Genomic DNA, 105,736 nt, shown 5'->3' on the forward strand with positions numbered 1-105,736 from the left:
TCACACGGGGGCAGCGAGGGACCTCTGGGTTCACTGGGCCCAGGTTGGGAGGGGGCATCCCTTGGTCTTGGAGGGGCCTGAGATCAGTTCTTGCCCCATGAGTCCAGCAGCCAGCTCGTGCATGGTCAAAGCCGGGCTGGCTGGAGACTGGATGGAGCCAGGCGCTGCTCCCCTTCCACGTGCACACCGGCTCTGACCAGTGACCTGCGGCGGGGCTGCTGCTCAGAGGCCAGAGCAGCTTGCTCCCAACCTGTCTACACCCAGCCTGGGGAGCCACAGAGCCGAAGAGGCTGCTGGCACTCGAACCCCTCGGGGCTTTTGAGGTGTGTCCAGCCCTCCAGTGCATCCTCAGCCCTGCAGGTTGACCTAAGCCCTCTCCCACCCATGCAGAGCTCCCCTCTTTCCCCTTCACCCGGAAACAAGAAATCCAGGCTGCCGACAGGGCTCACCAGGGAGGCATCCCAGGCTACCAGTCCCAGAATCTTGGGTACCGCGCCTCCCTCCGGGTTTGCTCACCTTCCTCCCTGGTGACGGCAATGACTTAGGGATCAGAGCACGGTGCTGGCGGGACACCTGGGGACGCTTGCTTATTGCCAGCCCTCTGCTGCTCAGGGCCGTGGCATTGGTTACTAATGCATTGGAGGTGACAGCTGGAGTTTCTAAGGCAAAGTGATCCTCCGAGTAATCTGAGAAGGCCCCTGTTACCAGGCGGACCAGCAGCATGGCTGGACAGCTTGGCCAGCGCCCAGAGTGGCCGGCTCCTGCTGCACGGTCCTGGGGGTCTGCACAGGGGTCCCCAGGCAGGAGCCAAGACTGACCGGAGCTAGGCCTGGGGCTGGGTCCACCCCTGAGGCTGCAGAGCTTGGCAGGTGTGTCAGGAGGATTCAGCTGGGCTGTTTTGGGCGGGGGGTGTGTGGCTCACTCAGTCCAGTGATGGCAGAGGGGACACTGAGACTCACTGAGGCGTGATCTGATCCCCACAGAGGACACCACTGCCTGAGCCCCAAAGGCCAGGCTTAGTGGCAGGAGAAGGGGAGACTCAGGCCAGAAAAAGAGCTTGGGATGGGAGAAAAGATGCTGACCTAAGTAATTATGGAAAGGAGCGGAGTCTGTGAAACAAAAGGCAAAGAGAACCATGCATAACACCGTGCTCTAGTCGGTAAAGTTGGTCCCTGCAAGGGTGCAGGTTAACAATTCTGAAATCACACTATACATGCACATTGGCATTAAGCGATTAAGTCAGTAGACCATGGGAGCCGGATTTCTCTCTGTTGTAGTGGGAGGTTGCAGATGAGCGTACAACAGACAGAAACATTTATAGATATGCACATGGACATAGCTTAGTGGCAGTGGCAGTGCTCAGTTGGATCTGACTCTTTGTGACCCCATGGACAGCAGCCCAACAGGCTCCTCTGTCCATGGGATTCTCCAGGCAAGAATACTGGAGTGGGCTGCCATTTCCTCCTCCAGGGAATCTTCCCGACCCAGGGATCGAACCCTGGTCTCCTCCATGGCCGGTGGATTCTTTACCACTGAGCCACCTGCGAAGCCCACAGAGGTTAGTATCTGCACCTAAGTTTGCTGACTCTGTCAGCTGAGAGGGCTTAGAAGAAAGGACGTTCCCCTCAGCAATGAGTGCATCCAGTGTGAGAGCTTGATTTCTAAGATCCCTGCCCAGAACAAGGAGCCCAGGCTCCTTGGAGAAATGGCTGACTCCAGGGCTGGGGCGGGAAATACAGGAGGTGAGCCTGGACCATCTTCTAGTGCCAGAGAGTAAGGAAATGCTAAACACACGCATGCGCATGTGAACACACACACACACACACACACACACCATGGGGTTTGTCAAAGGGACACAGAAGTCAAAGGAAAGGGCTTCCCGTAGCCCAAACTGGAACAATCTGAGCAAGAATGTAAATCATATAGACTTGGGTTGTAATCTAAAATATAAAAATAAATATCAACAAGTTTACACTAATATAAATAATCAGTTAAATAAGTGAGGAAAAGAGACAATCACCTGGACAAGCTACTTCTCCTTAAAGAAGAACTCCCACCCTTAAGTGTGGGCTATACTTGGCGACTTCTTTCCAAAGAGGACCAATGCAGGGCTGGGAGACAGTACTTTACGGTGGAGAAAACTGATGGACATGACCTCAGTCAGGTGGTCAAGGTCATCACCAGCAGGGGAAAATCAGGTTGATAGCAAGGACCCTTTACATGTGACAAGAATGGCACTTTGCCTCTGTGGTCTTCCTCTGCAAAACCTGTAACCAGTCTGCCTATGAGCGAAACTTCAGGCAAACCTCAATTGAAGGACGTTCTGAAAATACCCGACTCTTCAAAATGGTCAAGGTCATCAAAAACAAGGAAAGCCTGAGAAGCTGTCACAGATTGGAGACCTGGTGACTAGATGCAGTGTGGAATCTTGGGATGGAGAAGGCACTTACGGTGAAAAGTAAGGGAATCTGAATTAGCTAATAATAACAGATCAACACTAGTTCTTCAGTGGTGACAAATGGACCACAGTAATGTAAGATGACAGCAATAGGGGACGTTGGGTGCAGGGGAAGAGGGAACTCCATACTGTATTCCAACTTTTCTGCAAACCTAAAACTGTTCTAGAATTAAAAGTTGATTTTTAAATCCTTTTCTCAGGATGTGGGGGATGGGGATCAGATAGGTCACCATGATCGAGCTGGATGTTCTCCAGAGTTTGCTTTAACCAAAGGTGTTCCAAGTTACTGTGTGTGTGTGTGAGTGTGTGTGTGAGTGTGTGTGTGAGTGTGAGATGGATGTGGTCTAGTGTGTGTGCTCCAGTCTCATGTACATTATAAACTCTGCTTGGATGATAACAGTATATCCTCACTGGAAAAAAAAAAAAAAAAAGCAACCCATGAGTGAATAAGAGTGTCCGCAGCCTGGTGGAAAAGTGACTGATGCTGTAACTGAACTCATCTTCAAGCACAGCTCCGAATGCCTGTTAGGCTGCAAAACTGTTGTGCTGCGTGGTAACTGGACATAAACCAAGGCGGTCACATGGCTGATTCACCTGGGCTGCTCTTTTGTCCTCTTGATTAACGACCTGGTGTTTCTCTACGTGGTAAAAGAATGGATTCCCTGAGACCACTGATGGGAATGTAAAATGGTACGACCATTACGGAATACGGTTTGACAGTTTCATGAAAAGCTGAACATCCAAACACTTTTCAAATGACACCCATCCCACTCTTAGGTATATATTTACCCAAGAGATATGGATTCAATGGACATAAATCCATTGACAGATGAGTACATAAAGAAGATGTGGTACTACTCAGCCATAAAAAATCATGAAATAATGCCATATACGCCAACACGGATGGATGTAGAGATTATCATATTAAGTGAAGTAAGTCAGAAAGAGAAAGGCAAATATCATATGATACCGCTCATATGTGATCTAAGCATATCAAAATATGAATCTAAAATATGATACAAATGCACTCACCTAAGAAACAGGAACAGACTCACAGACATACAGGACAGACTGGTTGCCAACAGGGAGGTGGGGGTAGGGGAAGGGATGGATTAGGGGTTTGGGATTAGCAGATGCAAACTATTGTATATGGAATGGATAAACAACCAGGCCCTACTGTATAGCACAGGGCACTGTATTCAATATCCTGTCATAAACCGTAATGGAAAAGAATATGAAGAAGAATCTGTGTTAGTATAACTGAACCCCTATGCTGTATAGCAGAAATTAACACAATGTTCTCAACTATATGTCAATAAAATAAATTAAAATAAAAGACTTGGACATGAATGTTTATAGTAGCACAATGCACAGAAGCCAAAAACTGGAAACCATCTAAATCATCCATCTCCTGGCGAATGGAGAGACAGACTGTGGTCTGTCTATATGCTGGAACGGAACGCTGCCCACCCCCGCATACTGCCCTCTTTGGAAGGATGTCACTTCAAGGTGGGGAGTCGTGCTCCACATAAAGTATCTGGGGTTCTTCTGTATGGGAGACATACTTCTTCTCCTCTGTTTGCTCATTCAGTCACTTGTATCAGTATGGACTCATGGATATTTTACTTTATACTTTGTTTTATAACCCAGTACTACCTTATTTATTTTGTTGCTCAGATTGTGTGTGTATTTTACACTGTCTTATTCCTGGTACTACAACACGGGCCAGGCTCAGCCCACCCCTAGAATCACCCCTAGAATCCTGTTTCTCCCAGGAGCTCTGGTTTCTTTTCTCGGAGAATGATGTTAGAAACCAAGACCTGGATGTGCTCGTTGCTACTGGGGTATCCCTGCTTCTGGGCCCGTTCAGCTGACAGCATCGCACGCGCCTTCTCATATAGTCTCCACTATTTCCCAGTTTAGTTAGGCCAGCATCTCTCCCCCTCATCCCTTTCACTGGCGTTATTTCATACATTTATACTACAGTTTGATTTTGGTGGGTCACATTCTGTATTTCATCTTGGGATGCCCTAACTTACTAAATGAAAAAAAATTTTTTTTTTGGTTATACTCTGCAGCACGCAGGATCTTAATTCCCTAACCAGGGATCTAACCCGTGTCCCCTGCATTGGGAGTGCCGAGTCTTAACCACTGGACCACCAGGGATGTCCCCTAAATGCTTTTTAAAATTTGCATACATTAAGGTTCACTCTTTGGGCTATAACGTTCTATGGATTTTGACACACGCTTAATGTCACGTGTCCACCGTGAGGAGTGTCATTGCCCTGAAATATCCCTCCTGTGTCAATCTTTCTGCTCCCTCAGTGCTCTGGTAACCATTAATCTTTTTACCACCTCTTTTTCAGATTGTCATATAAATGTCATGTAAATCAAATAGCATTTTTTTTTTCATTTAGTAATGTACATTTAAGATTCATCCATGTTTTTGTGTCTTCATAGCTCATTCCTTTATATTTTTGTACATTATTCCATTTTATGGATGGACCACCATCCATTCACCTATGAAGGACATCTTGGTTGCTTCTAGGTGATTATTAATAAATCTATTATAAACATTCACATATAGGTTTCTGTGTAGACATAAATCAGTTGGGTAAATATCTAGAAGTTGTCCCTAAATATATATATTTTCATGTACTTTTTGCCACCTGCGTATCTTCTGTGGTGAGGTGCATGTTCATATATTTTGTTTGTTTAAAAAAAGTTTTTGTAATTGTTGAGTTTTAAGAGTTTTTTCACTGTGTATTTTGAACACAGGTCTTTTATCTGATATGTGATTTAAAATATTTTCTCCAGTGGGTATTTGTATTTTCATTCTCTTAACAGTGTTATCCCCAGTGCAAACTTTTAAATTTGAATAAAATCCAGTTTATTAAAATTTGGGGGTGGGGGATATTATGCTTTTGGTGTTGTATCTAGAAACCCATTCCCAAACCCAAGGTTGTGTAGATTTTCTCCTAATTTTTTCTTCTAGCAAATTTTGGAAACATCCAGCCCAACCCGGGTTCCCTGTCAAGAGCACATTGTGGGCCTTCCCTGGTAGTCCAGTGGTTAAGACTCTGTCTTGCAGTGCAAAGGACACAGGTTCGATCCCCAGTCTAGAAAGATCCCACATGCCCCAGAGACTCAGCTGGTGGGCCACATCTAACGAACCCAAGCTCTGGGGCCCTTGAGCTACAACTATTGAGCCGACACGCCACGAGCACTGAAACCCCTGCATCCTAGAGCCTGCGCGTCGCAGCAAAGGAAGCCACGGCAATAACAGGCCTGCACAAGACAACCAGGGAGCAGCCCCTGCTCGCCACAACTAAAAAAGCCCGCGCACAGCAACGAAGACCCAGCACAGCCAATAAATAAAAAACTTTTATTTTAAAAAGGGTATGTTGTAGTTGATCAGACTTCCACCATAAGAAGAGGCTTTTATCAAACATGACTGCAAACACCACAAAATGAATCCAGTTGGTTATGGGCTGAATTTTGTCCCCTCAAGTTCACATGTTGAATTCCCTACTCTTGTACCTCCAAAATGTGTCTGTGTTTGCTGATAAGGTCTTAAAAGGGATGGTTAACTTCAAATGAGGCTGGTAGAGTGGTCCCTAACCCAATCTAACTGGTGTCTCTACAGGAAGAGGACACCTGCACAGAGGGATGACCAGGAACTCATGTGCAGGGACGAAAGTCCATGGGAGGACACAGCGCCAAGGACAGAGGCTTTCAGGAGAAACCAGCTCTGCCGACACCTTGGCCTCAGACTTTCCAGCCTTCAAAACTGTGTGAAAACAAATGTCTATTCTTTAAGCCACCCCATCTGTGGTATTTTTTATGGCAGCCCTAACAAAATTACTCATTGCCGTAGTAAAATTTCATCAGAATGCTTTAAGAGGCTCTTCATTCAGGATGTGTTAGGAGTTGGGGAAGTGGCCTCAGCCAAGGAGAGCAAATGTGGGGAGGCAGAGATTGATTGGGAAGACCCAGACATCAGTTTAAAATTGGCTGTTGTCTTCCTCTCTCCAGGCCAAGTCTATCCCGACACATCCGGCCACTCAGGACTGAGGACACTGAGCCCGACTGGGCAATTCATATCTTGCAATCACATCATGTACTCCTACCCGAAGCCCTCTGAGTGTATGAGCACTGTGTGGTAGGACCCTGGCTAACAAACGCAGGGGAGCAGGTGACAGCCTGCTAGGGGATGGAGGGGTTGGTCCAGATGATTGTCCATCCCCGTGACATGAGAGCTGAAATTGACCGATGTCATAATGGAATTTTGAGGGCAGGCTTGATGACTAGCATGGGGTCATCAACTTGGCCAGTGTATTAATGAGGGTGATGCGTGCTGGCTGTGGTGCCAAACGACCTGCAGTTCCAGGGGCTTAACAGAATAAAGTTTTATTTATTGCCTACATTACAGTTCAGCGTGGATTGAGCGGATTTCCTGGGCCGGGGGTGGGGGCTACCTCCAGGAAAAGATGCTGGGTTCCAGATCCTTCTATCTTGTGATGCCAACATCTTAAACATGTGGTCACTTCTGTAAAAGCCATTATATCAATGGAAGGGGAAGAGACTGCCAGAGGATTATGCAGGACTGTTTTAAGGGCATGGTCTAGAAGCGACCTGCATTTCTTCTGCATGCTTTTCAAAGCCCAGGACAAACTTCAAAGGAGCCTGGGAGATGTCACTGTCCCCGTGCCCAGGCAGAGGAAGCCGTGGGGTGAGCAAAGGGCATTGTCCCTACTACAGACAAGGCCACTCATTTTCCTACGCAGTTTGCAAATGTTGGGGTGCTGGGGAAGATGGTGGGGTGGGGAGTCAGCCTCCAGAGAGTTGGGAATGCTGGCTGCCACAGCTGTTTCAAAATAAGTTCAGAGGAGGAGAGTTGGCTTAACGGCAAACAGGCCAAAAGCTGGGGCCTTACTTGCCCATGGATCTGGGGTGAATTAAGGATGAGGCTTGTTGGGGTCGCCCTTTGGAGAGCAGTGCAGTGTGATGAGCAGCATTTGGGACTGTAAATCCCACAGCCATGTCATAGGAAGCATTAGCGGTACAACAGTAGAGAACAAAATATTAGCCATCACGTCCAGATCCAGGCAGGCTTGACTCTCTGCTCAGCCCCTGGCACAGGCCTTGGCCTGACAATGCATGCAGAGCTGGTCTGTGAGCCAAGTGCTGGCGGGAGTCTCTCCCAACGTCCCTGCTTCCTCCGGAGAAGTGAGGTCAGCCCACTGGCACACCTCGTCTTTCTCGAGTTCCTTTCCACTTGGTCTTGCTTCCTCTCTACTCACTTGAAAGTTATTTTACCTTCTTTGTCGAGGTAAACCACCTCCAGCTCTGCCAGGAAGAAGACCACACCCATCCTTAAAGAAATGTGGTAGCAATTTGGAGGAGTTGCCCTTCCCATCCCTTATTCCTGCTCTTCTTCCCCCAGTAGTCAAGGCAGCTTTAGGAACTTGGGGTGTGTGTGAGGGGCTGGCAGTGGGAGATTTAGCCTTAAAAGAGCTCTTTTTGGTCTTTCAGCCTGCTAAGTAGACTTTAGTGTATCTGTTGAAAAAACTAAGGTCTGAAATACAAACTATTCGTGTGTGTGTGTGTGTGAGTGTGCGCGTGCGCGCTAAGTTGGGGATTCGGGAATGGAAAAAAAATTGCAAAAGTTTATGGTTTAAACCATAAATTCTGGAGTGGGACTGCCTGAACTAAGACTGAACTAAGACTGCCTGGACTAAGAGCCTCTTTCACACCCCAAAGAAGTAAGAGTTTGAGCAGCAGGTGAGAAGGGAGGCTCAGGAGGAGCAGACTCATCCCCGTCCCCAAACTCAGAACCTGGGCCACAGGAGCCAAGCTCAGTCCAGTTATGGTGAAACAGCAGAAGCTGCCTTTGGCACCTTGGATTCTGGGCCAGCTTGAACGCCTCTCAGCTGCACACACAGCTCTCTCGGCGCCCTTCACCGCTCCTGGGAGCACCATCAGAGTAGGACAGTCAGGGTGCTACACAACCTCACTGTGTCAGGTGCGTGACAGACAACAAACTGTGTATCCCAGGGGCCTCTCCCTCTGGTCCCCAGGCTTCGGGCTAGTGTTCAGAACCACTTTGGAACGCCAGGCTCTGGGTGCCCCTCCTCCAGACTGCAGAGTTTGTAAACTGCTAATCCTGCAGATTCTGGAGCTCCGTCCATGGCAAGAGGAGTTGCGTGGTGGCTTGGGGACCAGAGGAGCCCACGAAGCCTGGTGCCAGGACAGGGGGCACCTTGCTTCCCAGACGCTCATTCCAGGCCCCTCCCACCCGCCTCCTGGAGACCTGAGGTAACATTTCCGCCTGCCTGTTGGCTTCCGTGGCCCTCTGGGTCGACCATCCTAACATGGCTGTCTTTCCTGGCCCCTTCCCTGCTGCCCCCGTGATGCTGGAGAGCCTCTGCCTCTTCTCTCTTTACGCCCTCCTGCTCTTCCTAAGAAATCGCATCTGTCCTGGGCGACCTTGCAGGGCTGTGAGGCTGCAGCTTTGTGGCTAGAATTTCCTCCCTCTTCCTTTGAATACTCGTTTTCTTGAACTTACACCAGGAGACGGCTTGCCAGGGAGGAATTTTATTAATAGATTTGCCTTTGAGTCTGGGAGATGAAGGGCGTCCACTGCGAGCTCCTGCTACGCTCCAGGCATCTCCTGTTCTCACAGTGCAACTTCACTCACCCTGAGCTCACTCTTTTTTTTTTTTTTAAACTTTTAATTTCATTTTGAAGTATAGTTGATTAACAATGTTGTGTTGGTTTCAGGTGTACAGCAAAGTCATTCAGTTATATGTGTATCTATTCTTTTTCAAATGCTTCATCCTGGGCTCATTCTTAATTGGTGGGACATTTTTAACATATTGCTCTTTTCATTCCAGATATGACACCTTATTAGGTACCCATGTATTGAGTGTCTCCCCAGCACGCATGTCCCTTTCTAGTACTTTCTAGTATTATCCAGGTCTCCATCTGGAGTCTTCCTCTCCCCTGAGCAGCCAGCCCCTATGATTTGGGAGAAACTGATCCTCCCTGCAGCCTCAGTGATGGTGGGGGCAGGCGGGGGTGGGGGCAGTGTTGTTCAACTCACTAAAAGGCAAAGTCCATTTTCCCAGCCTCCAAACTGGGTGCAGGAGTTAGCCTCTGCCTCAAGCCAAGCAGGATGAATCTTAGTACTCCTACTGGGAATACCTGGGTAAACCTCCCTACTCTCTCCCTCAATGGAAGTGAATGTGGAAGTGTGAATACCCAAATGTAGCTGGCAGCCATCCCAAGAGGAAAGCTGGTCTGAGGATGAAGCTGATACTCAGCTGACAAGAGTGAGGGACAAAAAGGACCTTTGTCCTTGATGATGCCATTGAGCTGCTGGTTCAAACCATTCCTGAAGCCTGTCCCGTCTCTGGATATTCCAGTGGCAGAGGTCAAGTCTCCTTTGCTTGCTGAATTCCATTTCAGTTGGGCTTACTACTACTTGCTACATAAAGGAACTCTAATACCCCAAAACTTTACAGAGGTCAGAAATACTTCCCACTTTGTTCTCCTGTGTTGATCACATTCACTAACTTTGAGGACTGCATCTATATGAGTGGCCAATGTTGTCTGAATGTCCTTCACGTTCATTATCTCATTTAACCCTTACAACAACCTTTGTAGTCTCTTATCCTTACTTGAACTGATGAGGAAACAGGCTCAGAGAGGTTAAATAAAAACCACACAGCTTGAAGAGACTGGAACCCAGGAAGCCAGATTCCTGAGCTCATCATCTTCTTCTGTTTTAAAAAAGTATTTATTTGGTTACCCCAGGTCTTAGTTGCGGTACGTGTAATCTTTAGTTGCAGCATGTGAACTCTTGGTTGCGGCATGGAGGATCCCTGACTAGGGATTGAACCTAGGCCCCCTGCATTGGCAGGTGAATTCCTAACCACTGGAGCAGCAGGAACATCTGATAACTTTTAGGTATAGGTATACATACACTCTCATTTGAGAGATACCACAGCTGATGGTGAACTGCAGGATTGGTAACCAGAGTAACAGAGCATTTGGGGTGAGGAGAGCTGAAGAGGGCACTGGCTCAAAACCATTCAGAAACAATCAGGAATGGAGGTTCTGCCCTGACAATCCTTTTGACCTTGGAGCTGAACTCACTTACCTTAAGGGGCAGCAAGCAAGGTAGCCAAGGCCAACTGGAAAGTGTAAGTTGGCCAAACCTACATTATCTTCCAGCTGCTTAATGGTGACATGTAATGGCCCAACCTACTGGGCAGAAGAATTTTTGTTTTGGTTGCTGTCCAGGATATAGATTTTCCTTCGGATAGAATCCATCTTTATTCTTTCATTTGTTCAACACATTTTATTTGAGAATCTATTATGAACAAGGCGGGGCTTCCCAGGTGGCACCAGTGGTAAAGAACTCACCCGCCAATGCAGGAAACACAAGAGACATGGGTTCAGTCGCTGGGTCAGGAAGATCCCCCAGAGAAGGAAATGGCAGCCCACTCCAGTATTCTTGCCTGGGAAATCCCATGGACACAGAAGCCTGGCGGGCAGAGTTCAGACATGACCGAGCGACTGAGCGCACAGACACGCATGTGAACGAGGCACTAAAATAGTTGCTACTGATACAACAGTAAGCAAATACAGAACCAATGCCTGCCCTCCAACAAAAATACTGTCATTATGTTCTTTTAAATTTTTCCCTTTATTCTTCCACTGTAAAATGCTCCCTGACCAATAAATCACTGTTTGCAAACAAGGACCATGTGCTATATTTGCCTTTGCAAGGCAAATATGAAGTCCTGTACCTCATTTCCAACTGCTGCTTCAGTCATTCCCTTGGGGATAAGAGATGGTGGTATACAAGGCAGTTGAGTCTGTCAACCGATCTCGTAGCAGGTAAAAAGTGACACCACAGGTCCAGTTTCAGGGGCTGACAGGAGGGCTTCGGAATGCTCCAGGAGGGATTCTCTGCTACAGGCTTTAAAGGTGATACACTCCTTCCTATCCACTTGAATTAAATTTTTGGTTTCAGGCAGTGTTTTCATATGCTATTTATAGACTTGTGTCAAGGTTCATGATTGGAGATTTTGAAGAAGAGAAGGAAAAAATAAAATGCCAGTAACACATGAGTTTCAGGAACAAACTGATCACTGAAATGTATGTCCTGAGAAAATAATTCAACTGAAAAAAAAGCCTTTGCATATGAATACTTGTAAATCTCTATAATACTAAAAGGTAGGAAATGGTACAGATGTTCAATGATAAGGTTAGATTAAGTTCACTATGTCATATCCTGAATAAAAATTAAAACTACCTAGGTAGAGGAAAAGCATAAAGAATCAACCTGCCAACGGAGGAGATGCAAGAGACTTGGGTTCAATCCTTGGGTTGGGAAGATCCTCTGGAGGAGGGCATGGCAACCCTCTCCAGTACTCTTGCCTGGAGAATCCCATGGACAGAGGAGCCTGGTGGGCTATAGTCCATGGGGTTGCAAAGAGTCAGACACAACTGAAGCGACTTAGCACACACTCACGCAAGGGAAAAGAGGCACCACTGAACAGGAATCCTAGCTTCATTCTAATTGGTTTTGAAAAATTACTGTGATAAGGAAGATAGGATTATCCTGATTGGCTGAGACCAATAAAGACCCACTCCTATTCTCCAAAGAAGACACATAGATGGCAAAGAGGTGCATGAAAAGACGCTCAACATTACTAATTATTAGAGAAATGCAGATCAAAACTACAATGAGATATCGTCTCACCCGGTCAGAATGGCCACCATCAAAAAGTCTACAAATAATAAATGCTGGAGCCAGTGTGGAGAAAAAGGAACACTCTTACACTGGGGATGAGAATGTAAATTGGTGATGCCACTATGGGGAACAGTATGGAGCTTCCACAAAAAACCAAAACTAGAGCTACCCTGTGATTCAGAAACTCCATTCCTGAGCATATATCCAGAGAAAACCACGGTTTGAAAGGATACATGCAACCCAATGTTCACTGTGGCACATTGTTTACAACAGAAAAGACATGGAAGCAACTTAAATGTCTAGTGATGCTCAGCATGGCTAGAAGCCAGCCAGTTGTAACTAAGACAGCCCAGCACAGCAATAGAGCCCACTGATTCTTTAGCCCAATGGCCTGGGTTTGAATCATGGTTCTCATACATTTTAACTCTATTGTTTAACTCTATTTAACAGTTAACTCTATTGTTAACATTTTAACTCTAGTTTAACAGTTTAACTTCTCTAGGCCTCCATTTCCTCATCTATAAAAGTGGTATAATAATAATACTTAATTCATAGTAAGTATGAGAGCTTGCGCCTTGGAAGAAAAGCTATGACCAACCTAGACAGCATATTCAAAAGCAGAGACATTACTTTGCTAACAAAGGTCTGTCTAGTCAAAGCTATGGTTTTTCCAGGAGTCATGTATGGATGTGAGAATTGGACCATAAAGAAAGCTGAGTGCCGAAGAATTGATGCTTTTGAACTGTGGTGTTGGAGAAGACTCTTGAGAGTCCCTTGGACTGCAAGGAGGTTCAACCAGTCCATCCTAAAGGAGATCAGTCCTGAATATTCATTGGAAGGACTGATGCTGAGGCTGAAACTCCAATACTTTGGCCACCTGATGCAAAGAACTGACTCATTGGAAAAGACCCTGATGGTGGGAAAGATTGAAGGTAGGAGGAGAAGGGGACGACAGAGGATGAAATGGTTGGATGGCATCACTGACTCGATGGACATGAGTTTGACCAAGCTCTGGGAGTTGGTGAAGGACTCCTGGGGTGATGGACTCTTGAACTTCCACAGGAAAGCCAGGCATGCTGCAGTCCTTGGGGGCTTCAAAGAGTCGGGACATGACTGAGCAACTGAACTGAACTGAACTATCTCATAGAGTTACTATAAAAATTAAATGATAAATATTTAAAAACTTTAAACTACTTAGAACAGCACGTGGAACATAGTAAGGGCGACATTAAGTGTGTGGTGAACAAATAAATAAAATGCCATTTAACTCAACAGAATGTATATATTAAAGGAGCTGATCTGGGAATTCCCTGGTGGGCCACTTCTATGGCCTGGGTTAAGGGTTCAATTCCTGGTCGGGGAACTAAGATTCCACAAGCATTGTGGAATGGCCAAACCAACAAACAAAAAGGACCTGATCTCTCAAATGCTTGCAAGGGTTTTGGAGAAACAGGCTCTTTCAGACATTTGAAGTGGAAGAGCAATTTAATACTATTTATTAAAACTAAAAATGCATGGGGTTGCAAAGAGTCGGACACAACTTAGTAACTGAACAACATCAATAACAATGACAACAATGTCTATATATTCTGGGGCCCAGGAATTCCACTTCCTGTAGCTGTCCTAGAAAAATATACCTACTTGTGTGTAATGAACTTCATAAATGTATTTTCACTGCAACACAGTTTGTAATAGCAAAACCTGAAATTGACCTAAATGTTTAATAATAGGACCGTTACATTTAAGGTTGCAAATTGGTGGCCCTTAGGCTAAATTTGTCCTGCAGGTATGTTGTGCTTAGCCTGAATACTGTTTCATAATCTTGAATTAGTTGCAAATATTAAAAAATTAGATTTATGTCATAAAGATCCGGGTTTTCAAATATTCTTAAAACACTGACATTCAAGTTAACAATCCTTTGGTCTGTGTAAATAGCTACTTCTGTTTAGAACAAAACACACCTGCTCCACTTTGTCACCTTATTGTATTGTTACTTGCATATCCCCTGTAGGCAACAGAGTTTGAGACTTCGGCAGGTATGTTATGGCTCCGCCAAATAATGAATTGTACATGTGAGGTAAATACAATATAGCAGCTGATTATGTAGTGGTGTAAAGGATCACCAAGACATACTCTGGGGTTAAAAAAAAAGAGCAAGCAAGAGGTAGAACCATTATGTATACAATAATGCTATTTTGGTAAACAAAAAATTATGTATTTGTATGTACACACTCGGAGAAGGCAATGGCAACCCACTCCAGTGTTCTTGCCTGGAGAATCCCAGGGACAGGGGAGCCTGGTGGGCTGCCGTCTATGGGGTCGCACAGAGTCAGACACGACTGACGCGACTTGGTAGTAGTAGTATGTACACACTACAATGTAAACTATGAAGTTCAGGGATCTTTCCATTTTAGTGTTATGTTCCCAGTGCCTAAAACAGTCCCTGGCATATTCAGTTCAGTTCAGTCGCTCAGTCATGTCTGACTCTTTGCGACCCCATGAATCATAGCACGCCAGGCCTCCCTGTCCATCACCAACTCCCGGAGTTCACTCAGACTCACGTCCATCGAGTCAGTGATGCCATCCAGCCATCTCATCCTCTGTCGTCCCCTTTTCCTCCTGCCCCCAATCCTTCCCAGCATCAGAGTCTTTTCCAATGAGTCAACTCTTCGCATGAAGTGGCCAAAGTACTGGAGTTTCAGCGTTAGCATCATTCCTTCCAAAGAAATCCCAGGGCTGATCTTCAGAATGGACTGGTTGGATCTGGGTTCTTAATACATAGTTTAAATTTTTTTTTTTGTTATCTTTTTTTTTTAATTTTACTTTATTTTTAAACTTTACATAATTGTATTAGTTTTGCCAAATATCAAAATGAATCCGCCACAGGCATACATGTGTTCTCCATCCTGAACCCTCCTCCCTCCTCCCTCCCCACACCATCCCTCTGGGTCGTCCCAGTGCACCAGCCCCAAGCATCCAGTATCGCGCATCGAACCTGGACTGGCAACTCGTTTCTTACATGATATTCTACATGTTTCAATGTCACTCTCCCAAATCTTCCCACCCTCTCCCTCTCCCACAGAGTCCATAAGACTGTTCTATACATCAGTGTCTCTTTTGCTGTCTCGTATACCAGGTTATTGTTACCATCTTACTAAATTCCATATATCATAGTTTAAAATTTTTATTTTGGCTGCACTGGGTCTTCGTTGCAGCACAGGCTTTCTGCAGTTGCAGTGCACTGGCCTTCTCTTATTGCAAATGGAGTACAGGCTCAGTTGACCTGCAGCATGTTGGATCTTAGTTCCCCTACCAGGGACTGAACCCACATCCTCTGCGTTGGAAGGTGGATTGTCAACCACTGGACCACCAGGGATGTCCCTCAATTTGTTGTTGTTGTTTAGTTTCTAAGCCATGTCCGACTTTTCGTGACCCCATGGACTATATAGCCTGCCAGGCTCCTCCCTCCATGGGAATTCCCAGGCAAGAATGCTGGAGTGGGTTGCCATTTCTTCTCCAGGGGATCTTCCCGACCCAGGAATAGAACTCACATCTCTTGTCTCCTGCTTGGCAGGCAGATTCTTTACCACTGAACCACCTGGGCTTCCCAGTCCCTCAATACATTATTTGTTTAATAAATACATAGAAGAGGGGGTCAGAGGATGAAATGGCTGGATGGCATCATTGATGCAATGGACATGAACTTGGGCAAACTTCAGGAGATGGTGAGGAACAGAGAGGCCTGGCGTGCTGCAGTCTATGGGGTTGCGAACAGTCGGACATGACTGGGTGACTAAACAACAATGTGTAAATGTATAAAGAGTTGTGGAAGATACACACTAAATAAGTGATTAATTCTGTCAAAGTACTGAGATTTGGGAGGGGTGGTGGTCAAGGGAAGTTTTCGTTCTGTATAGTTTGACTCTTTTACAAGGAGAACACAATATAGTATTACTTGCATAAATTTAAAAAAATGAAAGAAAAGCAGTCCAGCACAATATACCCTAGTAATCAAACCAAGATTTAAAGTGAGGCCCAAATGAAACCATCTAAAGAAAAATGAATGGGGTTAAAAATAAAACTCGGTGCTTATGAGTGATGAAAGCTAATCAAAATACTTAACTACCAGCTCAGAATTAACCAGCAGGGTGATGAGCCCACAGAAAACACTGATGAAATCCAGCCACTCCGCATACTTGATGTGGCTCCATCCATAACCACAGACCTCCCTGGTGCTATCATATTTTCTGATTTTTGGGTTTTGTTTCTCGATTCTGTGTCCTCAAGTTCATGAATGCCTTTCACATAATATGTCAGAAAGTGACCAGCTTGGGAAGTTTTATAAAAAGAAAAAAAAAAAAAAGAAAGAAAGAAGGAAAGAAGAAGAATCAATAAGCTGGGGGTATATAGCAAAGACAGGCAAAGAGAAGCGCTTTAATGTCCATGTTTGGAGATCACAGACATTTCCCCTCAAAGGGAGGATAGGTCTGGCTCATGTTTTCAGAGGCATCGAGAATAGACCGGTCTCAGCGGATTCTGAGGTGTCAGGGCAAAGGAACACCCCACAGGAGCCTTCTCAATGCTATGTTTGGAAGCAGCTTTTCTCTCTCCAGGTTCAACTATCATTAAACAACCTTCCTTCTTATCGTCCATATTTGGAGTCAAACAATCTTCAACCACCCAGGGGCAGGATGTTCAGAGCTGTTCTGAGACAGCAGGAGCAAAGCCACTGGAAAGGTTCAGACGAGTCCAAACGGTGCAACTGGCAGAAAGCAAAGCAAACTGTTCATCACGAAGACACAGTGTACGAGCGCCAAGGTGTGCCTGTCCTGGGCTGCCCCGGCCCCTGCACGGCTGGGAGCCCAGCCCTGACTGGGCTCTACTCAGATCAGCGGGTGGCTAGGTTTGCTTCACAACACCGGCGTCCTCACCCGCACCAGGCCTGGGACAGTCTTTTGTAAGATTTTTGACAACGGCTCTCCAAAACTGGACCTCCAGTCGTCGGTCTGGAAGTGCCCAATCGGGAAACTAGAGACGCCTCAAAGGGAGCAGAACGCCACAGACAGCTCCGCCCCTGCGGCCTTCCGCAAGCACTTCCGCCGGAAGTCGAGCGGGCCAACAATAGCTTCGCATGTTGACGTCACGTGTCCGCCGGAAGTCTGGGGACGCGCCCTGGAGGCGCCGGCCAGGGCAAAGCTGGTTGTTGGCAGATCCCGGCGGTAAGTCAGCCTCCACTCGGGTGTTAGGTACCCGGGCTGGCGCAGGGTCGTACGTCTCCCCGTCTGACCAGTCCTTTCCCGTTGTGTGGGGCTGCCCGGCGCCCAGACACCCTCCGTGTTCCCTCCGATCTTTCTAACCCCGCCCCACCCCCGCCCTGCTTTGGCTCCTGGGGAAATGGCCGGAGCTGCTGGGATCTTCGGACGGAGTGTAGCCTCGGGAATGCCCTTCTGTTGGGTCCCCAGCGTGGGCTCCTTAAGTATAGGGATAAACACCAAGATCCAAGTCTCTTTGGTTATTTCTTCCCGATTAGCTTTTTTGCCCTCTCGAAATCTTAAAATTCCCATTCACCCTGCGGGGGCACAACATCCTCTGACTTTCACATTCTTTCCCACAGTAGAGTCCGCCCCTGACTCCTAGTCTATTATATCGTGTGTGTTGAATTGATGTCTCTGCAGCCAGATCCAGCCTCCTAGGGGAACCATGTCTCCTGTAGCTTTGGGTGCCACTCGTTGCGCCAGGCGCACGCCGCTGCGCAAGAGGAGATGCCGTTTGAGTTCTCAGTGAATGTTCGGAGGAGGAACGCCAGAGCTGTCGGCTGAAAGCTATCCAGATAAAAGAAATATGTAGGCTGGGGACCCCGAATCACCTCGTGAGAATTACTGCTCTTTATTTCTTCTGTCTTATGTCGTGTAGAGTTTCCAGTTTGGTTATCTCAGTTGAAAGTTCTGCCCAGAATCATATCTGCCAAGGCCCAGAGTAACCGTTTCCAGTTTCTTAATATAGGCCTGCCTGTTTGTTGACTCTGGTCCCCCAGGGTGGTCCCTGATTGTTGGGGTCACTGGCCTGGAGGGTTGCTTCATAAGACGCCATTACTGATCCTGGCCCCTGACCTCCTCTGCTGGACCCTCTTTCCAATAATATTGTTAGCAGATTCTCTTGGGTACATTTCATATCAGTGTGCTATTTGAGGGAAGACCGATGCTTTCTGCATATTCTCCCCCACTGATTGTGGGATTTGCAGGCAGGAAATGCCACAAGACAGACCACAGTGGTTTGATTAGGAAACTCTTGAAGGATGACCAGGTGAGTAGCCCCACTGAGAGGCAGTTCGTGCTAGAAGGCTGAAGAATTCTGTTTGAGGAGCCACTTAGGGAATCAGTGTCTGCGAATATGCGTTAGAATACATCCCTCAGTAGCAGTCACGCTCTTTGTGTTCTTTCGTAGACCCAGGATGGACTTTCTGGTTCTCTTCTTGCTCTACCTGGCTTTGGTGCTGCTTGGTTTTGTGATGATCTGCATAGGCTCGAAAACCCATTACTTGCAAGGCCTGATCAGCAGAGGAGCACAGGTAACAGTGATGATTGGAGACCACTTGAATAACACCGGTCTAAAAGGCTTGGGCTTCTCGGGGCGCTAGTGGTGAAGAACCTGCCTGCCAGTGCAGGAGACAAAAGAGACGCAGGTTCAACCCCTGGGTCAGGAAGATCCCTTGGAGGAGGGCATGGCAACCCACTCCAGCGTTCTTGCCTGGGAAATCCCATGGACAGAGGAGCCTGATGGGCTACAGTTCATGTGGTCACAAAGAGTTGAACACGACTGAGCACACACGCACACACACACACACACACACACACACACACGAAAGGCTCGCCAGTTTTCCACCAGAACGAAAAGGTGATGCCATTTTTATTTGTTCGTTCACTTGTTCTTTTACTTACGGCAGTTGTATATTCCAAAGCTATCATTCTCAAGACTGGCTGTTTCCCTGGATTTGATGCCTGTAATTGGGCATGAATGTGAGAAGTGTATGCCTGGAGGGCCCTGATGGGTGAAACTGGGGCTTGTGTGAACAGAAAGCCGAATATCAGGCTACCCACACTCCAGGGATCAGAGTGAGCAGAGTTGGGGTGAAGCGCCTTGGGAGGGAGTTGGCTGGGAGGGACCCAGGCTAATGCCCAGTGGACTCTGGGACTTCGGATTGAACGCAGGGCAGGGAAAGGTTTTGTTAGCAGTTCACATTAGCATCACCTGATCCAGCCCCTTTGCTCACCTCCCTTTGCCTGAAGACCTCCAGTTGGTGCCTTGTGTGAGGTCAGGGTAGAAACAGAGGAGTGGGCATCAAAGGAAGGCCTGCTGCAGGAAGCCCTCCTCTGTTCTCACTTAGATCAGTTCTCTGCCCATAAGAAGAAACATGCCTTAATATTACCAGTATTGCAGGGTGAAAGTGATGCATGTAATTTGTTTAGGAGTTGGGGGTGGATAACGAGAAATGAAACTGAAGCCTTCTTTTTTGTTTTAGGTATTTTCATATATAATTCCAGAATGTCTTCAGAGAGCCATGCTAAGCGTGCTTCATTACCTCTTCCATACAAGGTATTCCTATTTCAGAGTTTTAAGTGTTAGTAGTATCTTCTATCCTGTTTAGCTTGTTAGCTGTTGCTGTCCTCTGGCTTCAGGAGGTTCCTTGTTTGTTTCCAGCGTGTTAGGGGGCACGATGCTGGAGGGATCAAGACTCCTGGGTTCAGACCCTCTACTCATGGATAATCTGCCTTATATCTTTGGGGTTTCAACATACCTAATTTTAAATAGAAATATTTAAAGAAAGAGAAAATATTGACACGGATTTCTATAAAAAGAAATGTATCTAATACTGAGACCTCAATTCCCAACAAAGATGATGATGATAATTGATAAGATTTATTGAATCCTTGCTGTGTGGTAGGCAGTAGGTGAAAGGTTTCAATGATTACTCTTACTCAAGCCCAGAAGAAGTGGTGTCCCTTGGTTCACTTTCCATAGCATCAGTTCAGTTCAGTTGCTCAGTTGTGTCTGACTCTGCGACCCCATGGACTGCAGCATGCCAGGCGTCCCTGTCTGTCACCAAGTCCTGGAGCTTGCTCAAACTCATGTCCATCGAGTTGGTGATGCCATCCAACCATCTCATCGTCTGTCGTCCTCTTCTCCTCCTGCCTTCAATCTTTCCCAGCATCAGGGTCTTTTCCAATGAGTCAGTTCTTCGCATCAGGTGGCCACAGTATTGAAGTTTCAGCTTCAGCATCAGTCCTTCCAATGAATATTCAGGACTGAGCTCCTTTAGGATGGACTGGTTGGATCTCCTTGCAGTCCAGGGGACTCTCAAGAGTCTTCTCCAACACCACAGTTCAAAAGCATCAATTCTTCAGCACTCAGATTTCTTTATAGTCCAATTCTCGCATCCATACATGACTCCTGGAAAAACCATAGCTTTGACTAGACGGACCTTTGTTGGCAAAGTAATGTCTCTGCTTTTGAATACGCTGTCCAGGTTGGTCATAGCTTTTCCTCCAAGCAGTAAACATCTTTTAATTCCATAGCATGCACCAGTTTTCACGGGAAGCCCCTGTGACAAGCCGTCTCCCTGTTTCTTTCAGAAACTACACCTTTGTTGTCCTGCATCTCATCCTGCAAGGGATGGTTTATACCGAGTACACCTGGGAAATTTTCGGCCTCTGTCAACAGCTGGAGTTCTCTTTGTATTACCTTTTTCTGCCTTATCTGCTGCTGATTGTAAACCTGCTTTTTTTCACCCTAAGTTGTGTAACCAACCCTGGTAAGTTGAGGCTCTTAGTATAGAAACTGGTGACAGCTCAACTGTCAGACTCGTTGACAGTATTACAAACAAGTAGTGATCCCTCTCAGGGCTTTGCAGAAGAGTTGGTATGTAAGGTGTGCATGAACTTGCAGGTTTGTGTGTTTTAAATTGTATTTATTTATTTATGGCAGTGCGGAGTCTCCGGTGCTACTCGGGCTCTTCTCTCGTGACGAGTGAGGACCCCTCTTCGTCGCGGTGCGCGGGCTTCTCTTGTTGCTGAGCACAGGCTCCAGGGCCCGTGGGCCTCAGTGGTGGCGGCTCCCGGGCTCCAGGGCCCATGGGCCTCAGTGGTGGCGGCTCCCGGGCTCTAGAGCACAGGCTCCATAGTTGCGGTGCGCGGGCTTCGTTGCCTTTGAGGCGTGTAGGATCTTCCCAGACCAGGGGTCGAACCCGTGTCTCCCGCACTGGCAGGCATATTCTGTACTGAGTTGCCAGGGAAGCCTGATCTTTCCGTTTGAGTGTTTTCTAATTTTATTTTTGTCCTTCTTCACGCACACAGGTGTGCTTTCTTTTTTTTTTAACTTTATTTTTTGCTTCTTTGCCTCACAGATTATTTTAAACTATTTAAAAATTGCGATACACTTTTATTTTTTGACACTTTCACTTAATTGTGTTATGTACAGAGCTTTCAGTCTGTATGATACATTTTCTTTTAAAATGGTTAGTGATATTTGCATTATGCCCAGGTATGTGGTCAGTTTCTATAAATAATCCATGTTTTCTTAAAGAGTATATATCGTCTAGTTCTTAGATACAGGCAACTGTTTAAGCCCATTAGATGAAGATGTTAATTATGTTGAGATCTTTTATATTCGTACTAAGTTTTTTTGATTGATTACTCAGAGAGTATGTGATCTCATTCTAATGGTAGGTTTGACAGATTTTTTTCTTCACATATTTTGAAGCTGTTAAATATTTATGTGTGTATAATAGTTATATATACTCAGGAGTATTTAAGTTTAGAATTAGTATTATCTCTGGATTCTTTTTTCTAAATGAGCCTCTCTGTTACTAGTAATGCACTGTTCTCAAGGGTCCTCTGTCTGATATTATTACACTGTTTTTTGCTGGATACTTGCCGGGTATTTTTTTTATTTTAACTTCTATTTTTGAAAGACTAAAGGTGCACTAACTAATGAATAGATAAAATGAGATATACCTCTTCAGTGGAATGTTACTCAGCCATAAGGAGGAATAAGTACTTATACATGCTGTAACGTGGAAAAACCTTGAAAACATTATGCTCACTGAAAGAAGCCAGGTAAAAAAAGACCACATATTGTATGATTCCGTTTATAGGAAGTGTTCAAGAAAGGCAAATCCATAGAGACAGAAAGTAGATTAGTGGTTGCCAGAGGCTGTGGGACTAGAGAGAAGTGAAGAGTGACTGTTAAAGGGTTTCTTGTTGGGGTGATGCAAATGTTCTAACGCTGCTTGTAATGGTTGTGCAACTCTGTGAGTGTAAAAACCACCGAATGGCACACTACAAACAAGTCAGTTGGTTTTATGAACTGTATCTCAATAAAGCTGTTAATTTAAAAAATAAATTATTTGGAATACTAAACATAGCAATGTTGGTTGTATTTTGCCAGGACAGATTGCTTGAACACCCAGTCGACTGTGTAGCTCAAAACTGACAACCTGTGCTTCCTTTTTTCAGGCACCATAACAAAAGCAAATGAGTTACTGTTCCTTCAAGTTTATGAATTCGATGAAGTGATGTTCCCAAAGAACGTGAGGTGCCCTGCTTGTGATTTAAGGAAACCGGCGAGGTCCAAGCACTGCGGTAAGTCTGGCCTTGACCCTCCAGCTCCGCCCTCGCCCCGCAGACAAGTGGGTTCTATCTGTCAGAGAATGTTACGTACATCTAGAAGCGGCCACTGCCGGTAGGGACCTGATCATGGTTTCTTTAACATACCTGGGGGTGAAGCCTTGTGTTCTCGTGAGCAGCCTTCAGCTCTGGGTCCGACAGCCTGTCCTTGTTGGCTGGGCTTGCTGCCCAAGAGATGCTTCTGTGGGATGTTGCGTTTGCTGACTTGAGTCCTGGCAGAGCCTACTCTCTTAAGGCATGCCCGAGATACTGGATCGCTGCTGTCCAACAGAAGCGTCCTGTGAACAGCGTAGGGGATTTTAAATTTTCCAGTAGCCGCATTGCAAAAGTAAACAAGAAATGGACAAAATTAATATGTGTTTCATTTAACCTAACATACCTAAAACGCCATCTTAACGTGTAATCAATAGAAAAAATAAAAATATCACTCGTGGATTGTTTATGTTCCCTTTTCATACTAATTTCTTGGAATTCATTGTGTTTTTTACATCACTGGTACCTCTCAGTCAGTAAACATCAATTTTTTATTGGACATTCTTGATGTGTATTTAGAGTTCTTAAAATTTATAGTTGGAAGAACTGATTCATATACCCAAGCTCTTCTAGACATTGGTAATAGTTTTTCAGTGACTGAGTCAGTACCAAAATGTCCTTTTCCTTTAATATCCACATCTACATTGACGTGATGGTTCATCTTCATCCAAAAAACTGATGTGACTTTGAAGCGGAAGCATCAGTTTTAAAATTATATCTAAATAAAGTGAGTTCACTAAGTACTGTGTCACCTCAGTGTTAACTCACATTGAACTCAAAGGAGCATCGCATAAATTGGAAAACAAGTGTGAATTTATCACTGTCAACAAAGTATTCCTTCAGGTGGTTCTTGTAGCCGTGTTTCAAGGCCTCAGTCCCCACACGTGGCTACTGTATTGGCCCCTGTATTTACACCGAGGTTCTGAAAACGTGGCGGCAGCTGCCGTTTCCCCCAGCCTTCAGCTCGTGTCCGTGTGTCGCGTTCTCGGGAGGTGTGCCTGCTGTTGTTACCAAGGATCGACGCAGGGTTGTGGCTCCCCTGTTGCTGTGCAGGTGTGTGTAACCGGTGTGTGCACCGGTTTGACCATCACTGTGTGTGGGTGAACAACTGCATCGGGGCCTGGAACACCCGGTACTTCCTCTCCTACCTCTTCACGCTGACGGCCTCGGCTGCCACCATGGCCGTGGTGAGCACCGTGTTCCTGGTCCGGCTGGTGGTGATGTCAGACGTGTACCTGCAGACCTACGTCGATGACCTCGGCCACTTGCAGGTTGTCGACACTGTCTTTCTTGTTCAGGTAACTGCATTGCGGGCTGTTTGCAGAACAGCCACTGCAGTCAAGGTGGTGTTCTGTCCATCACTGCAGACGCTCGGTGGTACCCCTGATCCCCACAGCCTCTTCCCCACATCCCTAACGCCCAGCTCCCACCCACCTGTCCTGTCTATCATTACGTTATTTCGTGATTGTTACCTCCATGGAACCCTACAGTAGCAGTTTGGGGTTGGTTTTTTCCACTCACCACAGTTTCTTTGAGATCCATCCAGGTGTTTCCCTGTATCAGTAGTTCATTCTTTCTTACTGCCACACCATATTCTATGGTGTGGATGGGTCAGTTTGTTTAATCAGTTACCCTTTGAGGGACATTTGGATAATTTCCAGTTTTGGACTGTTACTGATGAGGCTGCTATGAACTTCCATTTATAAGCTGCTGTATGAAAATAGGTATTCAGTGTGATTGTGGATTGTATGATAAGTCCATTTTAGGGTGTTTTTGTGTGTGTGTATTATGCTCTCTTTATCTATTTGATACTAGGATAACACATTATAACTATAGGAGGTGACTGATGTGTTAACTAACATTACTGTGATCGTTTCACCAGTATACTATAGATAATCATTATGTTGTATATTACATTGTTACACCTTAAACTTTCACAATGTTATTTGTCAGTTATCGCTCTATAAAGCTAGGAGTGAAAAGAAAATTTGAACTATATTGGACAAAAATAAAATATAAACTGGAAATTATTCCTCTCCCAACAATTTCACTCTCCAGAGGCAAACGCCTTTATAGTTTGTTGTTTATTTCAGGCTTTTTTCCCCCCTGAATCTGTTTTATATAGCCATACACCTTCACAGAGTTAGCTTTATTTTTACACAAACAGGATTCCATGGTGATTTTTGCATTTTGTCTTTCTCATTGGGCAATATATTTCCAGCATCTTTTCCAAATTAATGCACAAACATTGACCTCACTTTAATGGCTCCTTATTGTTCCATAGCGTAACTATCCCAGAGTTTTGTTCTACCTCCTGGATGGACATTTAACCTGTTTCTTTTGGGAAGAGGGGCTGATGTTACAGTGAATACCCTTATACATGTATTTCTGTGGTCATATTGTTTTCAGAGAGAGACTGATCTGTCTGTCTGGACTTTGTGTTGATGTATGAACTAAGATCTGCATTTATTTTTATTTTCTGCATAGCCACCTGGCATAACACCATTTCCCGAGCGTCCTTCCCCTTTTCCTCAATGTACGCACTCCGTTTATCCCGTATGACGTTCTTACACACGCCAGGATTTCCTCCTGGGCTGTCTGTGCCATTTGTGTTTCTGATTGTCTTCAGTGGGTCAGAGATTGGGGAGCTGGGGAGGCAGCTCCGCCATGTGTGTGGACAAGACCCTGGCTGGTGGGGTGACCCTGACTTGGGTCACAGCCTGGCTGTCTAACGTGATGCTTCTTTGTCCCCAGTACCTGTTCCTGACCTTCCCAAGGATCGTCTTCCTGGTGGGCTTTGTCGTGGTGCTGAGCTTCCTCCTGGGGGGCTATCTGTGCTTCTGTCTGTACCTGGCCGCCACCAACCAGACCACTAACGAGTGGTACAAAGGCGACCGAGCCTGGTGCCAGCACTGTCCCCACGTGGCCAGGCCCCCAGCAGCGGAGCCCCAGGCCTACCGGAACATCCACTCGCATGGGCTTTGGAGCAACCTTCGGGAGATCTTTCTACCTGCTACTGCATGTTACGAGAGAAAGGAGAAATAGGGCTGGGAAGAGTGCTGCTGCCTTTCAAATACAGTTACATTTATTTATACACATGGGTACGTTGTAAGCGTTGGTCTATTTGTTTTTCTGGTTTCTGCTGTGTTTATGAGTTGGCTTTCAGTGGCTAAGGAGAGGAGGGGAAATTAGTATTTGCTGGGTGTCTAATCTTTGCCAGGTACCCTGCTAATAAACCCTTTTATCCTCTGTTCAGTCAGCTGGCTGAACAGAGCATCCCTGAAATCCTGGTGCCAAGGGACTCAAAGGTGACTTCTCAGAGGTTCCTCTTGACCTTGGTCTCAGGCTGGGCACCTAGATGGGAGGGGCCTTATGGCTGTGTCCACCGATGTGCAGGAGGGTCCCTGTAATTTGGAATTGTCCCTGGATGCAGCCTCTTTGATGTCCTTTTCCATCTTTCCCAGGGAAAGACCATGGCTTTTTTTTTTTTAAGTCCTGACCCACATCCAGCATCCTCACCTTGACCCACCTGCAGGCTAGGATGGGCCTTTTACAGGAAGCACATCCCTGTGGCCTCTTGCCTGCCCTCAACTGGCCTCTTGTGGCCACATTCAAGTCATTTCTGCCCTATTTTTAAAACCCCGAACTAAGCCCCAGTTAATTCATTGCAGAAAGATGAACGCAGGGAAAAAGATTCACAGAAAGTGCTGAGGGCTTTTAGATTTTCAGATCTTAGTCTTCAGGAGCAGGATACTGGTTCCCTGTGGCCCTTCCAGGCAGACCGGGCCACTCCAGAGGGCACTGGGGAATAGGAACTCCGGGGTAGGAGGTATCATTCCGCGTCACTGCAGCCCCGTGAGTTAAGACTAGATTCAATCTTAAAAGTGAATGAATGGCTGAGGCCTGAGCCAGGGCCCTGCACCACCACCCTGTCCTTGGAAAAGCTCGGTAAAATCAGATGCGCAAGCTTTGAACGCCGCGTGAAGAAAGCGAGGGGAGCTCCGGGAGGGTCTCTGGGGCGTGGGTGGGGGGCACCAGGCCCCGGGAGCCTTCGCCGGGGGGTGGGGAGGTGTGGCTCCCCCTCGGCAGGGGCGGGGTCAGGGTGGGCGGGGCCTCCGCTTCCGTTCCCGCGGGCCGGGCCGCTAGGGGGCGCGCTCCCCGAGGGCGGGCCCTCGCCGCCGCCCGCGCTTGGCCCCTGCGGGCCGCCGTCGCCGCGCTCCGACTCCGCTGCAGCGCGGCCCCGCGGCGTCTGGTTCACAGGGCTGTCGGTGGCGCTGTCGACGCGCAGCTGGGGCGCCCGCCGGCTGCCGGCGGGGTCAGCGATGGCCCCCTGAACGGGCCCGAGCGGGCGGCGGCGGAGGGCGGGCGGGTGCCGCGGCGCAGGCCCCGGGTCGGCGGACGGAGGCCGGGCCGCGGCCTCTTTGTCTCGGCGGCGGCGGCGGCGGCGGCTGTCGCGTCCGCGGGGGCCCCGGAGCGGAAGTCCGTCGGCGCTCCCGGCGACCCGGCCGCCGCGGCTGCACCATGAGCGACATCCGCCACTCGCTGCTGCGCCGCGACGCGCTGAGCGCCGCCAAGGAGGTGCTGTACCACCTGGACATCTATTTCAGCAGCCAGCTGCAGAGCGCGCCGCTGCCCATCGTGGACAAGGGCCCCGTGGAGCTGCTCGAGGAGTTCGTGTTCCAGGTGCCCAAGGAGCGCGGCGCGCAGCCCAAGGTGCGCCGGGCGGCCGGCAGGCCCCCCGCCCCGATCCGTGAACCCCGGCTCCCTTCTTCCCGGTGACAAGCGTCGACCGCACCGCGAGCTCTCTTCGCAGCAGCGGCTCCGTCCTAGCCCTTGGCCTGGTTCTTTCAGCAACGGCCAATTTGCCCGTCTTGGGGGTGTGTGAGCCCTGCGTCTCCAAGGTTTTGTTAAAAGAAGAGACCGTAGGTCACCGTGAATCCCACAGGGTGATGCATAATGACGCAGAGGGACATTTCCCTACGTTTAACAATCGAGTTCTACTCCGTGGCACCCGGGCTTTAGGGAGGTGAAAAGTTCCCTGGGGGAAAATAGTGTGTTTTCTTACCGTGTGAATTAATTAATACGCTTCGTTTCTCCCCGCTTCTCCCGGATTTGTTTTACAGAGATTAAATTCACTGCAGGAGCTCCAACTTCTTGAAATCATGTGCAATTATTTCCAGGAGCAAACCAAGGACTCTGTCCGGCAGATTATTTTTTCATCCCTTTTCAGTCCCCAAGGGAACAAAGCGGATGACAGCCGGATGAGCTTGTTGGGAAAACTTGTCTCTATGGCAGTGGCTGTGTGTCGAATCCCAGTGTTGGAGTGTGCAGCGTCCTGGCTCCAGGTACTTCTGCAAGTCTCTGAAGATGTTTCTCTCATAGCTCAGTTGGTAAAGAATTTGCCTGCATGCAGGAGACCCCGGTTCGATTTCTGGGTCGGGAAGATCCCCTGGAGAAGGGATAGGCTACCCACTCCAGTAGTCTCTGGCTTACCTTGTGGCTCAGCTGGTAAAGAATCCACCCGCCATGCAGGAGACCTGGGTTCAATCCCTGGGTTTGGAAGATCCTCTGGAGAAGGAAAAGGCTACCCACTCCAATATTCTAGCCTGGAGAATTCCAGGGACTATACAGTCCATGGGGTTGCAAAGAGTCAGAGGTGACTGAGCGACTTTCACTTTCACTTTGGTTTCTAGAGAATTTTTTTCCCTATGTTAAAGAATCCACAGAAAACAACAAAATTCTGTACATTAATTATCCTTCAGTAAAAAAAAAAAAAAACCTGCCGGTATAGGAGATGCAGGAAACTCACATTTGATCCCTGGGTGGGGAATATCCCCTGAAGAACGAAGTGGCAACCCACTTCAGTATTCTTGTTTTTTATAGATCAGTAAGCCTATGAGTTGTTCCAGAGTGCCACTTCTAAGTTGATTGCTCTTCTAATGGATGTGGACATAGAAGCCTTCTAGAGTATTTTTAAATATCTAAGGGGAAATAAGGTAAACCCGCCTGCAGATGCAGGAGACATAAGAGACACGGGTTCGATCCCTGGGTCGGGAAGATCCCCTGAAGGAGGAAATGGCAACCCACTGCAGTATTCTTGCCTGGAGAATCCAATGGACAGAGGAGCCTGGCAGGCTACAGTCCATGGGGTCACAAAGAGTCGGACACGCCTGGAGCCAACTCTGTACACGCGTAGTAGATTGTGTGTTGGGTAGTTTTTTGGAAGATCTATTTTGTTTTGCTTTTTTGTTACTCAAAGTTGTTGAAAAATTCCTAATCCATTTAGAGTAATTATTAACTCAAAATTTTATTACCGTGGTCCTCAGCTAAGTTAACAGAATTTACCACATTCAGTTTCTCAAACTTGCTTCATTCCCAAGGACTTGATGACATTTGTGTTTTTAAAAAATTTATCTCAATGTTTTTTCCTATGATCTTATTCGTCTTTAACATTGGGCTAGTAAAAATGCATATTGTTCTCTGTAGCACACAGGTAAATCTTAGTGAAACGTACCTTAATTGTCACTATTCTGATTTCTAGGGCCCCTGAACTCATCTCTCGTGTTGTCTTTAACCTCGAGATAACCTTTATCCCTTGGCAACCTAGCTTAAGTCAAGTTTAACGCCTTGAAATTCATCCTGTGATTTTCCATTTATCTCTTGTGGTGCTGTTGTACTGGCATTCTAGCAAAGTGAAAGCAGATGTTAACGGGAAAGGGTCTTGTGGCTTGGGTCAGGGTTTGACACCCCTTGACATGCGCTGCAGCTTCCTCCGAGGAAAGGTGTAGGGATGGCTGGCTTAGTGCCTAAATGAACAGCCTGGTCTGACACCCTGCCGACACCCTGACACCCAGGCCCTGTTTCAGCCCTGGAACTATGGCATCCTGAGCAACTGCTGAATGTGGCTACAGGTTGGCATCTGACCAGGAGGGCAAAAGGACGGGAGGGTGGTGATGTAGGAACCTGTACTAGGAGAAGATTGTAAGAAAAATTGAGACAGTGCTGCGGTAAGTCACATGACAGTTCACAGACTGCTAAAGCACGTCAAAGTGATACCAACTGTTAATTTTTACCTTTAGAGTCTTACCTGTAGGGTTACAAAAACGGTCATTTCCCCACTTGAAGTCAAGAATGACTTTTCCCAAGTAGACGTCAAAGCAGGGCTCAGCAGGCCTTTCAGGTAAAGGGCAAGACAGTCAGCCTCCTAGGCTTTGCGGGTCCTGTGATCTCTGTCACCCCTGCTCAGCTCTGCCCTCGTGGCACAGGAGCAGGGCTGTGTTTCAGTAAAACAAAAGCAGGTGGCAGGGAGGATTTGGTCTGCAGGCTTTCGCTTGCCAGTCCCTGCTTCCGAGTAAGCCGGTCACATCTTCTTCCCTGCCTGGGAGGGGTCCTGCCGGTTCTGGTCTTCACCGCGTGTTCATGGTTGCACGTGCGCGGGCGCTCCGCACCCCTAGTTACTGGCCTGTGGCTTCCTTGCAGCGGACGCCCGTGGCCTACTGTGTGCGGCTGGCCCGGGCCCTCGTGGACGACTACTGCTGCCTGGTGCCAGGCTCCGTCCAGACGCTGAGGCAGATACTCAGCGCCAGCCCTCGCTTCTGCTGCCAGTTCATCACCTCTGTCACCGCACTGTATGACCTGTCATCAGGTAAGCTTGGAAACGGCTTCAGCTGACTGCCAGTGGTATGCACGCTGACCACCCAGCCAGCAAATGCTTTGTCTTTTTATCTTTCCCTCTGCAATGTGTACTTTATTTCAGGCTAAAAGCTAAAGGCATGGGCTACTTAGATCTCTGGGATTTCCTAATGGGGAACTCTCCTTAGTGAATCCCATCTGGCTGACTCTGAACAGTCCGGGTGGCAGACAGCCCAGCAAGCTAGGGTCTGGTGTCTGGGATGGGTGGCTGGACTTGGCAGCACCCCGCCATGGCAGGGCACCTTTCCTGGCCCTCTCCACAGAGGCAAGAGCACTCAACAGCTGGGAACAGTGTTCAGGTCCTTTGTCTTCTCATAGGAAAGATTTAGTTCAAGCAAGTTCACAGCATCGCAGTTGCCCTTTCTTCAGTTACTCCAGGGCAACAAGAACAGAAATTGGTTTTAACATTGGATTAATAAATGGATTAATTAACATGTGCAGAAGGAAAAAGTGTTCACAGAATACCACTCACGTGCTCGAATGGATGTGAGACGTGGTATTTTTCTCTTATGTCAGCTTGCCAGTCTGATATGTCAGTGATGTCTGTTTTCTTTTTTAAACCGCTGCCAACGTGTGATTGGCATACAAGAAGCTCTCTGTTTTTGTATGTGTGTAATGTGATGAGTTTGGAGCCACGGAAATCACCGGCTGCAGGGCGGTGGCCCAGAGGGCGGGCATGGAGTCCGCCAGCAGCACAGTGGTTGCCATGGCCAGCGCTCGGGTAATGGGAAGGCCTACCTGGGGTGTCTCCACCTCCAAAACCCCAAAATGAAAGGAGCTCACCTAACCAAACAACACCCTCCTGCCCGATGGGTGCAGAGAACTCAGGTCTCCCCGAAGCAAGACTGTGGAGATGGGTTCCTCAGGTACACACACGTGTGTACACAGAGCACATGTGTACAAGTGCTGTGTACAGGCTCTGGAGATGCCTCAGCTGAGATGTGTGCAGGGCTGGGGAGGGGCTAGGTTGCTGGAAAAGTGGTTCTGAGACTTGGCATTTCCCAGATGGACACGTCTTGTGAAGTCGAGGGGACAGACTCAGAGTCACCAGTGTTTACCTCGCCAAGTCCAACTCATCGACAGCTGCTGCCTCCTGATACCGTCATTCATAGCAGCAGGGAACGGGCGGTTCATTCACAAACCAGCAGATAATCTTAGGGGAGAGGCCAGTGGCCCCTGTGAAAGAGCATCTAGGGGGCTGACACCGACGTGGGGCTCACTCCCCCCAGCTCTCCAGTCTCAAGCATGGCCCTGGACCACAGCAGCCTGGCAGGGACTCCGTCAGCCTTAGCTTTGTCATGAGCTGAAGGCTGCACAGCCCCAGGGACAGGAGGCCGGGGGTCTGCTGCTGTGCGCACAGACAGCCCGGGGGCAGTATGCAGCCATCCCAGGATAGGTGGTGTCGCCTCGCTGTTAAAAGCCTCCTGGGGTCAGGTCTGGGCCCACCATGTACTTTTTTTTTTTTTTGGCCACGCCATGTGGCATGTGGGATCTTCCCTGACCAGGAATTTAGTCTGGGCCCCCTGCACTGGGAGGGAGGAGTCTTAATCCCTGGACTGCCGGAGAAGTCGCCCCACTGTGTACTTTTAATGAGTCTGGAGGAAATGACTTCACATCTCGGTGTCTCAGCTTCCTTATCCTTTATATAATAGATGAGTTGTTTGAGGGTTGAGTTAATCCATGTGAAGGAGACTGGTGCCTGGCACGTGGTTAACTCAGAATGAGTGTCAGCATTTGTCGTTATAATTTCTCTGTTTTGCTATGGAATGTCCCAGGTCTCGGGGATCACAGGAGGCCAGGCTTAGCTTAGACAGGGGCTGGCAGCTAACATTAGCAGCGGACAGATCACTGTCTGGACTCTGAGCTGCTCCCCGAAGGCCACCGTAACGGTCACCAAACCTATTCAGTGACAGGTGATGAACTGGCGGCAGAAGTGAGGGCTGGCGCTGAACATCTGCTTCAGCGTCTGAAGGATCCTGGTGCCAGGCAGCAGGAGTCTTGCCCGAGGCCCGGGCTGACCGCACACGATAGACCACAGGGGACACCAGACACGGACAAAAGCGACTCCCCGGGAAGGGGGGACGTGTGGTAGCGGTTTTAGATATGGATCTTTACTGTTGTGCAGCCGCTCAGTCGCGTCCGACTCTCTGCGACCCCATGGACTGCAGCGCGCCAGGCTTCCCTGTCCATCACCATCTCCCAGAGTCTGCTCAAACTCATGTCCATTGAGTTGGTGATGCCATCCAAGCATCTCATCCTCTATTGGCCCCATCTCCTCCTGCCTTCAATCTTTCCCAGCACCAGGGTCTTTTCCAGTGGAATAAAATCCCCCTAGTTACAGAGAGTGGATTTTTATTTAAATTGACACATGGGATCTTCAAGGGATAATGGAGTTCTTGGGAATTTTCGGCTTAACACGTTTCTTGAGCCCTGCCGTGGCCAGGCTGGGGGTCCCAGGACGCTGAGTCAGGTGAGAACCAGCCCTCAGGAGGGGTTGTTCCAGGAGAGGAGTCAGAGGCACACCATCTTCAGGAGAGGACAGAGGCACAGGGTATCGGGTGGTGAGTCCTGTGAGCTAGGAAGTCCATCTTCCCATCTCCTCCTGTCCCTGAGGACCCTTCTGAATGAACGCATCTTTGTTTGCAGACGATCTCATCCCCCCGTTGGACCTGCTTGAGATGATCGTCAACTGGATCTTGGAGGACCCCAGGTTGATCCTCATCACCTTCCTGAATACTCCAATTGCCGCCAACCTCCCGATAGGATTTTTAGAGCTCACGCCGCTCACCGGATTGATCCGCTGGTGTGTGAAGGCCCCCCTGGCTCACAAAAGGAAGAAGAAGACCCCCTTAGCCAATGGCCACGTCGCCGCCAAAGTCCCGAAGGACTCGGGCGGGGCGGAGCGGGCCGCTCACCTGCTGTACTCCAAGCTGCACCTCAGCGTGCTGCAGGTGCTCCTGATGCTGCAGGCGCACCTGACCGAGAAGAACCTGTACGGCCGCCTGGGGCTCGTCCTCTTTGACCACATGGTCCCGCTGGTGGAGGAGGTGAACAGGTTGGCCGATGAACTGAACCCCCTCAACGCCTCCCAGGAGATCGAGCTCGCCCTGGACCGGCTTGCACAGGCTCTGCAGGTGGCCATGGCCTCCGGGGCCCTGCTGTGCACGAGAGGTGGGTGATGGCCTGGCCGGGCCCCCCTGGGGTGGGGGGTGCCACCCCCTCTGGGGAGGGAAATAGGGGCTTCCCTCCCCCCCAAAAAAAAACCTAAAAAAAGAATTGGGAAAAAAAACAAAACAAAACCAAAATAGGGTCTCCTGGACAAGGACTTCTTTCCTCTGGTTTTAAATCGTCTTGCTTCTTGGTGACTGCAGGGAGGAGGGCAGAAGTCCTGGGACGCCTCCAGGTAGAACCCCGCATCGAGACATCTCGGTGTCTCCTGGCTGTTTTGCCCAGACCCGGGGCTCCTCCAGAGCATGGATAATAACAGCTGCATGTCCTTCCTCCAAGGGAATCTTCTTTTTGTGCAGTTCTTTTCTATTGTGGCATAATTTATATACAGTGGAATGCATGATCAAGTACAGGAAACATTCCCATCACCTGTTCAGAGGGTTCCTCAATTCTCCTATGTTCAGTGCTGGAACTCGCCCGGGAGCATGACCCGGTGTTGATGACACGCCCGCCTTTGCTCTTTGAGCGCCGGCTCCCAGCCCTTGACGGCAGTCCCACGTGTGCTTCATATCTCCTTCTTAGCCTTGATCCGCTTTCTCTGGGCCCTTCCCCAGCCATCTGACGGGTTCTCAGCAGAGCCGCCCTCTTTCCTAAGTGATGTCTTCTCTTGGGGGCCTGGCGTGTTAAAGCAAATACGGAAGAAAAATGAGAACCCGGTTTCCGAGCAGTGGTAGGTGAGAGTGAGGCACTGTGACTGTCCTGCCGGCGGCCTTGAACATCCGGGAGCTTCTCCCCTTGTCGTCTCCCAGCTGTTCCTTAATTCTCTGTCCCTTTAATTTCAGACGACCTGAGAACCCTGTGCTCCAGGCTGCCTCATAATAAGTAAGTGCCCTCCCCAGACTTGCGGCTGGGCTGCATAGGGGTAGAGGCAGGGGCGGGGGGTGTGCAGGGCAGGGCGGACCCCTTGCCCTGGCTGCCTTGGGTAGAGCTGGTCTGCAGGGTCTAGGGCTTCTGTGTGTAAGGGACCCCCAGGACCTGCCGATCAGTGGGGGAGGGGGTGGATGTGATAGCGTAACGCACAGGAGAGGAAGCCCCAGCAGAGCGGCCATCGGGAGGGTGAGAGAAGCGGCTGTCTTGCTGGGTGTCAGTGAAGAAGCTGGAGTGAGCTGGAGTGTCCTTTGATGTTGTTGTTATTTAGTCGCTCAGTCGTGTCTGACTCTCTGCGACCCCATGGACTGTAGCCCGCCAGGCTCCTCTGTCCATCGAACTCTCCAGGCAAGAACACTGGAGTGGGCAGCCATTTCCTCCTCCAGGGGATCTTCCCGGCCCAGGGCTGGAACCTGCATCTCCTGCTAGTCTCCTGCCGCGCAGGCAGATGCTTTACCGTTTGAGCCACCACGGAAGCCCCTGAGTGTCCTTCATCGCTGACGAAGTCAGTGTGGGTGTGTGTTGTGGTGCTCTTGTGTCACCATTGGTGACATTATGGTGGCACAGCCCTTAGGGGGGCAGGACAGGGACATGCCCTGGGCCACAGCGTGTGGGTTAGGCCAGCGCCCTGACATTGGGTGCCACAGACCAGGTTCCGAGTGCGGTTCTGCCTGTGGTTTGTAGTGACGCTGGGCCGCCTTGTCACCTCAGTTTCCCCCTCCGCTGATTTGTGTGCCTCCAGGGTCATAGTCAGGTTTAAACGAGGTGGCATTTGCAGAGTTCCTTGTCCACGGTGCCCGGCAGTCTCCCCCTCAGCGGTCGTGGTTCTTGTCCTAATTTGGGGGAGAGCCGTGGTAAAAGTGGCGAGGAGCAGGCACCGTGTGGCCGCACAGCTGCTGGGAAGAATCCCAGCCTTGCCACTTCCTATCTGTGTGACCTCAGGCATGTTCTCGCTCCCTCCGTTTTCTCTGTAAAATCAAGAAAACCATGGCACCTGCCTCGAGCCCCCCCTGCCTCCCGTGCCCTGCTCCCGATCATGGGATTTTTGTGACGATTAATTGAGTAAAAACACAGGAAGCAGGTAGCACAGCACTTGATAGGCAGGAAGCACCTCAGAAGCGTTTGCTGCTGTCCTGTCTCCCGTCACCTTGTAGCTCAGGGGTTTCTTGGAATCAGGTTAATTTCATTGAATCTAAGAAGCAAAGAACTGTGTGTACAAAGCTGTTTCATGCAAAGGCAGTATCATTAGTAGCGAAGAAGCTGGAAGCAACCTGGCCCTCCCGTCCACAGGGACACTTGGGAAATTGGTAACGTTACATCAGAGGCGTGGAGCACCGGTCAGCTCGGTTGCGCAGTCGTGTCTGGCTCTTTGTGTCCCCATGGACTGCAGCACCCATTCCCCGGTCCACCACCATCTCCCGGAGCTTGCTCAAACTAATGCCCATCAAGGCAGTGATGCCATCCAACATCGCATCCTCTGTCGTCCCCTTCTCCTCCTGCCTTCAGTCTTTCCCAGCATCAGGATCTCTTCCAGTGAGTCAGTTCTTCGCATCAGGTGGCCAGAGTATCGTGTGTCTTCGCTAAAAACAGCAAATGTATATATGAACGCAGCGAGCAGGTGGGCGGGTTTACAGGAATGAGAACGGCCGAGTTAGGTTAGTTGGATGCTTAATCTTCTTTCCGAGGGTTTTTCAATATGGAGGAATGTTCCTTCCCCTTGGTTTTTAACACAGATGGTGGGGCCCTAGGGCCGTCATTGGCAGGCAGTGAGGACAGAGGTGAGTGTGCCCGGTGGCTGGGCACACTCACAGTGTGTACGCCCAGCCGCCCAGGGCCCCACCCCAGCCCCACTGGGGCCCAGGAGGGCAGGCAGGTGTGACCGCTGAGCGCAGGCTGAACTTGAGGCCAAAGGATGGGCCAGGGGCTGTTCCCCAGGCTGCTGGCAAGAGGGGCCGGGAGCCCGGGTGGACGTCTGGGGGGTGAAACAGAGAGGATGAAATGCAGTGGTTCCTAGGGGAATGAAGTGGTTCCACGGGAGATACTCCAGCACTGGAGCAGGGCCATGTGAGGGGACGGCGCGGCCCAGGGCCACAGGGAAGCTGGGGGGCAGGGAGGCGGCCTGGCAGGCGGGATTCCCTGGCTGTGTGAGACAGTGGAGACCCTGGGGTGAGGCTGGGAGAGCAGAGGTCAGGGGAGCGGGGCTGGGGAGGAAGCCCTGAAGGAGGGGATTGGTGTTTAGGCTGAGTCCTTGCGGCCGAGCTAGAGGTGGTAAGGAGGTTAAGACGCCCTGCTGATTGTGCTGGGAGGGGAGGGCGGGTCAGACAGGACAAGAGAAAAGAGAGGAGACTCTCCCAGGGGGTCCAGAAGGGGCCAGCAGTGGAGGTGACATTGAATTCAGGAGGGAGGAGGACTTCTTGGGAGGCAGAGGCTGTGGACGTCCTGAACTGCAGAGAGGAGGGTGCAGACCCGGGAGGAAGGGAGTTCAGGAGGGGAGGAATAAGGCTCCCGGGGGTGGGAGTGGGACGGGAGGGGGCCCTGAGAGTGGTTGAGGACTGGGTCCAGGCCTGGGCCTCCTCTGAGGACGCTGGATGTCAGGGTCACGTCCAAGGCCAGCTGCCTTATGGCTGTGCTTGGCGTTCAGCTGGGACTCAGTCATTTGGAATGCCTCAGAGAAGCGTGGCCCTCCGTCACAATGACCCCCCTGGGTATGGATGGCCGAGGCCGAAACAGACAGTGATCTGCAGTCGTCCCTGAACCACAGACGCCGAGGCCGTGTCCAGAACGCCCATGGACCGCAGGGCCCCTGCTTCCCGGCGCTGTGGGCAGGGTCCTGTGGACCGCAGGGCCCCTGCTTCCCGGCACTGTGGGCAGGGTCCTGGCGTTTCCCGCCGTGGCCTCTCCCTCTCCAGGCCCCCCCAGTCCACATCCCACCGCCTCCAGGTCACCCCCTCCGTTCTCCTGGGCACACAGCCTTCCTCACCCAGAGGCCTGGTGCCGTCAGCCGCCCGCTGCCTCCCTGCAGTGGCCCTGGGCAGGCGGGCAGTGTGGTTGGAGCCAGCGCACCCTAACCCCTCTCCTTGTTTCTGCAGCCTGCTCCAGCTGGTGATCTCGGGACCCGTGCAGCAATCGCCCCACACGGCACTCCCCCCTGGGTTCTACCCCCACATCCACACGCCCCCACTGGGCTACGGGGCCGTGCCAGCCCACCCGGCTGCCCACCCTGCCCTGCCCACGCACCCCGGGCACACCTTCATCTCAGGCATGACCTTCCCGTTCAGGCCCATCCACTAGCCTGGCTCCGTGAACTGCTGAGTTGGCACCGTGCCTTCCATGCCTGGTTTGGAGGAAGCCTTCCCGGCAGAGGGCGGTGAGCAGAGAGGCGGCCATGGGGGCGGCCAGGTGACCCCTCCTCGCCACAGGACCCGGTTGGTGCCAAAGTTCGGTGACATCAGCATCTTTGCGCCTCCTCCCTGTCAACATCTGTAAAAGTCCAGATGCGACCAATGAAAGAAAAATCATCCAGCCCTCTGCGGAGCCACGCCGGCACCTTTAGAAGCTGCCAGGACTGTGAGCCTGTGGTCCGGCGTGTCGTTGCAGACACGCACCCTGAACCTGTGCCAAGGGGCATGGATGGGGGACCAGCGTCGCCGAGTCCACCTGCCTGGCTTTCCTCCCCGGGGGTGGGCTGCGTCCCACCGAGACACAGGCCACGCCCACAGCTCAGGGAGCAAGGCTGAACCACTGGCATCGCGAGCTTGCACCCAGCACTTGGTACAGGTCAGGGAATCCTGTGAGCGTAGCCCCCAGCACTGAGGAGAGGAACTTCTCTGTTTTATTGGGTTCCCTAAAGTTTCTTTTCATATGTTCAAATAAATTTTTTCTAAACATCTCATAGACCATTATGGAACATGTTTGAAAACTCACTGGCCGGGCCCCCGGAAGTGTCCTCCGCAGTCTGCTGAGGTCCTGGTCAGAAGACTGGATGTGATTCTAGCCGCTCCTGTTGCCAGAAGCACCGCAGACTCTCCCCACCCTGTACAGAGCGCCGGGGTCTGTCTGCTTCAGTCACAAGTCCTTTCTGCCCTCAGGGACAGAACTCAGGCCTCACTTACTGGTTTGGGGAGGAGGGATAGAGACTCAGTAACCCTGTTGCTGGGCTCCCCTAGGCTGAAGGTGAGGCGCGAGAGGCGGTTACAGTGAAGAGTGAGTGCTGAGGACTAAGATCAACTCATAGGGATGAAATTCAGCCTTGTGGCGGCAGATGAGACCAGGTTTTGTGTGTGTGTGTGTGTGTGTGTGTGTGTGTGTGTGTGTGGGATGAAATTCAGCCTTGTGGCGGCAGATGAGACCAGGTTTTGTGTGTGTGTGTGTGTGTGTGTGTGTGTGTGTGTGTGTGTGTCGTAGGGATGAAATTCAGCCTTGTGGCGGCAGATGAGACCAGGTTTTGTGTGTGTGTGTGTGTGTGTGTGTGTGTGTGTGTGTGTGTCGTAGGGATGAAATTCAGCCTTGTGGCGGCAGATGAGACCAGGTTTTGTGTGTGTGTGTGTGTGTGTGTGTGTCGTAGGGATGAAATTCAGCCTTGTGGCGGCAGATGAGACCAGGTTTTGTGTGTGTGTGTGTGTGTGTGTGTGTGTGTGTGTGTGTCGTAGGGATGAAATTCAGCCTTGTGGCGGCAGATGAGACCAGGTTTTGTGTGTGTGTGTGTGTCGTAGGGATGAAATTCAGCCTTGTGGCGGCAGATGAGACCAGGTTTTTTTGTGTGTGTGTGTGTGTGTGTGTGTGTGTGTCGTAGGGATGAAATTCAGCCTTGTGGCGGCAGATGAGACCAGGTTTTGTGTGTGTGTGTGTGTGTGTGTGTGTGTGTGTGGTAGGGATGAAATTCAGCCTTGTGGCGGCAGATGAGACCAGGTTTTTTGTGTGTGTGTGTGTGTGTGTGACGTCTGGAGTTTGAGACGTCCCTCAGGGTAACACAGCTGCACTGCAGGGCTGGCCTTGGTCGCAAGTCCATGATGTGGGTGACCATGACCACAGGTGCTGTCTCAGGGACGTGAGCTCTAGGCCCTCGTGCCAGGCTCCCACCACCCCAGCCATGTGTAGGAGCTGGTCTGCAAGCAAAGCCTAGCAGGACCCTGCTTTTAAATTGCTTTTGAGAGCCATGAACTAAAGAAGATGTCCTTTCCTTTGATTTCATTATCCTCATGGTTTTCTGTTTATGGACAAATCTGATGTTGAAGCAGGAGCCGAAGTCAAGTATCTGCTTCCATCTCTCTCGGTGGGACACAGCCACGGGACTAAGATTAGCACTTGCTGGTTCTTGGTGTCAACTCTGATACCGAGTGTTTCTGTAAAGGGTGCAAAAGGGGCTCTCCTAACACTTCCTGATTAGAGGGCCTCTGAACCTGGCTGTGTCCCAGAAGGTGGACGTCACCATTTATCTCCAGGGCTACATAGTCTCAGCTCCACTCAGACTTCAGGTGATTTTGCAAAAAAAAAGAAAACATGTAGGAAACAAAGCCACTAGAGGCACAGATTTATTCTGTGGTATTTTTAGCAGTATGTGGGCAATTACAAATGATGGGCCTCCTGTTAAGTAATTATGTGCCAGGCACTTGCACCATCTTTTTTTTTCTTTACAATGGTGTTTTACATCCATTAAAAATTGATACATAAGAAAATATTAGGCATCAGGGGAAACAAACTACACAGAATGTATAAGAAATTACCCACTGATCCAAAGACATTCCAATTTTTAAATTGAGTGAAGGAAATGAACAGAAAATTCATAGAAAAGAGGGGCTTCCCTGGCAGTCCAGGGGTTAAGATGCCATGCTTCCACTGGGTTGATCCCTGCGTCAGTTCAAAAATCTGCCACGGCCAAATAAGTAAATACAGCCTAATAAATAAGTATATTTTTTAAATGGTATGTACTAAGCCAAAAACAGTGGAAACCTCTGGGGAAGATAATGGACGTTGGGTGACAGCCAAAGGAGGCCTTTCCTTGTCTACACAGTTTTAAAGTTTCAATTTTTATTTTTTAACTCAATTTAAAAAAATATTCTGAGTCGTAAGGAAGGACAAGACTGAATTAGTCCCTGACTCCTGTAAGTAAAAGAAGCCTGGGTCTGGCATACGTACCAGCCGATAACCACACACAGTTTGTTTTTATAAGGATGGTGTATTCACATGTTACTTGTCTAATTACAAGTAAATTTTTTAAGTGCATTTTAGAACTTCTATTTCTGGTAGTGATGGGTTAGATTTTTCAGCCAACACTTCTGCTTTAATTTAAAACACTGGAAAACATACAATGACCTACTGACAAACCAGCGGGTTATAAAGAACATCCAGCTCAGGGACTTCCCTGGGGGGTCAGTGGTAAAGAATCCGCCTGCCAATGCAGGAGACACAGGTTCCATCCCTGGGCCAGGGGGACCCCACCTGCCGAGGAGCAACTAAGCCTGAGCGTCACAACTATTAAGCCAGTGCTCTAGAGTCGAGGAACCGCAACTGCTGAGCTCCTGCGCTGCAGCTACTGAAGCCCTGGCACCTAGAGCCTGTGCCCCACAAAAGAGAAGCCAGCACAATGTGAAGCCCGCGTGCTGAAACTAGGGGGTAGGCCCCGCTCACCGCAGCTGGTGAAAGTCCACGTGTAGCAACAAAGATGCGGCACGGCCAAAGACAAGATCCAGGGCAGATGGTAAGTGAAAGCAGGTAAGGGGCACAAAGGCACCTGTGCCCCTGAGGGCCCCAAGGATGAAGGGCTTAAGTGGGGATCTACTAGGAGACCCACTCTCCGTTCTGCTGGAACCCCTGGGATATACCTTGAAGAAGAACAGAAGACGGCAGGGAATGTTGCCCTCGAGCTGAGTGGAGCCTGGGAAAAGCCAAAGGGGAGTCTGGTTCCTAAGAAGTAAGGGGCGGGGCAAGTCCTCACCCTGGGTTGACAGCACTGGTCACCCCGGGACTCTGCCTGCCGTGACCTCAGTCCTTAGGGCTTCCTGGGCTTGCAGTCCTCCCCGCTGCCCTCGAGGAGCAAACACACATTCTCTGGAGGAAAGTCAGTCATCCTGGGCTCAACCCACCAATGACTGTCCAAGGAGACCGACTGATGTCCAGTGAGAGATGAACAACAGTGGGGACCAGCAGATGCAACTGACAGAAACAGGTTCAAAAAGTCTTCCAGTGTCACAGCTGGACTAAAACAGTCATGGTTAATGGCATAAAAGACAAATGGGAAACGACAGGGGGAAATTACTAGGTAACTGTGAATTACCAGAGAAGGCAATGGCACCCCACTCCAGTACTCTTGCCTGGAAAATCCCATGAATGGAGGATCCTGGTGGGCTACAGTCCACGGGGTCACAAAGAGTTGGACATGACTGAGTGAGCACATGCCTCCTTCAACTTATAAAATCCTGTTCAATGTCACTTAATTTTGTTAATGCAAATTAGAGCAGTGAGGTAATTTTTGCCCATCATATTGTCAGCTGTTAAAAAAAAAAAAGTGTGGCAAGCAAGCATCTGGTTTGGTCTTTGTCACTAAGTCATGTCTGACTCATTGTGACCCCAGGGAGTGTAGCCTGCCAGGTTCTTCTGTCCATGGAGTTTTCTAGGCAAGAATTCTGGAGTGGGTTGCCATTCCCTTCTCCAGGGGATCTTCCTGACCCAGGGATCAAATCCACATTTTCTGCAATGGCAAGCAGATTCTTTACCACTAGCCACCAGGGAAGCTGGAGCAAGTGTATGTGGCAGAATTATTAGCCATTGCCTTCCAGTATTCTTCGCCGGAGAATCCCATGGACAGAAGAGCCTGGTGGGTTACAGTCCATGGGATCACAAAGAGTTGGACACAACTGAACGACTAACACCAGTCATCTGGGATTCTCAGGTGGCGCTAATGGTAAAAGAATTCGCCTGTCAATGCAGGAGGCAAAAGAGACGAGGGTTCGATTCCTGGGTCAGAAAGATCCCCTGGAGTAGGAAACAGCAACCCACTCCAGTATTCTTGCCTGGAAAATTCCATGGGCAGAAGAGCCTGGGGGGCTACAGTCCATGGAATTGCAAAGAGTCAGACACGACTGAGCGACTGAACACAACCAGTCATCTGTCTCCTTCTTGACAAAGGACCTCTTTGGGGGCAAGTGTTTGACAGGCAGCCCCTTCAGGGAAGCTGGGCCCCTCCTCTGGAGTGGATTGTGTGCACCCATGCTAAGTCCCTCGAATGGTTAGCACTCTGCTTTCACAGCTGTGGGCTCAGGTTCAGTTCCAGGTTAGGGAGAAAAAAAAAAGAGCAAGTTGTTGAAAGTCAATGTGTATATTAGGATCTGGACCGTGTAAACGCATTGTGAATAAATACCAATACATTCCAGTTATGATGGATCTGTTGTTTCTGTCCATCCACAATTCAGCCCCCCTTTCCTGCTGGTGATAGCGTCCTGACTTCACCCCTGAGGCCCTGGATCCATCCTTGATCCAGGCATGGCCCAGCTGAGGCAACCACCACGGGGTTGCCTGAAGGTGAACCCATGAACCAATGAGCCCTGATGAAACCCAACTCCAGAATCTGAGCCAGAACTGGCATAAGCCTGGGGCCAGTAAACCAAAGGCAGGGAGAGTTCATCTTGAAAGCAAGGGGGATTTAATGACCACACACATGACCAAACTGCCCAGGGTCAGCCAGCATCCTAGGAAATCCTCCAACAGAAGAAATGAAATAGACACATTGGAGGGAGGCGGGGAACAAGTGGAGCAAACAAAGATGACAGAGGGAGCAGGAACAAACTTCACTGTCCTCAGAGAGATGAGAGCAAGCGCTGGAATCATGAAACAAGAACAGCACGCATGAGAAAAGCAAGAGCTTGAGAATAAGAAAGCTCTGGGGAATGGAAGACAGAATACCAGAAATAAAAGCATTCAACAGAACGCTTAGAAGAAAATGAAGAGAAAAGCCTCCAGAAAGTGTACCGAGAGGTTAAGTGATGACAAATAGAAGAGAAGTTAAAATTGAGAGGAGTGGAACAGAGGGTCCAATATCTGAAAAAATCAAAATTCCAGAAAAGGAGAAAAGAAAACCAAGGGGAACACAATCAAAGAAATTACTCAAATTCACTTCTCAGAACCGATAAACATGAGTCTCCAGATTGAAGTGGCTGCCTGAGTGTCCACGAGCGAATTTCAGAATACAGGTTTAAAAAATATATATCTACAAGCTTCCAGAGAGAAAAACTGGAGGAAGACATGGCAACCCACTCCAGTATTCTTGCCAGGAAAATCCTGCAGACAGAGGAGACTGGCAGTCTACAGTCTATGCAGTCACAAAGGGTCAGACACAATCGAGCGACTGAGCACACAGCACAGAGAGAAAGTATCAGTCATGTGCAAAGGACTGGGTATCAAAATGGCCCTGGACATCCGCAATAGCAATACCCGAAGCCAAAAAGCAATGAAGAGGAAAGTGACTTCCTCAGTGGTCTAGCAGTTGACTCTGCTCCCAGTGCAGGGGGCCCAGGTTCCATCCCTGACCAGGGAACTAGATCCTGCATGCTGCAACCAAGCCCAGCACACACCGCCCTGACCTCATACGCTGGCCTCACGTTTGGATGTTCCCAGGCCCCCTGCACTTCCGACCAGCTGGCTACAAAGTCAGGATTCCTGTGACCCACTCGGGTTCGTTAATGCGTTAGATCAACTCACAGAATTTGGGAAAGCACTTACACTGATGGCTGTCTGAGTGCGTGTCTGTGTGTTCAGTGGAGTCCGACTCTTTGCGGCCCCATGGACTGTAGCCCGCCAGACTCCTCTGTTCATGGGATTTCCTGGAGTGGGCAGCCATTCCCTTGTTAGGAGATCTTCTTGACCCAGGGATCAAACCTGGTTCTCCTGCATTGCAGGCGGTTTCTTTACCGTCTGAGCCACCAGAGTTTGAAGCTCTCACTCAGAAAACAGGATAAAGACCAGACAAATGATTAGACAATGGGAGGATGGCAGGGAAAGTATGCATGTCTCTGTGTGGTTTAAACAGTTTAACCAGCACCTTCCAGAGTGGGATGTCAATAGATATGATCTAAACTGGAAAAAGCAAGTAAGAGCGTTAGAAGCACAATATTTAGAAACATGGCAAGAGAGATCTGAAGAAATGGGAGTGGACTCACAAGTGAGGAGAAACTTTTCTTGTTGCTGCAGATATTGTAGAACTATTTGATTTACTCAACTTGGTATACGTGTTACCTTGATTAAAAAAAAAGAAGAAGAAAGTAAGTAAGACAGGGACTTACCTGGCAGTCCAGTGGTTAGGACTCCATGCTTCTAACTGCAGGGGGCCTGGGTTCAGTCCTTGATCAGGGAGCAAGGATCCTGCGTGTTGCTGCATGGTGCAGCAAAAAAAAAGAGAAAAATTTGAAAAAAAAAAAAAAGATTAAAGGGAAGAAGAGGAAGAAAGCAAAAGAAAGGGTGGTAGCTTTGGTCAAGCCAGTGCTCAGGTGTGGACCAGAGAAATGTTCTTGGGGAGAGCTGCCCCGGGAAGACACCTGAGTGCAGGTTGGCACGATGTAAGGGTGGGCAATGAGCCTGGTGAAGGAAGAGAGCCTGCAAAGGTGGTACGTGGGGAAGAAGGGGGAACCAAGAGTGCTCTCCTAGCAAAGCTGCCTAGAGGTGGGACGAACTGAGAGATCAGTGGAGGTCACTGGTGACATCAGGCAGGGCTGTCTGAGTGCAGTGACGAGGCAGAGGCCAGGCTGCAGAGAGGGAAGGGGGGTCAGGACGATGGGGGTATGGACAGAACTATCATGGGGCATCTTTCCAGCAAGTTTGGCACCAAGGGCAAGAGAGCAAGGTTGGGGGGGCGGTGCCTGTTTTAAGATGAGAGAGCTGTGGGAATGAGCAAGCGCTGTTGGAAAGAAGGCAGCAGAGGGGGGAGGTTAAAAATTCAGGGGCGGGGAGTGGATCCTCTGGGCTTGAGGTCTCCCAGGAGGCAGGAGGAGGCAGAAATAGCTTTGCTCTCAACTCTCCCAGGCAGAGGAAGGGGCACGCCTGCCCCGGGCAGGAGGGAGCCAGTTCATTCACCCCCAGACACCCGGCTAGTGGGGTGCGGTCCCACCGCCCCAATGGAAGGCCATAATTGGCCTCCTAACACGGCTGGAAGAGCCCCCCTTGGGAACCCAGATTTTTCCGCCTCCAAAGATGGGCTCTCGCTGCGCTTATTCCTCTACGGAGGCAGATGCGGTCCCTGCCCTCTGGAGCACCTCATCTGGGGTGAAGCTGCCAGACAGAGTGTAGGCGGTTCAGGCAAGGGCGAGAGGGGAAGCCCCAATCTCCACTCCCAAAGGGCCTGGAAGAATCCAAAATCGGAACAAGGGGGCCACAGGTGTGGCAGTTATGTGAGCGTGGAGACAGTAAGGGGGGAGGGGCTGTGACCACAGTAGGACCCCTGTCCCCCTCCAGTGGGGCACCCCCGTGCTCCCCCCAGGAGCATCTGCGGCCAGTGCTTTGGGTTTTCGGAGAACTGGAGCATCCCGATTTCAGCGTCAGCCCCTCTCCAGATGAGAGAGAACAGAGTAGCAAAGGGGCGGGATATGGAGACACAGGGACCCCTCCTGACCCGTGGGGAAGCGGCTCGGCACCACCAGGGAGGGCGGCTGCCCTGAGAGGCTGAGGAGGGGGTTGGGGAGGGCGGAGGGTGGGGGTGGCGAGGGGGCCTGGCCACGCGGCGGTACGCACAGCGCAAGGGCGCAGAGAGAGCCAAGCTTAGCTCTCCAGTTGGCCAGGGTGGCCCCTACGGCCCCATCTGGTCCTTTGGGGTCCACGCCCACCTGACTGCCGGCCACAACTCCCCGCGCCCCCAGGCCCATCCCCGCCACATCCAGGACATGGGTCTAGGGGGGACGAAGGAGAGGCCTCTCTAGGGTGTGCGCAGCGGCCCGGGATGGGGCTTCGTGAACCGAGCGTCACCTAACTGAGTGCGACTTGAACCCCGTTTGTCCCGGTGCCGTGCCTGCCCTTCAGCGGGCTGCCGAGCCCGGCTGGGAGCCTCCCCACTCGCGCGGCGACGGTCGCCAACCCTGGCGCGCGGACGCGCACACCCGGAGATGCTGCGGAGCGCGCTGCGCCCGGCCCCGGCGCCCCCGGCTCGCGCCCCCCGCGCGGGGTGAGTGGCCGGGCCGGGAAGGGTTAAGCCCACCGAGCTCGCGGCGGCCTAGAGCGGCGGCGGCGGCGGGGGCCGGGGCGCGGGGGACAGGATGCGGATGCCGGGGGGACTTCCTGTGCCGGCCCCCGCCGCCCCCGCCCCCGCCCCCGGCCCGGCAGCTGCCCGCTCGGACGCACGGCCGGCCTGTCGCACGCTCGGGCGGGCGGGCGAGCGCACGGGGACCCCGGCCCGGCCGCGGCGCCCGCCCCCCGCCCGCCTTCCGCGCGGCCCGGCCCGGCCCAGGCCGCCCGCCCGCCGGCTCCTGGCACCTGTGGCGGCGGGCAGATCCCTGGCCGGCCCCGCGCTGCCCTGGGCTGAAACGACACCGGTCCACCGCCCACCAGGTCCGCCCCCGGTCCGCCCTCGGCGCCCGCAATGGTCCCGCCCTGAGCCCCGCGCTGGTTCGGGGCTCTGTCTACACCCCTCCACCCCGCCCCCTGCCTTCCCCCCGCCCCCGCCCCACGCCCCAGGGGGCCCACACCAACTTCTGCTCTTGAACTCTGCTCTGCCCCCCTTCTTTTGGCCCAGGGCGACCTCGGCAACCCTGACAGCAACAGACCGTCCCAAGTGACCAGAAAGCCCACCCGGGTGGCCCAGCGCCTCCCCGGGTGGCCCAGCGCCTCCCCGGCTCTTTCTGGATGGGGGCACCTGGCGAAGGAGCTGGCTAAACGCTCTGGCCTTCACCTTCCATTCCCTGCTGACCACACCTCCCCTAGTGCCCAGGCTGCCCGCAGAGCAGGCGATGCTTGTGCCAGGTGAGGCCCAGGAGGGTAGGTCAGCAGGGCGAACCCAGGGAGGCTTTTCTTAAGAGGGTTGGGCTGGATTCTTGGAAGCTAGAGGGACCTGGAGTCATCCTCTTAGGAGGCGAGGATACCGCCACAGGGACCCTGGGGGGACACTGGAGAGGGGCGGGGGGACGCTGGAGAGGGGCGGGGAGCCCTGCAGACCTCAGGAGCGCTGGGGCACAGGGCCAGGCCCGCAGCCCTCCAGTTGCAGGGCTTGTAGTGCTCTGGGAACCTAGCGTCCTGGGAACTGAGGTAGCACCTGGATGGACTCACATGGCCCAGAACTGGCGGTCTGCTGGTGACCTGGGAAGACTGGTCCAATCCCCAGAGCAGCTTGGGAGGCAAGAGACCAGGGAATTGAACAGACTTGTTCATGTTTTGAGGGGGCCAGGGGAATGTGAGATGGAGATGGACAAACAAGTCTTTTTTCCTATAAAGTTCCCCAAACATCCCTTCTGGGAGTGTACCTAGCCATTGTCTCTCATCATCGGTGATGAGCAGCTGCAAGAGCTGCCCCAGGCAGGAGGCTGGACGTGGGCCCTGCACAAAGTCAGGAGAGTCAGGACTCCCTGTGCAGGGAGCTGGCCCTAGGAGCAGGGCCTCCAGGCTGCCCTCGCTCATCCTTTTCCCGGCCGTGGACCACACTGTCCTCCTTTCCGGCAGGGGTGAGCTGCCGACTTGAGGCAGCAAGGCATCAGGGCCCCTGGCCCGGGGCTCCCCGCCAGTCTGAACAGCTTCCTTCCTTCCCCTCAGCACAGCGGGCTCCCCAGGATCTTGGTCTGACCGCCAGGATGAAGGTGAGGCGGGCAACCAAGACCTTCGTGCGGAAGCCTCGCCGTCTTAAAGATGGGGGCCTGGGGCCCGACACCCCCTCAGGTAAGGGGCTAAGGGTGGGGGACACCTCTGACCTCCTGAACCAGGAGATGGTCCTCAGGTCCCTGGCGAGGATCCTTTGACCAAGCCCCAGGCCTGCTGAGAGGGAGCCCTGAAGGTTGGCAAGCAGCCGTCTGTCTGGGGTGTGGCGGGGAGGCTGCACGCCCTCACATCGGCAGGGTCACCTCAGGGTTTTCTGAAGCCACCATCAGGCTGCAGTGTTTCTGGTGAGGGCTGTCTGGCAGTGCGCACGTTCTCAGCCCCCATCCCCACCTGGACGCGTGCTGCTGGTTCCCAGGGCTCACAACCTCCGTTTCCTTCCACTCTCCTCCCTGTGACTTAAGGTCCCAGATTGAATTCAGGGGCTGAGGGGCACCCTTGTCGCTGGTTGTTTGGCTTTTCTTTTCTCTGTGGCCTCTGGTCTTGTCCGCTTTTCCTTGACTTCTGCCTGCTTCCATCCATCTTTCTCTCCTTTTTCCCGGAGGCAAATGTGGCCTCGAAGAACGTTCCAAGACTTGCCCCGCTCCCCACTCTCGGCAAATCTCCCAAGGCGGCCATGCTCACGGGAGCCACCTCCCTACTCTGTGCTTTGAGAGCACTGAGTGAGGGGCTGGGCAGGGTTGAACAGAACATGAAAAGGACCAAAGGGACGAGGCATCGGATGGGGATGTGTGGACCCAACTAGGACCCTTGGCCTTCCACCACACACACACCCCCCCTCCACCCCCCACCGCCAGCTTCCCCATGTAGCTTGTGAGATCGGAGTTCCCCGACCAGGGATCGAACCCACACCCTCTGCAGTAAGAGCTCAGAGTCCTAATCACTGGACCACCAGGGAATTCCCAGGACTCTTGGCTTAAATACTCAACTGACAAAAATCTCGCGAGAGTAGGCACATCCGATGACACTTCAGTATACATTTACCAAAATATCGTTGGTAAGAGTGTGCAAATGCCGTGAGAAGCAGGGAGTGGTCGTTTGGCCAAGCACTGTCCTAGAAATGAGAGGACCTACCCAGAGGGGTGATGAGTCCCGGCTGCCCCAGAGGTGGTAGGAGGAGGGAGTGCCCATGTGACCTTGGATTTGCCAAGACAACAGGTTGTCTGTGATGGTCTGTCTTCCCTCACTTCCCGCATACTCCCACCTGGTGTGAGTGTGTAAGAAAAATGCACTCACTGATCCATTAGCCTAAGCGAAGGGTCTTGGGAATAGGTTTTCTAAGAGGGAATTATTTACATGTAGATATCCCTTGATTTTATGAAATCAGTATATTCCTGGAAAGTCAGCCAGAAAGCAAAATTGGGTCAACCAAACCTCTACTTCCCATTCCAAAGTTGAAAATACGATGCTATGGGAAAAACAGATGTTGAATCAGACTTGGGAATGGAGAAGGCCTCTTTGGATTTTCTGATAGCACAGCAGTATGCTCAGAGTGAGACACTGCGTGCGGGTTTTGTGACATGTAGCAATGAGGTGAGTCCTGTATCGCCGAGCTTTCTCTACATCGTGCACCATGCTGGGGCTGTGTGTTTATTCCCTCTAGTTTTTCGCAATTTCCCAGAAAGGGGTTTAGCTCCTTTAAGCAGATGGGGAAACTCAGGTTCCCAGGCGTTAAGTAACTGGCCAGTCGCCATGTAGACTTGGGGCTGTGAATTGTTCCTTTCCATCCGAGAATTAACAGCCTAAAACTACTTCCAGCCTCAGACTTCCCTGGCAGTCTAGTGGTTGAGACTCTGCATTTCTAATGCAGGGGACTCGGGTTCCACTCCTGGTTGGGGAACTAAGATCCTACATGCTGAGTGGTACAGCCAAAAAACAAACAAACAAGCAGACCACTTTCAGTCTAAAGGCTATTTCAAATGGAGCTAGTTGTATCCTTGGTATTAATATTTCCAAACTTCTTGCTAATTTTCAAGACAATTCCTAACCCACAGGGAGAGGGATTTTTCAAGTACCTACTAAGGGTGATGCCGGGGCCCTTCCTGCTTGACTCATTAAGCTGGCAGTGTGGGGATGACAAAGGTATATTCCAGACCAGGAGGGCCCTGAACCTGCAGGAGGTTAGCCAGCTGCTACTTGGTAGAATTACCGGGCACCTCCCACCTGGAAACCTCATGTTCTCTCTGACTTCGGTGATTTTTAGAAACTGCTTTGGAAACACTTCCAGGCAGCCTGACAGAAATTCTGTATTATGTACAGAGAGGGTGAGTTTCATTTGTTTCGAGTGTGACCTTTGACTGAGGTCAGAGTTCAGCATGGGCTTGTGGCTTAGCCATGGGAATGGCAGATTCACAGATTCCTCTCAGATGGCGGTTAGGCCCAAAGGACTTTTCGGGGAGTGGTGTTGGGGAGCCCCAGGCACCCAGAGTGGTGTCACTGCCAAGGTCTAAGCATCGAGCCTGTGTGGAAGAAGGCCCCGAGGAGAGGTTGGGGACCTGGGGTCCAGAGTGATGTGACCAGCTAGCTGTCCCTTGGATACATTTCTAAGCCAACTCCACACCGCTGGGCATTTCTCTTTCTATCCTGCTGCCATTGTCACGTGGTCCCGTGTTCTGGGGGTCCCTGCTGAGGGCTCAGGAGCGTATCATAGAGTGACTGTACATGGGAGAGGGTAAGGAAGGACATCATGGGAGTCTGAACCAGAGAGCTGACTCCAGATCTTTCTCTCCTGGCTTCCTGCCATTCCCACTCCAGGTGGCAGCGGTGGGAGTGAGAGTCAGGAGAGGAGGAGCAGCCCACCTCGGCCAGCAGTCTCAGCTCCCAAGCGGGCCAGTGAAGTCGCTGAGGAGACTGCGTCAGGACGGCAGAAGCTGCAAGCCCGACAGTTAAAACAGTGGCCAGAGCAGCAGCCACAACCGCAACCACACAACCAAGGGTCAGGACCTCAGCCAGAGTCGCAGCAGCAGCAGCAAGATGGGCAAGAGCCGCTGCCCCAACCGCAGCCAGAATTGCAGGAAGAACCCCAGTCTGAACAACAGGGGCCGCTGAAACCACGGCTTCGGCTTATGCCGCGGCAGAAACAGTCACGGGAGCAGCACAGGCAGGTGCGACGGCGGTCACGGCTGCGGCAGGAACGGTTCCAGCGGCAGGAACTGCAGGAAAAGCCCCCGTGTGTGCAGTATGAGCAGCAGAAGCAGCTGCAGCGGCAGGAACAATCAGAGGAGAGGCAAGTGCAAGAACAGCAGCTGCCACAGCTGCAGCAGGAGCTGCAACAGGACTTACAGCAGGGATGGCCACAGCTGCCGCAGCAAGCGGTACAACAGCTGCAGCAAGCGGTACAGCAGCCACAGCAGCTACAACAGCAGGAGCCATTACAACCACAGCAGGAGCAGCTACAATCACAGCAGGAGTCACTGCAACCACAGCAAGAACAGTGTCAGCTGCTGCATCAACAGCAAGAACAGCTCCAGCACCAAGAACAGTTGCAGCAACAGCTGTTGCAGCAGCAAGAGTTACAGCGGCAGCAGCAGCAACAGCAGCAGGAACACTTACTACCACAGCAGGAGCAGTTAGAGCTGCAGCAGCAGCTGCAGAAGCAGCAGGAACAGTTGCAGCTGCTGCAGCAGCAGCAAGAACAGCTGGAGCTGTTGCTGCAGCAGCAGCAGCAGTTGCAGCAGCAGCTACAGCCCCGGCCTCTGGGGCCGGAGGAGGAGGAGGAGGTTGAGCTGGAGCTCATGCCGGTGGACGTGGAGTCTGATCAGGAGCTGGAGCGGCAGCGGCAGGAGCTGGAGCGGCAGCAGGAGCAGCGGCAGCTGCAGCTCCAACTGCAGGAGCAGTTGCAGCAGCTGGAGAAGCAGCTGGAGCAGCAGCTGGCGCAGCCGCTGGCGCAGCCGCCGGAGGTGCAGCTGGAGCTGACACCGGTGGAGCCTGGGGTACACCCGCCTGAGCTGCAGCTGGAGCTGACCCCTGTGCCGCCCGAGCTGCAGCTGGAGCTGGTGCCGGCCGCTGCGGGGGCGCCTGCCGCGGTGGTGGTGGCGCCTCCGGGCTACGTGGTGCTGCAGGAGCTGATGGTGCTGCCAGCGGCCGTGTCGGCGCCCTCCATAGTGGCTGTCCCGGGCCCGCCGAGCGGCGCGGCCCTGACGCCGGCCCGGCCGCCCCGGCGGCGGCGGCGCGCCCGGGACCGGCCGACCATCTGCGGGGAGTGCGGCAAGGGCTTCAGCCGCAGCACGGACCTGGTGCGGCACCAGGCCACACACACGGGCGAGCGGCCGCACCGCTGCGGCGAATGCGGCAAGAGCTTCTCGCAGCACTCGAACCTGGTGACGCACCAGCGCATCCACACAGGCGAGAAGCCCTACGCGTGCCCGTACTGCGCCAAGCGCTTCAGCGAGAGCTCGGCACTCGTGCAGCACCAGCGCACGCACACGGGCGAGCGGCCCTACGCCTGCGGCGACTGCGGCAAGCGCTTCAGCGTCTCTTCCAACCTGCTGCGCCACCGCCGCACGCACTCTGGCGAGCGGCCCTATGCCTGCGAGGACTGCGGCGAGCGTTTCCGCCACAAGGTTCAGATCCGCCGCCACGAGCGCCAGCTGCACGGCGCCGGCCGCTCCCGGGGCCTCGGCCTGCTCCGCGGTGCGCGCGTGGCCGCCGGGCGCCCGCGTGCCGAGCCGGCGGCGGACAAGGCGCCCTGACCCCGGGTCGGGGCTGGGGACGAGGGCGCTGAGGTCGGGGAGGGCGCCGCTTCCCCCGCACCCGGGAAGCACCGCGCGCTTGGAAGTCTTGACCACGTGCCGCAACATCCTGGAATATCGCTGGCATCCTTCTTCCGGGCCAACTGAGTGACGGACCGATTCACCCTCGGAAACACTCCACGGGAGGATATCGACGAGGCTAAAGCGGCACGGAGGTGGCACATTACTGCCCACAGCACATGGTTCAGGGTCGTCTTTGGGTACGAATGGGTTGAGAAGTTGGCCAGTTTCTCTCCCAGAGAAATTGGACTTGACTGGAGTTGAGAGCCACGGGGGAAAACCAACGGCAGGTCGAGACGCTGGGTGACATTCGACAGAGCTCCAACACTAACCAGGGAAGCCGACATACGTGGTATAACACACGTAAAAGGGTCCTGGTGAAAATTATTTCATGGGGGAAGAGGAAATTTATCTGCACTACGTAGAAAGCTGATCAAGGCATTCAGTTATCCTCAGTGGCTTTTGCCTTGAAAATACTTCCGCGAATGAAAGTTCATCAGGGTGGACGAAATCCTCATGTAAATGTTTTGTGTTCATGAACACAGGGTCCCACTGGGTCAATGTGCAAAGGCCAGGAAGTCCACTCTGGGTGCAGGTGAAACCTTGCCTCCAGGGCCGCACCCAAACAAGACCTCCCAGGCAGGCGCTGGGGTATTCCCAGGCTCACAGGCGGTCCCTAAATCCTCTTGAATAGAATTGGGGGGCGGAAGCAGAGGGCATCCTGTGAGTGCTGTCCAAGGCCCTAAGGGGTGGTCCCTCCATCACTCCCAAAGACCTCCCTGTAGCCCCCACCTGCCTTGCCTTCTCAGAAGCCAGTACACCCACTGCGGCTTAGGGGCTGGGACCTTGAGATGCAGGGGCAGGTTCTCTCAGGCCAGGCCGCGCAGAGGGCCAGCCTGAGTAGACCCTGCCTCGTCTCTGGGGGTCAGAAGGAGAATACGGGAGACAAGGACAGGAGGCAACAGAAATGCTCTTTATGGCGATTTTGTAAACGTCTGGGGGTCGGAGCAGCAGCAATCTCCATGTCTTGTGGGAGGGCAGGATGATGTTGTGGGGGCACCTGGTATCTCTGGTCCTTCCGGCCCTTCCTGCTCCTGACTCCCCCACGTGGCTCCTTAGACGCTGCCTGACTCCCCTCCCTGCTTCTCCTTTACTAACACAGCCTGCTCCATTTTACCAACATGTTGGTAAGTGAGAAACAAAATAAACAAAAATGAGGAAATAGCTTGTCCTGTCTTTGTGTTTTCACCTCTGGATTTTACGGGGCTTCATTTCTTTGTCACATTTTGCCCGTTGCTCTAGAAGCAGACAACTTCGTACTCAGAACCATGCCCATCTCTGCACCCCAGACCCTTCCTTCCAGCCTGAGATTCTTGGCCAGGGATGGGCTTATTCAGTAAAACTCTCCTGGGAGGGACGGGGACCAGAAAGTGGATGCTGGAGGAAGCCGGTTTGGGGCATCTCCTCCGGACAAGTTTTGAAGCCGTCCAGTCCAACGGTAGTGTGGACTGCTGGTGACAGTGGCGAGTGTGCTGGGTCACCTGGAGGGGTGTCGTGAGGACTGAGGCCCCTGCCAGCCCTGAGAGTCCCTGGCTCTAAGACTCAACAGTCAAATGCTCTCAGATGCCTTTTTACCATCTTTGTCTCCCCTTGTCTTCCAGCTTTTGCTTTCAACCTTCCTGCCCTCAGCTCTTCTTTGCTGGATGACCCTAGGGGCTGCTGAAGCCTCTTGACCCACGTGTGTGGAGAGCTGGATGTACCTGGGGATTGCCTCCCCAAGGTGGCTCTTGGCCAATGAAAGACAGGTGTTCAAACCAAGCTCCTCCTCTTCCAGCCAGCACTGCTCGGAGGCATGGATCATGGCCAAGCTTGTCTGTGGGATCCCATGCGAGCATCTCTGCAGGGTTTGCCTTGAGACTTGCCCTTACTCTGCTTCTTCTCCTTTGTGGTCTTATTTCCTTTACTCAGATACTCACTGGGAGCAGGGCCTTAATAAATCACTCACGCCTATAATCCTTGTTTCAGGGTTTGCTTGTCAGGAGCCCACCTTCAGACTGATGGTGTTGACAGTGGGCTTAGGAAGTGGAGTCTAAGGTGGGGACCGTGGGCTTGGACCACTCTCCCATCGCAGCAACAGGCTCTCCCTGTTGTGACTCCTGACTGCTATCATGATGGACAGGACAGGATACCAGCTGAGAGGGGCTGCCCAGCTCATGTCCTCATCCTGAGGACCTGGGATACGCTAGAGAATGGTTATTCTAGGGACTGTGGGATGGGTTGGTTTTGCTGAGCACCACTGAAGCCATGATGCGGGTGAAAGAGAGGCTCGGGATCACAGTTATCAGCTGAAGGCCCAGAGGGTCAGTCAGGAGGCCTCTGTGCCGTAAAGAAACTAAGTTCCTCCTGCCGAGGACCGACTACCAAAGACTGGGGACGGGGCCTGAGGCAAGAGGAATGAAACCTGGGTAGGATTGGGGATGTCCTTGAGCACACATTCCCCCCAACTCTATGGGCCTGTGAAAGTGGCCTGATTTCCCTGGCTAAAAACACCAGCTCTGGGGATTTGCCTGGTGGTCCAGTGGTTAAGAATCCACCTGACAATGCAGGGGACCCAGGCTTGACCCCTGGTCAGGTAATTTAAGATCCCCTATGCCATGGAGAAACTAAGCCTGCGTGCTGCAACTCCTGAAGCCCGTGTGCCACAACTAGAGTCTGGAAGCTGCCACGAAAGATCCTGCACGATGCTGCAACAAGGACCTGATGCAGCAAAGAAAGAAAGAAAATGTAGTTTAAAAGCATCAGCTGTGCCTCTTACCTTGTCCAGAGACGGTTGAGGCAGGTGTTTTTCAAGACACTACTTGTCCTCCTATAATGAGGTCCTAGGCCCAGCATGGCTTGGCTGGGGCAATGCTGGCTCTGCCAAGAGTGGGGAGGGATTATTTGCCAAAGGAGCTGCAAGTCCTGGCTAATACCTCCAGGCAGGAAACAGGAAAGTACACTTGGGAGTGGATCTAGAAGGCGAGGGGCTGAGAGTGGGTGGCATTTTAGGCTGGAGATTAAGACATGCTTCTGGGGCTTCCCTGGTGGCTCAGTGGTAAAGAGTCCACCTACTAATGCAGGGGACACGGGTTCAATCCCTGGGTCGGGAAGATCCAACATGCTGCAGACCTACTAAGTGCACACGCCACAGGTATTGAACCTGTGCTCCAGAGCCCGGGAGCCGCAACTACTGAGGCTAGAGGACCCTAGAGCCCTTGCTCCCCAACAAGAGGAGCCGCCACAATGAGAAGCCCGAGCACTGCAGCTGGAGTAGCCCCCACTCGGCACAACTAGAGAAAAGCCCGTGCAGCAACAAAGACCCAGCACAGCCAAAAATAAATGAAATAAAAAGACATGCTTCTGTGTCCTCTCAGGCCTGAGAAGGAGCCCCAGGAAATTTGCCTCTCGATTCTTACCTCCTCCTTCTGACTTTGTGACAAACTTCCAGAGGTGACTCACGCAGGTGTATGCAGGACCAATACCACGTGTATGGTACCTTGGAACAAATTTTAAAATGTGTCCCTCTTCCCAGTGGAGATAGCCCACTCCAGGTCCACGGCTTTATAGCGGGGAGGCAGGCTCCCTCAGAGCCTTGGCCCTGGCGAGGTCTCCACCCCACCTCCTCCCAGCATTTTCAGCCACCAAATCGAGTGTTTCTTTGTCCTGAGTCAGCCTTTACCAGGTTCTGTCCTGAGCCCTAACCCTAACCCTAACCCTAACCCTAAGTCACAGGGGAGCTCTGCTTTTCTGGATTTATATCACACCTTGTCTGTTCTGTGCTGGCAGCCAGTTAGACGTGACTAATTCATGTGTGTTGAGAGATATCAAGGGAAAATTAAAGACAAGAACATTAAGGAGTTTGACTTGAGGAATTTTGTAACGGAGTTCAGACCTTACAAGGCTGGCTCATCAAGTGAAAAAAAAAATACAGTGGGAAAAAATTAACCCCCGCCCCCAAATTACTGAGAGTATAATTAGTCTCAACTTTTCATATAATGATCACATCTCCAAGGGTTTGCAAAAGGTAAAGAGAGGGTTGTTTCTATGAGGGGCCTGGGAAAGGGCTCAAGGTTTTACCTATATTGGGCACTGGTGTGAAACAGAGGAGCTAAGTATGAAGTCCTTCCTGTCTCTTTGGGATGTGTTAGTCACATTAATGGCAGTAGGGAAGGCTGTCATTTTTCTTTCTTATCCAGTAAGTATCTCTGGACTGACCCTGGGCTGTACTTATGCCATATCAGGGACTGGCTGGCTAAGCTCAGAAGTCTCTGGTAAAATGAAGACTCTCCAGGGAATAAGGTAAAGTCAAATCTATAAAACAGAAAAGAGTTCAACCCTTAGTACTGTCTTTGCTTCCTTTGAGTCAGCTTGGCATCTTTTAGAAACTAGCAATGGTCCTCTAGTGAGGACTTGGGAATTGGAATTCTGGCTGCCAGTTACTACGTGACAACTTCCCTTACCTGTAACAAGGAAGCAAGAGTATCCATTGTTCCCGGTTGTTGTATGTCAAGCAGGTAAAATATTACATGCAAACGAACCTAACCTACAGTAGGCACTTGGAATATATTTGTTGCATCTAAAGCAAGAAACCAACACATACTCTTTCCTCTGGTTGGATTTTCTATGAGATAAGGCTTTCTACTATCCCAAGGTTTAAAAGTTTAGACATTGTAGAAAAGAGGACTTTGTGAGGCCCCAGATGGTAGAAGGGCATAGTGATGCCCTTAGGATTCTCCCTTGCAGGTCGAGTCTGGTAGGGTTCCAGGTGACTCTATCCAAGGCCGTGACATCAGCCACCATACAGGTATCTCCCCAAAGCTCTGAACCTGAGGACTCAGTCTCCTAGACTTGGACGTTCCAAAGATCTAAGGCTCAGTAAGTCCACGTGGAGCACTCCACCCCTGATTTCTCCCTTTGGTGCTGGCAGCACCATTCAAATTCGCCTGAAAAAGAAGTAACTTTATTTAGTTTCTACGTTTGACCGCACCGTGTGGTATGCAGAGATCTTAGTTCCCCAACCAGGGATTGAACCCATGCCCCCCACCTTGGAAGCCTAGGGTCCTAACCACTGGTGTGTGTGTATGCTGAGTTGCTCAGTCATGTTCAACTCTTTGTGACCCCGTGGACTATAGCCCAACCAGGTTCCTCTGTCTCTGGGATTCTCCAGGTAAGAATACTGGAGTGGGTTGCCATTCCTTCCTCCAGGGGATCTTCCGGACCCAAGGTTCGAACCCAGGTCTCCTGCAACACAGGCAGATTTCTTTACCACTGGACCGCCAGGGAATTCCCAAGGAGTAAATTTTAAGCTCATCAAAATTAGATGTAAGAAATCAAATGGTTTCCAATAAACAAATCTTATACTTTTGCTTTAATAAAATGTCCACTCTGTATGTCTGTAAACAGCTTGGGGGATGTATATGAAAATGCATGCATGAAATAAGAGTTCACGGCGGGAGTGGGGGTATCATCTGCCTAGTTCTTGCCTTGCCCTCCACGGGGCATGCTGATGTTGAGGAGGCTGTCAGCCATCCAGTGCCTGTCATGAATTCATTCTGAGTGTCAGCCTTCCTGTGGTTCACCAGCAGGGACACGGGCATGTGGGAGTTATGAGACATTTGGAATTTGTGAGATCCAGGATGGCTCTGTCTGAGCATATGGGCTTTGAGTAAGCCCCACCTCTGCACAGACTCATCCCCAGGTGCAGACTGACTTCAGGGGCTGGTCCCCCAGCTGGGCAGAGCTCACTCACACTAGGCTCCTAGGCCTTGCTTAGCTGACACCTCCTGCAGGAAGCCCCCCTGGATTCCTTCTGGGTTCTCATGCTGTGGGCTGGCAAAGAGTCTGACACTGAGGAGTGCTGACCAATGTCTCCAACCAGCCTCCACACGCCCCTGCCTGAGGGAGAGGACAGTAGTGCCACCGTCAGAGAGAGCCAGAGCCGGACAGTGATCAAAGCAGTAAAAACAAACTGTACTCAAGACCTAAGGCAATAGGAGAAAAGAGGGCTCAGAATAGAAGCGGACTCAATCCCGAACACCACAAGGACAAGCAGAGATTCACAGCCAATGTGCAAGGTAGGAGGAAGCTGCTAGATGGAAAATTACTAAGAGGAAAGGAACATCAGGGGCGGGGTGGGGGGAGTTCTGGTTAAACAGACCTGACAGGATTCTTGCTGAAGGCAGGCCAGGGTGTTCAGACATCACCTAGGGAATGGTGGGGGTGAGGACTCTGATCAGATATGACGGTGATCTGATACCAGGGTGAGGATTCTGGCAAAACTGACTTGATAGGGTTTCTGCTAAAACTGGGCAATGCAGAGACAGACAAGGGAGCCCCAAGGTGGATGAGGCTCAGACTAAAAGTTTGGTGGAGAAGGGAGTCTTTTGCACACCTGGCTTGTGCCTCCTCTGTCTGCAGTGCACACTCCACCGCTGCCTGTTCCTCTCTGCCTGGACCTGAACCTCTGCCCCTGATTGGCAGACATTTTTGTCATTTCTGTCTGTACCCAGGCTGCGGTTTGGGGGGGAAGCTGTTTGCTCTTCCTTTCTGCCCTCTGCTCTGTCCCCAGGCCCAGCATAACTACGCTTGCCCTGAACTGCTGGGTGAGGTGCTAGAATGGACTTGACACCCAGGCAGGTGCAGGCATCTGACAGGGGGCTGGGGCAGGGAGGGGCTCCCTCTGCAAGGATGATGGGCAGAGTCCATCACAGCAGCATCACAATCGCAGAACCAAGAGATGTTCCCAAAGTGATCAGGATCCCCCGCTATTGGCCATTCCCATTTCCATAGCTTAACTCTCATCTTGTGCCGGAGACTGAATGTTTGGGTCTGCCCCTTACCCCCAACTCGAATTCACATGTTGAAGCCTAACCCCCAATGTAATATATTCCATCATTTTGGAGGAGGGGGACTGTGGGATGTGATTAGGTCATGAGGGTGGAGTCCTCATGAAGGCTATTAGTGCCCTTATAAAGGGACCTCCAGAGAGATCACTCACCCTTCTCCCAATGTGAGGACTCAGCGAGGGGGCCCTGGCTCTGAGCCAGGAAGAAGGTTCTCACTGGATGCTGAATCTGCCAACACCTTGATCTTGGACTTCCCAACCTCCAGAACTGAGAGAAATAAATGTTTCAGCCCCTCCATCTATAGTGACTTTGTTATAGCAGCCCAAATGGATTAAGATATTTTGTCACCTTGAAGCCCTGCCATTTTCCACCTGGGTCACCTCAACACCCTTTGGACAGCACCCGGTCACCCACCTGGACCCCTGCCATTCCCACCCCCACCATCCATCTTAACAAGTATGACCCACCTCTGCCCGATGCCTTTGTGGGCTGCCAGCTGTCATGGGGCCCTGCCCCCTCCCTAGACCTGCCTCAAGTCCCCCCACCTGTCCCTCCAGCCAACAGGTCTTGCTCAGGCTTGGTCTCCCCTGTCCCCACTGCATCCCAGTCTCCAGCCATCTTTCAGGCTGGGCTGAAATGCCACCTGTCCCCTGAAGGCATGGGGACCTCCTCACCACGTCCCCATATGGCTCTCACAGTTAGGACTCCAGGACTTGCCGTCTTCTGGGCCGGGAGGCCCTGCACCCCTCCTTGCTGTGTTTCCCCTCCCCAGACCTGCAGGTGCAGGAGGAGTTCATGCTGAGGCCAGCCCTTCCCCCTGCTGCTTCCCCTCTGCCCAGCCCACCTCCACGAGCCTCTCACCCTTTTAAAAATGTTTATTTGTCTGCACCGGGTCTTAGATGCGGCACCGGGAATATTTGACCTTTGTTGCAGCTTGTGGGATCTAGTTCCCTGATCAGGGATGGAACCTGGGCCCCTTGCACCGGGAGCGTGGGGTCTTAGCCGCTGGATCATAGAGGAAGTCTCTCCATCAGCCCCCTTTCAGCACCCCCAAGAGAAAGACCTCCAGCTCAAGGTTAGTGCTGGCTGGGCGAAGGGGCAACGTCCAGTTTGGGTCTCTCTTTTTCTCATTCTTGCTGCTTCCTGCTCTCTTGAGCCGCACAGGCCCTGGCAGGCCCCGTCCGCCTCTCTCTCCTCCCTCTTTCTGGCTCACAAGCAGCAGGCTGGAGGGCGGACCAGCCCCAGTGCAGGCCCGCTCACCCTCCCTTTCTCCCCAGATGGTCTTGTGTTGGCAGAGGTCTCGAGTGGGACTGGGCTCCCTTCCTCAGATGGTCCTTGTGTTTCTGGCCCATCAGCCACCCCTTGCAGAGCCAGGCAACTGGCAGCACTGGGTACATCTAGATTTTCTCATGTCCCCAAATGGTATCAAACCCCTTGTCCATCTCCAGTCATCCACAGCATGGAATACTGACGTCTCGTTTCCATTTATAACTGTGATCCCAGGGCTCTCTGTCACTGCCAGGTAGGAGTGTAACCCTGAGTTTTGAGAGCCCTCAATGTAAATTCAGGGCTTCCCCAGTGGCTCAGATGGTAAAGAAAATGAAAGTCACTCAGTCGTGTCTGACTCTTTGCAAGCCCATGGACTATACAGTCCATGGAATTCTCCAGGCCAGAATACTGTAGTGGGTCGCCTTTCCCTTTTCCAGGAGATCTTTCCAACTCAGGGATCGAACCCAGGTCTCCCGCATTGCAGGCGGATTCTTTACCAGCTGAGCCCCCAGGGAAGCCCAGGAATATTGGAGTGCGTAGCCTATCCCTTCTCCAGCAGATCTTCCCGACCCAGGAATCGAACTGGGGTCTCCTGGACCTCGGGCGGATTCTTTACCAACTGAGCTATCCGGGAAGCCCCAGATGGTAAAGAATCTGTCTACAATGCGGGAGACATGGCTTCGATCCCTGAGTCGGGAATCCCTGGAGAAGAAAATGGCTACCCACTCCAGTATTCTTGCCTGGAGAATTCCAAGGACGGAGGAGCCTGGTGGGCTACAGTCCATGGGATCAAAAAGAGTTGGACACAACTGAGCAACTAACGCTTTCAATGTAAATTCAGATGGTCCCAAAGCCGAGCCTGCCTGTGGCTGGGGCTGGCGCCTTAGCTGAGTCTAGACTCAGCGGTTTGGTCATCAGGTTCTCTTGGGAACACAGTGACTCCCACAGGCCTGGATTTTTCCATTGCTGGTCTCACCCCTGCTAGCCTCCCTCCCCCATCAGTTTTCGCACCTCGTCCTGCAGCCCTTCTGCCCCCAGAAGGTTCTCACACGCTTCGACAAGATCCTTAGGGCTTGGTGAGCCACGGGGCCCCCATCTCCCCCAGTCCCCACCAACTGGAGTGAGCACAGGGTCCCACGTTCATCCACGCACAACGCGTACTAGCTGAGTGTAAATGCGTAGACATATACCCAGACCAAAAACTCCCGTTGAGAATGAGGGACAAGCAAGGGTCGGGCGGCTGGCCTCAGAGGGCTCGAAGGATGCTGTTGAGAACCCACAGGAAGAGGTGGCCAGAGAGGCCAGTGGCCAGGACTGCTGAGTTCTTGGAGCCCAAGCACAGGGCCACACAACGTTTTGAGGAATATCACTGCAAGATGCAGGAAACGGGGAGGGGAGGAGGCGCGTCAAGGCTGGAAGCTGGGTCTCTGGCTCCCCAGCACCCCGTGAAGACAGGCCTGCCTGGCAGGGGTCCTGCCCCAGGGTCTGTGCCCACAGGCACCTTCGGGCAGCCAGCTGTGACCCCTGGCAGCTCAGGACTTAGGTGCTTGGCAGAGTCAAGGCCAGGTGACTTCAGATCATGCAAGGCCCAAGTGTGGTCTATTTGGGACAGCCCTGAGTAGGCACAAAGGTGATGCCAGGCCTGTGGGGCAGGGAGGGGGTCACCTGCAGAGGCTCAGCCAGCCTGAGGCTGTTGGCAAGGCCCGTACATCCAATCCAGGTCCAGTGGAGCGTGGGAACGGAATCGGGTGGGATCACAAGAGTGGGGAATTTTATTTGATTCCAAAACAAATAAACACTAAGGAGCCTGGCAAGTGGCTCAGGTTTGATTCCTACAGAGGAGTGGGCGGATGCCCTGAGCACACCTTGCCCCTGCAGTCTTCATAGGCGTGAGGCAGAGGAGGACTGGAAGCCGCATTGCGACCTGTGACACGCTGAACATGGAAGGCTCCGGGACCTCCGTGTGGACCCTCACTCTGTCCTGCACGGGCCGAGCTTTGGGGACTCTGCCTGTCACAGGGCAGGACGAAGGAGAGGCTCCGGGGGTGGAGGTGTGGGGAGGAGACCCTCAGGGAGGGGAGGAAACCACAGGGCCCAGGACGGCAGCCTCTCCTTGGCCTCGAGAGGCTGGTGGTCAGCTGAGGGAGGAGACTCGGGTAGGGACTGGGCAGGGGGGCGCTGCCCAGTGGGCAGAGTTGGTGGACTCCACAGCTAGGAACATCCGCAGAGATCAGAGGAAGAAATCGGCTCTTAGGGAAGGGGTCAGGTGGGAACAGGCCAAGAGGACAAGTGAGCAGACGCCACGGTGCCATGGGGGTCTCTGCCGGATGAGGTGGAGGGTTCGAAGACAGGGATGAGCTGTCAGTTCTGTTTCACCTGCCCCCTCCCCAGTTTGGGCTTCCCAGTCCATTAAGAATCCCTGTCAGTTAAAAGTCTGCCTGCAATGCAGTAGACCCAGGTTGGATCCCTGGGTTGGGAAGATCCCCTGGTGGAGGAAATGGCAACCCAGTCCAGAATGTTTGCCTGGAAAATCCCATGGACAAAGGACCCTGGCGGCCTATAGTCCATGGGGTCACAAGCGTCAGACATGACTTAGCAACTAAATCACCACCACCTCCTCCCCCATTTGTTTCCTATCTGGTTCTGGTGCCTGACTGACTTCATCCCCTGTCCCTCACATTAGGAGTGGACTTGACCAGTGGGCAGCACTGGTAGGGTGGGAAGGAGAGGACAGGCTGGCGCTGCAGGGGAAGGGGCCAGTCGCACCCCTCCTGCACAGCCCCAGCTCCTACCCGGTGACGCCACCTCCAGCCTCCAGCTCCCTGCAGGCCTCCTTCTCCAGCCGCCCCTTCAGGTCCAGGTGCCAGTCTCTGGTGCCTCTGTTCCTATTGCTCCCCTTTTCCTGGCTCTGCTGCTCTCCTGAGTTATCTCCCCTTCAGAGCTTCTCAATGGGACCACCTGGGGTGGAGGGGGCTGGGGAGAGGGTCCCGGAGTCCAAGGCACAGAGGCCCACAGGACCAGATGGGGAGTGCCATGGACAAGTGGGCCTGCAGAAAGGTGGGGGCGGGGGGACGGTGGGCATCCACAGGACCAGATGGGGAGTGCCATGGACAAGTGGGCCTGCAGAAAGGTGGAGGCGGGGGGACGGTGGGCATGGAGCACCTCAAGCCCAGTCTCATCCGCTGGGGCTGGTCACTTCTGAGGGCCCGGAGCGGGACCCTGCAAACCACAGGTGTGACACTGGCAGAACTGATTTTTTTTTGCCATCTTTTAATGAGACCTTCAATTTTTAGTTTTTAAAGATTTTTTTCTTTTGATGTGGCCCATGTTTAAAGTCTTTATTGAATTTGTTACAGTATTGCTTCCATTTTATGTTCTGGCTTTTTGGGATCGAGGTGTATGGGATCTTACTTTCCTGACCAGGGATCAAACCCCTCACCCTCTGCATTGAAAGGCAAAGTCCTAATCACTGCCAGGGAAACAACATATATATATATATGCTTTGTTGAGATATAACTGACATATAACACTGTATTCGTTTTAGGTGTTCAATGTAACGATTTGATGTATACTGTGAAATGACTGCCACAGTAAGTTTAGTTAAGCCTCATCACCACACACAGCTACCCTTTTCCCCTCCTTGTGATGGAAATCGCTGTGCAGGCAGGTCTGAGTCCTCCGTGGTCTGAGCAGACCCACAGCCAGACGCTGAGGGTCTGGAGGGGAGAAGCTGTCACTTCAAGCAGGTATGAACCCTCTGAGAGCCGAGTCAGGCTGTAGTGTTGACAGTCCTGTCTTAAGGGGTGGGGGTGGGCGGGCATTAGTGAAAATAGAAGAAAAATGGTACCAGTGCAATGATAGCTGGGCAAGGCCCAGGGCCCAACCTCCGTGGGTGCAAGATGTCACCATAAGACAGCAGCTGTGGCCCTGGGGGATGGGGGTGGGGGGGCAGATACAGGTAAGTTTTGGGGAGGGCTGTGGACATCCCGAGTCTCCCACCTCACCTTCTCACACCTCCTGGGCGGCCGTCTCCCCCTCCCGCCTCCCTCTGCTGGGGGAACACGTCCCTTCCTAGAAGCGGGCCCTCTTCCTGGTCACTTGGAAAGCTTCCAGATCTGAGGGCTTATTGCATTCATCCAGCGACCCCGGCCCAATGGCTGGCCCCCTCGGTCCGCGTCCTCCTCCATCCTGGGAACACCCCCACCTCTACCTTCTAGCCAGAGTTGGCCCCACACGAGCCGTGGGCGTCCGGCCACCTGCTCTTGTCCTGCTGGCCCCTGCCCGGCAGGGATCGGCCCTGCCCTGTCCGGATCTGAGGGCACACGGGCCTGCACGACGCCTCCCCGAGGCCACTCATAGGGGTCACCTCCTCCCTCCACCATCGCGGGGCCTGGGATGGAGCCAGCCGGCTCTGGCGCTCAGCAGAGCTCCTGGAATTGCGGTTGAGGCTGAGCGGGTTCTGGGGAGCGGCGGTCCGGCCAGGGACCCGGCGGGCGTCTCCAGGGCCAGGGCGGGGCGGGGGGTCCCCGGAGGTGGGGTTGGGTCCTGGGAAGGCGCGGGGGCGGTGCGTCGCGGTCCCCAAGGCCGGGGTCCCGGTGCACACGAGCGCGCGGACTCAGGGCCGAGGGCGCCCTCGCGCGAGGGGCGCGTCCTCTCCCCCCACGCACGACCCTTTGAGGCCGCGCTGGACCCCGCGTGACCGGAAGTGCCCCCCCGTGGGCACTGGCGAGGCGGAGCCCGGCGGCGGCACTTCCGGTGCCCACGCGCCGCCGCCGCCGCGCAGCTCCGGGGCCGTCACTTTGTGTAGCGCGGGGCGCGCAGGCCCCGGCCCGGCCCCGGTGTCCGGCGGCGGCTCGGCGGCTGGCGCGCGCGGTGAGCGGGCGGCGCGGTGAGTGCGCGGCTGGGCCGGCGGGCGGCGCTCGCGGGCGGCAGGTGCGGGCGGGCCGGGCGCGGGCGTGGGGTCGGGGTCGCGCCGCCCCTCGACGCCGGCGCGCGAGGCCGCGGTGAGATCGCGGCGCGCGGCGGGGCGGACCTGGCCTGGACCTGGGGTTGGGGGGCCCGGAGCAGCGCGCTGGCCTGGCCTTGGGCAGCCGCGCCCACGCTCAGTGCAGCCGGTGGACCCCCGCCCCGGCCTGCGCGATGGGGGCGGGCTCCGACCCCCGGGGTCGGTCCGGGTGGGCAGCGCGGAGTAGGCGGGCAGCAGAGGACACACGCGCGCTAGTCCTGGGAGGTGCCCTCCACGGTCTAGGCCGGAGGGGCGGGGGTTGGGCCGCGGCCGCCCCCGGGACACACCCATCCAGAAGGGGCTGTCACGGCCTGGCCCCTACTTCCGCGGGAGGCGGGGGCCTGATCAGCCCCTTGAAGGGGTAGAGATGGCTGGGCTAGGCGCCCCCCGCGAGCCTGCTTAGTGACCTTGGGGGCCTTGTCTGGGTCTTCCCTCTTCAAATGGAGGCTCCGGTGGGCAGCTTGGCCGAGTCTTGTACCGCCAGGAGGTAGCTTGCGGAGCTCACTCCTGGGATCGGATGGGGTCCTTCCTGGGGTCGGATGGGGTCTGGGCTGCCCCGTGTGGTCGCAGAGATGGGAGAGGGGCTGGCGTTTGGAGGAGGACCCAGTGGGCAGAGGAGAGGGGAGGTATGCATGGTCAGGCCCTGCTGTGCCTGTGTGGGGAGACGTTGGTGCTGGGTTTAGTTCAACAAGTGTCGGCAGGTCTGGGGCGCTGGCTGCCAGGTGAGGGGCTGCCTTTGGGCAGCAGGCATGGCCCCGCGGATACACCTGCACCAGGGGCACACCAGGAGAGTAGAGGGGCCCAAATCGTGGACAAGCAATGAGGATCCTGGTAGTCAAGGAAGAAGATGGAAGCCTGGAAGGCCTTGAATAACGGGTGGGGCCAGTGAGGCCACCAGAGGGTAGGAAGGGGCCCAGCTGCCTCTGCGCCCACCCATTCCTCCTGCTGCTCCCCATAGGTTCCCTGGATGTGGGATCTCAGTGGAGAGTTGCTGAAAGTTTCCCAAGTTTGCCGCTTGCTGTCCGTGGGGCAGGCATCTTGTCACTGCCCCCCTCCACCCTGTTCTAAATTCTGCAGCATGGTACCCTAGGGTGCAGCCCCGCCCCACCTCCCAGGCAATAATGGTCTGGGATGACGTGCGGGGTTATGTTGATCAGGTTGCTTACCTGGCTTACCTGAGCGGGATGCCAGGAGGTGAGTGTCTGGTGGTCTGGCAGGTTGGAAAGAGAAGAGAGCAGAGTGTGCAGCACATACCTGGCCTGGGGAGGCAGAAGGAACCTGGCACCCAAGTTACTTAGTTACTTTTTCGGAACCGTTCTATTCCAGATGCTGGGTCAGGATGGAGGGATGTCTGGCTGGGCGGTCGGCAGGGTGACTGCCCGTCTCCATGGCAGCCGGGTCTTTCCTTCCCTGATCACCAGCAGGTGCACCTCTTAGGAGAAGAGCCCTCAGGGCCTGACCTCCTTAGACGCACCACCAGTGGGTTCCAGGGTGAAGGACCCTCAACAGCAATTAGTCTGTTCTGGAACGTGATGTGGGGCCAGAATACTGAGTCTTAAAAAGCTTATGTTCATTGCGTTGACCGCAGGCTTTAGAATCATTCCTTTGGTAAATATCTGAGTGCTCACTCTGTCTGGCACAGAAGAGATTTGAGAGAGGAGCAGAGGGAGCTTCTGCCCACCTGGAGTCGACTATGTGCGTGGGGAGACAAGCAATAGCAGATACTTCAATAAGTGTATTAAAATGTAGGTGCTGAGAGCGCAGAGTCCCGGGAACTGTGCATGTCATAGGAGCCCAGGGGGCTGCCTCCAAAGGCCCAGTGAAGAGGGAAGGAGAGTGCCAGGGAGCGGGAGCGGCATGTGCAAAGGTCTCGAGGTGGAACGAGCACAGGGTCACTTTATTCCAAAGCCACGAGTCCTCAGGTGCAGGCCCGGCCTGGGGGCGCCTGCTGTGGGAGAGAGCTAGGCAGGAGGGGCTCTGCTGGGCTTGGCATGGCATCCGGGCTTAGCCTGAATTTGCAGCCTGAGGCCTGGATGAGAAGAGCCTCCCTCTGGGCCTGAGGTGAGTGGCGATTGGGAAACCTCTGCTGAGTGTTTCTGACACCCTGAGTGCTGGGTAGGGCTCTGTTCTCCTGCAGGCGGCCAAGGTGACACATGCACATGTGTTTCTGCAGCTCAGGCACCTTCACGTGGCCAGAGAGCCACGGAGACTGAGGACATGGGCTCTGCGAGTGACTGGGGCGGAGAGTGGCCCTCCTGGGTGTAGTTCCCGTGGCCGGCACCTTTAGTCCAGTGATACGGGACCTAGGACGGGGCCAGCGTGAGAGTCAGGACAGAGGGGGCTTCTGGGTGCCCGTGTGCCCCCGGACTTGGGTCCTGGTCTCTGGGAGGAGCTGTGCGAATGCTCAGAGTTCCCTCCCAATTATACTGTAGATTTTAAAGCGGCAGCTCAGAGCACTTGGGAAAAATGAGCGCACGCTGCCTTATTAACAGAGACGTGATGAGTTGTGGTAAGAGCTAATCAGTGAGCACTTCTCCTAGGAGGTGCCCGGTAGTCTGGACTGTTCTCGTGACTGGGGGGCACCTTTCTGTGGGGGCCCCGTCCTGGATTAGGGCTTCTGCGGCAGACACCGTGTGCTGATAGAGCTGGCTGAGCTGGGGTGGGCCCTGGTGTCCTCTGATCCTCTGGGGTTCCCACTCTCTGCCCAGGATCCTGGGGTTGCTGTGTTTGGAAGTGACCCCATTCAGGTCTGAGAGACTGATGAGCCACGCTGGCCGATGGCCCTTAGCCTCTGCGCTTTGCACTCAAAGCCTGTGCCTCTGTCTTGTCCCCAGCGCTCCACTGGGGTTGGTGAAGGATGCGCAGGTGGGAGAGAGGAGTGGCCCCAGGGCTCTCGGCCTCCCGTCCGTCTTGGGTCCACAGCCCCAGGCTCTGTGCCCCAGGCAGTGTGGCTGTGTCCGCCTCCCTCCTGAGTGCCTGGCTGAGCCCTCAGTGACATCCACGTGAGTTTCAGGTGCTGTGAGTCACCGGAGATTTGATGAGTCGACGCTTAGGGTTCCCGGATCCCTAAACGTGAACAGGGTCACCAGGCGTTTTATTTCACCTTTGCTGGTCCAGCGATGAACCAGATTTCCATGACCTGCTGAGCTTTTTCCAGGTGCCCTGGATGGCACGAGGGGCGAGGGCCGTGCCACATGCCGAAGGGGCCTGACCTGCTGGCTTGGCAGAGCAGGTGCCCCCAGCAGGGTGGTCTCACCTTCCCCGCCCAGAGCTGTGGCCCGCACGCTCAGACCTTGGCTCCCATACTCCCTGCTGCCACGTTTGTGTCCAGAGCTGAGTGAGCGTCTCCTCCACTCATACATCGGGTGAGCTGTTCCTCACAGGCTGTGTGGACCCCTTTCACTTAATCTTAGCCAAAAGGCCAAGAAGCGATTGCGTGCGCCCCTTTCTGCTAAACACAGGCTGGACCACCCTCTGGCACATTGCCTGGACTTTATGCTTCCACATCCTCGTGGATAAAAAATGCAGGATTAATCCCCAATTTACTCCAAGAAAGCACGGTGGTTCACAGCAGGCCTGTCCTGCTCCCAGGAAAGAGCCACGGCCGAGTAACGGGCAGCATTTCTGGGGACAGAATCTAGGTTGTCCCCCCTGAGAAAGAGCTCAGGGGGAAAGGAAAGCGCTCCTGTCCTGGTGCCCAGTGCCCCGTTACTGCACCTCAGGGCAGAGCAACCCCGCCTCCCCAGGAGGGCTGCAGAGCCCCGGAGCAGATGCGCGGGGGCGGCGCGTCACCGTCACCGTCTGTGTTTCAGGCGGAGTTGAGGCTCCTGGCAGAGGCGATGGCAGCCCCTCGCACGACTCCAGACTCGCCCGCCGCCCAGCTGGAGAGGCTGGACGGATCGGAGTGTGGTCCTGACCAGGAGGAAGAAGAGGAGGAAGGAAAGGGGGACCAGGTGGAGGCGCTGGAGGAGCGGCTGGCGGAGGAGGTGGTGGTGGACGCAGATGTGGAGGTGGACGTCACGGTGGAGGCGGCGCTGGCAGGAGAGCAGAGTCCAGCGTCGGGGACCCAGGAGTGCCCCCACGGCAGCAGGGACACCGAGTCACCGGGCCTTCAGGAAAAGGGTAAGAGAAGGGAGCTGACCCCTGGGGAGGAAGTTTCAGGGGGCTTTAGGGGGCAGCCGGGAAGAGCTCTTGGACAGGGCAGAGCCGGGGCTGCGGGATCAGCGCGCCGCACTTGAAAAGGGGGCGTGGCCAGGAGCTGCCCATCCTGGCTGGATGGACACGTGTCCGTCGGAGGCTAAAGCCAGGCCCTCAAGAGTCTCTCCGCTCAGCCCTGCAGGCCTTCCGGGCTCCAGCCACGCCGAGGGATGAGGACCTGGAGCGGGAGGGGGAGGGGGACGAAGAGGAGGAGGAGGAGGACGAGGACGAGGTCGACTCCCTGACGTCTGGGTCTCAGGTGAGCTGCCCCCTGGTTTGGAGCTCAGTTAACCAGGCAGGGGTTCCGGGGCAGAGGGAGGGGGCGGGATCCGCAGCTCCTGTTGCGGAAACCCCCTGCTGGCAGGGCAGCGGCTCTGTGGGTCCCAGGCCAGCCCCAGCTGTGAGCGGGGTCAGGGCTGAGGGAAGCAGTTGGCCGTCTCTCTGAGCGACTTCACTTTCACTTTTCACTTTCATGCACTGGAGAAGGAAATGGCAACCCACTCCAGTGTTCTTGTCTGGAGAATCCCAGGGATGGTGGAGCCTGGTGGGCTGCCGTCTATGGGGTCACACAGAGTCGGACACGACTGAAGCGACTTAGTAGTAGTACTAGTAGTAGTCTGAAGCCCAGGGGTTATGGTTCTGCTGTCCTGGGCCTGACGCTTCCCAGGCCACTGTCCTGAATGGGCAGCAGTGCCCAGGGGTTATGGTTCTGCTGTCCTGGCCTGACGCTTCCCAGGCCACTGTCCTGAGTGGGCAGCAGTGCCCAGGGGTTATGGTTCTGCTGTCCTGGCCTGACGCTTCCCAGGCCACTGTCCTGAGTGGGCAGCAGTGCCCAGGGGTTATGGTTCTGCTGTCCGGGCCTGATGCTTCCCAGGCCACTGTCCTGAGTGGGCAGCAGTGCCCACACTCTGCTGGTGCCAGTTGCCCACCCCGGCGTGAGCTCTCACACCACTGGTGTGACCCCTGGCTTGAGGCAGACAGTGATGCGGGAGGGGTGAGGTGGCCATGCAGCATAGCTGAGGGGTCCTGGTCGTCGTGGTCCTGGGACTTGGGCATGAGACCCCGTGCTGCCCCACCTGAGCTGAGCGATCTCCTCTCTGAGCCTGAGGTCCTGATTGCTGAATGAGACTGGCCTGGGCGAGGCCTGGGAGCCCCTAGTTCCGCCGGGCGTCTGTAGGCTTGCCAGTGATGGGGTGCTGGGTTGTGTCCCCATGAGCCCCACATTGCAGGGCGAGCCCAGTTCCCGCCAAAGTGATCTCCTGTCCTGTCTTCGTGGGGGTGCGCCCCTGCCTCTCACCCAGCTCAGGGAAGGGCAGTGGCCAGGGTGCTTTGTTTCCCAGGGGCTGGTGACCTTTGAAGACGTGGCTGTGTACTTCTCCCTGGAGGAGTGGGAAAGGCTGGACGCAGAGCAGCGGGAGCTCTACAAGGAGGTCATGCGGGAAAACTATGGGATCCTGGTGTCCTTGGGTGAGCAGAGCCCTCCGTCCGCAGGGGGCATCCTAGCCTGACGGCTGCCTGGGGCTTAGCTGTCTGAGGGTGGTTTGTGGAGCCCGAGGATCCTGGAGAAGGGGTTGCTGGTGCCTGCTCACCTCCTAGGGAAGCCCTGGGGACCAGCCTGGCTTCCGGCCAGGGTGTGTTGCGGGGGTCTCACTGTGGCCCGGCAGCACCGTGGCCCAGGTTCCATGTCCTGGGGAGTGGCTGGCCCAGCGCTGGTCTCTGTGCTCCCCTTAGAGGCCTCAAGGGGTGAGGAGTCCGGAGGCAGAGGAGAGGGGTGGGGCCCCCTGTGGACGGTGGTGTGTGGAGGGGGCTTGGCAGGGGAGTTGGGGGTGTGGGAGTTCCAGCGGGGAGGTGGGGAGGCAGGTTCTGGAAGGAATGGGACAGGAGCGGTGGAGGCAGGCCTGTGCGGGTCGGGGTGGGAGTACAGCCCTGCAGCTGCCGCCTGTTCTCTTTGGGCCAGGATACCCAGTCCCCAAGCCGGATCTGATCTTCCGGCTGGAGCAAGGAGAGGAGCCGTGGGTCCCGGACAGCCCGCGTCCCGAGGATGGAGACATCGTCACTGGCGTCTACACAGGTGAGCGTGACACGGAGTCTCGCAGGTTTTCTGGCAGACTTCAGACTGCACCTTTGCTGCAGCTCCAGAGAGGGGCCTGGTGCTGCTGGTCTGCGCTGTTGGGGGGCTCCGTGGGGACTGCACGGCGCTGGGGGCTTATCCCTGCCTTTGAGAGTTGGCTCCTTTTGGTTCTAGTCTGCAGAGGCCCAAGGGCTGGGGAGTCTGTAGCAAACTTTGAGGCTCCTGTTACAAGTCTTTAAAAATAATGCTCTCTCCTTGCCCTGCCCTCTGGTGGGTTTTGTGTGCCTGAGGGTCAGCTCTTGTGGCTTCCCCACCCATTCGGCCATTTCCTCTCGCTGGGAGGCCTGGGACCGGGGGCCAGCGTTCCAGAGGGCAGTGTTCAGGGTGGTGGATTTCTCCTGAGAGCCCGGACCCGGCTCTGTTCCTCCAACTTTCTGGGCCTCATTTTGTAGTCGGGAGGAGAATAAAGAGTTTGAAGGAAACCTGTAGTTTCCTGCCCCAAGGCTGTCGGACTGTTGGTTCCATGGCGGTGCTCCACGGGGTCTGTGAGCTGTTCCAGGAGGTCGGGAGGTTCAGGGGAGACCCAGGCACAGTGCGTGTGTTTGCTTTAGTCTTGGGTGATGCTTGCCTCGTGCGGGCTCCGGACGTCTCATGCCACTCACGTACCTGGAGCAGCATGTAGATGTTTTAAATTAAATACAGGAAGACATAAACAGCGCTGTGCCTACACGTGTACTCTTCAGAGTATTTCCTCGTATACTGTTTATTCTCATAACAGCTCTGTGAAATAGCAGGGGAGGAATGATTGGTCTCACGTGACAGTGGAGGAAATCAACTTTTAAAGTAGTGATTCAGTCACTCGCCCACGGTGGGCTCAGGCCACGGTCCTTACGTTCCACTGTGCTGTGGGCTGGCTTTCCTGCCCTGGGTCCCCAAGTTCTCTGGGTCCCTGTGGGAATGTCCCCTGGCCTTCAGGATTGGGGGACGGACCTCGGGCTGGTAAGAAATGCTGCTGCTGCCTCTAGGCTGAGACTGGGATGTAGGTGATATTTCTCAGAGGGTCTTAGCGGGAGATGTGCCCTGTTTCAGGGGTCCAGCTCTGAAATGCCACCTGGGGACCGAGGGACTGCAGGTCTTCATTGGCTGGTCTCTGAACATGTGGTTGGGTGTGTCCCCCTTCTCCACATGTCTTGGGGGGAAGTATGGGCAGGTTGTCAGGCTTGGAGCATGGCCCCGGCTGAGGTAGTCCTCACCTGGTGTCAGAGTCCTCAGGAGTGGACGTGTCAGGGAGACGAGGTGCCAGGCTCCCTTCCCCAGGGTGCACTTGTCCACTCCGTGCCGTGGGTCCTGGAAGAGGCAGTGGAGAAAGCCCCAAGCCCTTTGTCAGAGCACCTCCTCCACCCCGGCTCCAGCCTCACCAGTAGACCTGATGGGTCCTCACTCGAATCCCACACAGGCTTGCATCTGGGAACTCGGGAAGCCCTGTCCCCACCACAACCTGGAGTGATCCTTCCAGGTGCTGGAATTCTGAGGTGGACTGCGTGGTGTGTGGCCATGGTAGACAGACGCAGGCAGAGTGCACTCGAGGAAGGTGGCACACAGGTGCTCTGAGCACCGGGGGTGCTGTGGGCCAGGTTCCTTGTGTGACGTAGCGCCTGCTCTGTAAATACCAGTTCCTTCCTGGGTGTATCATGACGGCGGGTGTATCATGACGGCAGGCATATCACTCCATTTATAAACCGATTCTGTGTCCGCACTCCTCACTGAAGGGTGAGATCAGGAAACTGCTGGTGGAGGAGGGACAGGATTGCGGGGTTCTGGGACGGGTCCTCGGCCTTCTACGATGGGAAGATGTTTGTAGCTCACCCAGTCTTGGTTTGGGACCATTTCTCAAGTGCACAATGGCTCAGAAAAAAAAAAACAGGATTCAGGGAGGCTCGTCTCTGCCCGCAGAATAGCCAGAGCATAGTTACGGTGAGTGCAGAGAGCTGAGGCCTCCAGGCCCTTTAGGTCCTTGGCTCAGGGCAGCCTTTCTTGGTTCTGCTCTGGGGTGGGAGCCTGAGGCTGGGGGAGAGGGACCGAGAGCCAGAGAGATGCTGAGCAAAGCTTAGGTGCTCACAAAGTCAAGCCCTCCGTGACCCGGCCGTACTGGCACTGGGGTCTTGGCTGCCTTGGGCCAAGCAGGCCAGGAGGTGGGGTTCTCCAGGAGACAGGGGGCTTTGGGAAAAACAGAGCAGGCATCTCAATCTATTTTTCTGGCCTGTGGTCTCACAGGAGCCCCCAGGCAATGTCACCCACCTTGTAGGTGTCCCTGTTCTTCAGTGAGGTGGCAAGCCCTGGAGGGAGCTGGAGCTGTGGAAAAGGGATTTGTTGAGGCCATGTGAGGCAAGTTTGAGAAGGGAAGGAACACCAGCCTTCTTAGGAGGGACAGAGAAATCTCCTGTCTGCAGAGTTCCTCCTACCTGGGGTAGGGACGGAGGCATCCTGAATTCGGCCCAGTGCTCCAGGAGCCTGGGGTCCCACAGAAACAGCTCCTTGCAGGAGCCGGTAAGGGGCTGCTGGCACGGTGTCTTCTCACCTCTCCTGTGGTCTTTTCGTCGCCTTCAGGGGCCTGGTTCTGGACCGACGACATAGAGGACCACGAGGAGGATGACGACGAAGACTTCCTGGCAGAGGTGGCAGAGGAGGAGAACGAGCCCCCGGGGCTGTGGTCAGCGGCCTACGGAGTGGGCGATGTGCCTGGGACCTGGGGCCCTGATGACTCGGATTCTGCGCAGACTCCGGAGGGCTGGGGTCTGGACCCCGGCGGGCTCGGGGTCCTGGCCCCGGGGTCTGAGTCGAAGCCCTTTCTGCCGGACCGGGAGCCGGGTGCGAGCCTCCTGGCGCCCTGGGCATTCCCGGCCGCGGTGGCCGTGCCAGCTGGGCGCCCGGAGACGACGTGCGATGTGTGCGGCAAGGTGTTCCCACACCGGTCCCGGCTGGCAAAGCACCAGCGCTACCACGCGGCGGTCAAGCCCTTCGGCTGCGACGAGTGCGGCAAGGGCTTCGTATACCGCTCGCACCTGGCCATCCACCAGCGCACGCACACCGGCGAGAAGCCCTTCCCATGCCCGGACTGCGGCAAGCGCTTCGTATACAAGTCGCACCTGGTCACGCACCGTCGTATCCACACGGGTGAGCGGCCTTACCGCTGCGCCTTCTGCGGCGCGGGCTTTGGGCGCCGCTCCTACCTGGTCACGCACCAGCGCACGCACACGGGGGAGCGGCCCTACCCCTGCCCGCACTGTGGCCGCAGCTTCAGCCAGAGCTCGGCGCTCGCGCGGCACCAGGCGGTGCACACGGCCGACCGGCCCCACTGCTGTCCCGACTGCGGCCAGGCCTTCCGCCTCCGTGCCGACTTCCAGCGCCATCGACGGGGTGGCGGCTGCGCGGAGCCCGGCAGCGAGGGCCCTCGGCCGGAGCCCTGCAGCGAGACGAGGCCTGCGGCGGGGCCGGAGGAGGCCGAGGTGGGGCCGGAGGGGCTGGAGGGGCCCGAGATCGATGAGGCGGACGGAGAGACTGAGGGAGAAGCCGAGGTGAGAGATGCGGCGGTGGAGGCGCCCACCCCACGGAGCAAGGACGACCCCGAACCGGACAGGCGGTTTCTGGGGCTGGGCAACGGCCTGGGGGAGGGCGAAGGCCCTTCCTCGCACCCGCTCGGCTTCCACTTTCCCATGCACCCCAAGTCTTGGCTCCACCCGGATGGCTTTCCGATCCTGGGCCTCCCGGACTTCGGGGAGCGGCTGCCGGCCGACGGGCGCCCCCTGCCCGGACCCCTGGGGGGCCGGCTCTCCCTGGTGGAGGGCGCCGGGCTGGCCTGCGACCCTTTCGGCGGTGGGGCCGGGCCTGGAGGCGCCAGCGGCCTGCGTGCGTTCGGGCCTGCAGTCGGGGGACTGCTGGCGGAGCCGGCACCCGCCGCGCTAGCAGAGGAGGAGAGCCCGTGGATCTGCTCCGACTGCGGCAAGACGTTCGGGCGCCGCGCGGCTCTGGCCAAGCACCAGCGCTACCACGCGGGCGAGCGGCCGCACCGCTGTGCCGATTGCGGCAAGAGCTTCGTGTACGGTTCGCACCTGGCGCGCCACCGCCGTACGCACACCGGCGAGCGGCCCTTCCCGTGCCCGGAGTGCGGTGCGCGCTTCGCTCGCGGCTCGCACCTGGCGGCGCACGTGCGCGGCCACACGGGGGAGAAGCCCTTCGTCTGCGGCGTGTGCGGCGCGGGCTTCAGCCGGCGCGCGCACCTGACGGCGCACGGGCGCGCGCACACAGGCGAGCGGCCCTACGCGTGTGGCGAGTGCGGCCGCCGCTTCGGGCAGAGCGCCGCGCTGACGCGGCACCAGTGGGCGCACGCCGAGGAGAAGCCGCACCGCTGCCCCGACTGCGGCAAGGGCTTCGGCCACAGCTCGGACTTCAAGCGGCACCGGCGCACGCACACGGGCGAGAAGCCCTTCCGCTGCACCGACTGCGGCCGCGGCTTCGCGCAGCGCTCCAACCTGGCCAAGCACCGGCGCGGCCACACGGGCGAGCGGCCTTTCCCGTGCCCCGAGTGCGGCAAGCGCTTCTCGCAGCGCTCGGTGCTCGTGACGCACCAGCGCACGCACACGGGTGAGCGGCCCTACGCCTGCGCCAACTGCGGCCGCCGCTTCTCGCAGAGCTCGCACCTGCTCACCCACATGAAGACGCACCGCGGCGCGGCGGGCGCGCCGGTGCAGGCGCCCGCCGCGCCCGTGCCCAAGGCCGAGGCGCCCGCCAAGGGGCCGCCGAGCGCGGGCACAGGGACCGGGCCCGGGGAGCACGGCAGTACCCTGCTGGAGTTCGCGGGCGGAACGAGCTTTGGCTCCGAGCCGACGGCCGCCTTCGCGGGGCCTTCGGGCGCCTACGAGGAGACCATCCTGTGAGGGCCTGTGACGGAGGCGCAGGCCGCTAGGCCGCCGGCCCTTTGCTCCTCTGGCCTCGGGGGGTGCCGAGGGCCCCAGCCCTGGTGCGGTGCCTTACCCTCAGCCCCGGTGCACCGGCCTCAGGCTTCCCTCCTGCTCGGCCCTAGAGAACCGGCCGCCGAGCTCGCATGGCCGTGAGGGGGACGCGGGGGGCGAGGCGAGCCGCGCGCGGAGCCGATGGGGCAGGGGCGGCCACCCCGACGGGAGACTGCGACATCCCTGGATCGATGCGGTGAGGCCACGCGGTGGGGACGGCCGGCGATGTTATTTATTTTACCCGGGTTCGATTTGGGTGGTCCAGGGGAGAGGTGGCATGTGAGTGAGTAACGGGGGTTTAACATAACGGCGAGGGAGGGGAAGGCCTTGCGTCAAGGGAGGGTGGGGTGGTCGAGGGGTTTGGCTGACGACTTCTTCCCATTCCTCAGCGGGAGACTTCAGGGATCTCCTGGCCCTTCAGAGTATGTCCAGGAAGCGTTAAGGACTGTGCGTGGCGAGGGGAGACCTCGTGGGTTTTCAGAGGACGGTGTTCCTCCCTAATCCGGGGTAGGGGAAGCAGAGATGCACTGGGAAAGCTTTTGTTCTGTGACCGCGGATATTTATTTCCACTGCTTGTATGGCCTGAAGAATCTGGAAGGAGGAGAAAAAAGCCAGAAACCAAACCGTGGCCCCGTGCAAGGTGGGGTAGGATGGGGTAGCAGGTGTCCACAGGGTCCCCAGGGACCTTGAAGCCTTACTCTCCAGGGTCCTCACTCTGCTCACCCCACTTGAGCCCGGAGATCAGCCTGGTGGTGTGGGGTTTAGTCTTAACTCCCCCTTGGAATTCTTTGGTGCCCTTACCCTGGGCAGCTGGAGGCACGCACTCAGAGATTCCCCCACAGCGCTGCCTTCGGCTTCCCGGCTCCTCTGCTCGCACAGGGGGGACATACAGGGCCCTGCTCTTCTGAGCCCGTGGCTCACTTAGATCCAATAACCCAGTGTAAAGTGACAGAGGTCGGTAGCAAGGTCATTTAGGGCTATGAACGCCCAGCCCCCCACCCCCAGGCTCCTTTCACTCTGCCTTTGTTGTCCTACTAGAAGCCAGCAGTGTTTCTGTTTAGATTCCCATTTCACAGAGTGGGCGGTAAGCCGTCCACCTTGGGGGGTTCCGACCTGAGCCCATGGCTCAGTGACTGACCAAGTATCCAACTATGCAAGGCCCGCGGCCAGCACCCACCTTCCAGGCCGGCCGTTTGAAGCCACCAGGTCACCTGCAAGACACCTGCCCCACCCCCCTTGATGTTTTTTTGGCCAATGTGAGTGGGGCCAGAAAACCGAAAATTTGAAGCAACCTTATTCCCTTCTAGACCTAGTTCCTTCTGTGTTAGTGTAGATGTGGCCGTGGGGTCTGAGAGCCGGCAGCCAGGCTGCTAGAGGCTGGGCGGTAGGAGGCAGCGTAGTCACCGTAGTCGGTGGGTGGGAGGAGGGCCTGGACTGCCAGATGGTGGTGGTGAGAATTATTAGCCTGGCTGATGGGGGTGGAGTGGGTGGGGTGGGTGGTGAGGAGGACAGGGGTTCCCAGGGAGGCGCCGGCAGTGTTGGCTGGTGCCCTCTGTCTCTGGCCTCTCTCTCCCGCTGTGGGAAGGCACCTCAGGAAGGGCCCAGGGCAAGGTGGGCCAGCCCTGCTTGGCCGGGGTCTGGTCCGTGCCCATCCTGCATGGCCCAGCCCTTGAGCACAGACCTGCAGCCCCGCCCGCAGCTGTCGGCAGGAGGAAGGACCTAGCTTTAATAAAGAGTGGACAAACGAGCCTTGTGCCTGGACTGCGTGTTGTTGCCCCTTCTCCGGCCCCTCAGGGAGGCACTTCAGGGCTTCAGGCCCGTCTTGTTTCTGCAGACGATCTTAGGAGTGTCTCTTTTCAGAACCTAGAATTGGCCTGTGCGGAGTCAGCCCAAGAGAGCTTCAGCCCCTGCTGCCCGTGTCCACCAGGCCTTTTCGGGAGTCCCCAGCGGGCCTCCACACTGCCACCTACTCCTTGTAACACGCACACCTGTGTTGGGATATAGCCTTGTTTAGGGTTATTTTGGCCAGGCCCCGTCCCTGGCAGTCCAGACCTCTCTCCTGAGGCCCCAGCACCACACAGGTTTATGCAGGCTCACCTGCTCTGTGCCAGGCCAGGGCTCACCTCCCTGCACCTCAGACACCTTCCTTTGAACTGTTTCATTGACTTCTCACCACACGGTGTCCCTGCAACCAGACCTGACCCTCCCATCCTTTCCCCAGGGAATTGAAAAGTATGAACTATGAAGTCAGTTCTCTTTTCAAATGTGGTTTGGAAGCATCAGAACAGAACCCAGTATTTCAGTAGCAGATGGACATTAAGACCTAGTGTAAACTGGACAGCCCTGAGGAGCTTAAAGGCTCTTCAGAAAAGTTATTCCCTGATAGAGCGTACAGTTGTCCAGCCAGATACTTGATTTTAGGGGGGAAATAAGGCAATCCTGATGGTTATAGAAAAGAAAAGGTAGACCGCCTCCCTGGTTTTGAGAGGATTTCCAAATTTCTGGAGTCCTGATTCATTCCACAAATGTCAGTTTAGCATCTCGCATCATGGCCAAGGAGGATCCGAAGCCCCCAGGGCCCTGTGAGACATGGCCCGTGAAGGCGGCGCTTAGAGAATTGTGAGGTCCTGAGCACCCTCTGGTCTCCACTTAACCTTTATCTCTTGAATCTTCCCATCCTCCTTTTCTCCTGACACCCTTTCACGTAATCCCTTCAAACATTTCCTTATAACTTTTTTTTTCTTTTCCTAATTGGCTACATATGGAATAAAAATATTTTGAAGTTTTGGATTATATTTATTAAATAAAGCTTTATGATCCTTGTTCATTATTTAATTTTTCCCCCTGATTTCAAAACCCATGCTAGTTGTAAAATTTCCAACAGTACAAAAATGAGTTAAGTACACGCTCCTCCTGTAGTCCCACCACATCCAGCCATCAGACACCATGGTTGCTGCAGGTGTGGGAGCGCATTTCTTCACATGGAGATGTTTTAAAACTCAGAACATGCTTTACATGCTCTATACCACTTGCTTTTTTCATCTAGCCACGACACACGCTTTCTTACCTGACAGTTTCCTCACTCTGAACTGCCCCATCGTAGCATCTTCATTTTGTGGATATACCATCATCACCTGTGAAACTCCTCCATCAATGGCTGTTTGTTTCCAACTTCTCACTGTTGCAAACAGTGCTGCAACATAGATTCCTGTACGTGTGTCTGTGCAGTTATGTAGATTTTTAAGGTACCAGTTGAAATGAGATAAAACCCTGGAAGTGCTGATGCTGGGTCAAAGGGCATTCATACTTAAATTTTGAGATGCAGCTAAATGGCCATGGAGGACAGCTTCACTGGTGGCTCAGATGGTAAAGAATCTGCCTGCAATGTAGAGACTTGGGTTCATAGGTCGGGAAGATCCCCTGGAGAAGGGAATAGCAACCCACTCCAGTATTCTTGCCTGGAGAATTCCATGGATGGAGGAGCCTGGAGGGCTACAGTCCGTGGGGTCACAAAGAGTCGGACACGACTGAGAAATTAACACGGCCAACTCCAGCCTGGTGCCATGTTCGCCCAGGGCAGCGAGAAAGTGCTGGCAGTCTGTGGCCGCTTCAACACATGCCATCAGCATTCCATTTAACTTGGTTCTGCATTTTACAGAGTGCTGAATGGCTTGCATTTATTTCTTTTAAACCCATAAACAGGTTTTTTAAAAGCAAAAACAAAACCTCGTGGCCTCTCCTAAGTTTTTCTGTGGCTGTTGATAGAAAGTATCTCTACCCAGACCTACCTGGCTTCTCTTGGATTATGGCTCCTTCACTCTTGGTGCTTGTGTCCTGTGTTTCCAGCTACAGCCTTTCCTGTGGTTCCCAGAGGGCCCTGAAGCAGGGGGCCAATAGGAAGTCTCCTTTCTTTCTGTTCATTCATTCAGCAGAATCCTTGAGCAGAACCCCCTACTGGGGGCTCCCTCTGGCTATGCTCGGGGCATGTTCAGTCCTCAAGCTCCTTAAAACATTTTACTTTGCTAACTCAGCACTTTGAAAACTGGATTCTAACCCACAGTGAGAAATCCGTCTTACACAGTGCATGTGTGCATGTGAACACACACACATTTTAATGAGCCACTATGAAATCCTTGCATTTTTTTATCCCACTGTATTTATTTCATTAAAAACACACACACACATACCTCACCCCATAATGAGTCATGACCTGCAGTGTGGAAACCATGGTTGGAATTCCCCTACACTCCAGCCCCCTTCTGAGCTATGGGAGGGGGTGCTTTCCCAGGGTCCAGGCAAGCAAAGGCAAGAGACTGGGCTGGGACTCTGCAAGACTTCTGTTCACATGCACCTCTGTCTGAGCCCCTGTGTCTAAGGTCATGAGGGAACTTGGGTGGACCTTGGTGACCTAGGCAGTGGGTGGGGTGTGGGAAGCCAGGACAGTGTACTTTTTGGAAGCCCAGAGGCTTTCTTTCCTCCCTTCTGTCCTCTTCCTCCTGTTCCCTCTCAGAGAGGGAGATGCCAGAGCTGGCTGGCGTAATAGCTGCTCACACCTCTACGGCATCTGTGTCCTAGATGCTGTTCTGAGCTCTTTATGTGAATAAATTGGATACAACACATTATTATTTTTAGTCCCATTTTGCACATGAGGAAATTGAGACACAGAAAAGTCTCCTGCCCAAGGTTTGCCATGATTCAAGCCCAAACAGTGGTTCTCCAGTGTGTGCCTGACACTTTTGGAAACTGGAGCTGATAGAAAAGCCACCTCCTTTAGTGGAAAACATCTTTCTGGGGGCAACCCAACCCCCGCAACCTGGGTGGGCTGACCCCATGACAATGGCTCAGGGGAGAGCAGAGGACCTAAGTGAGCAATTAGCTTGGTTCCTTCATCGTTGTTGTTGTTCAGTTGCCAAGTTGTGTCCGACTCTTTGCGACCTCATGCTCTGCAGCATGCCAGGCTTTCCTGTCCTCCACTATCTTCCAGAGTTTACTCAAACTCATGTCCGTTGAGTCAGTGATGCCATCCAACCATCTCATCCTTTCTTGGCCCCTTCTCTTGCCCTCAGATCTTTCCCAGAATCAGGGTCTTTTCCAATGAGTCGGCTCTTTGCATCATTCTTCATTGTAAAGGGGGAAGAAGTCCTCTTTCAAGTTAGAGGGGGTGTTGTTTGCTAGGTTGGTGGGATGTGCTTCATGTTGCAAGCAGATGCTGTGTTTGTCTTGTGGGGAGAGCCTGGCTTGGATTTGCAGAGAGAGAAGGCTGATGATACTCCTGGAGAGAGCTGTTACCCAAGTCCTACAGGGATAATGTTTTGCTCTAAGGACAGTTGGAGGTGGGTTTCCATAACCTGACCAGTATGGGGGAGCCTGGGAACTTTCAAAATTTTAGTAGAGGTTACAGAGATTAGCTGCCTACCTTCCTGACTTCCTGCATTTGGAGGGCTCAAGCTCTCAGGGAGGCATGGGGCCCTGACTAGGACATCTATCCTGGACTGCATGGCATGGGATCCCAGGGGGCCTACATGCCCTTCCGAAGGTGCCCTCGGAGGTGGCTGTGCAGAAACCGGGTTACCGCACGTGTGATGGTCACAGGGCACTGGGCAACCAGAATGCATTCGTATTTGCTGCAGATAGGTGGGTGGTCATGGAGGAGAAGAGTAGAAGCTGTTTCCTGTCCGATGTTTTGATGACTTCTTCCATGTCAAAAACAACCCCAGACTTAGTGATTTAACACAACCACCATTTGACCGTGTGCACGGGCTTTGTGGGTCAGGACCTCAGACAGGCGTAGTGGGGCTGGCTTTTCTCTGCTTCGTGAGGTCTGGGACCTCTGCTGGGGCAGACTGGGCAGCTGGAATCGTACACCTGGACTTGCGCTAGCATGCTCCCCAGTGCCCTCCACCCCGGTGTGGCCTGGTTGTCTTCAAATAACTGGATACCACAGGTCTGAGCACATTCTACACACAAGGCAGGATCTGTGTGGCCTTTCATGACCTCAGCTGAGAAGTCACACTGTGTCACTTCTACCATACTCCATTGGCCAAAGCTCTTTTGAGGGGAGGGGCATAGAACCCCAATTCTCAGTAGCAGGGATGTCAGAGAGTTTTACGGTCATTTTTAACAGCCGCATGTAACCTTCCTCTTATTGGGTGTTCAGTTCAGTTCAGTCACTCAGTCGTGTCCAACTCTTTGTGACCCCATGAATTGCAGCATGCCAGGCCTCCCTGTCCATCACCAACTCCCGGAGTTCACTCAGACTCACGTCCATCGAGTCAGTGATGCCATCCAGCCATCTCATCCTCTGTCGTCCCCTTCTCCTCCTGCCCCCAATCCCTCCCAGCATCAGAGTCTTTTCCAATGAGTCAACTCTTCGCATGAGGTGGCCAAAGTACTGGAGTTTCAGCTTTAGCATCATTCCTTCCAAAGAAATCCCAGGGCTGATCTCCTTCAGAATGGACTGGTTGGATCTCCTTGCAGTCCAAGGGACTCTCCAGAGTCTTCTCCAACACCACAGTTCAAAAGCATCCATTCTTCGGCGCTCAGCTTTCTTCACAGTCCAACACTCACATCCATACATGACCACAGGAAAAACCATAGCCTTGACTAGACGAATCTTTGTTGGCAAAGTAATGTCTCTGCTTTTGAATATGCTATCTAGGTTGGTCATAACTTTCCTTCCAAGGAATAAGTGTCTTTTAATTTCATGGCTGCAGTCACCATCTGCAGTGATCTTGGAGCCCAAAAAAATAAAGTCTGACACTGTTTCCACTGTTTCCCCATCTATTTCCCATGAAGTGATGGGACCAGATGCCATGATCTTCGTTTTCTAAATGTTGAGCTTTAAGCCAACTTTTTCACTCTCCACTTTCACTTTCATCAAGAGGCTTTTGAGTTCCTCTTCACTTTCTGCCATAAGGGTGGTGTCATCTGCATATCTGAGGTTATTGCTATTTCTCCCTGCAATCTTGATTCCAGCTTGTGCTTCCTCCAGCCCAGTGTTTCTCATGATGTACTCTGCATAGAAGTTAAATAAGCAGGGTGACAATATACAGCCTTGATGTACTCCTTTTCCTATTTGGAACCAGTTTGTTGTTCCGTGTCCAGTTCTAACTGTTGTTTCCTGACCTGCATATAGGCTTCTCAAGAGGCAGGTCAGGTGGTCTGGTATTCCCATCTCTTTCAGAATTTTCCACAGTTTATTGTGATCCACACAGTCAAAGGCTTTGGCATGTCAATAAAGCAGAAATAGATGTTTTTCTGGAACTCTCTTGCTTTTTCCATGATCCAGTGGATGTTGGCAATTTGATTTCTGGTTCCTCTGCCTTTTCTAAAACCAGCTTGAACATCAGGAAGTTCACAGTTCACGTATTGCTGAAGACTGGCTTGGAGAATTTTGAGCATTACTTTACTAGCATGTGAGATGAGTGCAATTGTGTGGTAGTTTGAGCATTCTTTGGCATTGCCTTTCTTTGGGTTTGGAATGAAAACTGACCTTTTCCAGTCCTGTGGCCACTGCTGAGTCCCAGAGTAAGGCCATCTTTATTTAAGACCCTCAGCAGGGTGGTCACCCACCCCCTACTCTTCCTAAAGGGAAACTTGTCATGTGTGAAACATTTGTGTATCTCCAGAAATCCTTAGATGTGCAGAGATATTCCTGCATTTCTATCAACATTATTCAACCAAGAAGGGACAACCAAGGGTGACCAGACATTTGAAAGAATCCTGCCAGATGAAGCAAACCCACCAAGAGTCTCCACACCAAACTAGTAGAACTTCCATAAGGAAAGAAAAAAAAAAAAAACGGTAATTGAACAAATTAACAGAAATAACAGACAATAATTTCCTAGTGGTCATGGACCTGGGTCTTCAGAATGAAAGGGTACACCAAGTGCTGAGCAGAGTGAAGGGACTCTACTGCTAGATGCTTTCTTGTGAAAATCCAGGACAACAAATATAGACTTCTAACAAATATTGATTTTAAAATTTTCTAGAGAGGAAAAAATTCAGCCCCCTGTAGAAAAACAGAAATACACTGACATACAGATTTCTCATTAACATAACTGAAGTAAACCCTGCAACCTTCTTCTGGGAATTACTCCTTTTATTTTGAGATTTATTCTGGAAGATTTCAAATATATACAAAACTTGAAAGAACAGTATACTGAATGAATTGTGCCCATTACCTACCTTAAGTCATTGTTAACTTCTGGCCAAACTTGCTTCACCTACACTCCTACTGACCACTCTCTCTTCCAGTGCCTTGATTGTCTTAAGCCAAATTCTTGACATCTTACCATGTTGTGCTGCTGCTGCTGCTGCTTGTGAGTGAGTGCTAAGTCACTTCAGTCGTGTCTGACTCTTTTAGACCCTATAGATTGTAGCCCACCAGGCTCCTCTGTCCATGGGATTCTCCAGGCAAGAATACCAGAGTGGGATGCCATGCCCTCAACCAGAGGATCTTCCCCACCCAGGGATCAAACGCACGTCTCTTACATCTCCTGCATTAGCAGGTGGGTTCTTTACCACTCGTGCCACCTGGGATGCCGCCTTATCATGTCATCTGTTAGCTATTTGAGTCTAGGTAAGGAAGGTAAGGTAAGGATTACCTTAAATCAAAAAGGTAAGGATTCTTGAAGAAACACAAACCACAATACCATTTTAATGCCTAAAGTTGCTGACAATAATTGTTCAATATCATGCAGTGTTCAGATGTTGCTGTCTTGTAAGTGTGTCGTGTGTTTTAATAATTCGTCTGAGTCAGAATCCAGATAAGGTTCATATATCGCAACTTGTTGATATGTTTCTTATGTCTCTCTTAATCTTGAGGGTCCCCAAATTTTATTTTTTTCCCCCTGGAATTTATTTGTTGGGAAGATGAGCTCTTTTGTCCTGTGGTGGTTCCCACAGTCTGGACTTTACTGCATGTGGATGTGTCATGTCATTAATATGTTTACCCTACATTTTTGAAAATGAATCCGATTCATGTTCCTTACCATGCCCCATCCAAAGACTACTTCATTGGTGGTGTGTACTTTCACCAGGAAGCACACACAGGTCTGGATGTCTCTCCTAGTGTGACATTAGCACTATTGATGATTAGTGCTCAGATCTGATAATTCACTAGGGGTTACAATGGCAATAATTGACCACTTCTTTCTCATGTATTAGCTGCTTGCTTCCTCAAATAGAAGCTTTCCTTTATCAACTATTTTGTAACTCAAACAATTTGTGTAGGAAAGGCAGAAAAAAGAAAAAGCTTGACTCTTTCTTTTTAAAATAAGTTAATGCATTTTCATTTTTCCCAGTTCCACTGAGATGTAATTGACATATAACATTGTGTAAGTTTACAGTGTACAATGTGATCAGTTGATACACATATATATTTCAAAATTGTTACAATAAGGGTAACAATATTAACACATCAATCACCTCACATAGTTACCATTATTATTTTTTGTGATGAAAACATGTAAGATCTACTCTCTTAGCAACTTTCCAGTCTACACTACAGTGTCGTTAACTATGATCACCATGTATACATTAGATCCCCAGAACTTATAACTGGAAGTTTTTACCCTTTGACCAATATCTCCCCATTTCCCCCTTCCCCATTTCTGGCAACCACTATTCTACTCGGAGTGGATTTTTTATCAGTTTTTAAAAAAACTTGATTCTTTAGCATCCTCCACAGGTTTCAAAGAGATGATTTTTTGAGAATCATTTTAATCCATTGCAGTTACTATTGTTTTCCTTTTGAGTTATCTAAACTTTAGTACTTTTTTCATTTTTTACTGTTCTTATTAATGCTCAAATTGTTTCATCTATAGCTAACTGGAGCCTCTTGAAGTTGGCTCCAATGTCCTTTTATTCAACAGTAACAATCATTAATAGCTTCCTTACTTCCTTATATGACAGGATGTGCCAGGCTTACCTTGAAAATTTCCTACCCAAAACGTATAGTTAGCCTTTTCTCCAAAAGCCCTGATTCCCTTTAGAGGGGAGTGATATTTAGGGACCACAGTTTGGGTGCTGGGGTGCTCAATGCTACTAGGTTGATTTTTTTTCCCCTAAGGAAAAAATAATTTTCTACCTGGAATTCAATATCCAGACAAGCTCTTCTGTTTATGAGGACAAATAATGATATTTTTTGACATGCAAGAATTCAGAAAATTTACCATCCATTCACTATGGTTGGGAACTGAAAGGTTATTGCTGAGCCATGAAAGACGACAGGATTCTTGGCCTCTGGAGTAGAAGAATTCTATTTGGAGCCAGTGACAAGGCTTGATCACTCAGAGCTTTTGTGTAATAAAGTTTTATTAAAGTATAAGAGAGATAGAGAAAGCTTCTGACATAGACATCAGCAGGTGGCAGAAAGAATGCCTCCCTGCTAGTCTTCAGCTGGATGTTATATAGCTGCTGGCAGTCTGCTAATTAAAGAAAGGAAATGTCTCAAAACTCAGACTGACATCAGTTCCCTCACCCACAACACACATTTTGAGATAACATTGGCACAAGGTGAGTTGTCCGGGGCCATAAAATGATTGACATGAATCTTGAAGAAAGGCAGGTTTCCAAGCAAATACAGTCTCATTAACATGGCTTAAGAGAACATTTGCATGAGTAAAACATACTGATTTGTCAAGTCGGTTCTGAGTCTTAGGTGAACAGACTTGAAGACAGAGTCTAGGGTAAATACACGGTTAATTAACATAGCTTAAGACAAACATTTCTATAAGAAAAATGCATTGGTTATCTCAAAGTTTGAGAAAAGTTAAGTTCAGGTAGAACCAGGTGTCGTCATCAGTTCAGTTCAGTCACTCAGTCACGTCCGACTCTTTGTGACCCCATGGACTGTAGTATGCTAGGCTTCCCTGTCCATCACCAACTCCTGGAGCTTATTCAAACTCATGTCCATTGAGTCGGTGATGCCATCTCAAGGTCTGAGAAAGTTAAGCTCAGGTGGAACCAGGTGTTGTCATGGCAACACATAATTTTAAAAAGAAATCTCTTTTTAAATTTGTATAGAGAAGGAGGGAAAAATCTAACGCTAGTAGTTTGTTTCCTCCTGCAGCTTAAGAGAGAGATTAAAAAAATGTCTGATACTTGCAGTCTATTTCCTCCGTTTGGAGACCCCTGGCCTTCCTGCCTATTACCCTGTCAGAGCCACGTGAGAAATGAAAAGAATCACTGAAGAAAGAAAAAGATTTGGAATGTAGGAAATAGCAGAGCCAGTCCATGAGAAAGAGCTCCCCAGACCAACAGCTACACACCAGTCCGATTTGAGCTAGAGGATGGACAGCTTCAGGAAGGAGGTTTCTGTGGAACAGGGGGAAACTGACAGAGTGGTAATCATGACCAAGTAGTCAGGCATGGAAGAACAGGGCTGGGGGTAAAGGCAGGTCAGAATGTAAAAATGAACACTGACTGGGAACAGACAACTTTAGGTATGAAGTGAATGGTCTTAAGGCACAAATTGGATCAGGGAGGAACCAGGATCTTGCTCCCACTCTGAGTGTGTTTCCCAGCCAGTGCTTGAAGCAATAGGAAGACCACTCTACTTTTTCCATCACCAAATCGCACACAAGCACATCTAACTGGTAGAGCCTAGCTTGAATCGAGAACCCTAGCAGCAAGGAAGTCTGGGAAATGAAGTTTTTAGCTTTGTAGCCTCAGTGGTATGGAAAAACACACTAGACAGAGTGAGAAGGGGTATATATGCCCACTCACCATATCCTTACCCTTGGTCGTCAATGGGGAACCCCCTAAAAAGTTGCTTGTGGATCCCAGAATTTGTGGGGTGTGACTGGTCCACAATGTTGAAATATGTCAGCCCTGCTGAGACCATGTGTGAAGTTCTATGCCAAAGACCAGCAAATACTGCACTTTCCATACATAGAAGGTTCTGGATCTGTTTGTGTATCTGAGAGACTTGGAGTATCTCTTCTGCGAGTGTCATTGGAAAACTAAGGAACCCTAGAGAGGTCAGAACACATCTATTCTTCTCCCACTGGACCATATATACTTCATCCAGACATTCCTCCTAATGTTCTGGACCCTTGCAGTAGAAATCACATGTAGATTCTTTCTTCTTCTTTTTTTGTTTTAATTGAGGTAAAATTTACATCACATTAACCATTTTGAAGTGAAGAGCTCAGCAGCATTCAGCGCATTCACCGTATTGTGCACAACCCCCTCCATCCAGTTTTAAGCATCTTTATCACTTGGAAAGGAAACCCCATACCTGTTAAGCTGTCACTCCTGGTTCCCCCTCCCAAACCGCAGCAATCACCAATCTACTGTCTCTCCATAGATTTGCCTGTTCTGGATATTTAAATAGAATTTAATAACTTTAAATATTTAAATTAATTCCATATAAATGGAATTAAACAACATGTGACCACAGTCGTGTGGTCATGTCACTTAGTACAATGTTCTCAAAGCTCACCCACACTGTAGTGTGTATCAGCACCTTCTTCCTTTCTGAGGCAGGGTGATATTCCATTGTGTGTATAGACCATACTTTAGTTATCCACTCATCCATTGATGTGGACTGTTTCCACCTTTTGACTATTGTCAGTAGTGCTGCTGTGGACACTCAAGTACAAGTATTTGTGTAAGTCCCTGTTTCAGATCTTTTGGGTAAAGTCTAGGAGTGGAATTGCTGGAATTCACACGGTAATTCTGTTTAACTTGTTGCAGAACCACCAAACTGTATTCCAACACAGCTGCACTATTTTACATTCCCACCAGCAACACGTGCAGGTTCTAATTTCCCCATATCTTCACCAACACTTGTTGTTTTCCTTTAAAAAACTATAGCTATCCTAATAGGTGTGGGCAGATTCTTAATAAGCATTGATAAACAGAGTGTAGGCATAAGAGTTTCCTGTCCACAAAGCAAAACAGATGAGGAAAATTTGACCTGGGTCATGAATCAATCCACATTTTTTGGATACATTTCTCGGATACATTTCTCCACGGGACTAAATTGTATCCCTCTGATCTGAAGATTATTACCTAAGACCTACCTCTGCCTTGATGCCAGTGTGACAAGGGAAAAAATGGTACACATTTCGGATGAAATGCCCAGTGAATGAATAGGTTTGTGACTAAGGGAAATAAGGATTTGATTTTTTTCTTTCCCTAATTCTGACCAAGCAGAACCTTGCCCTTGGCAAAGGCTGGAACCCATCATTTAGATTAGAAGGCTTAAGAATTTTCTGAGACAGAAAGTCTTCCCTAGTGCTTGTCAACCTGCTTGACTTAAACTATTTCTCCAAGATAGGAAGCCCTTTGCTTTGGGTATATCAACTGGAAACAAGTGTGTTCACCATCCTGCTATAATTTAACACAGTGCTGGAGCGCCCATGCAAGGGAAAAGGTGATATAAGGTTTTCAATGGAAGAGAGAAAAAATATCATTATTCTTAGATAACATGATCCGGAAAAATATAAGAACCCATTGGTAAAATACTAGAACTTATAGAAGAGGTCATACAACCTACAAATATCAGCAGTGTTTCTCTGCAGTTGCATTTGTTATTATAATCCAGCAATCCTAGTAAGTGGTATTTCGATGCCCTTGGAAGGAATGATGTCAATTCTCCCCAATTTCATCTGCAAATTCAATGCAATTTTAATAAAATTTTCAGCTGAGGTTTTTGAGAGCCTTGATAAATTTCTGTGGGAGAGGAATAGTAAAGAGGGAGCAACTTACCTTACCAACAGGAGGAAAGCACAGACTATTCAGCAGATGATGTTAAGGCAATTGGCTGATGATACTGGATCCCTGCTTAACCTCATATCAAGAAGTGCATGCCAAATAATTAAAGACCTGAATATAAAAGTAAAGCCATAATATTAGCAGAACAAAATGTAGGCGATATCTTTGTGACCTCAGGGTAGGAAATAACAAAACTCCAATATCATAGCCATGAGACAAAAAAAAAAAAATGAATTTGATTGCTTCAAAATTTATAAATTTGTATTATGAAGCGTTCTAGAGATAAACTTAGATATCAGAGGGGGAAAATATTTGCAATATCTAAAGTATTTGAGGAACTCCCGCAAATAATAATAAAAGACAGTAGTCTAATGAGGAAATATGGATTTTGAAAATTTACAGAACCGATTTTGTTTTCTGGCTTGATGACACATTTCATAAAATCTGGAAAATTCTTAGACAATACTGTGTAACTTTGCCTTTCCATCATTCTGTTTTCTTCTTCTGAATTCCTATAGAATCTTGGATTAAATTGTATTTTGATCTACACCTCCCTCAAGGTACAAAAATCCACCCAAATAGATCGTATACTTAATGTAAAACCTAAAACCATGAAGCTTCTGATAAAACACAGGAGAAATTTTTCTTTTTTTTTTTCCTTTTTGGCTACAGCACAATGCACGCAGGATCTTAGTTCCCCAACCAGGAATAAAACCCATTCCCCCTGCAGTGGAAACACAGAGGTTTTCAACCACTGGACTGTCAGGGAAGTCCCCAGAGGAGAAAATTTTCTGAACAATTGGTTAGGCAAATGTTTTTTAGATAGAAGATCCATAAAAGAAAAAATGATAAATTAAGCTTTAGTAAAATCAAGAAATTCAAAAGACATTGTTAAGAGGATGATAAAACTGGGAGAAAATATTTACAAGTCACATATCTGATACAGGAGTTATATCCAGAAACATAGTTCAATTAAATAAAAAGTCCCAACAATAAAAATAATCTGACAGCAGAATGATAATAAATAGTTCATAAATATATGAACTAATTAAATGTATTATACACCAAATACAGTCCTTTTCAATTTAAATGATTACAATTAATAAAAATGGAAATATTTAATTAACTCAGCAGCTATTCTTTACTGTTTTGCATTATATTCACAGCCTGTAAGCACTGAATTCTGCTGACTGTGTATATTCTAGTAGTGGATGTAAAGGTTTACTGATTATCTCTAATAATTTAATTATGCATTTCAACTTCTAAAAAAAGAACTCAGAAAGTTCAATAATAGGAAAACAAAGAACCTTGATTTTAAAAAATGGGCAAAAGATTTGGGCACTTCACTCAAGCAGTTATATGGATGGTAATTAGTTACATGAATGTAATTAAGAAACTCAGCATTACCAATCATTAGGAAAATACAAAATTTTTTTTTGGCTGTGCCATGCAGCATCCCTGTTCCCCAACCAAGGACTGAATCTGTGACCCCCTCCTGTAATGCTATGAGCCCCCCTGCAATGGAAGCATGGCATCTTAACCACAGGACCACCTGGGAGTTCCCAGGAAAATACAAATTTAACCCATGATAGGATACTACTGCACACCTACGAAAATGGCTGTAACTAAACAAACTGACTACAGCCAATGCTGGCAAGCATGTGGAGCTGCGTAAACTCTCACACGTCAATGGTGGGAATGTAAAGCAGTCTGGCAGTTTCTTAAACTGTTAAATATGCATCTACCATATGACTCAGTTCTTCGACTTCTAGGTATTTACATAAGATGAATGAACTGAAACCCACTCAAATGTCCAGTGACAGGTGGATGAGTAAACAGGGAATGGTTTGTTCATGTGGTGGAATACATCTTGGGAATAAAAATGGAATATAATATTGATACATTCAACAACACTGATGGACCTTAAAATAATTGTTGCCTTCAAGATGCCATTAAAAAAGGCATATGATTCCATGTAAAATTCAAAGGTTCTAGAAAATGCAAACTCATCTATAGCAACTGAAAGATTAATGATTGCTTGGGAATTTGTGGGAGGGGGCGCTAGGGATAAGTAAGAAGTATGGATTATAACGGAGAAGGCAATGGCACCCCACTCCAGTACTCCAGTACTCTTGCCTGGAAAATCCCATGGACCGAGGATCCTGGCAGGCTGCAGTCCAGGGGGTCGCTAAGAGTTGGACACGACTGAGCAACTTCACTTTCACTTTTCACTTTTATGCATTAGAGAAGGAAATGGCAACCCACTCCAGTGTTCTTGCCTGGAGAATCCCAGGGACAGGGGAGCCTGGTGGGCTGCCGTCTATGGGGTCGCACAGAGTCAGACACGACTGAAGCAACTTAGCAGCATGGATTATAAAGGAGCATGAGGAAACTTTGGGGGCTCTGATCTGTTCATTATCTTGATGTGATATAAGCGATGAATGAAAGCCACTCAGATGTGTCCTACTCTTTGTGACCCCATGGGCTATACAGTCCATGGAATTCTCTAGGACAGAATACTGGAGTGGGTAGCCTTTCCCTTTTCCAAGGGATCTTCCCAACCCAGAGATCGAACCTGGTCTCCCGCATTGCAGGTGCATTCTTTACCAGCTAAGCCACAAGGGAAGCCCAAGAATACTGGAGTGGGTAGCCTATCCCTTCTCCAGCCGATCTTCCCACCCCAGGAATCGAACCGGCGTCTATTGCATTGCAAGTGGATTCTTTCCCAACTGAGATATCTTGATGTGGTGATGGTTTTATAGATATATCTTGTGCCCAAACTTATGAAATTGTGTAGTTTGTACACATTCAATACACTGTATGTCACTCCTACCTCAATAAAACTGTGCCTCTGTTGCCTCAACAGAATGGCTACCTCCCAGCTGTGTTGTTAGTATCAAACAAGTGGAAACTTATAACAGCTCTTGGCCTGTTAGTGGTAAGGGCTCAAAATGTGTTATTTCTTACTGTTGTTATCAATACAAACATGGAGGCTCAGAGGAAAGTTTTAAGAAAGGAATTTCTTACTAAGCAGGCAATATTACCACCTACATAGAAAGGGGAGAAGTATAGGAATCAAATGACTTGCAAGTAAAAGTAAAATTTCTTAGTTTTTCTGAAATCTGTTTTTTCTATTCTTTAAAAGTGCATTTTTATCTTAAAAAATAGTCCCAAAATCCTATTGACAGCCAAGCCAATTCTAATTTCAGTGTTAAATAGGATGCTTGCATGATAATTTCTCCAAATTCCCTGTAATTCCCATTTTGCATTGGTTTAAATTGCCTGGAGAATTCCATGGAGAGGATCCTAGTCGGGTCCCAAAGAGTCGGACAAGACTGAGTGACTAACACGCTCACTTTCACCTTCAAATCCTTTGGAATTGCCTGGGAAATTTTCCCAGGAAAACAAGTTTGTGTGAGAGAGAAACAAGTAAGTAGCTTTTCTTGGCACAGAGGATATTACTGTTCAACGTTAATAATTAAGTACTTATATTTCCTTAGATAAGCTCGTGTCTGAGCGATAACCCAATTCCTGCAACCCCAGAAAACACAGTACATAGACTACTTCCCATCAATCTTCAAGCCCTTTTACCATGTGGTAAAGTGTTAAATACCCTCTGTCTTAGGTCGGTTCTCTGACTCCTCATGATCCTTTAGAATTTTTTCTTTATAGTAAAACTGTCAGAAATACACACGCCTAACGGTTTATTGACTATGCCAAAGCCTTTGACTGTGTGGATCACAATAAACTGTGGAAAATTCTGAAAGAGATGGGAATACCAGACCACCTGACCTGCCTCTTGAGAAATCTGTATGCAGGTCAGGACGCAACTGTTAGAACTGGACATGGAATAAAAGACTGATTCCAAATAGGAAAAGGGGTACGTCAAGGCTGTATATTGTCACCCTACTTATTTAACTTATATGCAGAGTACATCATGAGAAACCCTAGGCTGGATGAAGCACAAGCTAGAATCAAGATTGCTGGGAGAAATAGCAATAACCTCAGATTTGCAGATGACACCACCCTTATGGCAGAAAGTGAAGAAGAACTAAAGAGCCTCTTGATGAAAAGTGAAAGAAGAGAGTGAAAAAGTTGGCTTAAAGCTCAACATTCAGAAAACTAAGATCATGACATCCGGTCCCATCACTTCATGGCAAATAGATGGGGAAACAGTGTCTGACTTTATTTTTCTGGGCTCCAAAATCACTGCAGATGGTGATTGCAGCCATGAAATTAAAAGACCCTTACTCCTTGGGAGGAAAGTTATGACCAACCTAGACAGCATATTGAAAAGCAGAGACATTATTTTACCAAAAAAGGTGCATCTAGTCAAAGCTATGTTTTTTTCCAGTAGTCATGTATGGATATGACAGTTGGACTATAAAGAAAGCTTCAGTTCAGTTCAGTCACTTGGTCGTGTCCGACTCTTTGCGACCCCATGAACTGCAGCACGCCAAACCTCCCTGTCCATCATCAACTCCTGGAGTTCACTCAAACTCACGTCCATCACGTTGGTGATGCCATCCAGCCATCTCATCCTCTGTCATCCCCTTTTCCTCCTGCCCCCAATCCCTCCCAGCATCAGTCTTTTCCAATAAGTCAACTCTTCGCATGAGGTGGCCAAAGTATTGGAGTTTCAGCTTTAGCATCAGTCCTTCCAAAGAACACCCAGGACTGATCTCCTTCAGAATGGACTGGTTGGATTTCCTTGCAGTCCAAGGGACTCTCAAGAGTCTTCTCCAACACCACAGTTCAAAAGCATCAATTCTTCGGCGCTCAGCTTTCTTCACAGTCCAACTCTCACATCCATACATGACTACTGGAAAAATCATAGTGCAGAAGAATTGATGCTTTTGAACTGTGATGTTGAAGAAGACTCTTGAGAGTCCCTTGGACTGCAAGGAGATCCAACCACTTCATCCTGAAGGAGATCAGTCCTGGGTGCTCACTGGAAGGACTAATGTTGAAGCTGAAACTCCAATACTTTGGCCACCTGATGCAAAGAGCTGACTCACTGGAAAAGACCCTGATGTTGGGAAAGATTGAGGGCAGGAGAAGGTGACAACAGAGGATGAGATGGTTGGATGGCATCATTGACACAATGGACATGGGTTGGGTGGACTCTGGGAGTTGGTGATGGACAGAGAGCCTGGTGTGCTGGGGTCGCAAAGAGTCAGACACTGAGGGACTGAACTGAACTGAACAGTTCAGGACGGTCATCTCCGGAAGAATGTGTGAGATGCTCTTTCCCCTTCCTTCGTGTGCATTTGTATTTACCTTCGATTGTCGTGTACTGCGTCTTAAAATTTGCCCCCTCCCTTCTTTTTCATTCATGTTTTTAAAAATTGCTTGGCTGGGCTAATTTAACTTTTCACCTGTGTTGTTAAATCTCTCCCTCGCTGGTGGCTGCGAGGAGGCCCCTCACCTCCAGGTGGGGCTGAAGGGTGACGCAGAGGAGTTGGGGCTGGGGCGATCCAGGAGGCGGTTAGAGGGGGAGGGGCAGGTGAAGGAGGTGAGGAGAGGCGAGGGTGAGGTGAGGAGGGACTGGCTCCTTGTGAGTGAGGGGGATGTTGTGGGGGCGCGGGCCGGGCCGGGCCCTCACAGGCCCCGCCCACAACGGGCTGAGCCTCCCGAGGGCCTCCTGCTCACCGCGTTGGGCTCTGCGCGCAAGCGCGCGTCCGTTGCGGGCGGGGTGTACCTGTGGTCTCCTGCCTGTCCCCGTGTGGTCGCGCGTTGAGGTCGGCTGCCTGGTGAGCGTGGGCGGCCGGAGGCCGCGAGAAGGGGCGCGGGGCGGGGACACAGGCACTGCCGCCTGGGATGCGTCCCTGACTCGGGAGACCCCCTGAGGGCCGCGTTCGGGGAAGATGCCGCGCCGGCTGCGGCGTCTCCATTCTCCTAACCGCCGAGGCTGCCCAAGCGCGGCGCAGAGGACAGAGCGACTCACTGCCGGCCCCCGCATCCCAGAGAGGTGAGACGAGCTCTGACGCCCGGCGTGGCCCCTTCGCGGCGCGCGTCCTTTAGGCCCAAATACGGATCCGTGTGCCGTAGACTGGAGGCGGCGGTGGTTTGAATCCCGGGTTTCCCTTGTTCAGTCGCTAAGTCGTATCCGACTCTTTAGGACCCCACGAACTGCAGCACGCCAGGCGGTTTCCCGTTTTCTTAGATTTGTGGTCTATTGCCTCTCGCTGCGCTATGCGGCGCAGCTGTCCGGGGCCGGGGGCACTCCAGCCGCGGGTGGCCTGCCGTTGTAGAGGCGCGGCCGAAGCCTCCGGTAGCTGTGTGTTCTCAGAGAGGCTGGCCCCGAGATAGCTTCCCGCTGAAGTGAATCAGTCTCCAAGGCTCTGTTGGAATAAGGCATCTCTACCGAGGTCAGGAGGGGGCTCCGCGAACCTCACCGGGAAAAACCCCCTGCCTTCCACGCTCGGATCCGAACCCCATCCGAACTCCAGGAGAGCAGCGGCAGAAACCCAGAAAAGGAGTGTGTCGCTCAGGGGAAGAGAGAAGGGAGCTGGGGACAGGGACGGAAGGCATGAGAAATGTGGCCGGTGTGGTGGGGGTGCTGGGCGATTCTCCCCTCCCTTCATTCTCCACTACTCCTTTCCAGAAGCTGGTCAGCTTTGTAACCATGTCCGGCATCTGTAGTTGCTTTTCTGTTGTTCCTGTTCTTAGAAAAGTTGTTGCTTTTCTGTTGTTACTACTCTCAATCAAGAGTAGCAGTAGTTTCTGGAGGGTTTGCCAGGATTGTGTGTTTTTGTCTCATTTAACAGAAGGGAAAAAAAACTTGAAGGGGGAATTGACCGGTGAAGAACCAGTAAGAGGCACATGGAAGTCCTGGCTTGTGCTTTCCACACGATCACACAGAAACATGTTTCCTTAAAAAAAAAAAAAATCCTTTTGAGTAACAGCAAGTTAGAAGAAACAGTTTTGTTTTGTTTTTAAACAAAACACCTAAGTTTAAGGGCCCTATCCCTTAAACTATGAGGATTCTCAGACTCAAGGGGTTAATATCTTGGTAGTAAAACAGTTACACAAAATAGCCTTTAGGTTTTCTCCTCTGCAATATCAGTTTTAATGAAGGCATCATATTTTGAGACACTATCATTTGCTTAATAATTCTGCTTTAGATGTTTCTGTGTTAGTGGGCAGGGTTGTAAGTAGTTAAAGCAGTAAGTTAGCCTTGCTCTCCTTCTCCAGGATCACAGTTACCCAGCTGGCGTGTGGAGCATCAAGGAGCTCTCATCATCCTGTTGCCTCTTCCTCCTCTTCCAGGGATGCCTTCCTAGGTTTGGACAGTCTTCCAAGAACAACAGAAAATGAGCAAATGCCAGGTGAAGTGTTTCTCTTCCCTGTTCCCTATTTTGTTTTCCAGTGGATTTCCGGGCGTTTTATTAGTCTGTTCATATATTAAGATGGAAAAGTAGAAACAGATAAAAAGCTACCAGAATGGGGTTCATCCTGTCCTTCCTGCCCCTCACCTCATCCTGGGTGGCATCTAGACTCTACTACCTTTAAGATGTCATCATTTCTTTTTTTTTAATTTCATTTTTTAATATTTTATTCATGCATTTACTTTTTGGCTGTGTTGGATCTTCACTGCTGCACAGGCTTTCTTTAGTTGCAGCAAGTGGGAGCTACTCTAGTCGAGGTGTGCATTACAGTGGCTTCTCTCGTTTCAGAGCATGGGCCCTAGGGCATGTGGGCTCAATAGTTGCAGCTTCTGGGCTCTAGAGCATAGACTCAATAGTTGTGGTGCATGAGCTCAGCTGCTTCATGGCATGTGGGATCCTTCCAGATCAGGGATCAAACCTGTATCCTCTGCATTGGCAAGTGGACTCTCCACCTGTGAGCACCAGGGAAGCTCCTTGTTGCTGTTTAATGTAAATGTTACGGCTGCGACAGAGATTGCATGCGTGTCTTCACTGGCTCCTCATTGTCTTCAGTGGCCACACCTCCCACCTGTGGAGGCAGAAGATACCCCAGTGCTTTCTTCTCTGCTGGGAAGAAGACAGTAGATTGGTTACATTTAAACATTTAATGAAAGAAAGATAAGTTAAGCTTATCATTATTGTGTGGATTAAGAGAATGTATATATTACTTCAATGCTAGAAAAGAAGGCAAAAGGAGAAGGGGGTGGCAGAGGATGAGATGGTTAGATAGCATCTCCGATTCAATGAACATGAATTTGAGCAAATTCTGGGAGATAGTGGAGGACAGAGGAGCCTGGTGGGCTACAGACCATGGGGTAACTTGATGCACATGAGTTTGAGCGAACTCCGGGAGTTGGTGATGGACAGGGAGGCCTGGCGTGCTGCAATTCATGGGGTCGCAAAGAGCTGGACACGACTGAGCGACTGAACTGAACTGAATAATACCTTACTACAGGAAGAGTATTTGTAGATATAATTTGTCTCCTTTAAGCTCCTTGAAGGCCAAACAAAAAGGACTGATTTAACTCAACAGTCTTGGCAAGCTGGGACAATTTCAGACGCATGGTAGGAACTTCAGTTTTTGTTGGAATTAATAAGTTAATACACCATCTGGATTTTCCTATCACAATACCACTTCAATCTATAACCACAAAGCAGCGTGCAGATTGGCAGCCTGTATAATATTTATGGTAAATTTAAAACATGTTAAGAATTATTTTGCATATCTTTCATGTCACTCAGTACTGATCTCTTTGGTTTGAATAGAAGTGTGCTGGCCAAGGACCCATGTCATTCAAGGACATGACTGTGGACTTCACCCGGGATGAGTGGTGACAACTGACGGGTATCAGAGGACGCTATACTGGGATGTGATGCTGGAGAGCTACAGCCACTTAGTCTCTGTGGGTGAGATGTCTTCTCTGTGTAATGCCTCACTGTTTTTCTTTCATTAGCTGCCAAAACTTATGAGCCCTTGGTTAAGCTTTATGATATTAGTGTGTTCATCTTACGGGTCAGACATGTTTGCTTGGGCACAGAAAGCTTGCTATTCTCACCTTCCAAAAGAAAGGTTCAAATGGGCACCTTTCTCACGTGACTCCTGAACCTGCACCTTCCTCATCCTTCAGGGGCTCTGATGTCCAAGAGGCTTGTCAGAAGTCTTACCCCATGTCTTACTCACAGGGTACTGCACTGCCAAACCAGAGGTGATCATCAAGCTGGAGCAAGGAGAAGAGCTGTGGCCATTAGAATTCCCAGGCTGGAGTGGTCCCGGTGAGTTAACCATTATCAGGTGGAAAAAAAGAAGCCAGTGGAAATGTAGACCAGGTAGCTTGGTTCAGAAACTGGGACCTTTGGTCTCTGTGTCAGTAATACTCTTCAGGGTACTCAGACCTTTGAAAGTAACTGAATGGCAAGCCAGCCTGCCTCAGATAACCCAAACTGTACTTCCATCCCTCTTAAAACACCAGTGCTTTCCTTTCCTGCCTGCCTTTTAAGGAAGGTGACCATTCTTGTTCCCAGCATCGACCACCTGCCTGCCTCTTCTTAGACCTCTGTTCTTGGTTTCTCCTTTTCTAGTATTCATTTCCCTCCATGGACTATTTTCTTTTCAGTTCCTGCCCCTGCCCAGGCATTCGTTTATTCATTCTGCAAATATTCCTATCCTGTGCCACCCATGCTCTTGGAGTTGAAGATACACTGATAAACCAACACTTTCCCTGAGCTTCTGGAGCTTACACACTTTTCTCAAATAGAAATATAAACAAGTCTTTTTACATTATTCTACTTAATTTTTATTTACTTTCACTAGAATGTAAGCTTCATGGGAACAAGGTCTTTTTTCTTTCATGTCTGTTTCCACTGTCTCATATAGTGTGTTTAGCATTTAATAAAAGTTTGTCAAATAATGAATTCCTACCATTCATAAGAAAAAGTCCAACAGCCCAAGAGAGAAGTGAACAAGATACATGAAAAGGAGACACAAATGGGAAACAAAAACACAAATGATAAGAGTATCTACAACTCCATTGGTAATCAGAGAGAGAAAAAGTATCACAGTGAAATAGCATTTTCTATCCTCAAATTTGCCAAAAATTATGCCATTGTAATTAAGATGTTTTAGCAAACAGTTCTGATCATTCGATCACTCTGTCTCCTGGGAAGTTTGTTAAGAACTAGGCTTCCTATGTCCCTTCCCTTTAACGCTTCCTCAGTACCCATCTGTTACTCAGTTAAGCTTTTTGCTTTACCCAGTGACTGAAAAATTCCACCTCCTCCATCTCAGCCTCATCCGCCCTCTATGCTGCATTTTACCTGAGGTGTTACAGTTCTTTCATTGTCAGTATGGCAGAGACTAACCCTGAAATCTTTTCTTCCAAAATGTAAATCTCACATTCCTTGTTTCCACTTACTTAGGCTCTAACACTTTTCTTCTCCTGTATCTGACGACCACAGACAGCACATGTAGTACTGATCTCTCCCTAGTTTCTCTTACTTTTTAATTTTCTTTTGAAAACTGTCTTCTATACCTTATATTCTTACCTTCCAGTGACCTCACTCAAAACCAGAACCTTATTCTCTGAGGCCTTATTTCATTCCTAATTCTAAGTATATATTTTAAAATCTAAAGCATCTGTTTTGTCTTGTTGCTGGCCTTATATAAACCTAGGGCTGCCCTCTATTACTTAAGACTCTTCTTCTTAAATACGTCAAGCCATATTCATCCTTTTTTGCTGATGTTGTCCAAACACTTGCGATTAAGTTCATACATATGTCTTACCCACACCTACACCTGTTTTTGAGGTTTGCCTTTCCAGACCCTGAAGAAAAGGTTTAGGACTGTGCGTGGTGTGTAGTTAACGCTTGTGTGTTTTATACTAGTTGATGTTTGAGCTCAAGTTCACACCTGTTCTGAAGTGCTTTGTACTCTCTCCCCTCTTAAAATTTGCATTTTAGTTAGTGGCTGAGCGACAAGGACTCAGACCTCACCATGCACTGTGACACCGGAGAGCATGTGGGGCCTCTTTTTTTTTTTAACTTTTCCTTCATTTGATGGGTAATACATAACAGATACGCTCATCTATTAATACTCATAGGTTTGACTATCTATTCAGAAAGCATTTTCTAAGTACACAGGCCTATGCCACTTACTTGCAGATTCTGATTCATAAGGCATATAGATTGACACCGGGCTATGACAGTTTATCCTCCATGTTTTGAATAAAAATTTCCAGGTAATTCTGGAATGGGGGAGGGATAATTTAGGAGGCTGGGATTAATATACACACATTTACTGTATGTAAAATAGATAACCAACAAGGACCTACTATATAGTACAGGGAACTCTGCTCAATACTCTGTAACAACCTATATGGAGACAGACTCTGAAAAAGAATAGATATGTGTTTATGTATAGCTGAATCACTTTGTTATCTGCCTGAAACTGACGCCACATTGTAAGTCAACTAAACTGCAGTATGAAATAAAAATTTCCAGATAATTCTGATACTATTTGAGATACTATACATCTACTCAGAGGGACTCAAAGGCAAGTAGAGATACAATAAACCCTGCTAGAAGCATAGGATGTAGTTGGGAGAGAAGAACAAAATGATGTGATATATATTGAAATTCAGTGTTATCAAGTATTATTGGATAAAGTTAGTTCTTTCCATAGTGTGTTAATAAAAAAATATAGGCAGTAACTACTTTAGTGTTGGAGAAAATGGAGTTTAAGAGGCATCATTTTTTCAAAGTATGAGAGGAAAGGAGGGGGAGAGAGAGAAGCAGAGGGAGAGGGAAAGGGAGATACATTTCCTGGAGGACTTCTAAATTTTTGTGGAAGCAAAGCTGAAAAGCAGACTACTGAGTGTAAAAACCTGTCAGACTGTGACTTGTGATTGGGAGTGAATATTTTAAAAAATATTTTATCATGTGTTTTTGTAAGGATATGTTGAACAAGTACTATGTCGTATTTTCCCATTGGCTTATAGGTAGTGGGCTCTATCTGAATACATAAATGTTTTATCCCGTACCTAAGATTTCCCCTGCTATGTCTTCTGACATCCATGTATACTCATATTCCTTGTTCTACTTCCTATTCATGGTTTTTGTTGGCGTAATCAACCAGTTATCTGTGTGTTTCCTTCAGCTATAGTTTCTTCTTTTAAGTTCTGATGGTCTTCTTTGTAAAACAGCAAATCTATGTGTGTTCATTATAGTTTTATGCTTCATTTTCCAACGTAGCAGATATTTTCTATTTTTCCTTTTTCTGATCAAAAGAGAATGTATATGCTCAGGATTTCATCATAGGAGCTTGGTACTAAAAAATTAGAATCACTGATGTAATAAATTAAATTTACATAAGAAATGTGTTAGCTTTTTCAAGTACACCTAACTCTTCTTATTTATGACCTTATAGACAAAGGCCACTCAGTCATGTCTGGCTCTTTGCAACCCCACTGACTAGTCTGCCAGGCTCCTCTGTCCATGAGATTCTCCAGGCAAGAATTCCGGAGTGGATTGCTGTAACCTTCTCCAGAGGATCTTCCCAACCCAGGGATTGAACCCTGATCTCCTGCACTGCAGACAGATTCTTTACCATTTGAGCTACAGGAAAGTGCTAAATCTCATCCCACCATTGCTGGGTGGACAGAATGATCTCTGTTCGCTTCCAAGGCAAACCATTCAATATCACATGAATCCAAGTCTATGCCCCAACCAATAATGCTGAAGAAGCTGAATTTGAACAGTTCTATGAAGACCTACAAGACCTTTTAGAACTCACACCCAAAAAAGATGTCCTTTTCATTATAGGGGACTGGAATGCAAAAGTAGGAAGTCAAGAGATACCTGGAATAACAGTCAAATTTGTCTTTGGAATACAGAATGAAGCAGGGCAAAGGCTAACAGAGTTTTGTGAAGAGAACGCATTGGTCATAGCAAACACCCTCTTCCAAAAACACAAGAGAAGACTACACATCACCAGATTAGACTGATTATATTCTTTGCAGCCAAAGATGAAGCTCTATACAGTCAGCAAAAACAAGACTGGGAGCTGACTGTGGCTCAGATCATGAACTCCTTATTTCCAAATTCAGACTTAAATTGCAGAAAGTAGGGAAACCACTAGACCATTCAGGTATGACATAAATCAAACCCCTTATGATTATACAATGGAAGTGACAAATAGATTCAAGGGATTAGATCTGATAGAGTGCCTGATGAACTATGGATGGAGGTTCGTGACATTGTACAGGAGGCAGGGATCAAGACCATCCCCAAGAAAAAGAAATGCAAAAAGGCAAAATGGTTGTCTGAGGAGGCCTTACAAATAGCTGAGAAAAGAAGAGAAGCAAAAGGCAAAGAAGAAAAAGAAAGATATGCCCTTGCTGCCGCCAAGTCACTTCAGTCGTGTCTGACTCTGTGCGACCCCATGGACTGCAGCCTACCAGGCTTTTCCGTCCATGGGATTCTCCAGGCAAGAACACTGGAGTGGGCTGCCATTTCCTTCTCCAGTGCATGAAAGTGGAAAGTGAAAGTGAAGTCACTCAGTCGTGTCTGACTCTTAGCGACCCCATGGACTGCAGCCCACCAGGCTCCTCCATCCATGGGATTTTCCGGGCAACAGTACTGGAGTGGGGTGCCATTGCCTTCTCCCATACCCTTGCTATATCTTGCTATTCTTTGAATGCAGAGCTCCAAAGAATAGCAAGGAGAGGTAAGAAAGCCTTCCTCAGAGATCAACGCAAAGAAATAAGAGGAAAAAATAGAAAAGACTAGAGGTCTCTTCAAGAAAATTAGAGATATCAAGGGAACATTTCATGCAAAGATGGGCACAATAAAAGACAAATGGTATGGACCTAAAAGAAACAGAAGATGTTAAGAGGTGGCAAGAATATACAGAAGAACTATACAAAAAAGATCTTCATGACCCAGATAACCACAGTGGTGTGATCATTCACCTAGAGTCAGACATCCTGGAATGCGAAGTGGGCCTTAGGAAGCATCACTATGAAAAAGCTAGTGGAGGGGATGGAATTCCATTTGGGCTATCTCAAATCCTAAAAGATGATGCTGTGAAAGTGCTACACTCAGTATGCCAGCAAATTTGGAAAGCTCAATAGTGGCCACAGGACTGGAAAAGGTCAGTTTTCATTCCAATCCCAAAGAAAGGCAGTGCCAAAGAATGTTCAAATGATCGCACAACTGCACTCTAGCAGCAAAGTACACGCTAGCACACGCTAGCAAAGTAATGCTCAAAATGCTCCAAGCCAGGCGTCAACAATATGTCAACTGTGAACTTCCAGATGTTCAAGCTGGATTTACAAAAGGCAGAGGAACCAGAGATCAAATTGCCAACATTCGCTGGATTATCGAAAGAGCAAGCA

The 105,736-nt window shown here is 51.1% G+C and overlaps 4 protein-coding genes across 7 annotated transcripts; all 4 read left to right on the plus strand.

Annotated features, from left to right (window-relative positions):
- The first annotated feature begins 17,345 nt into the window (after positions 1 to 17,345).
- On the plus strand, positions 17,346 to 26,040 carry ZDHHC4 (zinc finger DHHC-type palmitoyltransferase 4). 2 transcript variants are annotated; one of them, XM_014480518.2, is made up of 8 exons: positions 17,346 to 17,443; positions 17,900 to 18,067; positions 18,669 to 18,792; positions 19,744 to 19,817; positions 20,855 to 21,033; positions 22,736 to 22,861; positions 23,993 to 24,237; positions 25,694 to 26,040. In XM_014480518.2, exons 2-8 carry the CDS (start codon positions 18,009 to 18,011, stop codon positions 25,982 to 25,984), a joined length of 1,098 nt encoding a protein of 365 aa, XP_014336004.1. In that variant the 5' UTR covers positions 17,346 to 17,443; positions 17,900 to 18,008; the 3' UTR covers positions 25,985 to 26,040. The 2 variants fall into 2 exon arrangements, with proteins under 2 accessions (XP_014336004.1, XP_005902986.1); XM_005902924.3 differs by lacking the exon at positions 17,346 to 17,443 and having other exon boundaries at positions 17,907 to 18,093.
- A 1,100-nt stretch (positions 26,041 to 27,140) lies between these two features.
- On the plus strand, positions 27,141 to 38,620 carry INTS15 (integrator complex subunit 15). Of its 2 annotated transcripts, XR_011462586.1 has the most exons (7): positions 27,141 to 27,652; positions 28,063 to 28,284; positions 30,419 to 30,584; positions 33,278 to 33,802; positions 34,642 to 34,681; positions 36,017 to 36,259; positions 37,816 to 37,975. XR_011462586.1 is itself a non-coding variant. In XM_005902923.3 (6 exons), the coding sequence occupies exons 1-6, from the start codon at positions 27,461 to 27,463 to the stop codon at positions 38,015 to 38,017; spliced, it is 1,347 nt and encodes a 448-aa protein (XP_005902985.1). In that variant the 5' UTR covers positions 27,145 to 27,460; the 3' UTR covers positions 38,018 to 38,620. The 2 variants fall into 2 exon arrangements, 1 of the variants encoding a protein (XP_005902985.1); XM_005902923.3 differs by lacking the exon at positions 36,017 to 36,259 and having other exon boundaries at positions 27,145 to 27,652; positions 37,816 to 38,620.
- An 8,360-nt stretch (positions 38,621 to 46,980) lies between these two features.
- On the plus strand, positions 46,981 to 54,480 carry ZNF853 (zinc finger protein 853). 2 transcript variants are annotated; one of them, XM_070362378.1, is made up of 4 exons: positions 46,981 to 47,251; positions 47,436 to 47,662; positions 48,446 to 48,568; positions 51,260 to 54,480. In XM_070362378.1, the coding sequence occupies exons 2-4, from the start codon at positions 47,650 to 47,652 to the stop codon at positions 53,194 to 53,196; spliced, it is 2,073 nt and encodes a 690-aa protein (XP_070218479.1). In that variant the 5' UTR covers positions 46,981 to 47,251; positions 47,436 to 47,649; the 3' UTR covers positions 53,197 to 54,480. The 2 variants fall into 2 exon arrangements, with proteins under 2 accessions (XP_070218479.1, XP_070218480.1); XM_070362379.1 differs by having other exon boundaries at positions 48,451 to 48,568.
- Positions 54,481 to 66,146: 11,666 nt separating this feature from the next.
- On the plus strand, positions 66,147 to 79,438 carry ZNF316 (zinc finger protein 316). Its single transcript, XM_070362704.1, has 6 exons — positions 66,147 to 66,297; positions 70,227 to 70,536; positions 70,746 to 70,870; positions 71,952 to 72,078; positions 72,569 to 72,682; positions 75,290 to 79,438. The coding sequence occupies exons 2-6, from the start codon at positions 70,254 to 70,256 to the stop codon at positions 77,614 to 77,616; spliced, it is 2,976 nt and encodes a 991-aa protein (XP_070218805.1). The 5' UTR covers positions 66,147 to 66,297; positions 70,227 to 70,253; the 3' UTR covers positions 77,617 to 79,438.
- Positions 79,439 to 105,736: the final 26,298 nt, after the last annotated feature.

This window comes from Bos mutus, chromosome 25, assembly GCF_027580195.1.
Source record: "Bos mutus isolate GX-2022 chromosome 25, NWIPB_WYAK_1.1, whole genome shotgun sequence".
Taxonomy (NCBI): Eukaryota; Metazoa; Chordata; class Mammalia; order Artiodactyla; family Bovidae; genus Bos; species Bos mutus.

What these genes read in the sequence shown, in the direction of transcription:
- ZDHHC4 (XM_014480518.2), top strand. Translation starts at nt 18,009, where the DNA reads ATGTTCGGAGGAGGAACGCCAGAGCTGTCGGCTGAAAGCTATCCAGAT. An exon ending in TATCCAGATAAAAGAAATAT is followed by an intron (nt 18,068 to 18,668) that starts GTAGGCTGGGGA and finishes GTTCTTTCGTAG; the next exon opens with ACCCAGGATGGACTTTCTGG. An exon ending in GGCGAGGTCCAAGCACTGCG is followed by an intron (nt 22,862 to 23,992) that starts GTAAGTCTGGCC and finishes GTTGCTGTGCAG; the next exon opens with GTGTGTGTAACCGGTGTGTG.
- ZNF853 (XM_070362378.1), top strand. An exon ending in GGGGCCCGACACCCCCTCAG is followed by an intron (nt 48,569 to 51,259) that starts GTAAGGGGCTAA and finishes TTCCCACTCCAG; the next exon opens with GTGGCAGCGGTGGGAGTGAG.
- INTS15 (XM_005902923.3), top strand. Translation starts at nt 27,461, where the DNA reads ATGAGCGACATCCGCCACTCGCTGCTGCGCCGCGACGCGCTGAGCGCC. An exon ending in GTGCAGCGTCCTGGCTCCAG is followed by an intron (nt 28,285 to 30,418) that starts GTACTTCTGCAA and finishes GCTTCCTTGCAG; the next exon opens with CGGACGCCCGTGGCCTACTG. An exon ending in ACTGTATGACCTGTCATCAG is followed by an intron (nt 30,585 to 33,277) that starts GTAAGCTTGGAA and finishes CTTTGTTTGCAG; the next exon opens with ACGATCTCATCCCCCCGTTG.
- ZNF316 (XM_070362704.1), top strand. Translation starts at nt 70,254, where the DNA reads ATGGCAGCCCCTCGCACGACTCCAGACTCGCCCGCCGCCCAGCTGGAG. An exon ending in CCCTGACGTCTGGGTCTCAG is followed by an intron (nt 70,871 to 71,951) that starts GTGAGCTGCCCC and finishes TTTGTTTCCCAG; the next exon opens with GGGCTGGTGACCTTTGAAGA. An exon ending in CGTCACTGGCGTCTACACAG is followed by an intron (nt 72,683 to 75,289) that starts GTGAGCGTGACA and finishes CGTCGCCTTCAG; the next exon opens with GGGCCTGGTTCTGGACCGAC.